Here is a 133,702-nt window from a genome sequence, read left to right as displayed (position 1 = left end):
TTGATTGTGTTTTGGTGTAGGTTGAGAGAGATTATTATTATTTGTTTGGTTTTTGGTGTGGTTGTATGGGGGTAGTGGTGGATTAGGTTTTGTTTTTAGTGAGGTTTAATTGGGGAGGGTGGGGGGGGGTATGAGAGTTGAGGGGGGGGGTATTTTTGGTAGGGTATGTGGTTTGTTTAAGGATTAGAGTAGTGGGGGGGTGAGAGAAGAGTAGGGAGTAAGTAGATTAAGGTGGTGGGGGGTAGAATGGGGGAATAGGGGTTAAATGTTTGGTGTGAGTTGGTTATTAAGGGGTGTGTATGGTGGTAATGTGTTTGAAGTTAAGTTATGGGGGGTTATTGTGGGGGGGGGATGTGTGGGGTTATGGGTTGTGTTTATTTGTTTGTGGAGGTGGAGGGGGGTTGAGTGGGGGAGGGGGGATGTGGGTAGGGGGGGTAGGTGGGGGGGAAGTTTTTTTTGGTTAGGGATATGTTGTATGGGGGGGAGTGGGATTGTTTAGTGTTGTTGGGGGAGTGGTGTGGGAGTGTGTTTGGGGGGGTTTGTTTTTGGGATAGGTTATAGGGGGTAGGGATGTGATATGTGGGATGGGATATGATATGTGGGGGGGGAAGTGAATATATGGTTAGGTAATTGTGGGATTGGTGGGGTTGTTTGTTGTTTTGGGTTGGAGGGGTTAATAGGGGGTTATAATTAGTTGATAGTTGATGGGGTAATTGGGTTGGGGGGTGAAGTAGTTGTTAGGGATGTTTTGGTGGTATAGTAAGTTGATGTGTAGTTGTTAGGTTTATGAGGTGGTGTGTAGGTGGGGTATGGGAATGGGGGTTGTTGTTTTGTTTATGGGGGGAGTGGTGAATGAGTTAGTTTGGGTATTGGGTTGGGTGGGGGGTGAGGGGGAGTGAGGTAGGGGGTTTATGGTGGTTGTTGGTGTGTTAAAAGTGTGATAGTGTTGGGTTGGGGGGTTGGTTGTGTGGTGGGTTTTTTGGTGGGTGGGGAGTGGAGGGGGGGGGGTGAGAGGAGTAAGTGGTGGGGGTGTTGGGTGGAGGGTTTGGTATGTGTATATTGGGGATTAGTTATGAGGATGTGTGTGAGTATGAGATAGGGAGGTGTATGAGGTGTATGTTTATTTTGGGAGAGAATGGTGGGAGTGTTTAGGGGGGTGGGGTATAGGCTATGTTATAGAATATTGAAAAAAATATTTTACTGTGAAACTTTTCAAATTTATGTAAAATAATTAACGATTCAAGATTAAATAGAAAACTTCTGATTTGTTTTCATTTCAAAACATATGTTCAAGATTTATTTCACACTTTCTTTATAAATTTACTAACATTTTAAATTTGGGATTTATTAAAGTCTTTAGTCAATAATTTGTATAAAGTGAAATAACCTCAATGACTAGTCTTACCAAATAACCTAGGAATAAAGATAGAATATGTTCATATAAGAAATATATTTGTCAATTAAGTAAGTACTATAACAAGCTCTAATGGGTGAAAAAACAATATTGTTTGGAGGAGATTTGAAGCTTTTCTTTTGCTCTAAACAAAAAAGGTTCAGATAATATAGCCTAGCATGTACAGTGGTAAAGGGAGCATCCATGTATAATAGTAAAACCTAGAGGTAGTTTCTGTTTCTTAAAACTAACTAAAAATATGGATGTCAAAGATGTTGAGCAAAAGACATTTTATGATTTTATGACTGAGTAATAAAACCCTAACCGGTTGCAAAATAAGTAGAGATCAGCCAATGATTAGGCATATTATAATAGAATATGTAAAGTCAATCACACCTTTAGGAGGAATACCACCATGTAAACTTACAGTAGTTTTTTTATTGATCAGAAACAAATCTAGGGTTAAGTTTGTTCAATAGAATACCTTTACTTTACACTAATTTTGTTAAATCTTAACAAAAGGAGTATAAACTTAGTAATGATAACTGGAATAATCTAGTGGTTTTGATTAAGAAATAAGCTTATCTCAAAAACACCTATATTTGCCTTTTAATATTTATCAGGGAAGTTTTTATTTAACCTCATTAACCTCTTGAATCTTACGGGTGCGTATACACATCCATGTGCAGTTTGAATTTGTCGTGCTAGGACTTATGTTTCTATAAGCCACTAGTTTATATATTAATCTATATATAAAGCTCAAATACCACTGATTCCTTCACTCACTCATCATGAAATCTCAGAAACCATAAGACCTATAGAAACCTGAAACTTGGCAGGCATCTTCCTTTTGAGTAGTAGACACTCACTAAAAAAGGATTTTATCCTCCGACCTGTGGGCTCTGCCCCAATGGTTCTGGAGTTTCCCATGTTAAATGAATCTTAACAGCTGTTTTAATTAAACAAGTTGGTTCTATTCTATGATGTTCAATAGCATTAAAGTTACAAAGATTACCAATAGGTGGCAGCACTATTATTTCTTTTACATTTATAACAATAGCTAATTTGCACCCAAAAGGTGAATGAGTGTAGCAAACAAACTTCAACCTGGAGCAAGTTAGTGTAGTGAATGAGTTTACCTGAAGGTAAGTGAGTATAGTGAACGAGCTCCAACCTAAAGGTGAATGAGAATTTCAATCAGGACATGATTGAGCCATGCAAATGAGATCATCTTGAAAATTAAGAAGTTAAATGGGGCAAAGCCCATGGGTTACAGGAAAAGCAGTACTTCAAGCCACCAATCAGAGAGCAGCATTTTATCCTCACCTCTCTCCCTAGGCCACACCTCCTAGCCAATCAGAGAGTACCCCTCCCCTAGGCCACGGCCCCAGCTAATAATTAGAGATCACCCCTCCCCCTAGGCAGCCATGCCTCCTGGTGTCCTATGTTGTCTAAATTTATTTTCGTGCCAAGTTGCATAACCTTACATATTCTATACGTAGGTTCCCGTCAACTTATATAACCTCTGTAATAATCAACTCTTGCTAAATGAAATAACCTCTACTGAGTGATATACCCTGGATAATTATACACATTGTTTGGTTTACAATATGTTTTAATGTTACTATATATACATCTACAATTTATATTTACATGCTTCTAAAAATATTTAGAAACATTACAAATTTTCTTCTTCTTCATCATCATCATGGTTCTGTAACAAAACAAGGAAGTGTTAATAGTGTGTATCTTGCTTGCTGATTTGTTGTAATAAGTTTGTACCTGTTCATGAATAGGTGATCTGTCGTGTGATTGGTCAATGTTTCTATTTAAACTTTTTAGTACTTATTTTCTTTCACTTTGGTTTTGCATGTAATATATTGATGCCGATTTTTGTGTCAAAATTGTTGGTGACTGGTAAGTTGTAAAACAACAGGAGAGGGCTCAAAATAAAGGTCTCCTGTAACAGCGAAAAAAAACAGCAAAATTCTCAAAATGTGGATACAAAATTAGATATAACATAAAATATTCTCCATAAGAATAACATTAGAAGGCATTTGCTGCTGATTTTAGTTTACTTTAATACAGCTGATTGTGATTTTATCATTAAACAAGTAAGCAATATATTACATTTATTTGGATTACTTATTTGCCAGTAAATTCTGCAATATACTATATACTTGTATAAAATCAGGAATAATGTTATCTAAGACTTTTTAGTTACAGATTAAAAGGTTAAAGGTTAGAATTTGCAAACAAGTAAGCAATATATTACATTTATTTGGATTACTTATTTGCCAGTAAATTCTGCAATATACTTGTATAAAATCAGGAATAATGTTATCTAAAACTTTTTAGTTACAGATTAGAAGGTTGAAGGTTATAATTTGCAATTAGCAACCTCATGTATATTTAAGTATGATAAATAGTAGAATCATAGGTGATGACATAAATCAAAAAATTTGAATTTAAAATACTAAAAAATATCAAAGTTTTTTATTCTATTTGAAGGTTATTGCTGTGTTGAAAATTCTGTTTAACATGAAATAACCACATTGACCAAATAATAAATCATTCAAATAAGATTAAATAGAAAACTTCTCCTTTATTTTGATTTCAAAACATATATATTAAAGATATATTCTACACTTTTTTTAATTTACAGTACTAACATTTATATTTGAGATTTATTGTAGTGTTTCAATATTTTGTATGAAGTAGAATAACCTCATTGGCCACTCTTAGAAAATAATCTAGAAATAAATATGAAATAGTTTTGTATAGGTATTTGTTCATTAAGTAAGTAATATTGCAAGTTCAAATGTACCATATATAATAGTAAAACCTAGAGGTAGTTTATGTTTCTTAAAACTAACCATAAATGTGATTGTTTTTGATAACTAGGTAATGGAACCCTAACCAGACATGAAATAGTTTGTAATCAGGTATTGATTAGGCTATTTTTTTAATAGAATATGTAAAGTCAAATGCACCCTTAGGAGGAATACTACCACATAAACTTACACTAGGCTAATAGTAGTTGTTTTAAATATTGATTGGAAACAAATATAGGTTAAGTTGGTCAATGGGATGCCTTTACTTTACACTAATTTTGTTAAACCTTTACAAAAAGAGTATAAACTTAGAAATAATAACTAGGTTGATGTGCTAATTTAGTAGTTTTGACCAAGAACTAAGCTTATCTTAACACATCTTTATTTGCCTTTTTATATTTTACAAAGACAGTTTTTAATATTTCAATCAGAGAAGCCTTATAATTATCATTAACTAAAAGACCCCAAAGCTACCTTAGTAAACCAATATTTATTCACAAACATGTTTGTTGTCTTAATAGAGTTAAGGAGCCTCTGAAGTCATTTAGATCAGTTATTGTAAATAACATTAACAAAAACAAACAAAAACAATCAAAAAACTGTTTTTTACATGCAAAAGATAGATTGTACTTGGATATCCATCCTGATACACATAATTTGATTCTGAGTTTTGTTTAGATTTTACAATAATTTGTTTTACATTTGTACTTTTTAGGTACTTATGTCCCTATAAACCACTAGTTAAATGTGATTTTCTTTTCTGGGTTCATTTGATATTTAATGAAGTTTGATAGTGAAGGTCAATAAATGAAACACTGATGGCTCTGTTTAATATTGTGGATGCCTCTGCAAACATCACCTAGTGATAATATTCTATTTTTGTATAAATAACATAAAACAATAATAATTTACTTGTAGTCCATACTATTTAAATTATTCTCCTAAACCTTTTTTAATAGTGTGGAAGGTTTCCAAAAAAGATTATAAGTTGGATGGTGTAAAAGATATAGAAAGGCAATGTTCACATCATATTACTATGGTGGTTGTTTCCAGCATTTCTAATCTAAGTTTATTAGTCTTGTTAACTTCCATGACCCATTCAATTGTCTAGGCTCTCAACAGTCTCAATGGTCAGTTTTCATAACATAACAATTCTTCAGAGAAATATTATTTGTAACTTTATTCATTTTGTTCATCAATAATATTTCTATTAACATTTAGAAAAATAATTTCCATTTTTATATACTTAAATTTAAAATAAAGCTACATATAAATATCCCTAGAGCTTCTACAACCATTCATTACAATGTCAGATTCTGTTGATACTCTACAGAGGTTAAACTTATTCTTTGTAGACAATTTACCTAGTGATGAAGAATTTAGTAAAATTGAAGATGTTTTAGATAAATATGATCATGATGTTATTCAAAGTATTTTAGAAAAATCAGATATTGAAGAGGTACTTGGAAAATTAATTTATATCAAACATAATATAAATGTTAAATGTATTAATATTGAAAATGCATATGAAATAACATATGCACATGCTCTATTATTACTCAATAAATTTCCTCAAGCAGAGATAAATCTGTTTCTAACAGAACATTCTAAAGATTTACTTGAATTAAAAGCCCCAAGTATAATTGACACTCACTACAACCTTTTAACAATAGAAGACTGGAGAATTGATCAACCTACAACATCTAAAAAAAGAAAGTTTGAAGAAATTAGTGAAGTGAATGCTAAAGATTTACTTGAAGAATTTAAAAAAGAAATAGAATCATTTGATAATTTTCAAGATTCACCATACATTTGATTTGAGTGTATATAAATATGCTATTGATATCTAAACTGTTCATATGAAGAAGACAAAGAAGAATATAGAAGGTTTTATTTCAGAAAAAGTTAAAGAAACCATAGAAAACTATGTAATTGCATTTCATTTGAATAATAAAGATTTCAAATGTTTAGGCTGTTTAAGAATAGATAATGATATTCAAAATATGTTTAATTTGGAAAATAATAAAATATATGATATTTATTTAAAACTAAATAGACCAATATCTGATTGCACTACTCGTCTTGTATTAACTCGAATAACAAATGAAAAATATAGTAATTAAATTTTCATAAATAAACCTATTTAATGCAATGTTTGTCATTATAAGTTTTATTTTTAATCATGCCATTACTATGTGAAGTGTGTGGAATTCTTTATGATCCTATACTAGATATACAGCATGAACATGACTCTACATTTGAAAACCATTTTATAGAAGTTGAATCAGCAGCAAAATGTAGACTTGTTACTCTAAAAGCTGGCAATCCAAATGGTTTTGTTTGTATTAAAACTTATATGGAGTGGTTGAGAGATAATGTAATTTATCAACTAAAACACTATCAACAAATTCATGGAAGTATAAAATACAACATGTTGTTGGAATGTAAGTTTTCAAAATCTGAAGATGAGTTACAAATAAAGAGTTTTAAAACTCAAAACCTTACAGTTTTCAGTTTAACTGATATAAATCAACAATATACAAATAATATAGAAAAATTATTACTTGAAAAATCAAATTTAGAACTACGTGGATCAGGTTGGGCCATTTATACAATAGTTAAACTTGAACTTCGCATAAACAGATATGAACCAGTTTGGGGATCACACTGTTACAAAAGAATTAAACTACCCTCTTTCATAAATGGTAAGAAATCTCTTGTAAATCCTTTTCGTACAAGTAGTATGAAAACTAAATGTTGTAGTAACAACATTTGCTTTAAAATAGCCATAATGGGTAAATTATTAGCAGATTATAAAAAGGATTACCATAATATTTCAAATTACTTCAAATATGTATCTATAAATAATCATTATAAATGGTGTATTTCCTTTCCTGTTAAACTTGACGAGATACAAGTATTTGAAAGTACAAATAATATTTCAATTAATGTCTACACACTAGACAGTAAGAATAAAAAAATAATTCCCCTAAAAGTGACACCACAAAGAAAACATGATCATCGAGACATACTATTGTACAGTAACCATTACATGTGGATAAGAAATTTTGAAGCATTCATAGGTAAACAATTAGTGAAAACATCATCTAGACTGTACATTTGTAGGCAGTGTTTCAAACATTTCTACAAGAAACTCCATCTTCTGAATCATGAAATCGTCTGTATAACAACTCCCTCAGATCCAATTGTCACATTACCAAAAACTGGTACTAAACTGTTCTTTAAAAATTACCACAAACAGTTGAAGATACCCTTTGTCATTTACTGTGACATAAAAACTGAGTTAGTCAAAGAGGATACCTGTGAACCAAATCCAAATACATCATTCACTCATCGTATAGGGACATATTCAATAGTTAGTCTCACATACAACATCATAGATGAATCAAGTAAAATAATACGTACACTTACCTTTCCAGACATATCCACATTTATGATATCATTAGAAAGTGAATGTGAATCAATAGGAAGGATATATAAAAGAAATATCCCTCCCAACTGTTATCCACCCAAACCACAAATCAATGACACCTGTCACATCTGTGGTTATATTCTTGACAATGACTATGTGCTTGACCATAATCATATAAATGGACAAGTAAGAGGTTACACCCATTCAACGTGTAACTTTAACTATCGTCTACCATACTTTGTTCCTATAATAATTAAAGATTTTGGAATAGAACTGTTAAACTACTTCACCAGTGTCAATGCAAACATAAAATTCATCCCATTCAAGGGACAGGTAGAAAAGTTCTTGTGCATATCCAAAAAAATCAAAAACACGACAATGAAGTTTTTAGATTTCTTCCAATTCATCCCCGATGATATACCATTCCAGAAACTAGAAACTATACGATTAATCTGTTTAGAACACTATAATCTTGATATCTTCCACTACCTGACAATAGGTTCTTACTGTTTTGACATCATGCTCAAAGTCACTAAAGTCCAAATAGAACTTTTACATGACATAGAGATGTATAAAATGATAATGAAAGGAATAAGAGGTGGATATACATCTGCAATTAAAAGCTATACAAAATCAAACCACCACACTCTTCCAAACTATAATGCCTCAGATCCAGATTCATTTATATACTTTTATGATATAATAGGTCTATATGCCACTATAATGTCAACAGAACCACTTCCACTTGACAATTTCAAATGGATTTCACCATCAACATTTAACATATACAACACCATCACCAATAATAATAATGGTACAGGTTATATTCTAGAAGTTGATTTAAAATACCCTTACAATACCAATCACATAGACTATCCATTGTGCCCTTACCACGATGAAAAAACAGGTACATTAATATCTTCTTTTAAAGATAGAAAACATTATGTGATTCATTACAAGACCTTAGAACAAGCTCTGTCAATGGGCATGATACTAGAGAAAGTCCATAGAGTAATTTCATTTAACCAATCATGTTGGTTAAAACCCTACATAGACATAAACACCCAATTACGAACAACCTACTCACATGACAAAACCCTCTCAAATTTCTTTAAACTACAATCAAACTTAATCTATGGCAAGTCAATAGAAAAGGTTACTGAAAACCTAAACAAATACTTCCTCTACAACAACACTAAGAAACTCATGTACTTAATAAAACAACCCACGTTCATAGACAGACTAATTCTAAATGAAAACAATTATATAATATTCATGAAAAAGAAAAAGGTCCAGTGTAAGAAACCCATACCTGTAGGATTTTCAATACTAGATCTAAGTAAGAGATACATGTACCACATGTATTACAATAACTTGAAAAAGTACTTCCCACCGTTCAATTTAATATACACAGACAACGATTCATTTGCAATACAAGTATTCACTACTGATACTACTTCATTTACAAAAGATCAACCTTTCATTTCTAATACTCTCTTAGGTAAATTCAAAGATACATCTCCTAATAATCCCATTCTAGAATTTGTAACAGTAAGAAGTAAAACATACGGGTACAGGACATTGAAAGATACCATACCACGACTAAAGAATTTACCCAAATCTTTTAATTTTACAAACTATAAAAACATACTACTATCCATTAAAATGTACAACACATATAACAGAGTAATTGATAATAAACTATACCAAGTAATACAGAATAAAGCAGTAATAAAACACACACACACACACACACCCAAATACACACCCAAATACACACACCAATACACACACACATAACACAATGACGTCATCATGAACACCCTCCATCAACACCCTCTCACTCTCACTCTCTCTCTCTCAATCACTATCACTCCTCTATCTCCCACTCTCTCTCACTCTCTCTCACTCTCTCAATACCCATATTCCTCCCCCATTTTCTCTTTCACTCTCTCTCTCTCTCTTTTCAATACCCCTCTTCCTCCCCCATTTTCTCTTTCACTCTCTCTCTCACTCACTCACAACCCCAAACATTCTCTATCCCTTTCTCTTTCATTACCCTCTTCATCATCCATTTTCTCTTTCTCTTTCATTCTCTCATTCTATTACAATAACAAAACCCACCCCTCAACTTTCAATCACATGTACCCCTCCAATCACACATACATGAAAATTTTCAATTACATTTCAATTCTCCATAAAATCATCTCCTACCATAACTACTATAGACATATTCTTATCTCAAAAATCCTTTCGGGCTCCGCCCCAGTGGCTCTTGAGTTTCCAATGTTAACCTTATGAGAATTCATATTTAAAAGGGATTGAAGGAGTTTGTCAGCTGTTTCAATTACACAATGTGTTCTATGATATTCAATATTATTAAAAGTTATAAGGTTCACCAACAGGGTGCAGCACTATTATTTGATTTTTAATTCATGACAACATAGCTAATTTGAACCAAACCGCAACAAAAGGCTGTGATGCACAATAAGAACTGTTAAAGTAGGATTGTTTAAAATTAAGTTTATGTTTTTAATATATAAATAATGTTTTGATATTGTGCGGATATTCAAAAATTTACTTTTTTATTGTTTAGGTGTAGGGGTAGAACATTATTGCTATGGTATATGTGTTATACTATAGCTTCCGTAAATTAAAAGAATCAAATTTTATCAAACCGTGTCCTCTTCCAATGCAAACACAAAGCATGAGTATAACTGCAATAAGCATTTTATACTTATACGCAACCCCTGTACGAAGGACGGGTATTCTGCTAGTATTATAAATGAGAAAGTTTGGATGTATGGATGTATGTTTGTGACAAGTAAACGCAAAAGATACTGGTCAGATCGGGCTGAAATTTGGTGTGATGATAGCTCACATTCCCAATTAACATACAGACACATTTTTATATCAAAAGTCCTTTTGGGCTCCGCCCCAGTGGCTCTGGAGTTTCCCATGTTAACCTTATGAGTAGGCCTGTTCTATTATATTAAATAGCATTAAAAAGTTATAAGGTTTATTAACAGGGTGCAGTATTATAATTTTGTTTGTGTCCTCTTCCCGTTGCAAAGCACGGGTACAACAGCTAGTATAATATTAATATATAATATGGTTATAAGGGCAAATACCCTTTTTATTTTAGAACTATTTTTATTTTAGAAAAATTGCCTATCTAAGAGACTACTGTTATTCCTGATGTAACAGAAACTAAAACTTTTGGGTGTTTTCTACAATGTGGATAAAGAAAAATCTTTGTTCTATAAATATGGTAACGTAACGTACATTGGACATTAATTACGTCATACAAATGTATATATATTTTATAAATGCATATTTTATAGTGTTTTAAATCAAAAGCTGCTGTGCAAAATTATTCCATTTTACAATTGTTTTTAACCAATTTTTTTGGAGTTAACCAAAACCTTGACCAAAACGTGACTACAGTCCCGCTTCCAGTTAAAGGGTTAATCTTGCAAATTTCTCAAAAATTCGTGACCCGTCAATCCCTAGTAGTAATCAGTATTGGGAGGAATATTTCAGCCCAGCCCACTGGACCACAACACCTTAACTGAATGTGAAACAGTTGTTTAACAAGAATGAAACTTATTGAAATGAGTAACGAGTTAAGGAAGAACTGTTTTTATTTTAGAAAACTCACCTATCCAAGAGACTACTGTTATTTCTGATGTAGCAGAAACTAAAGCTTTTGGGTGTTTTCTACAGTGTGGATAAAGGAAAATATTTTTTCTATAAATATGGCAATGTAACGTACACTGGACATTAATTACGTCATACAAATGTATACACTTTATAAATAAACCAGGAGATTTTAACATAACATTAGGGCGATTCTAAAAGAAATAAACAACTTTGATGTTCTAATAATGTTATACAAGAAGAATGCATCTTATGTTTTCTGAAAATAGTTCTTGAAATTTTTTCCATGGATCACAAAAGTTTAAAGTGTGGATTTTGGTTTGCACAGAATAATACAATCCATTTTTTAGCATTGTCCAAACTCCCTGATGAGTGAGCTGATCAATATTCTTTACTGTAGAAACAATCCTTTCTCTTTAGCAGCAAAAGGTTTGATAGGAAAAGCTGTACAAACTTGTTGTCTTTCACATAATCCCACAAATATAAATAACGAGGAATTAAATCAGGGCAATGCGGAGGACATTGCAACATTAGCTTGATGATGTGAAGTGCATCGGGAGATTCTCATCTGGATACTTTCTTATAATACGTATAAGATCATTATACTTAAAACCATTGGTTGTAGAATTTTAAACTCACCTCCCTTGCCGACTTCTTTTGAGTAAGTGCAACAGTAACAGCAGTTACCTCAGGCCTCTCAATGGTTTATTATTTGTTCAACAATCTTTAGTGCTGAACTTCTTATGTCATTCTATATAGATTTATCAGGCCTACAATGAGTCCTAAATCAACAGTAGCTGATAAAATTTCTACAAACTCAAGCCCAGAAAAATATTTCATTAAAAGTTTAAGAGCAATTTTTTACAGAAATACTTACTTAACTCTGAAACTCTACAGAATGTTTGCGTTGTTGACAACAATCGGCTGTTTCAAATCAAAATTCATGTATTTAACTATCCACTGTACCAACTACACTGACATAAACAACATAACTTTTAGTTTATATAGGCTACGTATTAAGTTGTTTACTTCTTTTTTAATCACCCTGCATTTTGAAACAGTAACAAAGCCCAAACTAAGAAAATAATTATATGACCCACTATGAAATGACAAACATTAGTTACTAATTAAGTCTACATCACAGTCTATTGCTCTCTATTGGTAAATCCTTGTATCTGAAAAAGACCATAAATATTATTACTTTTTTATAAATTTTAAGTTGCATGATGGCAAGTGTTTAAAAGTATTATCAGAGGAATATAAAGTATAAATACATTCAAATTATTACTATGCATGTTGTTTCATTATATTCCCTTGTTCCTTTTTTGCTAATTCATGTTATATGTGAGTCATCAAACCTAAAAAGGAAGCCCTATAAATATAATAAGAGACGGGACACGATCAATTTGCAGGCCATAACCCAAAACGCAGTAGTAGCCTAGCAGCCGACAAAGTCAACTACGAGCTTACAACTGCATTACATAGTACTTAGGAAGAAGTGTCTCATTTGTCATAATCCCGTCTGTTATAATTCTCTTTACATAGAATAACAGAGTATTTAGTTCAGATATAACTTTTTTTGAAAATAATATTAATATTATTGTAGCTTAAGTTGCTTCTTAATTAAACATGCTCAGTTCCTAGAAATTCTGAACCTAATTTTAATAGGTACCACTTAATGATAGCTATTACTGATCTTGGTAATAAAATAGGTAGAGAAAAAACCAATTTTCTCCTCTATAAAATCAAAATCGGATAATTTTTACTCAAGTTATTGTACACACATACACATAATATACAGGGTGTTTGGTACTCAGTGTGAAAAAAATTTTTTGGTGTAAGTACAAAGTAAATGCAGTATGATGATGCATATAAAATGTCCCAAGTCTAAAAATTAGCTTCCCAAAGAATTATTTTATGTTTTTAAAAAATGACTAAGTTTTTAAACTTAATACAGCTATTTCTCAATTACCTGTAAATGGATTTGAGTAGACAATGTCATTTTCGTGTTCTACATTAAATTTGAATAAGAATAATACAAAATGACAGAGGATCAGTTGTAAAAACTCCATCGTAAATAGATTCAAAGATAAAAATTAAGATGTTTGGTAAAAATTCAAAAAAACATTGGTCAATTGCATTTGTTCACACCCTGTATACAAGAAAGTGTCGGAATATGTTAAAAACTGCGCCATTTTATAAGCTTTCCAACCATATGCTACACCATTGAGCTTTCTGTCTGCTTATGTACGCTTTTGTGGTTTGAAGACTACAAAGCATGGCGTCTTTATCATTTAAAACATAGAAAGTCAGCATGTATTAAGCTAAAGTTGTATTTTTGTTTCAGCTTGAACAGTAAAAACAGTAAAAAAGTTCCCTGTTTTCTGGCATTCAAACCACTAAAATAAACAAAAAAATATCTAAACCTCAATAGTGTAGCATATGGTTGGAAAGCTTATAAAATGGCGCAGTTTTTAACATATTCCGACACTTTCCTGTATACAGGGTGTGAACAAATGCAATTGACCAATGTTTTTTGCATTTTTATCAGACATCTTAATTTTTATCTTTGAATCTATTTACGATGGAGTTTTTACAACTGATTCTCTGTCATTTTGTATTATTCTTATTCAAAATTTAATGTAGAACACGAAAATGACATTGTCTACTCAAATCCATTTACAGGTAATTGAGAAATAGCTGTATTAAGTTTAAAAACATAGTTATTTTTGAAAAACATAAAATAATTCTTTGGGAAGCTAATTTTTAGACTTGGGACATTTTATATGCATCATCATACTGCATTTACTTTGTACTTACACCAAAAAAAATTTTTCACTCTGAGTACCAAACACCCTGTATATATATATATATATATATATATATATATATATATATATATATATATATATATATACAGGGTGTTTGTGAACTCTTTCGAAAAAATTCACAGGATTATTCCTTGGGTGAATATTTTACATTATAAACATGGGTCGCCGGAGCCTCGTTTTCCGTCTGTCTGTCTGTATGTGTTTTATTATAAATAACCTTATAACTCGAGTTTGAATCACGGTACAAACTTTAAATTTGACACACTTGTGTATTTTGACGTGTTACACAAATAGACCAGGCCCAAAATTAAAAAATCCCTCTCTATAAAGTGCAAGAAGCATTTCATGTAACAATTGGGGAAACAACGTTTTTAGTGTATTACGACCCTGCTGATTACGAATCTGCCTGTTGCCAACGCGAAATTTGAACCGGAAGTGCTGTATCCAAGATGGCAACCAAAACTCTGTTTGCCCCATATCTCCCTTGTTAGTTGGCCTAAAATAATGGTTTAAACGTGTATATAGGGGGTTTTCAGATGCCAAGCACATTAAAACACTCAAAATTAACTTAAATTATGTTTTGAGGGCATATCTTCCAAAATGGCGTCCAAGATGGCCGCCAAAAACTCTAATTTACGCATCTCCCTTGTTTTTTGGCTTAAAATAATTATTTAGACGTCTGCATAGGGGTTTTCTCCGATGCCAAACACATTGCAACACCCAAAATTTACTTACATTAAGTTATGGGGGCATATATTCCAAGATGGCCGCCAAAAATTCTTATTTCTGTATATATACATCCCTTGTTTGTTTGTTTAAATTAATTATTTAAACGTCTACAAAGGTATTTTCTCGCATGTTAAATCACATTGCAACACTCATTATTTACTTCCTTTGAGTTTAGATGACATATGTTTCTGAGATCGCAATAAAAACTTTATTGTGCTTACGTGAGCTCCGTGTGTATTATTGTATTTAGTGTTTAAGACCAGTCAGATATCTATTAGTGGCTGAATATTTTCTACTATTTTTGAAATACCAATTGAAATTTAGCAATGTTAAAGTAGAAGGCAAATTGTTTAATGTACTCTGGTGGCACCGTAGATAACGCGTAGTATAACAGAACCTGTAATTAAGTAATTGTAGAATTAATTGTGTATGAAGTTGACGAATTTATCACTTATTTAAGGTGTCCCGTTATGTAAATAGATATTTATTGTAAAATATGACGATGCCATACGTATGTTTTGTATGTTTTACGGCAATAAATAATTTGATTTGATTTGATGTTATTTGAACGTTTAGTCCAACAGAACCTGTAAAAATTATTTTTTAGACCATACCTAAAATCCGCAAGAGGTGGTGCATGTAAATTAAGTTAAACAAAGGTTCTTTATAACACATTAATAAATAATAGCCTAATAAACAATTTGGTGACAATATTAACAATGATACTGTACTGTTATATTGTATTGATCTTGTGGTACCACCCATCAATGGAGGTTTGTTTACCATGCGTCTCAATGGATGAAATAGATTTTTTTTAAGTTTTTTTTATGGCAGCATTGTGTTGGCTGCACTGATCAACATTAATCAGCAAACAATTCTTATTCTTTTTAATATCGTATGTAGGCCAACTGTCTATAAAAGTTAGTTTATGAAGAGAAAGTAAACAATTGTATGTGTACAAAATAGTTGTTAATAAGGTAACATCTTTTGTTTCCCAACCGTCTATAAAAGTTTGCTTGTGAAGAAAAAGTAAACATCTGTATGCATTTCTACGAAATAATTATTTGAGGTAAGTACAATAATTTGTAATCCTTAGTTCATTTTAACTTATCAATAAGGAGTTTTTGAACCATTTGTTAAATAATTACGGTAAACGCTATTCGTTATGTTTTCTCCTTTATTAAATGTGAAAATAACGTATTGCGTTTACCGTGATTATTTAACGAATGGTTCAAAAACTCCCTATTGCTAATTTTGAATAAACTAAGGATTTAATACAAATTATACTTACCTCAAATAATTATTTCTTAGAAATTTACAAATGTTTACTTTCTCTTCACAAACAAACTTTTATAGACGGTTGGAAAACAAAAGATGTTACCTTATTAACAATTATTTTGTACACATGTATACAATTGTTTACTTTCTCTTCATAAACTAACTTTTATAGACGGTTGGCCAACATAAGATATTAAAAATAATAAGAATTGTTTACTAATTAATGTTGATCAGTGCAGCCAACACAATGCTGCCATAAAAAAACTTAAAAAATCTATTTCATCCATTGAGACCCATGGTAAACAAACCTCCATTGATGGGTGGTACCACAAGATCAACACAATATTTTAGGTATGGTCTAAAAAATAATTTTTACAGATTCTGTTGGACTAAACGTTCAAATAACATCAAATCAAATCAAATAATTTATTGCCATAAAACATACAAATCATACGTATGGCATCGTTATATTTTACAATAAATATATATTTACATAACTGGACACCTTAAATAAGTGATAAATTCGTCAACATCATACACAATTAATTCTACAATTACTTAATTACAGGTTTTGTTATACTACGCGTTATCTACGGTGCCACCAGAGTACATTAAACAATTTGCCTTCTACTTTACATTGCTAAATTTCAATTAGTATTTCAAAAATAGTAGCAAATATTCAGCCACTAATAGATATCTGACTGGTTTTAAAAACTAAATACAATAATACGCACGGAGATCACGTAAGCACGATAAAGTTTTTATTGCCATCTTAGAAACATCTAAACTCAAAGAAAGTAAATAATTAGTGTTGCAATGTGATTTAACATGCGAGAAAATACCTTTGTAGACTTTTAAACAATTAATTTAAACAAACAAACAAGGGATATATATATATATGGAAATAAGAGTTTTTTGGCGGCCATCTCGGGTGCCATCTTGGAATATATGCCCCCATAACTTAATGTAAGTAAATTTTGGGTGTTGCAATGTGTTTGGCATCGTAGAAAACCCCTATGCAGACGTCTAAATAATTATTTTAAGCCAAAAAACAAGGGAGATATGCGTAAATTAGAGTTTTTGGCGGCCATCTTGGGCGCCATTTTGGAAGATATGCCCTCAAAACTTAATTTAAGTTAATTTTGAGTGTTTTAATGTGCTTGGCATCTGAAAACCCCCTATATACACGTTTAAACCATTATTTTAGGCCAACTAACAAGGGAGATATGGGGCAAACAGAGTTTTGGCCGCCATCTTGAATACCGCAGGTCCGGTTCAAATTTCGCGTTGGCAACAGGCAGATTCGTACTCAGCAGGGTCGAAATACCCTAAAAACGTTGTTTCCCCAATTGTTACATGAAATGCTTCTTGCATTGCCTTTTTTTGAAAACGGGCCTAGTCTAAAACAAGCAAAATTTCATCTCGTTGACTATAGCCGTTTCAAAATGGCGGCCATCTAAAATCTTTGACCTCAAATTACATGAAAACCACTAGAGTTACAAAAAAAACACAAGAATAACAAAATTTAGGATACTTTATGCCAAATCAAATGACACCTAGATCTTAAAGATCGGAGAACAAACAGCTGAGTTATACATTTTTTAAATAATTAATAATTTCTTTACTGGCTTTTAATTGGTACGAGAGGTCGTCCAGTGGTCGAAACTCGACCAAAAATATGTAATGTACTCACTTCTCTATTTTCACCCCCACACTGTAAATAAAACATGTGATTGGAGTTTCTTCCATTTGTTTTGATTTCTTGTTTATATTTCGTTGTTATTTCGTCACCAGCATGGCAACGCATAAGATCCATGTTAATTTTTTCAAATCTTTAAACTCATTTTTTGTGCTTATCTTTGAGCCTATTTAAATTTATAAATGGATTCTGCACACCTACACGAAAATAGCTTTCTAACGGTTTGCGTAGATTTTCCCTACGATGCACACGAGCTGAGAAAAAAGGTGTTAAAGAAACATGCTTGCCTATTAATATATAGATAGATTGTTTATTCTTAAAAATCATCTGATCCTTTCTAAATTGTCACAACAATGTAAGACAGCTGGTTGGAAAGATGATTTTGAGATGATGATCACATGATTATTTTGAGTCATTAATTTTTTATTAATTAATAATTTCTTTACTGGATTTTAATTGTTATTGTCTATTCTTTAAAATCAACTGTTCCTTTCTAAATTGTTACAACAATGTAAGACAGCTGGTTTGCTCTAACAACAACATTTAGTTTTTTTACTAGATGGTAAATGTATTAATTGTCCTATTTTTACCTTAACTATTGAGATCTGTTTAAGGTTACGTAATGTACTCTGTATCAGATGATTTTTAAGAATAAACAATACCAATTAAAAGCCAGTAAAGAAATTATTAATTATTTTAAAAATGTATAACTCAGCTGTTTGTTGTCCGATCTTTAAGATCTAGGTGTCATTTGATTTGGCATAAAATTTCCTAAATTTTGTTATTCTTGTGTTTTTTTTGTAACTCTAGTGGTTTTCATGTAATTTGAGGTCAAAGATTTTAGATGGCCGCCATTTTGAAACGGCTATAGTCAACGAAATGAAATTTTGCATGTTTGTGTAAAACGTTAAAATACACAAGTGTGTCAAATTTAAAGTTTGTACCTCGATTCAAACTCGAGTTATAAAGTTATTTATAAAAATCACATACAGACAGACAGACGGAAAACGAGGCTCCGGCGACCCATGTTTATAATGTAAAATATTCATGTATTAACCCAAGGAATAATCCTGTGAATTTTTTCGAGAGAGTTCCCGGAACTCTCTACCAATATTTTAGGGCATTGCTCTTGGGTAAGAAACATAACTAAATATCATATTTAAATTGTCCGGAAGTGCTTAGTTACTCACACAGCCGCCATTTTGTTTTATCAGTTATTAATTTTTTTCTAGAGAATGGTTAAACATACGAAATGGAAACTTTGCACAAACATTTATGACAACTAGACAAAGCTACCAAAAAATTATCACGATTTTTCAAATTCATAAAACAAAATGGCGGTCATTTAAAATTTTTGTAAAATCAATGGTTTTTGAGTTATTTAAGAAAGAAAATTTTATATGGCCGCCATTTTGTTTTATGAATTTGAAAAATCTTCGTAATTTTTTTGTAGCGTTGTCTAGTTGTCATAAATGTTTGTGCAAAGTTTCCATTTCGTATGTTTAACCATTCTTTAGAAAAAAATTAATAACAGAAAAAAACAAAATGGCGGCTGTGTGAGTAACTAAGGACTTCCGGACAATTTAAATATGATATTTAGGTACGTTTCTTACCCACGATCAACGCTCTAAAATATTGGTAGAGAGTTCCGGGACACCCTGTATATACAGGGTGTCCCGTAACTCTCTGGACACTTGTATATAGCGTTATTCCTTAGGTCAAGACAAACACATTTCACCATAGGAACATGGGTCTGTGGTGTCTAGTTTACCGACTGTCGGTATTTATGTGTTTTTTACAAAAAAACGATTAACTCCTAAACGGTTTGAGATACAGCTTTGATATTTTGCAAAAATGTTAATCTTATTAAGACCTATTATCGTTAGAAATTATACTAAAAAATCATTAACCGTTTCAAAATGGCGGCCATTTAAAATATTTGATGCCAAATTTCACAAAAACCGTTAACTTTACAAAAGAATTGCAAGAGACAAAAAAGTTTGTAAATTTTATGTAGTTTTCAATGATACCTGATTTGTTAAGATTGGATAAATAATAACAGAGAAACGTGTTGTTTTCTAAATGTATGATTACTTTTCTCCATTTAAACAATGCTAATACTCCTTTTACGTTGTTTAGCATTGTTTAAATGGAGAAAAGTGGTCATGCGTTTAGAAAAGAAGACATTTCTCTGTTATTATTTATCCAATCTTAACAAATCAGGTATCATTGAAAACTACATAAAATTTACAAACTTTTTTGTCTCTTGCAATTTTTTTGTAAAGTTAACGGTTTTTGTGAAATTTGGCTTCAAATATTTTAAATGGCCGCCATTTTGAAACGGTTAATAATTTTTTAGTATAATTTCTAACGATAATAGGTCTTAAAAAGATTAACATTTTTGCAAAATATCAAAGCTGTATCTCAAACCGTTTAGGAGTTAATTGTTTTTTTGTAAAAAACACATAAATACCGACAGTCGGTAAACTAGACACCACAGACCCATGTTCCTATGGTGAAATGTGTTTGTCTTGACCTAAGGAATAACGCTATATACAAGTGTCCAGAGAGTTACGGGACACCCTGTATACAGGGTGATTGATATAAGTGTGCCAGCCGTTTTATTCGAAAACCATAAGAGATATCAAAAAAAGTTAAATCGTAAGTGCCTTGGATTTTTTATTTAAAAAATTATAGTCAAGTCAAAAAAATTATTTTAGCCGCCATTTTTCCAATATGGCCGCCAACTTTGATTTTTCTTATAGAACACCCTGTATTTCATGATATATTCTGGTAGAAAATGTAATTTTAAGACAATTTTATTCTTGTAATTTTTTTCATAAACCTAACCGTTTCAAAGATAATAATGGTTTAAGTTGTGAAATTTTGAATGGTTTTCGAATAAAACAGCTGGCATGCTTGCTTAGTCCTTAATCGAAACTCTTTCTCATGCAGAAATTTCAAAACTTTAACCATTATTATCTTTGAAACGGTTAGATTTATGAAAAAAATTACAAGAATAAAATCGTCTTAAAATTACATTTTCTACCAGAAGACATCATAAAATACAGGGTGTGCCATAAGGAAAATCAAAGTTGGCGGCCATATTGGAAAAATGGCGGCTAAAATAATTTTTTTGACTTGACTACAATTTTTTAAATAAAAAATCAAAGACACTTACCATTTAACCTTTTTTGATATCTCTTATAGTTTTTTAATAAAACGGCTGGCACACTTATATCAATCACCCTGTATATATATATTATGAATTTGAGAGATGGTGTTTTTGGCAACTAAATTTTACACATCAAAACAAATAAACGTTATCAGCATTCTGACACATACTTTCTCCCATAAGTTTGTCAACGACCTTTATCATGTGTAAGCGGTGAGAGTAAATATACAGAAATGGGATTTGTACAATTTTGTTCAGAATTTAAAGGACTATAACATACTAAATATTTTTATCAAAATTGTTCTGGCCATTTTTGGAAAAATCCAATTTTCCGTTATTTTATGGGGTTTTTATGAGAAAATAACATAATTTACAATAACTTTTAACCCGTATTTTTTAAAGAAATGGGATTTGTACCATTTTGTTCAGAATATAAAAGACTATAACATACAAAATTTTATCAAAACCTACATACCAAATTTCATCGAAATCGGACCACAAGTGTAGTCCCTAGCTCTGTACACATCCAGACACACAGACATCACTTCGAAAACCACTTTTATGGGTCCAGGGGGACGCAAAACGAATATATCCACTCAAAACTCAAACTCAAAAATTTAGTTTTGACAAAAACAATACTTTCTCCATATACTATGGTATAGGACGAGAAAGTAAAAAGTAAATTTGGCCCTGGGTTTAGGTCCTACCATGAGATCTACAGTGAGCTTATTTGCCTACATGGGAAATTTGCTAAAAAAAAACCTTCTTTGTAGCAGAAAACCTAAATACGTATTAAAACTAATATAGGAAATAATTCTTCCAATCTTAAGGAAGTATTAAAGAGATAATCCAGGTAATGGAAATTCACTTTGTATGCAGGTTTTCTGCGGTGGGGGTGAGTGAAAATTTAAAAACGTACGTTTTCATGTCCCTGGCCTTTTACTTCGTAGATACTGGATTTTTAGTTTATTATTATGTGTTTTAATATTTTTTGGGACGGGGGCAACATGTTACATACATTTATTTGGTTTTAAATAGGTTCTAGGTATTTTTTTCGTATTTTTAAAGTCTCGAAATTCACGACCATGACGTGTCCCTAGGGTACATTTTCCAACTTTCACACTGTATTTAGACTAATTATTCATGCCGAAATATATAAAGCCATATTTTTATGTCATCAATGGTTATTAAACTTACAAAAAAGGAGCATATTATAATTTTATTGTCATTACAAACTGACTACCATGACAAAATAAGTCTGTCCCTCGATTTGGCGTCACGACCATTTGGGAAAAATTTTCAACTTTGGAGCACGACAGTGGCAAGCCTGGCGTCGATGGAGTCAGTTGGTTTTAGAGACTAGTTCGGGATGTACGTCAGGATTGTAGTGCCGGTCGTTTCGAGTTGAAAGGAGGAATTACAAGATTAATAAAGGAAAGATTGTGTTTTTTGTAATTTTGGTGTGTCCATGACCGTACGTAGTCATTCGATGAAGTAGACATGGTGTTAATTTTTGTTTATAAGATATTTCAGTTGCTAGATTAACGTAGAAGTCCACTTTGTATCCTCGAACATGAGGTGCAGGGCTACCGCCAGAACAGAGCCAAATAACACGTATTTTCACGACCAAAGTTTCACGACCATCGCGGGTTTTTTCACGACCAATCCAGCATTATGGATTATAGTGTGTTTGGTCGTGACAATAACTTTAATATAATTGTAAATTGAACAGTTTAGTTCAATTGAAACACATATTTTTATTATAACTAACAGGATAATTGAAGGATTGTTTAGAAAGATTTAGATTATTCCAGACAATTCACGACCGTACTTCTTGTCCCTGACCATCACGTTTATGATTTCTATCATAAAAATTTCAAAAATTAAAATATCGTCATATTTCAATGTTTTATACACAAAAGAAGCACACCTCTATACAAACATAACGATTTTTCGGGTCTCAGGTAAGTTCTTCGGAGTTATACAAACTTAAAAAGATTTTATTGGCTTTTTTTAAATTTTTTGAGTTTTTTTATTTTTTTCTAGAAAGACCAAATATACCAAAAGCTCAGTGACCTTTTTATTGTATAATGGTCATAAAAGTAAATTAGTTTATAGCAAAACATAGTTATAAAAATAATATTAACTATTTTTAATATTCATTTAAACATCCGTTATGGTCGTGACAGGATTTTGTGTTTTTTCAACTAAAGATGCTCTTTTAAAAAGAAACTACCAAAGATATTGCGTTACCATGGACTTTTTATGAAACTTCAAATGTAAATGAAATAAAAAAAATAATAAAAGTTTTGAAAAAAGGGGAAAAGAATTTGCAAAGTGCTTTTCCTGAAAACGTACGTTTTTAAATTTTCACTCGGGTATTATTTAGTTTTCCATTAGAAATAGCTATTTGTGTATTAAGAGAGAAAAATAGTCATTGTCGCTCATACTGAAGATGGCCCCACGAAGCTTTAGCTGAGTGTGGCCATACATTTTGAATATGGCAATGACGGTTTGTGTTGTGCTCATAATTCACCAAAAATTTTCCTATCCCCATGTTTAACTCATCATAACACACTGATTAACTTTTTAGTTGTATATAAAATGCCATTTAGGTTATGTTTTTATTTGCTTATCGGATTTTAGGGTTTTATAGAAAGGCCAATAGTAAAATAAGCAGATTTAGCAAGCGAGAATGAACAAAGTGGAATTGAGCTATTTTGCGTACTGTTTACAGGTGTGGCAATGTGATCATCATTTTGTATGCAGTGGTAAGAAAAAGAACTATTTATAAATCATTTATTCATTTCCACTAGTTGGACAAATAATGTACGATAAACCGCAAACACATTTAACATTTCTAAACTTGCGTCTTAATCTGAGGCTACTAATTTATTATATTGAACAAAATTGAACTGAAATATGTTAAAGAAATATTATGGAGAGAGTTATAAAAATGTTAGCTTACTTAAGTAGGAGTCATTGAACATTTTTCATAGAAGAGCATGTATGCATTTGCCTCCATAGCTCCTGCTAATGTAGCTGAAGTCACTGATTCATCTGATGTTAAGTACCACCTGCAAGTTATAACTAGCATTAGTATCATACAATCTAATCATCCAATGTTTACTTCCTTAAATCATCATTTTCCCCCTTGAAAGTGTCTCTAAAAATTGAATATCAGCTACCTACTTAACATTAATAAACTACGCATATACTCCATTCCTCATTCACCGTGCATACGGAGCCCCCATAAGCCATGTATTTCAAATGGGTGTATCAGCAACACAAACCATCCTAAAAGCACTAAAACCTACAAAAGGTTTTTAGAATTTTTACTTTGCTCTAGGTTTTTTACTACTATTATTGACTATACACAGATCCTGTGTATAGTCAATGCTACTACCTATAGGCTATATTAATTTTAAGAATAAGTAGAAATCTAAATCATTATGTTAAAATACCAATCTATAAAAAGCATAAATTCACATAGAAAAGTAAAGTTTAATTTAGCGCTTTCACGAGGGTTGCGAGGAAAGTTTACACAACATACATGATTATTCCAGTAATGCTAAAGTGTAATCCCAGTCCAAAGTTTTACTGTTCTATAAAAACAAGTTGATTATTAGCAAGCCCATGCGTATTGTACTGCTTGAGGAAGGTGGAATTGAGTATGGATTTGAGCGTGGTGGGTATTTATATTTCTGTGTAGGTTAGTCCTAGCAAAGGTATGTGGTTATCAGTAGAAAATCAGTATTAGGATTAGTAATCAATTTTGTAATATGTACCTATCACAATGCATCATGGCTATAAACCTGTGAATGGGGATGCATCATAATGGTGAACTCAAAATCTACCAAAATCATGGAGGTAATTATCATTTTTGCCCGCAATAGTTGAAAAATCGAGAACATCTCCCACCATTGAGGCAAAATCATGAATGTCTACCAGTCTACCCCAGTCATGGACACCCTTATCGTCTCCTGAGTTCGCGAAACCATCATGGACATCTCCCACGATTGCGGAGACGTCATAACCATCACTCACGACGCCAACAAACCCAGTCCCAAGCCAAATTTAATCCCAAATTAAATGTAGAATTGAAAATATATTTTCTGTTCAAGTTTCCCAGAAGTTCAAGATCCATCCATCCCTAACTGTACCTGTGCTCAGTTGTGGTAAACTGGGGTAAATCAATAAAACAATATCATAAACAGACACATTTAATCATTTTGGATAAATATATTTATTACAAACCATAAAAATGTGATCGCTTGGATAGTAAAATAATAACAAACAACTTTTTAATGTAAAAGTATGCAACTAAACAAAAGTGGGATAAACATTTATGACCTTACTTAGGTTAAAGTGCTACGTAAAGCAATTTTACCTAACCCGCCATGTTAAACTTCCCTATCCCAAGCGTGATGTATACAACTTCCTTACTTCTCGAGTGATGTAAAGTATCAAAAACTCACTCGGTGATGTAATGAAACCCATTTAAATAACATTGAGTGCTTAACTTAAAAAATAAACCTCTATGGAGCCAACGACATTCAACGCTAGAAATCAGCTGTGCTCTTGAATTTTATTGTTATGTTTTGAAGAATTTTCCTAACCTAGCTTTTGTTTGTAAATTAACGTTACTGTTAGAAGATGAGTGAAATGGATAATGATTAATATTGTTCGTAACCTCCTGTATATTGTCGGGTCAGGTAAAATCTTGTACGTTACACGTTACGCAAGAGCGTGTTTACATCACTTAGGTAAATTATGCAACTCGCTTCCGCTCGTTGCACAACCTTCACCTGCGTGATGTAAAAACGCTCTTACTACACTTGTAAGGTAAATAGCTATTTCTCCCCTCTAGTCATTGATCCCGGTTTTTTACGCTCACTGATGACAGCATATAAAAAAATTTGGTCTTTTAAAATCTTATTATTTTTTTTAATGGATTTCTTTTACTTTTCATCTTGTAACCCAAGGTCTTCATTTCACAGCAGTATATTTGTGACACCGATGTTTCGCTTTTGCACTTTTACCTCCAAAGAAATTTAGGTTCTGTGTGCTCTTTCATAGGGGTTAAGCATACGGTAATAGTTTTATGCTAATTATAACTGCCAAACATAATTAATTTACTTTGAATATTGTTATAATTATTTATGTTCAAATCTCTGTAATTTTTCTGCTTCTGTAATTTTTTTTTTTCAAAAATTTAAGTCAAGTGCTGAGTTTTAATTTTGATCTACCAAATATGTGGTTTTTTTTTTCTTTTTACAGCAACATTCAAAGTTCCCTGCAGTACTGATCCACAAATAAATTTGTCAGTTCCAAAAATAATCTTTTCCTAAAATTACAATTTATATTCTTCCAATAGTTATATTTTAATACTTTTTTTTAGTTAGGACATCTACAATCAGACCATGATATAGGATGTAAAATAGGACATCTGGAGATTCATGCTCTCTTCGAGAGTAGGCCTAATTATTAGTGTACTCCAAAGTAGTGTTTGCTCAAACTATAGGTCAAATTTAAACATCAAATTTAAAATGTTATCAAAAGCAATTATAAACCCTTTGTGACAAATTAATTACAATGATATTTCTTTAGGAAGGATCATGAAAAAAATATGATTATTTATAGGAAGGACTGTTATTTGTTGAATTGGTAGGCCTACTAAGCTAAATCTTTCTTGAAGTTGAATTAAAACTTCACACTCCCTAAAAAATTCTCCGAATAGATATATCATTCTTATGGATCAGTTGAAGAAATTATAAGGTAAGCTTAGCTTTGTACAATTTAAGTAAAAACGGTATTTTGTTTCCTATCAGAGCACTGGGAGACTGAGCTTTGCTTGGATGGAATGAAATGCATTTATTAGATAAATTAATTAGCTAAGTTAAAAATATTTATTTTGTAATAAATGGGAAAAAATTGTAGATGATTCAAATAAAACGTCCCTTTTTAAATGCACTGCACCTTTATAAATACATTGCAATTCACATAATTTTTGTTTTACATTTACATTTCATCTTCCAAATAAATCGGGTTGTCGTATAACAGGATTGAGAAACATTTGATGATATTTTATAACTTCTTTCCATACTACATTGCGGGTTTGAGAAGGATTTGTTGGGGGTATGACAAAAAGGTTATTGACGATAGCATGGGCACTTTCAAGGGCTGTTGGACAGAAACTTAGTTTTTCCAACCTTATGTCCAACACCAACTGATTTCTCATGACCAAATGGGGGCAAAAATCAAATCAATCAAACAAAAAAAAATCAAAAATCCTCAGACGAAACAAAAGGTTTGCCCGTACACGTCCTTATTTTAGAGTATAGGATTTTTGTTAATTAATTAACATTTGAACCATTTAAACTGAAAACAGCTGTAAACATAAAAATACCACCGCTGCAGCAAACCTACAGACTAAGCAAATTTTCATTTGCCTGATTGGAATTACTCCCTAATTAAATAGCATTAGTTGACGGAGTAGTTAGATTTGCTGCAACAGGGAGGGCAAGAAAATGTTTTTGTAAAATTTTAGTAATAGCCTATGTAGTGGTATGAAATAAATGCATTTTCTAAATTTGATCCAAATATGTTCATAAACAAGCAAACTACAACAGGTGGAATAGGGTAAAGCCCTGTTGTCTGAATTGTGCCATTTTAGATTTATACCTTCCTATAGTTGGTTACTACGGCTGTGCTAAATTTCGTGCTGATCAATTCAGCCATTCAAGAGGAGTATTTGTACAAAAGCAGTGAGTGTTCACTCCGCTAAACTCGCTCACTCCGCTCAACAAGTCCTTTGTCTACTTTTTCCAACTTGTTATTTTGTTTGTTCAACCAACATAGTAACTTAGCATACAATAAAGCCAATGTTATATTTTTAAAAGAGTTGTGTAGCAAAATAAAAATTTACCTTCATTTTGTTTGAGTTAAGCCACCGAACCACTGATCAATATGTGTACTGGTATGGAACCTGGACCTTGGGTTAGGTTAGGTTAGGTTAGTGTGTAAAGTGTGATGGAAATTAGTCTTAAAATCATATATCATGTATGTATCTGTTCTTTAGGTGGAAATCAGACTCTTTCCAGAACATGTGTCCGCAGTTGTCCGGCAGTGAAATATTTGACCTGTCAAACACTTGTCAGGTAGCATTAATCCCTAGTGTCCGCAATTGTCCGCTTTTAAGACGTGCCCCAATTGTCCGTGTCCGCAATTGTCCGGTATTCATATTGACACAGGTTCTGAAACTCGACTTAGCGAAATTCCTGCAAACCTAACATCAATACAACAAACCTCTTTTTAACAAAATCCTTGATATAACTAATATTCAGTTCGATCCCTTCAGATTCGTTATACCGAGGTTGGAATGTATATGGTTTATTTCAAAATGTCTGCTACTTTCTGGATAGCCCTCGTATTATGAATTTGAATGGATGGTGCTTTATGGCGTCTGGGGACATCAAAATAAAAAAGTAAATCGGTTCCGGGTCCAGTTATTACTATGAGACCTATGGTAATAAAGCTATTAGCATTCTCTACATGGGAAATTTGCTAAAATGGTAGTAAATATTTATATTTTAACTAATTTATTTAATATTTATAACAGACGTTTCCATAAACTACAATTTTGATATAATCAGCTGTTTCAAATATTAGTGGGGATTTCAAAGAATAATTCATCCCTTCAATGTAAACGTAAAGAAACATTTTCTTCATAAAGATAACAAGACTACTAAGAAGGCCACTGGGGCAAAGCCCTGATGGAGTTTCAAACATTTCTCATTTGTTGGCAAATCTACATGTTACGGCCTATCCAACGACAAATTGGACATGGTTATCGGTTGTGTGACGGCTTCAAAACCATAATTAAAAAATTCATGTTGGCCTATTAAATCTATAGGTTGGAATGGTTAGATAGATAATCTCTAAACTTTCCACAATTGATAAATGACAAGGAAACTTAGGAAACCAATCATCACTAATAATGACATATGAATGAATATGAATGATGAACCATGCGCGAGGCAGCTAGTACCTGTCAGACCTGTGTCGAGTGCTGGACTGTAGAGGCCCTCGGCGATACGTCACAAAGTGTCCGTTGTGCACAGAACCTCGATGAACCACAACAGCCTTCACCCTGTATATGTGGTTGTACGATCTACAACACCAGAAAATATAGGTGCTTAAAAGAAAATCTAGTTTTCTACAGTATCATTACTTAACTTTAATCAACATACATACGTATCCTCTCTCGTTCCGGCTATCTCCGGGTCTGGGTGTTCACTAGGCCTATCCATCTTCTTCTGTCCTTCCACAATTCCTCTTCCTCCACAAAATGCCACTGCACTCCTCTTGCTTCCACATCTCATCTCACATTATAAATCCACTTCTACGTCTTCCTCATGGTCACTCTTCACTCTTTATTGGGGATTCTATTATTAACCATTCTTCTTAAGTGGCCGAACCATCTCAATCTCTATTTTTCAACTCGTTATTTCAAACATTCTTCAAAAAAAATTGTAATTAGTGGCTTTCAGGCACCGATCTTGTCCAAATCTATGAATCACTATAGTCAAGTGAATAAAAAAAGTTGTGAAAAATTAAATTTAACGAAGTACTGTGCAATATTGCCAGTGCTAAGTGAACTGTATGGGCTGGGCAGTGGCGATAAATATATTTTCATATTGATCAGCCTGTTCGTAAAGAAAAGTCCCCATATCTCGATCTACTTCATCCCCCATCTCTTTATATTACCAAACCCACTATACACAGTGTGACATGTTTGTGACTATACTAAGCATGCTTATACTTAATATACAGCTGATCGAACTGATCATAGCAGACTGAGAGCGAGGGTTGAGCAAAAGGCGCTGGCGTCACATGTTGGCAGTGCAGGCATTACACATCTAATTAACGTATATTCTAGCAAGCTTGTTCTCAAATGACACTCATCCTAACCAAATGTGTGTGCAACTAACTTAACAAAATTCTTGACTTAGGTATGCCGTTTGGTAATAATACCTCAAAACTTCTAAATTAATTTTTTGTAGTTTAAAACCAACAGCTTTTTTTAAATAAAATTGAACTAAAAATATTCTTGTGACTATCTTCAATAACTTTTAAATTTAAAGCCTCTCAGGCTTGCTAACAGTCCTCTTGGATCTCCAAAGTGTGGGTGGACTGCATTGCGCAACTATCTTGACAGGCTCGGTGCTGTTGGTTGAGTAGGAGAACTTTGCTGCTCCCCTTGCCACAGGGAACTAGCTTTTGGCGGCGATGTAGCTGCACATGATGCTCAAGAGACGTGCAGACAGATTGTGGTTTAATAGGGGTACCAATATTAGGCCTAATGAATATTCATGATAATGTTGTCTTCTTCCTCAAGCTGAATTGCACTTGAATAGGGGTGTGCGATGCATCGAAATTCCAATTTGATTCGATTCATGTGGGAATCAGTATCCCTATACGAAAAACGCCTGCAAAAAATCAATGCAACACCCGCAATACAGGAGCGTGTTGCTGCTGCCTTTCCTTTTATTAAGGCATTAAGGCAAGTAAAGCAACTCACTGACATTTTGAGTAATACAGCTTCTTCTAAAATTTGATTGAAAATAAATATTTTTCACCATACATATAATGTCATGTGTATGGATAGGCCTAATACCACATAAACAAAAAACTGCATTACACAAAAATGTGGTAAATTTTTTATTTCACTCCATTGACAAGTATGGATAGAAAAATTAAGTATTGCTTTGAATCAAGTTGCATTGATTCAAATCAAAAATCTGTTGAATCAAATCGTTGCTTCAAATCGAAAATTTTTTGCTGCTTCGCACACCCCTACACTTGAATGGTCTGCATGATAGAACCTGGTTTTCCATCAAACCAGCAAGATTTAAGTTACTGGCATTTTCCTCTCCAATGCCTCACCAAGGATCCAACTGATTTTCTCCTTTCACACGGTTTTCACCAGCACCTTCTCTAGGGTTGTCAGCAGAATATATAAACAAAATTAAAGGATTTTTCCTGGTTTTCCCAGCTAAAAAGTACAGAATTCTAGGCGTTTATAATACTTATAAGAAAAGCCCAATATACACGTTACACTTACCCTGTAAGTGCACAGGTTCTGATGAATAGTTATTATAAAGGAAGTTGTAGCGTAGCAACAAAAAAAAGGACTTTGGAAACAATATATGATTATTGCAATAATCCACTTACCCCATCCTACAAGGTAAAGATTTGGGCGTGGAACATTCAGCAGTTTCATCCCCATCTGGTTTGACATCCTCTTTCAACTACAAACAAGTTGTGGGGCTTCAATAATGCTAATAAAAATATAATTCAGAAAATTTTAATATGAACCTAAAGGTAAGTTTCTCTTAAAACATAAAATCAGTTTATAAATTCATACTTGAGTTATTTACGACATAGCCTACCGTTTTATGTGTAGCTGTATGATTACACTGATCTAAATGCACATAGTTTGATTGAGCCACAATAAAGCATGCTGGTGTGAATTACTGATTTATTTTGGTTACGCCAACTTTTAAAACCTAGCCAAACTAAAAGAGCAACTTGTTATAAACTATACCATATCACATCAACAAAAATACAAGGATTTTAACCACTTGTAAATTATTGAACTTTTTTTTTACAAAATTGGCTACTTGTCCTTACAGTTGGGATGTCTACTTCAGTAGGTATCTAAAAGTCAATTATTTCACAACTCTAAGGGGATTAAAGAGCAAAAGATGATTTTTTACATGTTCTAAGATTTTGTATACAAGAATTCAACAAATAAGAAACTGTAGTTTTTGGAAACTAGTTTTTGGAACTTATACTGTAGCCTACCTATGTGCTAATTTTCATTATATTCCAAATAATTTGGGTTGTGGCCTGTGTTGATACTGTAATACATGGATAGACCTATTCTAAATCTGTTCATTACAGACTGTGCTATATATTTAAACTTCATTCTAAAATGCTTCCCCAAGGTGTACATAAAATACTATTGAGATGACACAGATTGTTGAAAAGATTAAATAAGCATTCATTGTCTGTACAGTACAGTCGTATATACAAATGAAAAGTTGAATAGGAACTAAAGGAAGTAAAAGCAATTCTTATGGTACCAATATGTATGCTTCGATAAAATACAGGGTTTTCTCGGCAACATACTTTTTCTCCGTTCTACTTAAACAATTTTTGCAATTAAAGTTTAATTTAAACCAAACAAAATCTTTGAAAGATTAAAGAGCATTGCATTATTTGTTTTGCCAAGGAAATAAGTTTTGAACAGTATTAAGATGTACAAAATAATATTAATTTGTGCACAGGTCTTCTCTTTGTGCATATTTTCACTATTGCAGTATTGAGACATAAAAACATAATTTTAAATTTCCTAATAAAGCAAATAATCTTACCTTCTGTTCTTTAATTATTGAATTCTGAGTGTACGGATCCATGCAGAGATACTCAGGAAAGTCTACATAGTCAGGTCGTTTATAGGGAGAACCATGCTTGTCCATGGAGATGCGGTGAATGTGGATGCATAAGCACCTTGGCAACTGAGTGCAGAAAAACGTTAACTTGTACGATGTCATAACAAAACTAATTGGGTTCTGAAATATAGTCAGTTTCAAGTTTCATACACAAATAATTACAAATATTAATTTTTACATTGTTGAACTGAGTGAGAAGGAATGGGGACCCAAGTAACTCACCTTAAAGAGTGATGTAGTTGATAGCAGACAAAAATGTTTATGACTAGATATTCCGCCCCTCCGGAAGGGCCTACTTGGAAGTGAGTGCAGTAAAACGCCGACTAACCGAACTAAAGGAGTCAAGGGCATTTTGGTACAGTAAATTTTGTTGGTAAATAATTAGAGTTCTTGGTAGTACTTGACTTGACCTTGAGTACAACAATTATTGTCCTGATAAAATATTTATGGATTTGGGACTGCTAATGGGGTTTTTGTTGCATCATTGCCCTAGTAATAAATGTAAATTATGAATGTCGTAAACAAACATCTGATAAACTTTTTATGTGCTCCGAACCAACAACCAGTAAAATGAAAGTCATTTAATTTTATAGGCTGTACCTACTGAATTTGTACCAAGTGCTGTACCTACGATTGCAGTAATTAGGCCAGAACCTTATTGTACAGATTTTTTTGGTACACTGCAGAACCCTAGTATTAGGCTAAACATACACAAGTTTTTAGGTGGTTATGGTTACCTTGCCAATGGACAGTGTCTTGAGAGAAGTAGTAGTGATGGGAGGCTGGTCAGGAGCTCGATTGTTGTTGCATCCTTCACACACAACACCATTGACAGACTCAGTCTGGGTAAACCGGTCTAACAGATGTGCTAGTGTGATTGGTTGTAAAAAACCACTGCCCATCTCTGGTAGATGCAGAGACAGGCTATCAAACTTGTCATAACGGACGACTGACTGAAATACACACTATAGTAAAACAGTGTTCAATTTCAGTATATGTACTAAAAATTACTCAACTGTAGGGATGTATCAATTCTCGACACCACCGATACTTGGACACTGGTATCGGTATCGAAAATCGATTGTATTGATTTTCGTTACGTTGTCGATACCAAGATCGCGCCATTGGAAAATAACCGCTATTGCCACAATCGCGCATGACGACGACGAAGTTTCCGTGACGGCGGGAGTCTATCAAGATGTCTACACAGTTACAGATAACCAGAATTTTGCCACAACAGCGGAGGATGTCGATAATGACTACATGACCGTGGGAGATGATTATAATTTTGCCCCGATTGCGCAAGACCACGATGACTTTTCTGTGACCGCGGGAGTTGATGGTGATGTCTACATGGCGGCAGGAAATGATCAGAATTTTGCCCGAAGCTTCTAAATACAGTCACAATAGACATTACACTACATTACATTACATTATTATTATTGCTGAAGGAGCCGAAACTCCCCAACCGCAACCCGGTACCTAGAGACACAATAGACAATGTGAAATAAACTGTTACACAATACGTGTCTCAACTTAAATTCCTCCCCACCACACCCATCAAAAGAACCTGGATTACTGGAGTGCCGGAGTAGTGCAGTGCTAGTCTACTATACATATGATTTTCACCTATGTTAAGATTACTATTTTAATGTTCAAACGATTAGCCCTAACTATTAGTGATTGTGATCAATTACTTGCAACATTAATTTTGAATCATGTAGCTTTGTTAGCTTTTGCTCACACACTGTTTTTAGATGGTTGGTAAAACATCAGCTGATATTTTATCGACAACAGATGCTTGCAACAGTCCTGATTTTTACCAGTCAAATGAATAAGGTTTGGATTTTAAAAAGAAAAACGGTCGGTAAACAGTCAATGTGCCTGAAAGCTGAATTTAGTAAAATACATAAATCATACATAAGAAGTTGTTGAGTAGTTGGGGTCACTATGTTGCCATTATTACCCTAGTTCCAGTTCATACAGTGGCAGTGGCCGGCTTCTAGCAGGCATTATACTGACAATCAGTGGAATTCGAGCCAGATTCAGTTCAATCCTTTGATTCACTATTGGAGTTGGGACGGTATATAAAAAATTGGCAGTCCAAAATTATGTGTGTGCAAATGGCCTCACAGCTGTATATTTAATTTTGTTATTCATTGTGACCCTTGGTTGGAATATATAATTGATAAAATGGAAGAATTACCTTATCCAACCACAGTTGGTAGTATGACAACTAGTTTCGTTCCTTAGAACATTGTCAGGTCATTGTATGCAACCACATCTTCAATGTAATAATACATTGTGGTATGTCAAAAGATTCTTTAAAACACTGTCAGAATCACAATAGTAAAAACTAGTCATGTTGATCAAATTATTAAAATGGAATAAAAAGTGATAAAACTGGTTAAAACTGTAAAGGCTGGCCAGCACTCTCTTATCACTGTCACTGACTAAATAAAACATTCATTTGACAGTTAGTACTGTATTACCTTGAATCCACAATCCACACACTGCAGCTGACTAGTCAACAGACCACAGAAGGGAGAGGCCTGACAGTTTTTGTTGCTGTCGTACTTGGGTAGGATTTTCCTTGTTATAGGCTCTCCTTGTTTGTTGACAAGCCTATAAGATAAAAACCTATTTTAAGCCTATAAGATAGTGTTCATTCAGCATGGTTTTGTTCAAGTAATAATGTAACACTAGATGACCTGTTGCTCGAAACCGAGCCAAACTGCAAGCTGTAATGAAAGAATAAACAATAAACAATAAAAAAATAAACAGCAAGACTTAATCAAAGAGTCACTTTAATGTAATTTCTGGCTGATTATAGAAATATGAAAAATATAATGTAACAAAATTATAAAAGTAGAATACAATATTTAAATATAGATCCGCTCTCGTAATGCTTTGGCTTTCTCTTGTACTGTAGGCGGGCGACGCTCTATGAGAACGTCGATGTCAACCAAACACTGTAAAGTGAGTTTTTCAGACTTTTTGTAGCAAGCTTAATCCCTATCTTGACACCAACCAGTACGGCACATACTACAGCATTGTTAAATTATTTGTACTACCTATATGTTCTATTTTTAGGCGTGTTTAAATTAGGGGTGCCAACAAAAGTCTCCGGTTGGGAACATATGAGGGTAAGCAAGTGGATCTAACGACGGATCTAGAACGGATTCGCGTTTAACATTGTTAGTTTTTGGAAAAGACCTAAGATTTAATTGGCCAGGTGGTGCTCTGTTTTCAGCTTTAAAAATAGCTGCGACATTTATTTAAGTAGCATAAGCACATGAATCTCACTTGACTCCTCGGACCTCTTGTCCCTACACATTTTTGTCACAATTTTAAAAGATTAGGCAAATAGGTTGGCAATGTGACCCTATTCCCGCATATTTTTTCATGGCATTTTTTGTTTGAATTATGTTTCATGCGTTGTCCAGTGCCAACGTCGTACTCAACTATACATCTGTGAGGGTTCACGATGACCTTCTAAAGGAAATAGATATTTACTCGGAGATAACACGTGTCATGGATCTTTAAATTGTAGATCCCCTGTGTGATCCTCTCATCTAAATGAGCTTTAGAGCTGACCATGGCAAAGGCGAAATTGAGTTGACGAATTTATCCAAATAATTTCTAGATCTAAGCCTCGCAGCCCTGTTTTAAGATTGGGAGTTTCCAATAAGTTCCTGAAAGTATAGTGAATTCTGCAGATGAGTAAACGGGTCTTTCATTTATGGTAACAATGAGTGAAAATTGAACTGCTTCGGTCTTCTTTCCTTTGTTTAAAATGTAAGCCACCACAATGTAAACACTTAACGTTCATCTGTCTGAGGAGATGTATCCATGATGTATCACCACGGTGGTACTGCCATTCTGTAACCTTCAAATGTTCCATTGGTAGGTTGATGCGAGCAGTCACGTCCGCGTTCCCTCCAGCCAATCACAGTTCTTCATCTTACTGGTGGCTTATTTTTAAATTTAAATAAAATACGGAAGTAAACCAAACAACAGAAAACACCACAATGGAATTTTGATATACATTGTAAATTACATTGTAAATGGGTGGGTAACTGCACTGTGAATAATCACTTTCAAACATTCACTTATTCATCACACCGAACTGTAACCGAAACTACATGATAATTCAGTAAAATAAGAAGCAAGTTAAATGAATTTAAATATTACGAACAATTTCTTATCAAGTTTTGCTAGGAAACTACTTTATGAACCAGACTTATTTAACAGATGTTTAAATGAAAATAATCCCACTCTGGCTTTGCTCTGGAAGTTTTAAGTCCTGCAGTATGTGGTTAACCTTAAAAACTATTTCAAATGACATCCATATATTATTTGTAAACAAAGGGAAATGAGTTTGATCAAATGTCAACAGATAGCGCCGCCTTCCAAACTTTAGCCCTTAAGTGTACTAAAGTGGTGCCCTTTCTAAATATTCTGAGACGTATTTGTTCATCTACATGAAAATCCCTTTAATTTGACACCTCAAACTTTAAAATCCATCAAAGCCGTTATTGAGTTATGACTGTGAAAAGGAAACTGTTTGTGTATTAATATATAGATTATTAAAATATACACAGGGTGAATTTTGTAAGGTGTCCAGTATTGATTTCAAAGAAACCGCTGATCCTACAATGATTAAATAAAAAGTTTTCCCACTAAACCAACTCCAAGGAATAATTTAAAAATGTAAAACTTGTTTTTTTAAATAAAGTGTGGCTGGTCATCAGTGTTACGAAAATTGTTTTGAACTATTTACAATGGAGTTTCTACTATTGATTCTCCATTATTTTCAATTATTCTTATTCAAAATTTAATGTAGAACACGAAAATGGCGTAATCTACTTGAATTTGTTTGCAGGTATTTGAGAAATTGCTATATTTTGCTGAAATTATGGTTTTTTTTTTACTAACATAATTCTTTGGGAAGCCAATGTTTAGACTTGGAACCTCTTATATGCATCACATCACACTTCATTTACTTTGTACTTACACCAACATTTTTTTGTAATACTGATGACCAGCCACCCTGTATTCCTAGTAGATGGATAATTTTGTTTTAATTATTTTTGACATTTAAAGAAATCCATTTTTACCTAAGTAGGTTGAGTTTGGTATCAGATTACAACTACCTACTTAAATCATCTTTATAATGAGATAGAATAAGAGCAAATAGAACTAATCAAATCAATATCAACTAGTCAAATAATATTACAGATTCGGTGAGTATGCTAAAAAAGCCAATTTTTATCATTTTAAAATATGTATATTTCAAAAAAGATCAAAGATAGATTTAAATATATATAGATATATATTGTATTCGTGTCTCAAAATATTACTCAAAACATGAAAAATTTCATCAAACTGTCAGGTTGAAAACAATTTGTATTTGTTGATTTCATAATGGCCCATTTTACAGATTTTTATGTACGGTAACCATATAATTTCACTTACTTGAGGACTGGGGGGAGAGATTGTGGTTCACCTTTGTCTCCTGATGATTTATGACTCTCTTCCACGTCACCAGTTGAGTTTCTTCGTTTTGGTTCTAAAGCATCAGTAAGACTGCCCTCATTCTAAAAGTGTAAAAAATAACAATCTTGCTGTGACTGCACGTGAGAACTCTCTAAACCAACCACCTTTTTACTGGTTGGAACTTTTAAATGGGCCTGGTTCAGGGTATTAGTTTTAGTTAGCTGCATTGTTATTAGCAAATCAAGAAACTATGTCCATTTCTGTAGATCATGGGAAGTATCGTCACATAATTGCAGCAACACCGTGAGCATCTCTTTAAATAATTGCAAAATCTCTAATTGCTCACAATTTTGTCATCATTGAGATAGGAAGACTTCCGCAGAGAACCTACAATATATTATCGGATGAATAGCAATATGTGTTGAAACTTGTTCCTAACCACTGATTTTAAAATTGGTTTGTTTACGTTTTTATTGATATTTAATAAATAAAACTATCCATAAAAACCATTTAAACAGAATTTATTATATGAAAAAAAAAACAATGACCAAAAGATAAATTACTGATAATCATAGGCTATTACTTAATATTCTGAACTAAAAACCTACAAACCATTTGTTACATTTTTAATCTTAAATATTTAAGTGGAATCTAAGGAATAAAAAGCTTAATTAATGTTATTGTTATTGTTTTATTTATAGTAGGGATGGTCAAGTCTCGAAATTTCGGGAAATTTTCGGGAAATTTTCAATCTCGTTACACGAGACGAGATTACTTTTTGGCCGAGATTTTTATCGAGACAAGAATTAAAAAAAAAAAAAAAAAAAAAAAAAAAAAAATTAAAAACGCCTGCAGAAAGTCAATGCAATACCCGCAATACAGGAGCGTGTTGTAGTTGCGTTTCCTTTTCGAAGGCGTTCTTATTTAATTAATTCTTTTAATGTAAATATTACTTTCATTATTTTAATAATATTACTTTAATAACATTTGAGAAGTTTTGTTAAGTGTAAGCAGTGTGAGGAATGTTTTATTACTATAAAAAAAGTCAAAACAAGTAACTATTTTATAAAAATTAATATTGCTTTTATTTTATGATTTATTTTATTTTAGGATAAGTTGAACTCTATCCTAACTGATATCACCATGTTTCCTAATCGTAGGCATTTTTAATAAGTTAGGCGTGATTAATAAAAAAATGTTATGCTGATGTTATTTAATGAAAGATTGTAAATATTCTTGCCTATTATCATTATTTTAGTATTTAAACAGTCATCTAACAATGTTACAAAATCAGGTAAAAATTTTGAACGTGCATTTCCCGTTGTGTATGAGAAGAGAAATCTCGTCTCGAAATTTTATGAGAAATAAAAAATCTCGTCTCGTCTCGTCTCGAACTAAAAATCCAATCTCGTCCATCCCTAATTTATAGACCAGTCATCTAAGACATCCTTGTTTGAGAAAAATTGTGTAGTTATGATTTTTTTTTGTATGTTGTTTGGGTACATAAGAGCAATGTAAACCAAGTTTGCAGCCTCGAAAGACCTGTGCTCGCTGCTTGGTGGTCGAAAAAACTCGAGTTTCTTGTACTTCAAATACCGTAGGTACTTTATTTTCTTTTAGGCCTACTTTTTTAATTTTTTTACAAAAATCTCAAAAACCATGTATTGTACAAAAGAAAGCGTTACAACCTTTTGTTGAAGTGGAATATTTCTCAAAAAAATTGCTCAAGTATTGAGTTAATAATTTTTTTAGCTAAATGTCAGCTTTAATACTCATCCTACAACGTTAATAATGAAAAATATTATTACGGTAAATTTATTTAGCTTTAATGTAGGCACAAGTGGAAGGCTGTATACCTAATCGTTTTTATTCCATTTTAAGCTTTTCAGTGCCTGACTTAAATTAGAAGACTTTTACTTACTGCAAAATAATGAAATTTTGGTCCCGGTCCTCCCAAGAAATCCAAAATATGATGATTTGTTTTAAGTTACTTTCTTCTTTGTGCACAGTACATGTAATATCTGTAAGCTTTAGGATTAAAAATAGTTATATGTTCTGAATATACACTCATTTGTTATAACATGATTTTGTATCCTGGCCAAAATATAATAACGCATAACACTTTTAACTTAAGCTATAGACTACATAAAAACGTCTGGATCTGCCAGTTTAAATTTCTTTTCAAATGACAAACTTTTTGCCTACATGCTTCCACTTGAGCCTACATTAAAGCTAATAGCCTTATTAAGCACGGCCACTCGAGTGGCGCATGACTGCAACTGCTCAAAGGCCACTTTTAGCGGGCCATGTTATCATATGGAGCTTATTAAGCGACGCGACTGCGATGGCGGGGCACGTGACAGTCGCCGTAACTGGCTACTCCAGTCGCGCACCCTTGCTACTAGTTGAGAGCCCACGCGACTGTCGCACCTCCAGCGGGCCATGTTCTTATATGCTGATTATTACGCGTAGCCAGTCGCGGGCCACACCGCACCCCCCACTCCCCCTACCAGGCCTCAGTCACGATTTTTGTGTCAAAGTTTTCTTATATTCATTAGCGAATTTCCCAAGTATAGGGAATAAGCTATTTACGTAGGGTAAGACCTAGACCTGGGACCGATTTACTTTTTCGTTTTGAGGTCCACAGAGGTCAAAAACACCCTCCGTTCAAATTAATTTAATAACTTGAGCAAAAATGGTCCGATTTCAATTAAATTTGGTACAAACGTATAAACATACATTTATTCGTACGAGTTCGCGAACCAGCATGATCGGACTAAGGGAACGGGGGTTTATGGGGGGGAGGGGGGTTTATAAGGTAAAAATTCTTTCCCATTTTCGTCCCTAAAAACACAACATTTCACAATTTCTTTCCAAACCATTTTGTAGAGAAAAAAATATATATTTATGTTCATTGAAGCGTTGCTGTATCCCTAACGGTTACGGAGATAGTTATAAGATTGTAAATTTAAAATTCCCATTTAATTCTTAGGAAGAATAAATAAACTGTTGTAGTTTGCGTCTAACTTATGGATATATTTTAATCAAATTTGGCCATTTTGTTTATTTCATACTAAGCTATCAACATTTCAATAAATAAAAAAAACACCTCAATACCTTCCCTGTAGCAGCAAACCTAACTACTCATTAAAATTAATGTTATTTAAAAGGAAATAAATCTGACAAAGGGAATATTTTAGAAATCCAGCCAGGAAAATGGACATTCCCTTAGTCTGCAGGTTTGCTGCGGCGGGGTTATTTTATTATATTACTATAATTATGGTTATATTAATGTAAAAACTATTATATTTAATTTAAGGTAAGTGCTAGCCTCTCCTTAGCTGAAATACAATTATTCACATTCTTGTGGAATACGGATAATTTCTTTCTTTTAGTAAGTGAAAGTAGTAGAAATAGTTCATCTTCTTTACTTGACGACTACGTCATTCAATTCACACGGAGAAACTACATACAAGTCTATGATAACATTCAGTCAGACGCGCAACCTCGCCACACCTGTGGCCACCGACCACAGCGACTGAGCAGTCGCGGTCGCAAGCCACTCGAGTGGCAACGCATAATAAGGCTCTAAAAATTCACCATAATATTATTTTTCATTACCAATGCCGTAGAGTGAGTATTAAAGCTGACATTTAGCTAAAAAATATTAACTCTGTACTCTAGCAACTTTTAAAAAATGTTCCAAAACTTATAAATAATGTAGCCTATCTCAAAGTCTAGATACAGAGCTGAAACTGATACCAAATTTTAGGGGATTTGATTTACATAAAAAAGAATATAACGCTTTCCTTCGTACAATAGGCTACATGGTTTTGAGATTTTTGCAAAAGAATGAAAAAGTACAAGAAAATTGAGTTTTTTCGACCACCGAGCAGTGAGCAGTAAGTGTCTTTCGAAGCTGTAAACTTTGTTTTACATTACTCTCATGTATCTTAATAACATACCAAAAAATCATAACTACGCCATTTTTTACAAACTTTGCCTTTTAAAATGTTTTAGATGAATGGTCTATTATATCATGGGAAAATTAAAATCATTGCGATATTAACATTGAACCAGATAAATGTCGACATATTTTAATATTTATCGTTATTCATACACAATAACATATCGTAGGTTCTCTGCGAAAGTACCATATATCCGCATAAGTATAAGTGCATAATATGCGGTGCCATTGTCATCATTCTATGCAATCATAGCCACACAAAATTCATTCCAGCAATCGTTATTTACTTTCTACATGTGACAATGTTAAATGAGAACCAGAATAGACCTACTGCTAATAAATGGACATTCAACCGTAGGCTATTTGCGGCTATTCAAAATTTATCGGTTCTATACAACATCCATATATATATACAATTTACAAACTTTATCTGGTCATCAATATTTGCATTCCAATTTCTGACTTCAAGTTGGCTTGACGCCTGTATATTGTAACCTATTGAACATACAAAAGCTAAATCATGCACAAGAGCTTATTTTTTTAGTTTAAAATAATACAGACAGCTACCGGTACTGACATAATTCGGTATTAGCATTGACTTAGAAACTAGATATTTGGGGAACTATAGTTTATTCAACAAGCTTTAGAGTAAGAAAGGATTTTAAGATAAATTCATTCTGTCTGGAATATAGTATCCTGCTCTAAGGTGGCCCAAATAAGTAGGCGCCAACTGTAAATCATGAGAAGTACTACAGTAATGACTTAACATGTATATGAACAAGTTCAACAAGTATATGAAAACATGCCTGAAAATCAAAATTTATTTTTGTGAGCAATCAATTTTCTAGCCAAACTGACCAAGTTATAGGTAATAAGAAAATAGTATTGGACTAAGTTATTGTAAGATGTTAACTATGTGCCAACTATTGTGATTCTAAAAATTTATTGTAAGCCTTAAGGTCGATTCACACATTTCAGTTACCGGACGTCACAGTTAAGTCACATCAGTCACGTCTCAATCAAACAAATGATCCTTTAATGGATTTTGTATTGCGCTATCTACACTCATCTGACCCAGTTCCGTCCAGTCGCCCAATTTCAGATTTTTTCTCAACAATATTTTTGTATTGTTTGGACCCCTGACGGACGTGTTTGAGATTAGAAAATAGTGCTTTTTATTTAAATGATCGCTTACATATTTTAAGTACTGTTTGTAACAATCAACAAGATGGATGATGAAAATGTGATAGAATATTATGTTTTAATTAAAATATTTTTACTCTAACGGAACTGTGACTGGACTGATGTGTAAATCGACCTTAAATACTATGAAAGACATGTGTAACTAACAGCTGATGTTTTGTGAGCCTCCTCCTCCAATGTTGCCATAATAAGGTGGAACAGCTCATGAGCGTCTTGCTCTCCAAAGCCAATGGACCAACCGTGGCCTCTCAGTGCTTGTATGAAACCACTAGGAGCAAGGGGCTCCTCTATACCTTCAGGCAGCTTTGCTGGCTCGGTGCTGAGAACTGCAAAATAACTCAATTATAATAGCCTACATTCAATAAAGATATGAAAGCCGACTTTAAAATGCAATATTAATTAATTTTTAGCTGTGTTTAAAATGAAACCAATTCTGCGCTGAATCTACTTGTAGTTGATAAAAGCAATTCTAAAGATTACTAGGCATATAAACAAGTATTTACATCTTTTCCTAATCTATTAAGGACAATAATACTAGGCTATAACGCAATTTTGAATATAAATTATTTTAATTTATAAATTAAATTTGAACACGACAAAGAACCGTATTTATTTAGTAGCTTTCTTACCGAAGACTAGATACATATCTTCAAGAAACTTGGATTTTGCCAACAAACAAGAAAGGTTTAATGAAAATGACTGAAGGAGTTTGAAGTTGTCTACCTTTAAGCAAATAATAGAGAGCAGATGCCACAGGGCCTTGTCCATGGCAACTTTCTAGCCACTCAACAAATATTGCACATGACGCCATTGCTTGAAGCAAAGTGTTGAGGAAGCAGGTCAAACCCAGGTTTTGAAGACCAATGACACCTCCTGTAAATAATATAAACATTGACCAATTTAGCTGGTGGAATGCTAGGTAAACTGAAATTAGAATTAGGCCTAAGGCCTAAGTTAGTAAAAGGGTTGAAGAATGTTGACTAACTGTAGCTGTAATAGGCCTAAATGTAGGCCTACCTAGATAAGAGGGGTTCCCTGATCAACCAGCATTTAACTTAAGTTACTTTTCCTACAGTCACCCGACAAAGTTGGCTTCCCTGTACTGTTTATAGTACAGAAAGCTGCTAATTGCTGCATATTTATACTTTGCCGTACGGTTTATACTTTGCCGCACGGTTTATACTTTGCCGCACATCAGGATTCCAACCAAACAACACAAAACAGCGTGGTTTTATTATGCACGTAATCCGTGTACGCTTGGAAATAGGTTGGCAACACTTAAAGATAATAATACTATGAACAGCTGATTGACTATTATAACTACGATTTAACCTGTCATTTTGTGTTTATAGTTTTGGTATTTCTAAACTTTCTGGACTTTTCTTTTAAACGTTTTTAAAACATTCCTACGGTCTTAATAAACAAGAAAATACCTTTAAAGAATTTTTTTTTAGGCGCGGAAACCACTTCAAATTACAAAAACATACGGAACTATATTCTCAAAAGACGGAGCACATTTCTTGCCGAAGAAAAGTAGCGGAGTGATACGGACCACGGGTACTACTTTCTCCAGGGCACCATTTGTGTAATTGTGTTGCTAGCTGAACCTAAAAACGTGTTGTATAGTGTTTGAAAGACTAATTATTTATGTTTTATAGTGACTGTAGGAAAAATATAATGTGTAATACGAGTGAAAAAGGCCTTTGCTGCACTCGAGATCATTCCTCGAGTAAACATTGCTCTCGTGTGCAGCAAAGTGCCACTTTCACCACTAGTTACACAAATAACTATTCTATGCTACTACCACAACACTAATGCTTTTTTTAATGTTTTTTTCAAGGGTTTTAGAACACTCTTTGATTTATATTTCCCCATCACAACTAAGGTATTTAGATCTATACCAAGTAACGGAAATAGTGTTAAAATGATAGGAGATTGGTATACTCCTGAATTGGCAAATCTGAGATCCTTTATCCTGATTGTGTGCGACTTGTGTAAGACTAGGCCTCATCTGACTAATGAGCTACATCGCCTTCGGAGGGAGTACCGAGCGAAGTTGAGGGAGGCAAAGCAGTCTGCTGTAGCCGTGGCTATAGCTGAATCTCCAAACCCATGCAAAGCAGCATGGAACCACATTAATATGTATAAGGCTCAGTTATCTATACCTGACAAAACGTTTCCTTCTGCTACTTCAATCAGTATTTTCTAGAATCTGTAGATAAGATTGTAAGTGATTGTAGCCTCTCAACCGATGCCTGTGTCAATAACCATTTCTTCCCTCCTCCTCCTACTACTTCCTTTGAATGGAGAAAGGTAAATGTTTTTGATATTGTTAAATTGATAAATCAATTTAAATCCTCCAAAAGCAGAGACTACTATGGAATGTCTGTGGACTTCCTTAAGAGAGTCCGTCATATCATTGCACCAATTCTTACATTTCTTATAAATGAGTGTCTGAGTAGTGGGATTTTCCCTTAGTTTCTTAAGATATCTAGAACCGTGCCGGTGTTCAAAAAGGGTCCAAGAAATAATGTATCTAGTTACCGGCCCATATCTCTCATACCTGTTTTTGCAAAGGTTCTTGAATCAGTAATGTTGGAGCAGCTGTGTGACTACTTCGAGACTTGCCGTCTCTTAGTTCAGGCACAGTACGGCTTTAGGAGGGGCAGGTTCACTATTTCGGCAGTGGACTCCCTCCTCCAGGTCGTGTTGGGTTCCTTTCAGCAGAAGTGTTCCACAGCGGTTCTTCTGTGTGATCTTTCACGCGCATTTGACTGCGTTTCTCATAAAATGTTGGCCGAAAAGCTTGAGAGATATGGAATCAGAGGTACTGCCTTGAATCTATTAAAATCGTATTTGTGTCAAAGAAAGCAGGTGGTAGATTGGAATGGTTGTTTTTCATTCCCTTTAAATGTAGGCCCTAATTCATGGAGTACCTCAAGGGTCAATACTTGGCCCTTTCTTGTTCATTGTAGCCATAAACGATCTGTACTACAAGGTATCAGGCAATGTTATATTTTACGCTGATGATACAACTCTTTTTTCAAGTCATTCAGACTGGGGAACAGCTAAGTCCTCAGTTCGTAACCTGCTTGATACTGCTTCAGCATGGTTTCGAGTAAACAAATTGTCTCTTAATGAATCTAAAACTCAAGAAATTGTTTTTAGCTGTTGGGTTTCACACTGGACCCTCAGCTCACTTGGGTGAATCATATAGACAATCTGTGTGTGAAGCTTAGCAGGGTCATATACCTTCTAAGATGCCTAAAATTGGACACTCCTTCTGAGTTTGTCAGGCTAGCATTTTTTTCCTTTTTTCCAGTCCTACATACTATACGGCACTAGGCTGTGGGGTCACTCACCAAGACCAAGGGTGTATAAAATTCCTCTGTTGCAAAAGCGAGCGCTGAGGGTGCTGTGTGGATCTCATCATCTTGCACACTGCAGGCCTCTATTTAAGGCTTGTCAGATTCTGACTGTATACAATGTATTTATATTTCAGTGTCTTGTAGCGATTAAATCAAATGACCATGTTTATATTCTCAACTCAAATGTGCACAACTATTCCACTAGAACTTGTGGCAATTTGCATGTATCTAGATGCAGGCTTGACAAAGTACTGAAATGTTTTCCTGTTGCAGGTATCAGATTTTATAATAGAGTACCAATTCAGGTAAGACGGCTGCCAAGTCAAAAATTTGCTAAAATCATTAAAAACTGGCTTCTAGAAAACCCATTCTATAGCCTAAGTGAGTATAATGAAGCAGATTTCTCACCAATGATGATTGGACTTGAATAAAGTGATTATAGCAGCCTGTTCTTGCATGTTGTGTTTGGTACCTATCAATCTTTTTTACTTATTTTTATATATATTTTAGTGTTTTCTGCATGATGTTTGTGCATGTTTTTATTTCATTATTATGGACTGACTATTGTACGTCAAGAGGACCCAAGAGGATTATAATGTGTGACCTAGCCTATTACTTAAATGTTGAATGGCCCAATAAAATTTTGATTTTGATTGATTTTGAACACTCATTTCTGTTATTGCTGATAAACTGCAATGCTGCAATGGCTGTGGTACAGTATTTGAGCGCCACACACACTTTAGTCACCAAACAGTCAACAACTGGTAAAAACACATAAAAAATAAAATAAACAACCTAAAAACCCCTCCTCCTTTCACTACCCCGTCAACCACACTACGCTTGATCTGACCTTCATCACACCTAGTGTCAGTCGTCTGGTGTTAGTTGTATGCATGTGTTTGTTACTTTGCTACTGAATGTAATCCTAGGGTTTTACGGGCTCAATTAAACTTCTTAGCTTACACTGCATTGTTGACATTTCCGTCTTGCTCCGATAAGACACAAACTAAAACTTGTGTTAGAGTAAATATATGAAAAATAAATATAGTGTAATGTCTCTGATCCACAGTATATTGACATTTTCCTAGGAGCATATAAGTTTATTCCAGAGTTAATTTTTGTTAAAACCTTATATGATGAGCATTCCAATTTAAATTTGTATCAACTGTTAAACCAAGGAAGCATAGTGCTTGTCTTCTCCTCAATAATCCTGACATAGGGGGAATTCCATGGTTACGGGTGTTACATACGTACACATTATAAATTACTTTAAAATAGTAAAATAGTACAAGATAAAAGTATATATGAGCCTATTTTAAATCACACTCAAAACTGTTAGGTCTTGCATATTACATTATGCTGAGTATGCTAACTAAAATAGCGTTACGGGTCCATGATAACTTATCTGTGAATTGGATAGGCTAAAACTATAAGGCCTATTAAAAAAAAAAAAAAAATGTTTTGGAGTAACAATACTCCAAGTATACTTTGACTATATTGTCCATTATAATTTTCTAGGCTTAGTAAGTTAATGGTTTATGATTACAGTTTTCCTGTGTTACACTGAATTTTGCGGGTGTTACATCGTTGAATCTAAATTGTGTTATTTGTATTAATAAAAAATCGTTGATAATTAACAATCAATATAACTCAACTGGGTATGGAAAGCCACATAAGTTACCAAGTTATAATAATTTATTTTCATTATTAAGGGAGATAACATTTGTCTTAGTCTTCATAAGAATAACATAACAAGTTGTTGAATAAGCAGAATATACTATTTTCTTCAATTTAACTTTTTTTGTTAAAAAGTCTCATTAACATGGAATGACCCATAGGGGAATATACCTTTATACAGCGCTGCGGCGGTTTTGTTAGGTTAGGTTATTATGGAAAGAACATAGTAGGCCTACTTTAGTTGATTTACTGTCCATATTTGACATGATTACAACTAACTTAGCGGCCTTTGAGTTCTGCCTCCCAGAAGGCAGCAATGTCAGCAAGGGTCGAGTTGAATGCGTCCCCGCCGCTAGCTTCCACACCAGATACCGACGGTGACAGGTGATGCGCACGCTCCGGTCAACGAATTCACCTCGTTGGCCTACTTGGAGGGGATTTGGCGAGCGAAAGTACGACTCACTTCTGCAGTGCCGGATTTACCACTAGGCCGATTAGGGCAACAAAAAGCAAAAGGGGGCCGCAAAGGATTGGGAAAAACATTTTTTAGAAAAAAATTTTTAAAAAATAATTTATTTTATACCACCAGTTTGCCGCGATCACTGGTGACCATAATGATGTCTCCGTGGACCGAGGAGATGTTCACGATTTTGCCGCGGCCTCGGGTGCCTGTGATGATGTCCCGTGATTGCGGCCCGCGGGAGACGTTCACGATTTAGCCGTGGCCGCGGGTGACGGGGATGTGTCCTTATGATCGCAGCCCGCAGGAGACGTTTACGAAGTAGATGCTGTATTGAGTTGTCAATGATGATGTCCCCGTGATTGCGGCCCGTGTGCGGGAGATGTTCACGATTTCGTCGCGGTCACGAGTGTCGACGATGATGTCCCCGTGATTGCGGTCCGCAGGAGATGTTAACGATTTCGCCGCGGCTGGGGGTGTCAATGTGATGTCCCCGTGGTGGCTTACCGAGGAGGATGTTTACAATTTCGGCATGGCCGCGGGTGACAATGATGAAGTCCTCATGATCGCAGTCCACGGGAGATGTTTTTAACATGAATTTGCCGCGATCGCAAGTGTCGATGATGATGTTCACGTGATTGCGGCCCGCGGCAGATGTTCATGATTTCACCGCGGCTGTGAGTGTTGATGATGATGTCCATGTGATCGCGGTTCACGAGAGATGTTAACGATTTCGCCGCGGCTGGGGGTGTCAATGAGGACGTTCCCGTGATGGCTTCCCGAGTGGAATGTTTACGATTTCGGCACGGCCGCGGGTGACAATGACGAAGTCGTCATGATCGCAGTCCACGGGAGAGGTTTTTAACACGACTTTGCCGCGATCGCAAGTTTCGATGATGAAGTCCCCGTGATTACGGCCCGCGGGAGATGTTCACGATTTTACTGCGGTCCCGGATAACTATGATGGCTTTGACTTGGTTTATGAGAGATGTCCACGATTTCATCCAGGATCATGGGTGTCGATGATGATGTCCCCTTGATGTATAGGAGATAGTCACTATTACTTCCGCGATCGCAAGGAATTTTCACCACAGGGGGAGGGCCGCTCAAGTAATTTGGCCTAGGGCCGCAAGTACCCTAAATCCGGCACTGCACTTCTGGTATTGTTTGATTCATAATGAAATGAGGAAAGTCCTACAAAGGAAGGTTATCATAACCTGATAATTATTTACCGTACTTAAACTGGGATATTATGTAGTTTTTATATGTCTACTTAGGCCTACAGTATTTTTCACGCTGAATCCAAAAATGCAATCAGTTTTTGTCGGAGGGATTCCTATGTAGCCGTAGTGGCCGTAAAACGAAGGTTAAGATTACGAATATAAGGATAATTGAGCGGTACTGAAGGTAATGGTAATATGGCGTGGTCTGGATGGGTCCGTACTGAGTGAGAAGAGCAAACAGCTGTTTATACTTGATCTAATGCGGAATGAAATCAAATCAATTAGTTTTGAAACCAAATAATCAGTTCTTATTTAAAGGCATGTGATGAAGGTAGGTCGGGTTTTATGCGGATTCGTGACTGTATCAATTATCAATTATCAATTATTTAAGATGGGGACGCCACTATGTGCTTATTTTAACCCAAATATAAGTGAAGGATGAGTGTACAACGATATAAACAACTCAGTTCTTTACATCGTTCTGAGTGTAGGATGAGTGGCGCGATCCACTGTATTAAGTGTTTTGAAGTGAGAGATTAGGAAGGTAAAGGTTAGGTTATAATGAACCGACTCATTAATTTATGCTACTTCCAGACTGTTTTTGCACAATTAAATAGTGGGTGAAACACAATGAAATAACAATATCAAAAATGCACAAGCAGGTAAAGGTTCATTATAACCTAACCTTTAACTTAGGCCTACCTAATCTAACCTAACTTCAAAGAACTTAATACAGTCACGAATCTGGATAAAGTCCGACCTATCTTCCTCACATGCCTTTTCTGACATAAGTTAAAATGCAATTTAAACATTGATAGGCCTATTAAGGTTGGGTTGGGTTAGGTTGGATTAGATTAAATGTTACATAATTTATTAGCTGCTGATACATGAAATTATGCACTGTGGCACGTTTTCACTTTAAGACACAATGGGATTATCTACTATGGGATTATTGACTATGGCACGTTCATTAACAGACGTTGAGGATTGGAATGAGGACAATCATGTCGGTAGTGGCCTAGCTTCTATTACTGATATTTTACGTGAATGAATTCTATTTTGTTTTGTAATTTATGTTGATGTGATTAATAGTTTATGTATGGTTGTTGATTTATTGTATTTTTTAAACAGCACCAAAGTCCATTTTCTTCGATACCCCGGTCTGACAGGCCCACGGGAATTTTCAAAAACGCATGTTGGCAACACTGTTTACTTGGTAGATTCCATTCCCCCAATACCTTCCCCCCTTTTCCTCCCCTACCTATTGATATATCGTTTGTTCATTTTGCATGGGTGCCAAGACCTTGACAGGTTGTTTGTTCATAAGTAACATGTCCGTCTCAGAAGCCCAGCGTTAGTGTATTTTAAAGCGGGGTCTCACAGACCGAGGGTTTCGGTTTGTGTGTTTCTAAGCGGGGTCCATTATTTTTCAAATGGGGTCTCACAGACCGGGGGTTTCGGTTAACGTCAGCCTAGGTGGGGTTTCGGTATTAGTGTTAAAAATCTAGTTATTACATATTGTATATCTGATTTTACTCTCATGGCGTCGTGTGTGGTTTTGTCTGTTTAGTATCAAATGTAAACAACTGACAGCTGTTTCCACTCCACAAACCTTCCACCCCTATTAGTATTAGTCGCCACTAGAACTTGGACTCGCCCATACCACAAATAAAAATCAACAAAACTGACACTTAATATTAATTATTTAACTTAGGAATCTCTCCGACAAAAACTTATTGCATTTTTGGGTTCAGCGTAAAAAATACTGTAAGTAGACATATAAAAATTACATAATATCCCAGTGTATGATAACCCAACCTAACATAACCGCCGCAACGTGCTGTATAAGGGTGTTCTCCGGATAATACCAAACTACCATCATTTTTAAGTAGGCCTACCATTCATTTAAATTTTCTAACTTAGCTCTACAAACCATTGTAACTTATTTTCATTTGTTCTAACTTAATGAAGTTTGATGTTAAAAACCTATTTTTTAATTGGAATCATCGGCATATACGGTAACTTAGGCTAGGTAAAGCTGATCGTTGTTCTTATAAGACAGAACCATAAGTCATCCTTGAGATATAGCCATAAAAAGCAAAGGTCCTAATAAATTATCCCTGTGGGACACCATATTTTACTAAGTTCCAGGTCTGAAGATATTTGTTAATTTTTTATTCGGTGACAAATGTTTTAAGTTACTTCTATGCTTACATCCTGATATCTATTTATGATAAATGTAACTTAACTTGAACCAATTTAGATAGGCCTACACCTAAAATTACATTACAGTAACCGGTATTTGTTTACTTTAGGGGCTTCTAAAGAATTTTGAAAAAAATGTTTTTTTCTCATTATATTTGGTCTATTTTGAACACTTTTTACATTTGGCACTTTTGGGGCAAACGCCTATTTCACCCTGAAAATCGCGTTTGAAAATTGCAAAAAGTGCTAAGAATATGCGTAGTTTTTTTTACTCTTAATGTGTTTCTACTATTACTTAGGACCTACAGAACTAAATATAATCCAACCTAACTTTATCTAATCTAATCTAATCTAACCTAACCAAACCTAACCTAACTTAACCTAACCTAACTTAACCTAACCTAACCTAACCCAACCCTACCTAACCAATGCTTAGCAATATGCCGAAAATAGCGGATTATTAGTTAAACCAAAGTTAGGTTAGGTAAGGTTAGTTAAGGTTAGTTAAGGTTAGGTTAGGTTAGGTTAGGTTAGGTTTTTTAAGGTTAGGTAAGGTATGGCTAGTTAGTAAGTTATTATTTAAATCAATTAGCCTAAAATCACCCCAATATTTGAAATCCAACCTAACCTAACCTAACTTAACCTAACCTAACCCAACCCTACCTAACCAATACTTAGCAATATGCCGAAAATACTTAGCGGATTATTAGTTTAACCAAAGTTAGGTTAGGTTAGGTTAGGCTAGTTAAGGTTAGGTTAGGTTAGGTTAGGTTTGTTAAGGTTAGGTAAGGTATGGCTAGTTATTAAGTTATCATTTAAATCAATTAGCCTAAAATCACCTGAATATTTGAAATCTAACCTAACCTAACCTAACTTAACTTAACGTAAACTAACCTAATTATATTTAAACTAAACTAAACTAACCTAACCTAACCTAACCTAACTTAACCTTACTTAACCTAACCTAACCCTAACCCAACCCTACCTAACCAATGCTTAGGTTAGCAATATGCCGAAAATAGCGGATTTTTAGTTAAACCAAGGTTAGGTTATAATAATAATCATAACATCTGCTTATTACTACAAAAATAAAAACACATTTAATGAATGGCAAGGGGGATAAAACCTGATTTTCTAAGTAAAAATGGCAATTGCTGAAAAATTTTCGCGATTTTCAAACGCGATTTTCAGGGTGAAATAGGCGTTTGCCCCATAAGTGCCAAATGTAAAAAGTGTTCAAAATAGGCCAAATAATGAGAAAAAAACATTTTTTTCAAAATTCGTTAGAAGCCCCTAAAGTAAACTAATACCCCGTAACCTTATATTTTTGAAATGCCAATAAGTTATTCTTTAATTGTTCTAGCCTATTCAAATTAGATGATTAACACTGTAATGATCTTGAGAAGTCCATAAATATGCCACTTGTATGTCCCCTTGCCAACTGACTCTAACTTATAACTTATTAAGTTACCAAAAACTTAACTTAACTAAGTTACTGATTCTGAAAGAAACTGAAGCACTTATAACAGACCTTCCTGGCCTAAAATTGTGCTTCAAGTCACCAAATAGGCGTTATGTTGATCTGGATATGATGGGATTAAGTTTTAATACAGGCCTAAGCTTAGTATAGTTTTAGTTAATATGCTAGCATATAGTTTTTAAGGTTATTTAGTATTAGTAGCCTATAGAAACTATTTACCAAAATATTTTTGAAACAGAAGGAAGCAGAGCCGAGAAACATTTTCAGGATAATCTTTTTTATGGATTGGAATTATCTTGGCTAAGTTATTTAAAGTTGTGCCCAAACAAGCCAGAAATAAAGGAATTAAGTTTATTCAGGTGGCATAAAACTTTGGCTAAATGTGGGCTTGCTCCCTTTAATTAATTAATACTGTAGTAGACACTTCGTCATTTAGGCCTAAAGCCTTTGGGACCAGCTAGGCCTAGGCCTACTAGCCCATAAGTTTATGATTACTTACCTCGCCTTGCAGGAGAAGAGTTAGGACCCCAAATTATAAACGCCCCAATGCCTAATGCAAACAACGTAAGTCCAGATAACACAAAAATTTGATCTTTATCCATGATAGAAAATGTTTGTCCAAGATTTTCATATGAAAACATATAATATATTGAAATTCGAAATGTCCGTCAGAAAGATCACCTACACATCATTGGCTCATCATTGTTTTGATTTGGATTTAATTTTTAACCAAAAACATAAACCAAACCAATCCGTTATCTTTCCGTCTGTTCTGTTGTAGTACAGTCTTGTCTTACGCCTGCAAGCTGGGCTGGATTACAAACCATGAAGCTTTTAGTTTGTGTTTGAGTCTCCAGTTATTTTTTTTTAGATAACGTAAAAAGCAATCCCACTGAGTTAGAAATACAAAAGAATATGTGTAAGTAATGCAATTCAAACATTAATTGAGCAGAAGAGCATATTGATTCAATAATTTTGAGAAGTTAAATGATTGCTCCCAATGGTCTTGAGTTCACAAAAATGGGATGTCTTCTTGTTATACCCCATGGTGGAATCCTTCCACCATGGTTATTCCCAAAGTCTAAGAGATGTCTACTTGTAATATATAGTTAATCATCTAGTTCACGTCAATAATAGGATAATTTTATCCATACCTACTTGCAGTATCTAAAGTAAATGCTACATCTGATTCTCAATAAATGAATGTAAATGAAATGTGTACCTACTTGCAGTATCGAAAGTCGCAATAGTAGATCTGTTTAACATAAATAGGATGTTTACTTGAAATATGTATCCAAAGTTAATGCTACAGGTTCATATCAAATGGGATTTGTACTTGCAGTATCCAAAGTCATGTGTTGAAGTGTTAGTTAGTTTGTGAATTATAGATAGTATTAATTAGTATAATATATTCCAAATGTTTGTACTGGAGTAAAAGTCAATTAACTACTCGAAGCACCAGATCTAAGATCAACAGAAAATTGAAAATAAAATGAGAACTACAGTAGAGAGTTTATATAATATGGGCTGTATAGTTGAGAAGGAGGCATTGACCATTGTCTTCGAATGTAACCCGGTGTAGGTAGAGCCACCCCAACGGCGGCCACCATGTTGTCGAATCATAGTCCTGGGACGCGGCCGCCTTTAATTCCAGTCCGCGGCCTTCGAAAGTGGCAACGTCGCAAGTAGAGTGTAATTTGGTCAAATTTGGTTAGGGGCACGTTTTCATTATCTTAAGGCCGCTAATTGCTCAAGCGCCCTCGACAACAATGACCGACGTAACACTGGGCATGTCAAGTGTCCTAGTTCGTGACTCGGCCGTCACCACCCCGGAGCGCTGACGTAGCGGTGGGTAGGGGAGTTAGCCGAGACCGCCGGACCGGACAAGGGACCGCCACCGGACCGGACATAGTCTGTGGCGAGCGAGAGGTTCGCGCACACCGATCATTGTTTAGGCTGTGTGTCGAATCCAATAACGTATCCGGACGAAGGCGTGCGATACATCTATTCGAAAATCGAATAGAGAAATATTGTGATACGTAAGTACACCGTTATCGCTAGTGTATACGTTTAATCCCTCTTTATATTTACTTTGGCGAGAAAGGTTATACTTTAATCGTAAAGGTATATCGTTAAGGACTTAGACTATACTATATTATCGACCGACGCTGCGAGTGCAGTGTCGCAGTAGCCTACACCTTTAAGTTTATTTATCTAAAGCGATTTTATTTTATTTCATATTAAGTATCCTATTTTATTTATTTTCCTAGAGCCAAGAAGTGCATTGGCATATGAGACCAGACTTATCTTATTTCGATATTTAATTATCGCGAGTTAGCGACATTTCTGTTGAATGCGAGAGGATTATTTTTAGTTTTATTTTAGAAGTGACATCTTTCGTTAAGCCTAGGAGCTGGCTGAATATTTTCGTGTCCTATTCTACTTCGCATTTTCATTTTAGTTTGTATCTAGCTGTTCTGTGTCAGTGTGTCGGGCTGTGCTGACACCGTGCTATACAGTAGTTGTAATTAGTGTTCGGTGCGTTGATGTGCCGACCTAGGAGGATTAATCCTCCTAGGTGCCGACTTACACACGGTGTACTCGTGTACTGGTAGATCGACGCAATTCATAGCATATAATTTACGAGGGCCGAGAAGCAGTAGCGAGCGACGGAGACTGTTAGCGTGAGAACCCTGGACTACTCGAGCTGTCCGAGCGAACGGAGGTAAGTTTAGGTTAGGTGACCCTACCCGCACTAAACACCTGACAAGGGTTGTAACAGCTGTTTGGTTTCAGGCCCCCTGAGTAAACAACATCAGTATCCTCACTAAAGCCAAAAAAAACTTGAGGTAACGCACGCATAACGAGACTCAAACAGTTTATAAAGAGAACTCATAATAAGTTCAGTTTATATAATGCGACATGGAAGCATATGCACGCTCCTATGTATGTAGAAGGCAGAGGGTTCCTACAACTCGCTCGAAAAGGGAGTTAAAACACAGGTACCTAGTTTGAAATACAATACGAACCACGAGAGAGAAAAGAATTATCAAATTTTGAACCAGGTGCTGAATTAAATTGCGTATAAAAGGATTTAACCGAAAACATTAAAAAAAAATGAGAACGCAAAGTGAAGTGAACACCAAGACCACGACGCGGACAGCAAAGATTGATTACACTATTTAATAGTAGTGTTAGTATGGCACCGAGAACAGCGAGTACCTTTACCTTTAATACCTGCTGCGACGTCGTTGACCAGAATTTCTGGATAGACTGTGTCAAGGATAATACTAAAATATATGTACACTATTTACAATACTTTAGGCAAGATGGCGTTGAGCCTATACTCGGTGAAACTCATAAAAATATTCGTCAAATATGAGTACAGTGGTCTGTCGATTAGCCAGGCTTTGGCCTTTTTTCAAAGTGGACGGTTCACAAGTCTAAAATCTTTGGGGAGAGATCATCATTGTACAATATCTTCAGAGCCCTAATGCGGAAACAGCTTTGTGTTTTGGACAGCCTGCAATAGGGTAGGCCTATGTGAAGCTGGTCCCTGTTACGAAAGGTTGTGGGAGTGGTGGAATTCCCCTTGTTATGAGCTGGTGTATAGGTTATCCCTCACTGGGACGGGTGGCGTTGTCCTGTAATCCAGCTTACTAGGAGGTCACGAAATGTGGATATTTATAGGCATGCACTGTGTATGTGATGCGTACTCCCTGGTGTGGATTAACGTACGTACGAGTGAGTATACTACGACTATCCGCAGTATTTTCCTGATAGTTAGACCAATTCGTACCAAGGCAAAAATGTGGTTCGGATCCACTATAAACTGTAGGGTCCCTTAGTTACCATTAGCTAGCTGTATGGGCTATTAATTAACAGCTGTGTCTAAGGAGTGTCGGCCGACCCACTCCTCTACACCGAATACAGCACATAGGGTGTGATTGGTCCAACAGACCGAAGATACACCTGCCAAAACGTCAGTGTTTGTACGACTGAGACTGCACACAATCTCTTGGGGTTTTTCGGTTGAGGCTCAGTCCGTTTGGTTGGAACCAAGTATTTGCCAACTCAAAGACTTCTGCAGCCTTTGCCCTGGCGAAAACTGGAGTAGATCCTTTTGGCAACAATTGTTGTATCGTCAGCAAATATTAGGACACTTCCAATGACACTAAGGTAATTTATCATTACTAAAAGAGGACCGGTCCCAATACTGAGCCTTGCGGGACACCATGCTCAACTAATCCAGGTGAGGAGTTAGCTCTACATATCGACAGAACTTGTCTTTAGTCACTGAGATATGACTTGAAGCATATAGATAAAACATGAAGGCATCAACACTGCCGCCGATCCCAATGTTTTCTAATTTTTTTTAGTAGCATCTTATGGTTGACGGTGTCAAAGGCTTTGCTGAGATCTGCAAGGACCAAAGCAGCAGAGCCCTATCCTCCGAATGTATCTAGGACATCTCCAATCAGCTCGGAGACAGTTAAGATGGTGAAACGACCACGCCTGAACCCATGCTGGGAACCCAACCCACAAGCAGAGAGTTGCGCTCCAAGTAGTCCAATAGTTGCCTATTCATAACGGTCTCGAACACCTTTGCAATAACTGGAATTATTGAGATGGGCCGATAACTGCTGTTGGATGCCGGATCACCCTTTTTAAAGACTGGGGCTGTTATATTGACACCTTCAGTGAATTGGGAAAAACTCCGCTCTGTAAACATGCATTGCTATATTTTGCTATATTGCTTCTGATATGGGTGAGGACAATTGGACCTGTGTGTCAAATTACATCCAGGGTATTCTCCGCGCCAAGAAGCTTGACCTTGACCGGGATGCGGTGTAGGTCATAAAGAATCTAAATGCCAAAAACGGTGCTAGCCCTGAGGGCTTATAGGTCACATGTTGGCCTGACTTGAGGTAATGTGACAAACAATTCCAAGTTTGTGTCCAACAGAGTAGAGGGGGTTTTTTAGTGAGTAGTCTGATAATTTCAGGAGTCTCACACTACAGGTTGGCTACCTGTGTGCGTAAAAGCATTTTCCCTCCTCTCCCTAAACAAAATGCATTAGTATATATTTTCTTCACTAATTGCTTATATAACTAAAGACGAGTCATTGTTTATGGTTAGATCATTCTATTTGGTTAAAGGAGCTTTTAAATTATCCTTTCGCCGCGGAATTAAAAGTGTCGTAATTTTAAATGTCATGTTGTGTCTTGAGTTCGACCACTTTGATCGATGTTGTCTTGATCTGACATCACCTTAGGGCCTCTTGCTAGAGGCCATATACCTGCACAGCCACCTTAGGCGGCTCTGATACCTGACTAATATTTCAAGAAAGCCCAGGTCAAATTTAATCTATTAGTGATTTCAGTTTAAATAACGTAGCTACATGGTATTTTTACCAAACAAGCTGCTTCTAGGCAAACAAGAAAAGAAGAAGAGTTTTGAAAAAGTGATGTGGTTTGGTTTCTTATTCTTCCTTCAATCTTATCTTGATTCTTGATTTGATTTCAAAACAACAAAACCAAAAGTAAAATTATTATTATTATTTTAGTAGTAGTTGAGTGTCTATTGTGTGTCAAAGAATGTAGTATGTCTTGCGTTTGTAAACAAGTTACCTGTATCTGTTTGTGAGAATGTAATATCAAATTTAGAAGCGAAAACTTATAAAGATGTTAAAGTCCTGAGGGCAAGTTTTACAAGTTCTAGCTTAAACAAGCTCATCTTTGGAATTTAAGCAAACACATTTTGTGCTTGGCTTGATATAGTTAATTAGTATTTGTTAACTCATTAAGGTAATGTTTTTAAAATTTCTAAATATTTGACGGGTAGGGCCTACAAAGAATTAGAGTTAGGCCAATACAATTTTTTTTTACCATGATAAAATTAGGGGGCACTCCCACAAGTTTTGACCAAGCTATCAGGTTCCTCAATTTTATTCATCTTTCCATTCCTCGAGGGTTAAAACTTATTTGTATTAAATTATTTAATGATTATTAAGTTAAATTACTGTAACCAGGGAACACAGAACAACAAGGCAGAGGGAGTGACAGGTCAAGTTGCCACCATGAATTTTGACAAGATGGTGGTCACCTTACCACTATTGATGAGCGTTAACCACTAGCTCCGCCTCCCAATTGGCTGTTGCCAGAATAGCTTAAGTAACATTTACTGGGTAGGCCTACAGTTTCTTAACTGGGCTACGCTAATATTGATAGAAACTATCGAATTGAAAATATTGATAATTTATCTTATAATTATAAAAATAAGTAATAAATTATAAAAATTATAAATTATAAAAATTATAAATTATAAAAAATAAGATTATAAAAATAATTGAAAATATTGATAATAAGTTAAGCTTAATTGATAATTTAAAATATATATATAACATTAAACTATCATAGCCTAACCTAACCAACCAAACTTGCTGATGGTGAAATAATTGTATGAAGGTTTCCTAATCAAATCAATAGTTTCAATCAATATTAGCGTAGCCCAGTTAAGAAACTGTACCCCATTTACTTGATCTGATTAGATTAGAAGTGGAAGTAGATTAACTTAGACGGGGACGGGTGGCGTCGCCCTGTAATCCAGCTACTAAGAGGTCACGAATTGTGGATATTTATAGGCATGCACTGTGGATGGGATACTCTCTGGTGTGGATTAACGTCCCCATGAGTGAGTAGGCCCTACTATGACTAGGCCTATCCGAAGTAAGTTACCATCCTGATAATTAGACCAATTCGTAGGCCTATATACCAAGGCAAAAATGTGGTTCGGATTCCACTATAAACTGTAGGTCCCTTAGTTGCCATTAGCTAGCTGTATGGGCTATTAATTAACAGCTGTGTCTAAGGAATATGTCGGCCTTAGTCACTAACAAGACTACAAGATCGCGCCACTCATCCTACACTCATCTCCATTCATACTTGGCTTAAAATAGGCTACAGTACCTACTTTGTATGGTCGCCATTTCATCGAAAATTATTAAATTACCGTATTTTAAAAGATGGCACTAAAGTGAATGAATGAAACAAATAAGTTAGTATTAGGTCTATATTTATTTCAGGTTATAAGATAAACCAAAGTAAATAAATTTCACGGTTTTTAAACTTAGCCTAAGTTACTTAATTTCAGCCATTGAGTATAGGCCTACTTTGTTTTAGCGTTAAACCTGTTGGATTGTAGCTTAGTTGGCCTGAAATGTTAACCCTAGAGTGGTGTCTTCAGTCTGTGAGTCCGATGGCGTAATATTTTCTGCAATTGTGTACTTTGGTCCTCTACACCGAATACACATAGGGTGTGTTGGTCCAACAGACCGAAGACAACATAAAAAGAATAATTAGTACTAGCCTAAAAACTGAACAAATCAATCAAGTTTGTGGCACCATGGAGAACATCTCCTGCGGTCGCTGAGTCATCATCAGCATCGTGTCATGCCGACAAAAAGCTTAACATCACCCACATTCGCGGGGACACCATGATGTAATATGATGGTTAAAATACCGTAGCCAACCTTTAGTCTCCAGTTTAAAATAATTCTTTTACTGCGACCTAGGTTTCAGCACAACATTGTGCTATCATCAGACGGTCCAGTCAGAAATGTTCAGTCCATTGCACGTCGTTTAGGCAAAACAATATATAGTTCACAAGACACAAACACAAACAATTAGGCCTACACATTTACCGATCAGTATTTACTTAGGAAGAACGGATACATTTTGTAAAATCACTGGACGCGACGTGTGACATCCAAGCTACAACAACGGGCAACGGACAATATTTTCCTGCCGTTGCGGGTACATTATAATTATCTCGCCACCTCTTAGCTTCAGCCCTGTTCTGGACCCACTTGAATTAAGCTGCATGTTCACTTTTGTTGTCTTTGTTTCAGATCCAAAATTATTTATTGCCAAATTCTCCTGCCCACAATAAAAAATGAGGAACTCATTTCGGAGACAGATAAAGACCCTTAAAATGTACTTCATGTCTAGGAGTATAAAAAAACAGGTAGGTCTAATTCACTAAATATTTTTGAACTAATAAAGAATAGCCTAGTTATGTGCTTGAGTTAACTCAGTACAGATAAGTTACCTAATGGCTGGCTAATATATTATGAAAAAGAAAAAAAAAACATTCAGGAGTAGTAAAGGGGTCGTCTCGGCCGCCTGCTACAGTTTAGAGCCAGTTTCAAATAACTCACAAAAATACACGTGGAAATAGCATACAATAGCCTATCAAAGTACTTGATTGTACTCAGGTAAAAGGGAAATAAGACGGGTAGTCCGTAACCAGAGGTCGGATGACTAATTTAAAACTCTCTACCGGTACTGTGTCTCAAATCAGACCTATTATCATATGCCTACCTTTATACAGGGTTAGTAAAAAGTGTGGAGACCCCCTGTTATTTTTTTAACGGCCCATACTTGAAAAACTAAACTCGGCACACCATTATGGCATGTTATGAAGTACTTTTTGGGCATAACCGCCACTTGGCGTTCATCCCCAAAATGGGGGATTTAGGGGGAAACTAAAAAATTTCAAATAAAAAGACCCATCGAGTGACCCCTCATTTTGAAGGGCCTGGTAAAAGAAAACCATCAACGCAAACTAGAGGTCTCTATCTCAGTTCAGTAAAAAATGGCAGCCAATTGAAATTCTCATAAGTTCCCAAACCCAAAATGGGGGATTTTGGGGGAAACTCACAAATTTTAAATGATAGGGTAAGCCCCATCGAGTGACCCCTCATTTTGAAGGTCATAATAAAAACAAAGTAACAACGCAAACTATAGGTCTCTATCTTAACACGTTCACTGCTAATGACGCACTTGTGCGTCATAAGTATATTAGCAGATATATAATACATGATGTATATAATTACATAATATATTTTAATCCACAATTTATAGTATAAAATTTATTTAATTAAAGATATATTGTCACTCAATTAACATGATCATGTTAATGTTTATGTTTTTTAGCCATTTATAAAAGTATTACATATCATTAGCAGTGAATGTGTTAACACAGTAAAATATGGCAGCTAATTGAATATAAAATTGCAATTTATTTCCAATTTCTAAAGATTTTAATCAGCTTCCATTTTTTTACTGGATTGAGATAGAAACCTCTAGTATGCGTTGTTAGTTTTTGTTTACCAGGACCTTCAAAATGAGGGGTCACTCGATGGGGCTTATCATTTAAAGCTTTTGAGTTTCCCCCAAAATCCCCCATTTTGGGTTGGGTAAGCAAGTGGCTATATTAGGCTTAAAAAGTACTTCATAACATGCCAAAAAGGTGTGTAGAGTTTAGTTTTCCTAGTGTGAGCCGCTACAAAATTTACAGCAGGTCTCCAGACTTGGAAAGGTGTAAGTTAAATTGAACTTCTGAGAATTTCAATTGGCTGCCATTTTTTACTGGATTAAAATAAAGACCTCTAGTTTGTGTTGTTGGTTTTATTTTACCAGGACCTTCAAAATGAGGGGTCTTTGTATTTGAAATTTTTGAGTTTCCCCCAAAATTCCCCATTTTGGGGACGTACACCAAGTGACGGTTATGGCCAAAAAGAACTTCATGTCATAAAGGTGTGCCGAGTTTAGTTTTTCTAGTATGGGCCCGTTAAAAAAATAACGGGGGGTCTCCACACTTTTTACTAACCCTGTATATGTTTTTAGGTAGGCCTAACTTATTTTTTATAGGAATTACAGAGTTTTATTGGAATTAAAAAAAAAATCAGAAAGCAAGTGTGGAGTGTTTGTGTGTAATAAATCAAAATTATGAGAGAAAAATGAGTAGGTCATGTGAACAAGAAGAACCAGAATAGAATAATGTTTATTTGTACAATATAAGGAATTATTTAAAAATCATCAGCTGTAGTAATTAATTTTAAACAGGCTAAAGAAAAAAATAACTAATAGAACTGAACATACTCCAGGCCTTGAAGTGTCCTCACTTCAACAGTTTCCTGAGCAAAGCACAGGAACACAAAGTTTTGTTGTAGGCCGGCTATAGCAGCTGGTTGCTTTTTCCTACTTTTGCTTTTCAACCTATACCATCTTTCCTGGGGTACAACTTAAAAACTTTTGCTGGAGACCACTGAAGTCCTAGCTCTTTGAAATGGTGATCATCAGAGTTTTGAAGGAACTTTGGTGTTTCATGATGAGATTGAAGAATAGAAGTTAACAAGTTTCGAGGGTTCAAACACCTCCTCAATTTCAAGTATTCTTGTTTCAAAAATTCAACAAGTTGATGTTGGAGGCTGAGCGTTTCCTTTGTGGTTTGGGATGAAGAGTAGCTATTGGTCAGAGATCCATCGGAAGATATAACCACTTGACTGGATTGCTTGACTGTCTTTACTGTAGTGGTTTCACTGTGGATTGGGTTAACGGCAGCACTGTCTGTCGATTGGATAGCAACCGGGTCAGTAGGATGGGTGACAGCATTATCAGTAGGGTCTATAACAGCATTAACAGCATGGTCACTTGGGAAGACAGCAGTGTTGGTAGGATGGATAGTAGCTCTATCACTTGTCAAGGTAGTTGAGCTCACTGTTGTATCTGTATTCGTCGGTTGAGGTTTTGTCACTGTCACTGTGGTATTTCTAATTTTTGAGTTTGCGAACTTAGGCATAGTGTTTGCCACCAGCCTCTTTATTGTGATGAGTTTTGTTTCAGGTTGTATAAGCTGGGTGCCTTTGGTTTGAAACTCACTTGATGGGTTTGGTTTGGTTACATTCATTGCAGTGGTGTTCTCTGAGGTTGAGCTGGACTTGATGAGTTCGGGTTGGTTACATTCATTGCAATGGTTCTCTGAGGTTGAGCTGGACTTGATGAAATGGATGAACGAGGAACATCAACTGTCAACTTTTCAAGGACGAGAGCAGGTTGAGCTTCGACTACCATTTTACCCGACATAGTTTGGAGATCAATTAAAATCTGCCCTCTGTTGGTAGTTACATGTTGATTGATTTCTGTTAGTTGGGTATTGGACTTGGTTCTTTTTAAGTTAAGATCCTAGCTGCATGTTCGGTTATTAAATTACACATACTGCCCGAGTCAAGAAGAGCTCAAAACACATGTGGCTCATCAGAAGAGGAAGTGATTTTTACTAACAATGTTTCAAGTAAGACAGTATTATTTTCATTGAGATTTGTTTGCATAGACTGATGTGGTGACACTGGAGAAACGGATGTGTTTGGTTTCATCTTAGACGATTCTTGATCATCAATGTGATTGTTTAACTCGTTAGAACTAAGTGAAACTTGGTTACTTTTGACATGGTCAAAATGCAACAGTGTGTGGTGCTTGTGATTTCCACACTTTTTGCAAGATGACTTAGATAGACAAAATTTTTATGCATGTAGTCCAATACATAAAACACATTTTTGAGATTGTTTAACCAACTGGTACCTTTTCATGTGGGGACAAGGCAAGGAATTTTGAACACGAGTAGATTTTATGACTTAGTTGGTTACAAAAAAAAAACAAAAAAAACATGTATTTGGTGTTGGTCAACTGTCTTTTTGAGTATTAAACAAAGGTTTGGCCACATTCACTGTAGTAGTTCTCTGAAGTGGGAACCTTTTGTTAGTGTTCAAGGAATATTTGGGTGTCATTTGTTGTTCACTACTGGTCATGTTTTGGGACAGCATAGCATCCTCAAAATAAGTGCATTCATTATTAAGGAAAGTAATTATCTGTCTTGAAGTAGGCAATGAATGATCTGATGTATCAAATTTGTTACAAACTGATTCTAATTTGTGACAAAGATTAAGATCCAACTTTCTTAATAAGACTACGGACAACAACAAGTTCTGAGTCTTGGCCATCATAGTTCAATGCTGATAAAGCTTGAGTGTTTTCATTGAAACGATTGACAAAATCTCTCACACCAGTGATGTTTGAACTAGAAATGTTACGTAGATCTAGCAGTTGATTTAAATGTAAAAGTTGTAGATGCCTGTCATTGTGGTATCTTTCTCTTAACAAATTGTAGGCCTATGCTACTGCATAATTGGGTCCAGTAATTTGGAGACTTCGAATCAAATTTAGTGGCTCTTTGCCCAATACACTCAAAAGGTATTGAAATTTTATTACACTAGACAAAGAGTCATTGGTGTGGATAGTGGAGTCATAGAAATTTATGAATGATGTCCAATTAGTTAGATTTCCATCAAATTTTGAAAGTTCAAATTTAGTTAAACATACCTGAGATTGAGCTGGGCTGCAACCAACCTTGGGCGAATCCGGGCTAGAGCCAATTTCAGGAAGCAGTGATTTTATGTAGCTTGTAATGTGGATGAATAGGTAATTGATTTGATCTTCATCTTGACTTATAGTTTCATTATCCAAATCATCTTCACTTGATGTACTTACAATTTGCTGAAAATAAGAATGAAAGTCTTCTTTCTTCTTCTGGGCTTCTTGCATAAGAGTCTTTCAGGCTTTGTGTTGCACAAATGTTAATGTTTCTTCTTGTTCAAGTTGATCTATGATGTTTTTATTTTGTTCATACAAACTTTAATAAAAGATGTGAGTTGCATATAAGTTTCAATTTTAAAATCAATATTTGGAGATACCATTGTACAAACATGATGAGATAAATTTAAAAAATTCACAAAGTGTATTTGAGAGGGTTAAGAGTTCCAATATGGAAATAAGAATTCAGTTAGGTAAGAGTTCAGAGGCACAGAAAACAATGGGTAAAATGAGGAAATATTATAAAAAGATTTCTACTGGTTGAGTGTAATTCCAAATCGCTTAAGTAATATCCGGCTCAAAGGACCATTAAATAATGTGGAGTGTTTGTGTGTAATAAATGAAAATTATGAGAGAAAAATGAGTAAGTCATGTGAACAAGAAGAACCAGAATAGAATAATGTTTATTTGTAATAGGTAACAATATAATGAATTATTTAAAAATATCAGCTGTTGTAATTAATTTTAAACAGGCTAAAGAACAAATTAACTAAAAGAACTGAACAGCAAGTTTCAGAAATTTATTTTAAATACAAAATAACACAAGGCTTGTCTGCAGCTGCATACAAGGTCACATTTTCAACAGTTTCACATTTTACTCATTCAAAACCATATGAATTCCATATGAACAAATTATCTCTACATTCCACTTCATGTTCACTTCCAAAGAGGAAACAAAGCTAACATCTTGGTTGAATAAAAGCTTTATCATAAGTTTCATTGAAGCATGATTTATAATATTAATAATTTATTTTTTTGCATAGGGTCTTGCAATTAACAAACTAATGGAGATTGTGAAGAGCTGCAATGATGAAGATATGATTAAATTTCTGATTGGGGCTGATATACCAGGTTTGCTCTGCGACATAATGAACAACCACGATCCTAAGCTTATTGTGTAAGTTACTTTATACAAAATTAACCATTTATACTAACCATATTTACCATTTATATGGTTTACGTTTATATTAACCATTTAGGTATTGATATTTTCAAATCCGAAAAAGCAGTTTCAATCTTGATGAGGATCAATTCTGGACACAGTGGTAATTTGGCATTGGGCTTCAATAAATAATGATCCTAATACTAATGAAACAGACAATCTTAGTCAGTAACAGAGTTACACAAGGCATCTCACAAGAGGATTCTTTCAACAGAGTCATCCTTCACTCAGATTGGGGTTAAAATATGCCCTTGTCACATCCACTCTTAATTGATATTGATAATGATAATGATAAATGATGCTTTCTAACAACAGGTTGGATTCTATTAAGACCAAGGATTTTGACCACCCTTTGCAAATGATATTTAAAATTCCTCAGGTGTAAAAAAACTGAAACTCACATTATTTCATTACAGTATTTTTTTTATTTAGCATGAATTTAATTTAATTGATTAATTTCTCAATCAAATTCTCTGTGGAAACATGATGTAGTGGTTGATATAATTGATCATAAGTATTAGACATTCAAATAATGATAGGGTTGTATTATCAACACTCTAACTGCAGAATATATTTCAGAAAAGTATTTTCCTGCCTTTTGGAGCTTTCAAATCATGAGGAATTCTACCGACAAAAGAATTCTACAATAGTCGTAGAAACCACATGCCGCACAATCATGATATTGACAAGTGAAGGAAAACATTTATCTTCTATTGTCAAAGGGTTAGAGCTGTTGCGTAAAATTTTATCTGGGTAAGTTTTACAAATTTTTATCTAAGTATGGCATCAGTAATTGCCCACATTTTTCACTCATTTTCAGGTTCATGCATCATTGAGTCCCAATCTGAACATAATGTCAAAGATGGAATTGAGATTTTGTAAGTTGATAGACCAGTTGTTTTGACATAGCCTACTCTTTTATTGATGGCAGTGATTGGTTCAGTTTCCAACATACCTACTGAATTTTACAAGTAAATTATTCTACTGACTCACTCACGTCTTTGTAGGTTTGTCAATTAAGGGTGTTCAATTGAAATTAAATTACAATAATTTTTGGTAGAATAAAGGTAAAAATAAGAATAAGGGTAAAAAATGTCACCTTAAATTTTTAAGTTGTCTAATAAGCGAGTTATGAGGCTTTGAAGTGGGAACTCCGTTTGCTTTCCAGATCAAAAACGATTTCGACTATATTCACCAAACTGCTCTTAAAAGTCAAATAAATTGATCTTTCCAAGCTAAAACATTTTATTTCCCATATCGTTCCTAAATAAAAAAGTAACATTTTTTGTAAATTCAATAACTGGTTTATTTTGACATTAATCAAGAAAAAACGCATATTGGAACAAAGCCAATGATGTACATAATGAATAAAAAAATACTCCAATGGAAAATTCTTAAGCTTATTGGAAAAGCGTTTTGAAGCTGGAAAAAAAACTGAAATCACGTAAAATCAGCGTGGCGTGCGATGTGAGTGTGTACAATGCACACAAGTTCACTCACGGCGTGTGGGCGTCCGCCCCTATCTCTCCCTTTCCACCGCGCCTTCAACCATCTCTCTCCTCTTCCCGCACGCCCTACTCAGATAGCCGTCTCTGTCTATTTTCTTCGTCTGCCTACCTGTCACCAGTTACGTGTTTTGTATTGCGTACGGGAGTGTTTACTGAATTCATCCTCATAGCACTTCGGATTCGTTCAGCTATTAGCAAACAGCTTATATTTTGCTAGCAACAAAACCCGTTGTGGTTAAATACAACGGTCTCCAGCAAAATAATAGTTACGAAATTCGCATAAACCAGTTTACTAACGCATAATATTGATACAGATTAAGCCCATAACTTTGAAACACACATACATGACATAAGGAACACATTTTAAGCCTATGGCCCACGACGAGTTGCACGGCGCTCACAGCTTGAGGCGTACAGCCAACAGAATTCTCTCATTTCGTCCATATCGAAAAACCGCAGCTGAAATAAAGTTGTGCATCCGGCCAACCTAGTTCCATGTGATTTCAATTTTTAAGGTTATTGCGGTTCATTCTAACGTTAAAATAATACTTAATGGTTATTCCAAGTACTGTGTTCATTTCAATAAATCACAAATTAATTATTATTTTTACGCTTCTTTAAATTCATACATAGCCTACTAAAGTAATTATTGTTTTCATACTGAAAATAAAAATATATTTTAGGCCAAAAACTATCTCAGATAACCGGGCTCAGATAATTGGGAATGTACTGTAGTTGTCTCGGTAACAATCCCATTCATAGTATCAATATGAAATGAGAAAAGTTGTTGACATAAATTCTCAATTTTAAAAACATTCGGTATATGTACTGTAATATACCGAAAATACTGTAATAATATATTTTTGAAAATTAATCTTACAATCCTATTAGGTTGATATTGGTTCAGGTTTCATTGTACATTTGATGTAAGATTTTAAGTTACACTAAATTGAACAAATCTATCTTTAATAAGCCACATATGTTACGAGCACTTACTTATTACAGTAAATTATTTTAGTACCGTACTTAACCATTTTAAATCTTCTTACGTCCAATCTTGGTGTATCTTCTATATTCTAAATATATAAAAGGCAAAACTCACTCACTCACTCACTCACTCACTCACTCACTCACTCACTCATCACTCATCACTCATCACTAATTCTCCCACTTCCCATTTACCTAGGAGGCTGAAATTCGGTACACCGATTCTTTGGGCATTAAATAGGAAAACTAAGTCTAGTTTTAGCTATCGGGCTCCGCCCCAGTGGCTCTGGAGTTTCCCTTGTTAACCTTATGATTTTTCATATTTAAAAGGAATTTCTTAACAGCTGTTTCAATTAAACAAGTTGGTTCTGTTCTATGATGTTCAATAGCATTAAAGTTACAAGGATTACCAACAGGGTGCAGCACTATTATTTTTTATAATTTATGACTACAGCCAATTTGCAACCAAAAGGTGAGTGAGCGTAGCGAACGAACTTCAACCTGGAGGCGAGTTAGCGTAGCGAACGAGCTAACCTGAAGGTAAGTGAGCGGAGCGATCGAGCTCCAACCTAAAGGTGAGTGAGCGTAGCGAACGAACTTCAACCAGGACGTGATTGAGCCATGCAAACGAGCTCACTTGTGAAGTTAAATGGGGCAAAGCCCGCGGGTACAGCTAGTATAGTTAAAGTCTTAATTCATTATTTTAGCTTATACTACCCTATTAATGACCAAGAACTTTCAATGATATAAATGTATCATTACAACTTTAAGATGTGTTTTTCTTACAGCCGTGGCAACGACATGACAGTGAACCTACACCACGTTATAGAAGTACTGTCTGTCATTTTGGGATCTCATATCTTTCATGCGATGCACTTGAATGCGATGAGCGTCTTGAAGATCATTCTTCTCTTTAAGGACTTTGACCACCAAAACTTGCCTGATTTAATCTATACTGCTTTGATTCTAATCCATAAATTGAGAAGAAATAATGCCCACCGATTCAATAAATATATCAATACTCCCCTAAGCATCATAACATCCTCATTGAGGTAAATATAAATTATTTTCATGGTGAATGATAAATATTTGTTTAGTGATTGCTATTATTATGTACAGTTTGGTATTCAAACTACAAATGATGTTCTCATGAATCCACAAAATTATCATAGACTTTTAAAACCAAATTGAAAGCAAAAGGTAAATTATTAGCTCAAAAGGAACTGTTAACAGTTAGCAAAAATGTCAATCAACTTTAGGAGAATCACTTTTACAATTTCAAACCCATGGCACCAAACCATTGCAACCCAGACTTGCTCAATCTGTGCAAACCGCCCGATCGTGCTTACACAATTACAATTATACAATTACTTAAGGGCTTATAACTTTTCAGCATGACATGAAAAAAATATTAATTACTACTTTCTATTTTAACTTTTGATCATTTCATCTACCAACCCTGGTATTAAAGTGAGAGCAGTGTCTACTACTTTAGTGGAAGGTGTGTTCATTCCACATACAGTAGAACTCGAATTATTTCAACTCCAACCATCTTGGATCGCTAATTATCTAAATCACCTCAAGGGGGAAAAATTGTCCAGAAAATTTAGTTATTGCAGTTTTTGGTAATCCATTGACCGTTAATATTTTAATGTTTGCAAATAGTGTCCATCACACGGCATGTATTTTAGGGAAAACACAGGGCTGCCTGGAGGGAAGGACAGCGCCACAAGGATTTTTTTAGGGGGGATGGTTCATTTTACAACCTTCATTGATTAAATATACATTGATTGCCCTAAACTGATTTTTAGTAAATTCATGTACACACCCTTTTAAAACTTACAACACAATAATATGGCTTTTCGTAATTAAAAATCTTTTTGTCACAACAACATGAGAGATGCTCTTAATTTTGCTGTGATAGTCAGAGGCAATGATGATGTATTTGGGACCGCTGGGTACACTCCCCAGCGACTTATTTCTATGATCACAGGAGACAAAGATGATGTTTTTGCGAACTTGTGGGAATGTCAAGATATTGCTGCAATCACATATCAGAGGATGATGGAGTCTTAACAATCCTGGGAGTAGAATATTCTCTCAAATTAACCACGAGTGTGAAAGGCTGCTATCACGGATTATTTTATGACAACATAATGATGCTGGCAGATAGATGGCCGAATTCTCTGAGAGGAGGCAAGGAGAAAAATAGTTATTTTTCCTCCAGTAGGCCCTACTGTATTGCTCTTGGTTCTGTGTTTGTCCATTTGTGGCTATTTAATCATTTCTGGGTTGGATAAAGAGACTCTTCTTAATTCTATGTTATGAGCAAAAAACAATTCCATCATTGCAAAATTATCCAAGTATAACTATTTCATTGTCCCCATATTTTGTATTGACAGCAAGCTGTGTTAGCTAATTTCCCATATAGGCAATATTAGAGAATTTCCCATACAGGGGGTCTCATGGCAAATCAAACTTATCCGGAGTCCGATCCAAATATATCCGGATGGTTGGAGTTCTATTGTTTACCTGTTAGGTCAACTATTTTGCTCTGCTTGTATTTTGTTAACATTTTTCTCTGTATTATAGATACTATTCCTCCCATGAAGATTCACCAAAAGCCCAAAGGGCTTCCAATGTTGTGTGGAGTCTAGTTGTATCATCAGTAATACCATTTCTCAAGGTTTGAATAATTAATTACCTATGTACATATTAAAATGTCTATATAGAATAGAAATATACGATTCTATAATCAAGTTAAGTAAAAGGTTGCTTAATGATCTTCCACTGTGTGGACGTTGTAAGATATGAGCCAGAGTTAGTTTTAGGCTAAATAAAAAAAATAAAATAAATAAAAACTTGTATTGGAAATGTTATGTATCCATCCCATACTTACATTGCTATCATAGTTTTGGATTTGTTGAATCATCTATCTATCTATCTATCTATATCTATCTATATCTATCTATATCTATATATACTAGCTGTGTGCCCGTTCTACGCACGGGATCTTATAGTAGTCAGTTGAAACCTTCTTATATTAAGATTAAGAACAGCAGTTAGTTTGCATATTTGCAGATATGCTGGCAAAACTATTATATATAAACCTTCGCAAATACAGTATCTGACAGTTCAAGCCAAAACAAATGCTTCGCAATCAAATGTCACCCGGATCGTTATGGTCCATATGTCCAATGATTAAACTAAAAAATGTTTTATAGATCCATGAAGCGTAGCCCTAAAGTAGGCCTATAATTGAAAGTTACTTTCCACATCGGTTAACTTAAACGTATTTAAAGTACTACCTCAACCTCACCATTTAACACTTTATTCCGGTTGACATTTTCAGTATCAAAGGTGCTCTTGTCCATTCTGTGAAACACTGAGAAATAAGGACATTAATGAGTTACCAACAGACATACACACAACAATCCAAAAAAAGGCCACGAACTATTGATACATAAACAATATAAAGGCGTAAACAATTCATGATGGTTTGCCCAACAAATGTTTTACTCAAATAGGTTATCATTTTCTTAGCATACCGGGTAAGCCAGACAGAATCCAGACAGAAAAAGCAAAACTTATACAGAGTTGAGACATCACTTAAATTGAATACGGACGGCTCTAATAAATAAGGTGCAACACCAACGATAACTAATTTGTAAACTACAGTGATGTGTTGGTACCTACGTAAAAATGATTCTAGCAGCTACCAACGGTTCTAAGGAAAAGAACCAGTACCTACGTAAGAACCTACCTAAGAACTTATTTAATTTCATTTACGGTTACACTATTAGACTATATTATTGCACTTGCGATTAATTAAATCCGTTATGTAAGAAAAACGTTTTTAATCTCACTTGGTTGGGATTTGCTTTCAAAACGTGATTCGAAATGGTTGCGGTATTTGTAAACAACATTTGTAAACATATCATTGACAGCTAGAAAAAATAATCTTGATCCGAACAGCTGTTCGTTATTTCATAGACGATTATTATGTGATAAAAATTTAACGAAAATTTGACAAAAATCGCACAAAACTGCATTTTTGAACGTCCGTAATTTTATTTACAAAGTAGTGAGGCTATATTTAAATCACTAAAGACACTCTCGCCAATCCAGTGAATACATTAAAATGACTTGGATCTTGATAGGTACTCTGGTTTTCACGGAGAAGATTGCGTAAAATGTCATCTTGAGTGTTACAGACAAAGGGAAAGACAGACAGACAGACAGACAGACAGAAATAGAGATAAGACTCGTTTCTGCTTCTTTAATGTATAAAACGTAAAAATAACCTAAAAGTATATAATTCTGAGCAAAGTACAGACAAAACTCTAATTTTATTTATATAGATAATAGGCTAAGCCGTTTTTTGTTTTTGTTAATCAAACTCCTCTGTTATTATTCGCCCGATTTTGACGTTTGAGGTCTCAAAATAAAGGTTAAAACGTGTAGTTGAGCCCAACGATATTAGATTTTTTATAAAGTCGTTGGTAAGGGCGTCAGAGGCCCTTAAAGTCAGTTTTTTCTCCATAAGGATAACATGGGAGATAATTTTTATTTATAAAAACATATGTTTTTGGTTGAAAATAGTCAAAGTCTACTACATAATAAATCGGTGTGTATTATACCTGTAAATGTATATTAAGTTTAATCATGTTTTGGATACCTTAAAGTGTACTTATAATGGATCATACTACTTTATTTTAATTTGAAGAATAGTAAAATTTAGTTGAGAATAAGTTACCATGATTTACAAAACTGTACTGTAACATTCAAAATCACAAATCTTTGACAATCATTAATTTGACATGAAACAGCTGATCTACCAGAACAAAAACAAATCCTCTTCTTCAAGTTTGTTTCTATACAAAAATATGTTTTTTTATTAATTGTTGTGTATCCTAAAAGTGGAACCTTAGAAGATTTGGCTGTACACTCTTCAGGTCTTGATCCAATAGCCTTACACACTGATTGATCGGGCAACTACACACTGGAACACTGTTACACATTTGCAGTTCGCGCCCACAGGCTATCTGTTAGACTTCAGTATTCTGCTGTTGTGGTAAGGTTACACTTCAATATATAGTTGAAATTTTTATGAGAATTGAAGGTGAACGTCTCGGTTTAGGGAACAGCCAAAACTTCGAGCAGAGCTATATGAACCTTCATGACGCAAATGCATAAGTAGAAAATAAAAGAGTCAAAATAGGCTAAAGTTAATTGATTCCTTATTTTGCCAGCAAGATTGCTTGGATTTGGATGCCCTGTTGATTTCATCCACCATGAAAGTATACAAAATGGTCAAATAAAAGACAAAGCTATTTTAGCTCCATAAACAGTGTCTGTGGTTTGATCAACAACAAAGTTTTGGATAAATTGCCAGGTGAGCCCAAGGTGTACGAAAGCATTGATAGTTTGCTTGCAGATAATTTAAACACACATCTAGAATGTCCAACAGAGTTTTTAAACAATATAGAGGTCAGTGGATTGCCAAGGCACAGATTGATCTTAAACAAGGGGGCAGTGTGGTTTTATTGATGAGGAATATCAATACACCAAAGAGCCTCATTAATGGAACAAGGCTCCAAGTGACCAAAATGGTTACCGGTAACAATTTAATAGAATGTGTGTGTTTGAAAGTCTTAACTAGAACAAGTGCGGGGGGACATATTTTGATTCCGAGAATAAAAATGTGCCCGTCGGAAACAAACTTAACATTTAAAATGGGAAGATGCCAATTTCCATAAGCTTTGTCATTTGCAATGACAATCAATAAAGCACAAGGGCAATCACTTAAAAGAGTAGTACTGTTCTTGTCCAGACCAGTTTTCAGTCATGGGCAACTATGTGTTGCTTTAAGTAGGGCTACATATTTGATGGTGTACACATATTCATCACGGAAAATTCTGACCAGGGTAATCTTCCTGAAGGTGATTTCACATATAAAAACTTAGTAAGTTAATTCAAGGAAGTACTGTTGTCAATAAAATAGGTTTTTTTGTGTTTATTATTAAAAGGGGTTTCTTCAAGAAGCATTTTTATGTTCTTCAAATATGCTACATATTGGTTTTATTACAATGTTTTATTAAATGTGTTATAAAATCTTAAAATAACTATGAAATACTTGATAGCTTATTAATTTACTAAATATAAGACATATGGAGCTAGAAAATTGATGGACTGCTTTCCTTCTAAGGCTTCATTCATTACATTTTATTTTCGACTCAGAGTCAATATATGACAGTATGAATTTGTTTTCTAAATTCATGTATGTATTTTTGCGGCGCGTTGAGCCGCACGGGTTCACTAGTCCTCTCTATTCACTTAATTTTACGCTTGAAACAAAACAGAACCGCACTACTTCACTTTTGTTAGTTATGTGAATGACTGTGTTTCTATTTTATAGTTTGTGTGCATTTGATTGAATCAAGGGCAACTACCAACCTTATGACAACAAAATATAGCAACCAAACTACTGTATGACAAATATCCTAAATGACCTTTCATTTTAGAGTTAATGACCCTCTGTAAATGAGGAGTTCACCTATTTCAATTAATTATTTACACAACAAAATTTGTATAATTTATCTTGGGTAATTAAATTTGTGATGTTTTAACATTTTGTTTCTGGAGGCAGAATTCTATTGACACTGGATTATTTGTTTTTCTCTATTAATTTTTTTTTAGGCTATGTCTTTTTATGTCTGTTATTAAATATGTTTTTCTAATCTATGTGTCCAACTTTAACCTAAATAAAAGCCAAAAAAGATGAAAAGTGTCCTCATCCTCTATCTTAATGTAAAGAGAAACATTAAAGATGCTGTTTGCAATATTTACTTTTTTAACTAATGCTGTCAACTTCTACCCAAGCCGTGCACCATGGACCCTCCACTCCAGCTAAGCCACACATTAGTAAGCCGAAGCTCAATATGGGTTGCACACGAACAGGACTCGAACCCACACATGTAGAAAGACCTCAACGCTGTACTGATCAGTGCAACGCCTTAGGCAACTGAGCTACCATGCCACCATAGGCCGAATCGACACCCAGGAGGACACTAGCGCTGGTTAGATAGTGCCAGTGGGTTAGCAGTATGGCTATCTCGTCGCAAAATGTAGTGACACGCTACACACTTGATCCATCGTCAATATGTCAATACTGTATTTATTATTGTTATAATTGAAATTTAAAAGTTGTCTTTTTGAGGTAGATTCATAACATATTTACTTTCAGGAGATATATGCAAAGAAATATGATGAACATGTTGTATTGAATCAGTTAAACTGTCTCTTGGCTGCATATGATTGTTTGGATAAATCCAAAAAGATCACTCTATCCAATCTCCTGGCCACTAATGGATATCTCAGCCTTTTGCCTGAATTCAATCTTTTGACTCAGTAAGCTACTAACGCCTTATTGTAACTTTAGTTCACCATAAGTGTCTATTACTGGTGTTACTTGATTTTTTTCTGTAAATGATGTTTAAATCATAATAATTAAGACAATTTGTTGCTTATTAAAATAGGTCTTTGCATTTTGCAAGCATCAATTTAGAATAATACTTTATAAAGCTTCATCCTGTAGTTGGAACAAGCAGCAATACAAATTTGTGAACAAAATTGTTGGTTTATATGTTTGATACAAGTTTTATCAAAAGCAGAGAGTGTTAATTGTTATTTTGCCTGTGAACACAATAATAACATATATTTGAATATACTGTGATTTTGGTGTTTGGGTTCCCTGAAAAAGACCTGTGATGCTATGGTAGAGTACTAATTCTCCATTTAACAAATTTGCTGACAGAACCTGGGACTTTTTAGGCAACCAGTTGCTTAAAATGAAAGCCTATTAATTCACTAGGAAAAATTAACTTAAAAAATATTCAACTATAACTAAACTGCAAAATACTTATTAAAGAACCACATATTATAATTCCTTTGTTGTAGTAACAAGCTTGTTGTGTTGGTATAAGACGTGCTTACTTCCCATGAACTATAACGAAATTGTACCGATTATTTTCATTAACTTTCTTTCAGGAGGAAATCTGTCCATAAAAGTGTGATAAATCTTCTGTATCATATCCTGGCATGGCTTGCGCTGGTTGAATTGCAACTGCCAATGCGGATTGGTGGTCTGATCAGAAAGGCATTGCAGAAGCTACCTGCAGACTCAACTAAATGGCCTGAGTTGCTTGCTGAAACTAATCACTCTCCCTACATTCACTTGACCATCATCATACATCTCAACTTTGTCCTTCTACGCGACTGCGGGGACAGGTGAGCCCTACTTGCCATGTACACTGTACACTGTACAGGGTATCTCAACAAACTCTGAATAAAGAATGAATTAAAAAAACCTATTATTATAATTACAAATCATTGTTATTAAAAGTTATTGTTAGTTTTAAAATGGCAGCCATTTGATTTTTTTAAATAGAAATACAAATAATCTAATTTAAATGCACATGCCTCCACTGTTGGTAAAGCTATGTTTTGTTTTTTCATTTTAGTGACACTTTCCATTACTTTTCTATTACTTTTAAAACAAAATTTGTAACTAATTACAATTATCAGAATAAAAAATAAACGAGAATAGCTAATTACAAAATTGCTAATAACATTTTTATTGATTTTGATATAATGTCTGACAAAAATGCTACTTCTTTGATTATTTATAAAACTGTTGTTTGAAAGTAATTGAAACCGTCACTAAAATAGCAAAACACAGATAAAATATAAGCCTATGCATCAGGGATCAACAATATATTATCTATGAAAATTAATTTAGTATGTTAGTAAGTTGTGATATAGACAAACTTATCGTTTTAGAAGGGAAAAAAAGATTTACAACCAGCTCCTCTTGCACAGACCTTGAATTCATTGATAAACCAAGCTGAAAGTTCAATTATTTTTATTTAGACTTTAAGGGAGATTAATTATTGAAATAAAGGGTTCATTTAATTATCTGTAACAAATTGCTTATCTAAAAAAGATTAACCTTTTCAAAAGCTCCAATGAAAAGTAAATAAATATATTTCCAAGATGTTTAGTTATGTGCTCCTTTGTTAATAATTTTTAAGCCTACTGTACTTAATTTGTATTGTTCATCCTTAATTGAGTCAACTTGTGGTAATTATTGGAACTTCATATTTTGAGTTGTTTTTGTCTCTGGATCACAGAACAAACTATAAAAGGTATAAAATTACCTGAGTACTGCCAGAGTGATCCTCTTAGTCCTTACGGATTACGCGTTTCGAGGAGCTTAAGTCCTCATCATCAGATCTTGTACAAGAAACACATCTATCACTTCGAAAAGGTCGTCAAAAGTTTAAATATATGTGTCCGTGTTGTATATTTAAACTTTTGACGACCTTTTCGAAGTGATAGATGTGTTTCTTGTACAAGATCTGATGATGAGGACTTAAGCTCCTCGAAACGCGTAATCCGTAAGGACTAAGAGGATCACTCTGGCAGTACTCAGGTAATTTTATACCTTTTATAATTATTGGAAGACCACTAAAAGAAAATAAATAACTTTAAAAAAAATAAAGAAATAACTAACAAACCCTATTTGTCTTAGAAACATGTCTTAGGTTAAGACTAATTATGAGCAATATATTTTATAGCATGATTAAAAGTTCACATCTGCCTGCTCTTTGCAAGTACATACTATCCAAGAACTCTCTTCCTTCTCCCCCCGAACTTAAAGCAATTGCTTTTGTTTTTGCAGTAAGTATTAAAAAAATAGTTCAAAATACCAATTTAGTTAATAGCTTTTTTATGTTTTGAAAAAAAAAAATTGGACAGGGTTATATTCACTTGACAATTTTACTGGAAAATCTCAAATATATTTGTAATCTTTATGACAGGGTGTCCACTTACTTAATAAAGAGCCAAACTCCGGGATTTGGTTTATGGGTCAAAATAAGTGAACATCATGAATGACTTTTTCCAAAAACACTTACTATATATCCTCCATTTTGTACGATAAATTACATCATTTAACTTCTTTAACCTGAATTTATATTTATGAAAATTAGTATGGTTGTTAAATAAACCTATCTTAAAGATTGGTTGAACAAGTATACATTTTTCTGTAAAATATAGTAAAATGCCAGATATCTTTCAAACAAAGTGATTTTGGAAAACATTTCATTCTTGGGTTTCTCTTTATTTTAACTTACTGGTTAACTTGGTTATTTCTTGTAAACAACCAGTGGCGGTCCCAGGGGGGGGGGGGGGTTGGGAAGGATATACCCCCCAAAATATTTTATATTTTATTAGATAACATAAATACTATTAGCTTGAGCATAGTTTAGAGCTCAAATACGTATAAAAATACATTTTTAGGCTTTAAATTCCACATTTTTCCAGGAGGGGACCCCAGACCTCCCAGTGGTCATCCCCCTGAAATGAAATCCTGGGACCGCCACTGTGAACAACACCGTTTAACTGCTTGGTTCAATAATTATAGTGCATAGTACTTGGACATCCAATGATAAGGGTCGTATTTCTCTAACAGCAGCCATAGTGGTTGTCAGGGGCCTCAGGTTGGGAGAGGGCCTAACTTGGAGCCTCAAAGTAAATTTTGTCTCTTAAAAATACATTTTGCCAATAATCTGTAACGGGTTTTGATTTTTGAGCCTAGCCTCTATTCTTGTGATAGGTAGCCAAAAGCGTCTGCGAAGATTGTACTATCAGCATATCAAAGCGATCATTGGAGATGATAATGGAGTCTCTGCGACTGCAATTCTCCCGTAATTGCAGTAGATGAACACAATTTTACCGTGAAGGCAGGGGACACCTTATGATTTTTTTTCTATTTACTTACATTCAAATTCACGATTTCACTGTGATGAAAGAAAGACAATAATATTATGTCTCCTAGATCAGGCAAGATGTTCACTATTACTCCTCAATCGTGGAAGGTGTCCTCAAGTTTGACGTGACTGGAGGGGACACTTGGTTTATGTCGTGACCAAGGACGATTTTGTTTATTTTCAATTTTGTTTCATGTTCATAATTTCACTAAAGTTGCAGAAGTTGTTTGAACCAATTGTAGTATAGTAATAGATATTTTTTTATTCAATACTTTACAAGGCAACCCTATTTTAACCCGACCTAGATTTTGACATCAGTAAATGTGGATTTCACCTGAGATTCGCTTTTGACTCAGCTCAAAATAAACAAGTCTGGTCCACAGGAAAAAATAAAATTAATTGTTAGCTAGTCTTCTAGCCTAGGTCTAATCGCCAATCTATAATATTAAAACGAAACAGTGTTTTTTTATTTCACGATTCTGAATCAACCACTCGACGGATTTTCATGATTTTTGTTTTGAAAGAAAGATAATTTTGAGAACTAGGGAATGTCGAAGCCATAATTTTAGTTTAGCGTCCCCGTTTTTTTGAAATTAAGTTTTAATTTTTAAAAAGTCTAGCAGCCGACGCTAAGATTCTAAACTAGCTTTTGGCATAAAATAATTTGCTTAAGATAACAGCTGTAAACATTCAGCTTTTGTTTCACAAATTCAGCATTTGGATAAAAATGTAAAGACATACTTAGGGTTGACTTATTTATACTATGTGTAATGCTAATCATTGATACGTTCAATTCTTCTCTAAGAGGATGACAAATTAATTAAATATGCATAGTAAAATACTAAGATGTTTACATTATTTTTTAAAGCAAACTTTGTAATCTTCGATTTGTTTTGTAAATTTGTTTAAGCTAACAGCTGGTTAAATATAAACAATGGAACTATGAGGTTATTTTATTTACTCTTATTTTCAGTCATTGATTATATGAAATAAGTAAGATTAGTAGAGATAATTAGACCACAGTTTTAACCAAAATTAATTAAACCACAGTACGAATCGAGGCTCTGTACTGTTAATTGTTTGCTCTTTTGTGTCTTAATAAAAAAGGATAAATGCAAATTATTTTACTGCTCTACTTTTCAAGGAAAGATTAGAAAAATAACAAAATAAGAAAATAACAATGTTAACATGTTTTAATTCTTAATGGTAGCTTTTTGTTTACAATTAATATTTGTCTGCTTTAACTTTGTTTGGATAAGGCCCGGAAATATTGATGTCATAAAAAGAAGATAAAAAATAATCTGGAATCACGATTTTAAAACTACCACCACAACCTCAGCCGGGTTTTATACAACGATAAACAGATGGATGACATAGATTGAACGCAACGTCAACATTAACCTAGGATACTGCAATTAGACAAACCATCATTTTATGAAATCGTGTTCAGTTGTGGTTACGTTTGGGGGCGCCTATATCAGCGCCCCTAAACGTGAAAATATCACACTTTTATTTCAACTATGAATATATTGTAGCTTAAATTAACTAATATGGGAAATAACGATGTACATTTATTCAATGAGGGTGGGTAATTATCAAGGATAGAACTGATAACGGTATGGATAATAAACATTGACAATTACGTCATTAGCTTAACTAGCGTGTTTACTTTTTATATTCCTGCTACATGTGACCAGTTCTTTTTTTCAAATGAATGTTATTTAAACCAAACAGCTGTTTCAAAACAAACTGTTATTGTTTTTACTTTTCTTTGTTAACGCTTATTTATTTAGAAATTAATGCAGTGAAATTGATATAAAGGATAGGTGTGACGATTAGTTTTGATGTTAGGTTACCAAGTTAAATTATGTGTACTGTGAATTTTATTGAATACTATCGTTTATTTTAGGTCGTTTCTATTCAGACCTACTGGAAATTGTGTATAGTAGTTGTATTTTGGTGATAATAATTATGGAAGGGGGTATCGTTGACTCGGTCTATACACTTCTCAATTGACTATTACTCTCTCTACTGTAGGCTACTTATAATCAGTGTGCGTCTGTGCGAATCGGCTGCAAATCTCACTTCAACGCTTTTCACATCGTAAAAATTGCAGAATTGCTGTTTTATTGTAAAATTATCGGATTTAAAATGCATATCGTATAGGCCTATGATGGAATAAAAACATATTTTGTCACACAACATTTGTTTACAAGATGATTTTTCACATTAAAACTGCAAGAAATTTTGTCTTTATATGTGTAAACTAGCTGATCTGAATTGTACACGGTTTTGACTGACTACTGAATTCCCGTACGTAGGACGGGCTAACACCTCGTCAGATCATTAAAACAAAGGGTCGAGTTCATAGAGATGAATCAATACCACGTTTATTTCTAAACCCCCTAAGCTCCAGCCAGAAAAAACAGAATAGAGATTATTCAGATAATAGGTGGGCGAGGGATGTATCTGTAAATTAATGTAATGCTTATTCATAATAGAACCAAACGCCTCTCAGGTGGTTCTTACCCCTCCCTCTCTACTGGGTCACACAGCACCCTTCTATTGGTCAATCACCGTCAATAGAAAAGTAGCATGGCTTTGTAACTGACTCTGATTCCTGCATTAGGAAGCAAAAAAAGACAATTACTGCACAAGCTCATTTATTCAAAACTAGCAGAGTACCTGTCCTTCGTACGGGGTTGGCTTATAAGTTGGTTATAATTATCTCTATTTAATAATAAAGTATCAAATGCGTATTGCAGTTTTACTCAAGTTACACTGCAATGGGGGAGAACATAGTTTGATGAAATTTGCTTCTTTAAATTTACTGTATACTATAGTATTACACATCTACCATAGCCAATGTTCTACCACTTCACCTAAACAATAGAGAAAATAAATTATCAAAAATTCGCAAAATATCACAAATTATTCATGAAACTAAAAACATAAACATAACTGTAAACACTCCTACTTTGACAGTTCTCATTGCGTATCACAGTTTTTTGTTTATTAGTTCAAATTAGCTGTTTTCATAAATGCAAAAAAGTAATAGTTGCTGCACCCTGTTGGTAAATCTTGCTTTTGCATATCTAGAACCAACTTTTTTGGGTCTGACTTAGGGGAGGTACAAATGAGGCATTTAGTTCAAAATTCCTCCGTGAACAGCACTGTAGTAGAGAGCACTTTGGCAATGAAGGTTTACTAATCGCAAAAATAGTTCTGCTCATAAAATAAAATTATAAATGCCTCAAATTCAATTTTACTATTTTTTAATTATAAAATTAAACTATCATAACCTAACCGAACTAACCAAACTTGCTGATAAAGAAATAATATAACAAGAGTTTAGTAGTCGGAAAAATAATTCTGTTTATTAAATAAAACTAGAAATTGCTCAATTAAAATTTTATAATGACTTAATTATAAAATTAAACTGTAATAACCAAACCAAACCAACCAAACTTGCTGATAATAAAAAAAATCTTGGACAAAAAGTTAATGCTACCAGCGGGATTCGAACCCGGGACCTACAGTATATCAACCCGGCACGCTAACCATTAGACCACCGAGGCCCGATGGCTATAGAAAGTTTTGTTACGGTAATGGCGTTCCCTCAGCTAATAAGAAGCCCTCAGCTGTCATCGTAGCCTCTTCTATACCTCCCCTGAGTAAATACCAACTTTTTTTTAGTTGAAACAGCTGACTAAATTCTTTAATTCCTTTTAAATATGAATACTCATAAGGTTGACATGGGGAACTACAGTGCCACTGGGATGGATTTTTGAGATAAGAATATGCCTATATGTTAATCGGGAATGTGAGCTATCATCATGCCAAATTTCAGCCCAAACCGTCCTGTAGTTAATCGTGATTGTACTTCATTCAAACAAACACACAAATTTTTGTGAACAGAACTCCTCCCTCATTTTTGGACCGATTTTGATGATTAAAGAGTCCAAAAAATTGCCCTGATCTGTAGTTTTGCAAAGTGTTTTTAGTTTTTTGATATCTTTATTAGTTTGGGCAGGATCTTCCATCAAAGTTGGATTTTCTCCCATAAGATTAACATGGGGGAATCTAAATATTTAATTGGGAACTTTGTCTGCACTAATTTGAGAGAACGGGTGGGCCTAGAAACTTGGCAGAGGTGTCCAAAGAAAGGTCTTGGTCTGTAGATGAGTTATCAAAAGAAAAAGGAAGGAAATTCGCTTAGGGCTCTGTCCCAGAAGCCTTTAAAGATCCCTCCACAGATTTGTTTACATTTTGGCCATGTGGATAATACTTTTTAATAAAACAGCTGTTAATTTTAAAATTGTATTTTAAACAACACACATTTATTGTGAGTTACTGAATAGTCCAAAAGAAGCATTTGCAATGTTATTTTCTGAAACTTGATTTTCTTCTGTCTCATGTCATGTGTTGCAATATAAAGTTCCATTACGAAATCAGTGGAAAATCCTTTTATCACAATAACTCTTACAATTATTTCTTATTGAACTATCTTATATCTATTTTACGAGTTGGTGTCAGCCTTTTTCACACCTTTTCCCTAAATTTTATCATATTATTCTAGACGGATCATGATAGGTCCATGAGATTATTGTCATACATGCTTTCAATCAATGGAAAAATCTTCGATTGTGTAATACAATACAAAATAATACATGTGCAGAAGGGCACGGTGCCCATTTGAGCCGTGTCCATATTTTGTTAAATTAATAGTAGTTTACAGCAACTGGATAAAACAGTTTACAATATTTATGTAGAAATATGTGCATGATTTAGAAAGTCATTAAGCTGGATAACTACAATATACTGCAGACTTTTAAGAGAGGTTACTTTGATGTATTCATTCATCTTAGTGAAAACATAATATAGATATGTATACAAATAAGAACTTGAACTCTTAGAGAGCCTTTGAATGTTATTAGACTAACGAAAAGGGTTGTGCATGTTTACTAGCGCTACTCAGCAACAAAAAAATATTTAATTTATCTCTAAATATATATTCTTAAAGTACACTGAGCAGCAGCCTAAAAAATCTATGTAACTTACCCATATAATATAATTAAAAAATGCTCAACTCGCATTGTGAAATTTATAATTCGGCTTATATTTCTCCAACAGAAAATTCATCTGCAGAAGAATTTTATTGCGCTCTTACCGTTTCTAATAACATCCAAACACAGTACCCTTGCCTAAAATTATTTGCAGTGGCCTATATTACGGACCGTGGCCCACTGGGTTGATAACATTATTGAAAATAACACACTTTGGCTGTACAAATGACCCAATGAGTAAATACTATTTAAGCAGCTACAGTAGACCCTCTCTAATCCTCTGCACCACTCCGGCACTCCAGTAATCCGGTGTCTTTTGACGGGAGGTCTTCTGCGATCGCTGCAAAATTCTGATTATCTCCCGCGGCCGTGTAGGCATCATAATTCTCTCACGTGGTCATATAAACGTCATCGTCGTCTTGCGCGATTGTGGCAAAATCATTAACATCTCCCGCGGTGACGGAAAAGTCATTGTCGTCATGCGCGATCGCGGCAAATTCATGAACATCGCCAGCAGATGTATAGACGTTATGATCGCCTCCCGCGGTCACGGAAACATCATCGTCGTCAAGCACGATCGCGGCAAAATCATGAACATCTCCCGCGGTCATGTAGACATTATTGTTGCCTTCCACGGCCGCAGCAAAAATTTTATCATCTCCCGCGGCCGTGTAAACATCATTGTCTACTCCCGTGGTCACGGAAACGTCATCGTCGTTTTGCGCGATCGCGGCAAAATCATTAACATCTCCCGCGGTCAAGAAAACGTCATCGTCGTCATGCGCGATGGCGGCAATTTTACGATTATCTCCTGCGGACGTGTAGGCGTTATCATCGCCTCCCGCGAATACGTAATTGTCATGCCCGATCGCGGCAATCGCGGTTTCCGATCACGCGAACTTCGGGGACGTGTTTTAATTGCATTTTAAGTGTTTTTAATGATAACATTCCAGTAATCCAGCATTTTCACTAATCCGGCAGTATGGCGGTCCTATATCTGCCGGATTACTGAGAGTCTTCTGTACTGTCATGACAGAAAAGTCATATTCCTTTTAAACTATATTACATCATCCTAAGATACGTTGATTAACAATGCATGTAAACGTCAATATTTACGTAAAAGCAAATTTACATTATTTTTTGCTTTTTGGAAATGCCACATTACTATGTCATTGGCATTATTTGTTGCCAATGAAGCTGCACAACCATATAAATGAGGAGGCCCCTAAAAGTTCAAGAATAAAAGCCAACTTCACTTCAAGTATATTCCACTACACCTAACATTCCCTAGAGAGATTATATTGACAACTTTATGAAACTGATAAGGCTGAGACAACTAACTGACATCCCCCATGTCAAGGAATTCCAGCTTTAACAGTAACCCCACAACCAATTTCTAAAAACTGTGCTAGAGGGTTATTCATTGGCACAGAAGTATGATATGAACTGACGCAACGTGACGAAGGAAAAATCAAACTTACACTGTAACGGATATACAGTTACCTCCCTTTGAAGTTAGAACAGGTCTTCCCAACACACAGATTAAAAAAAAAATAAAATCATAGATTAATCTGCATTACACTGATGAAATCACGGAAGTGTTTAAATAAATACAAAAAATCCACCAATACGATTTTAATACTATTTAAAGTTTCTTCCAAAGGAAGAGATACCAGATAGCATACTAACAACTCCGATGACGTACAGCATGGGAAATATTTTATTCATTGAATGATCAACCATATTTTGGTAACTAACGCAATTAATATTATTATTGTGTTTACACTTATTAATCTTTAAACAATGCTAAATGCTCAAAATATGTATAATTTCACTCAATTTATCGCAGTTAGATGAATTAGCGTAAGCCTTGAAAGTAACCGTCGATTTCGACGGGATTCACCTAGTTTATAATATTAGTAAGAAGTAATATAATCCTACTTTGGAAAAAGAAAAAAAACTACCCCGTTTAGTCTAACCTTCTAACTTGTAACGGGTCAAAAAATAATGTGGGGTAATATTTCACAGTCATACCAAATACCACGTTGATTTGTTTTGTAAATTATTATTATTTTTTGATAATACAATGATAATAAAAAATCTCATGTAACAAGTTGTTTTTAACAGGTTTTACACCTATCACATGCACAGTCAGTGGGAAACTCACGCAGAGAGATAGCTCAGGCTACCCAGAGGATTATTCAATGGCTCAAATGTACAGAGATGAGTGATGTTTTCACCCATCACCCAGCTTTGCTGTACTGGATCTTCAATATTAATGACAAACCCCTACAAATGTCTGTAGTAAGTTTTGCCAGCTCTTCTACTTTTTAAAGAATATATTTTAAAAATGGAATAGTTTTTTATGTATCAGGAACAGTTTAATTACTATCTGATTTGCTGAAGCTGTATTTACCTTTATTTCAGGTAATCTAATCTCATATTGTAGTAACACAAAGTTCTGTGGCAATGCAATGTTAACCTTCAACATAGTGGAGGCTACTTAGTACTTGATGAGATAAAAAAAGTGTATTTTAAGCGTCCTTTCACAGTCTGCTCATGACCTTTGTCCTCCTTTCAAGGAACTATGTAAATCTCATTCGATTTAAGGCAGTTTCATTTATTCAACCAGTGGGGTTGATTTTAGTCAGGGTTTGGAGGTAACTTATCTGTGTTGAGTACAGAATAGACCTTCTTGTTTGTCGTATGAATGTAAGTTTTAGCGAATTTCCCTATAGGGAAGTAGCTATTACCGTAGGTCTCATGGTAAGACCTAGGCCCGGGACCGATTTACTTTTTTCATTTTGATGTCCCCAGAGGCCAAAAACACCATTCGTTCAAATTTTTATATATCTATATATATATATATATATATATATATATATATATATATATATGTGTGTCCATCCGCACGATAACTTGAGTAATTTTTGTCCGATTTTGATAAAATTTGGTTTGAAGGTGTAAGGCGGGATAAACTCGAACGAGTTCGCGAACCAGCATGATCGGACTATGGGAACGGGGGTTTACGGGGGGTTTTATGGGGTAAAAATAAGTTTTTCCCATTTTTGACCCAAAAAAAATAAAATTTTGCAAAATCCTTTCAAACCATTTTGTAGAGCTTAAAAAAACAAATAATTTAGTCTATTGAAGTGTTACTATGCGCCTAATGGTTACGGAGAAATTCCAAAAAAATGTAAATTTTAAATTCCCATGTTATTCTTATGGAGAATGAGTAAACTGTTGTAGTTTGCTTGTTTATGAACATATTTTGATCAAATTTGGAAAATGTTTTTATTTCTTACTAACTATTAACATTTTACAAAAAAAAGTTTTACCCTCCCTGATGCAGCAAACCTAAGTACCTGTTAAAATAATTCTATTTAAATAGGAAATAAATGTTAAATTTTTAAGTAGACATTTTAGTGTAAATCCAATCAGACATATGGAAATTCGCTTAGTCTGCAGGTTTGCTGCGGCGGGGGTATTTTTTTGTAGAATTGTTTTTTGGGCAGTATTCTTATTACTTAAAGTCAATGCACCACTGTCTTACTTGGCCTTCATGCATCACTACACTCGGGGCCACAAGAGCCTGCAGTTGGTAGCAGCCAATACCAAGACTGGACTAGTGCGACGTTACATCACCCGTTCACTACTTTTCGACACTAGTTCAAATATATTAAAAAATATTTTCAAATCAGCTGGTATTATTAGATTCGGAAACAACTTTCGGTCCTCATTGGCTCCTTCAAAGTCACATGGTAAATGAGCTCCTCCCTAAACTGCAGACTCTCGTGGACCGTACTCTAGTTTGCTGTAAATATTGCAAATCTGGTGATAAACTTAAATTTGCTTGTGATTTTTTACCGATACAATTTTTATCACGGAGTGCACCTCACCAAATGTGAGTTTTCCAATGACAGAGCTGATTATGTAACACTCCACTGCAGACGAAGTAAGAAAGGTATGATGTGCACAATACCTTAGCTGGATGTTTACTGATTGTAGGAATTAAAGCTGTCATGCTAAGATGTTTGGCCCCACTCTAAGCGGTGCCAATTCAGAACTTTTGTTATTTTCTGGACAGCTCTAATAGTAATGTTTGAAGTTTGGGAGGAAGGTTTCAGCCATTTCTGCTAAAGGGCTTCTAACCTGGCTACTGCACTGTTTTGTTTGAGACTTCTAATATCTATAAAATTTATTAATTTTATGATTGTTATATTACTTACAGATTGCCCTTTGGATGAGAGACAAGAGTCCAGCTTCACAAAAAGAACTGGAGGACTTGGTGTTAAAAGTTGATGAAGCTGCTCTACTGTTGGTGGTAAAGTACAATAAAAATATGTTTTGACCTAAAACAAATTAGCACAACCGGGGAATTTGGTACATATGTTGGTAGTACCTCCTTTTTGAACATACTAAAAGTCCCCTAAAATTGAAGCTGTGCTACGGCCGCCATATTAGAAAATGGCGGCATAATTCTGTATTTTTGGCTTTAATTCCTAGAACGGGCCCTGGGGTGCATGCAATAGCTAATTTACCATTATCTTTACCAATTGAATTATTATTATATATCACATGCGCCCCACGTTTTTGTTTTAAATCTTGTAAGTATTTATCCTCTCCACATATTTATAAATTATTTTCTACTTTTTAGCCTTTAATGTGTAAATATGTTTTTTTTTTTTTTGTTTTTTTTGTGGTACCAATGTAAATATGTTAAATCTACCTATTTTATATGGCCCATTAATACATAACCAAAACCTTTTTAACTGTAATCAGATGTCGTTGCTACTATTCTTATAATCATAAAGCTTTACAATCTCTCAGGAGTAGCACATGTGTAACGGGTCAAAAATTAACGTGGGGTTATATTTTACGGTCATCCCAAATACGTTGATTTGTTTCACGAAAAGGCCACCCTGAACGCTGGACATAGTGACGTCATATGGAGGGGATGACCGTGGTTCTCAACCCCGACGCCAGAAGTGGCAGGAGAGAACCGCTCAAGAAGCGCCCCGGGCAGTCGTTCTTCAGCCGTCGACCAAATGTTCACTCCCCACAAAACAATAACTGGGAGTCGTCGAGAACCGTTTAGTATACGATTCTTCACAAATAATATCTGGCAAAAGCCGATACTAGGAATCCCAAGATGATACGAACAGTGGTAACTGTAGTAGAGGCACAATAAGGTTCTATTTAATTACCAGTCACGTTTAATATAACTATTTGAATTTATATTTTGTATTTAGCCGATCAAGCATGTTCAAGGCAGGATTCTGCGCGCACGAGTAAGTGTAGATTCTGCCTTAAACGAGGCTTTGGTGGTAACCAAGCACTGTAAACATTTATTATTTCAATTTGTGTTATAAACACCACGTTATATTGTTTGATTAAAATTAGTTACGAACGACTCTGGCGATTGACCGAGTGGGGGGTGTGACCGAGGGACTAATGATCAGAAGCCGGGACTATCTGTAATTAGACTCGTGAACCCAACTTTTAAAACCGGGTTTTATCCCTGCATTAATTGTGTGCCGCCTATCAGTTTGGTCCGTGGCTTATAAAGTCTCGAGCTCGTGAACCCGATTTTTTAAGTCGCGGCCCAAATACCGGTTATTTCCGGATTCTGGGCTCGGACTACGATAGTCCCGAGCTCGTGAACCGCCCCAAAGGGTACTAAATGTTTAATTATTTATTTAATTTATTAATATATATATATATATACGTCCGTGAACGCGATAACTTGAGTAATTTTTGTCCGATTTTAATGAAATTTGGTTTGAAGGTGTTAGGTGGGATAAACTTAAATGAGTTCGCGAACCAGCATGATCGGATCATGGGAACGGGGTTTTAGGGGGGCTTTGATAGGGTAAAATAGTTTTTCTAATTTTTGACCCTCAAAACACAAAATGTCCCAATTTATCTCTAGACTTTCTTAAAGAGCATAAAAAACAAATAATTTAGTATATGAAAGTGATTTTGTACAATTATTGGTAACGGAGAAAATTCAAAAAAATCAAAATTTAAAATTCCCATTTTATTCTTATGGAGAATATTGTAAATTAATGTAGGCTAGTGTGCTTGTTTATTGATATATTTGGATCAAACTTGGCCAATTTATTTATTTTATACTGAGCTATTAATATTTTACTAAAAAACTTGCTTTATTAGTTTTCTTGTAGCAGCAAACCTAGGTACTCCTTAACCCTTTGCGGTTGAATGGCGAGTATAGGTTGCCGCCCGCCATTTTCCTGACTGCTCAAAAATGGCGACCTACACTAAAAAAATCTAAAATAAAAATAAAAGTTTAATTTTGCAGTCGAATGCCGAATATAGGTCGCCGGGCGCCATTTTCTCGACTGCTCTCATGGCAAACTATACTTGGCAAAAAATGGGAAAAAATTTTGACTCAAAGGGTTAAACCTTATGCTATTTAAATAGATTTGATTGGAAATCAGTTCAGACAAATGGAAATTCGCTTAGTCGGCAGGTTTGCTGCGGCGGGGGTATCATTAATAGTACCTGTTTTAGTTCGGTGTCAACGAAGTACCGATTCACGTTTTTTTAAAGCCTGTAAATTATTTTATTATATTTATTTGCTCGGTGTCGTTAGCATTGATGTAATTATAATCTGAGCCAACAAACTCGAAATCAGAACTAATTAACGAACTCGTTACAATCCTGGACCATCTCATTGTAGGCTAGGCTATCTGGACAAATTTTTAGGTTTGACTGAATTTCAGGTGAGACAACTTTTACGCATTAGTTCACTAAGCCCCGATTTTAAATCTAATTTTGTCTCTCTACCCGAAATTTTACGTCATACCATACATGTACCTCTTAACCTCTGGTCTTTGAACAAACCGTCAAATTAAAGTATTTACAGCTGACTTCAATTGATATATTTACATTCTTCCAAAATGTAAACATTGATACTTTGGAAGCCCATGGGGCATAGCCAAAGGGAAATTTGAAAATAAAATGATATAATATTGCATTGTCATCCATTTGTGAGCTATGTTTCTGCTCATGGGGAAGTTGGTTTAAAATTGATTCCAAAATTTGTACTGAACGGACAAGAAAGCGAGCTAATAAAAACGTTTTAATAAACTAAACTTTTTGTTGGAAAATAATAACAGGCGATCAGCTGATCTAACAATGGAGCTTAATTTGTTGTTCCATCCCTTGCCATATAAATCATACCTGGTTAATTGATAAACATACAAAATCTGCTCTCTCATTTTGCAACCTCCTAAAGCTACAAAACATTTCAAAAATGCTTTGACCGGAACAGTTTGTGTGGACGTTGATGAATTCTTAAACTTTGTAGGTTACATGGATTTTAGTATCAATTCAAAAGATTAAAATTTGTAGACTAAATCCTTTAGGTTTTCAACAGTTGTGGTAAACGCCAGAGATTAAACACTCATAACCAGCTAATAAATTGTTGAATGTATGTGATAAGAATGATTCAGTATTAACTAGTTTAATGAAATAATTGAGTCACCTTTCATCACAGTCATCTTTTCTTTTTTAGGACATTCTGAGCTGTTGTTCTAGGAAAATGCTGAATGAAGTGATGTCTCCAATCAAAACCATTTTGGACAGGTAAAAATTATTGGAAATGCAATTTAAAAATTATTGGCAAACCACTTGACACAAATTGACTTAATGTCTTGAGAACATTGGAAAAACATAAATATAACTTACCTAAAGAGTCCTAGACAGCTAGACTGGGCCCTGACTCCCTTACCTGCATTAACACCTCCAAACTTGATTCTTGTTGTTTAGTTCAGCACACCTCCAAACGTCCACCTAATCTAGACCACCTGTTAGCGAAAAATGTTATTGTATTTTACCCAAAAAACAAAACTACTTGTCCTGAAGTACTAACTAGGGTGTCCCGCCTGGAAAACCAGGAATCATAGATTTTATGACCACACAAAAGTCTGTAAATTGCGTAGGGTTTTTTATGAAGACGGGTAATTTGGAATAATTGCTAATAATAACCCATGACCAAGCATTCTGTTTATTCTCTTTTAGGATTGTCTATTAGTAGGAAGACTATGATCAAGAAAGATGATCAAAGGTGTTGCCACAATTGAGGTAGATAATCACAAAGATTTCCACAATCATGATATATATGTTGTGATTGTAGACACAGAAGCAATATATGGCAATATAAACATACGCTTATTTCTTAATGCATTTTTACTGCATTTCCGGCTATTCTGAACAAGGTTTGGTCCCATTTACTTTGTATGAATAGGACTCTGGTGGGCACTAATGTTAGTTCGCTAAAGCTCTGTTCCTAAAAAGTAGACCATACTTGTAAAATTTACTCTGAAATAAGGAATTATAGTCAACATAAACATTCTCAAGCAATGATGGACATCAAACATACACCAAAACAGTCTTTACATTTTACAACAGGAAGCAGTTTTCAAAGGTAATGATTCAATGATAGCTTTTGCTTTAGCAAACAGAGTACTATAATTTAATAGGCTAACACTTTTGCTGTATGGTTATAGGAACTCAGATCAAAAAATAATTATAAGCAAGCACATTTGGAGCAAACTTCCTTCCATTATATCCCGCTTGACATCACCTGAGATAACATCCAAAAGATGTAAGTATAGCCTATATTTCTGAATTTTTCATAAGCTCTGCTTGGCTATCTCCCAATTATTTCTTTTCGAGGTGTATGGGATTTTTGATAGAGCCAAGCTCCCAAGCTGAGCTTCTTTATAATGATTCGATGTCATGCCACACAATTGCAAATGGTTATTGTTTATGTACATTAAATGATGGTGAATCAAGGAACTTAATTTGAAATTAATGTCATCTTATTTTATTTTCTTCAATAGCAATTATTTTTAAGTAGTGTGGCCAAGGAAAACAAAAACAAATAATATTAATATAAATATAATAAGGAATATAATAAAATTATCTATCTAAAATCTCTCTTTCTACACTATTTGCAGGGTTTCAACCAACCTGGAAAACCGGCAATTATGCGTGATTTAGTTGAACTGGGAATTATGCGTAAATTTTGTATTTCTACTGATAATTTTCAATTTTCTGGAATCGCGCATGACTATGATAAAGATTCCATGACTGCGGGAGACACATATGATGCACACACGGTCGCGGGATATGTTAGTGATTTTACCGTGATCGCGCATGATGATGATGACGTTTCTGTGATCGCGGGAGATGATTATGATGTTTCAGTTACCGCTGAACAATACCAGGATTTTGTCACGACCACAGAAGACTCATGATGTTTCCGTTAACATTTGCAGAAACAGTTTAGCAGCAAGTCACTGCCTCTGTTCAAAAGGTCTGTACAGTTGGAGGTGATCGTCGATGCTTTGTTTCCGGCCTATCCGATCAGGCCGAATAAAGAGGTTGCTGTGGCTCCCAACTAGTACCCTTGTTCGTTGAGCAAGAAATGGCAAATGCCATAGGCTCTCTGCGCTGCCACAAAGCTCCAGGTCCCGAAGGAATTCAAACGGAAGTATTTAAGGCAGTTGGTCGGAAATTTTCAGGCCTTCTGCTAAATATGTACAATCGACGTTTATTGGAAGGCGTAATTCCGCTGCGTTGGAAAGTCCAATGCTTTGTGCTGATATCCAAGGGACAAAGAAGATTCTGCATACAGACCGCTATGCATGCTAGACCCGTCTTTGAAGCTTTTTGAGTGACTCCTAAAGCCAAGGATTGCCCAGGCAGTAGAGGCAGCAGGTGGACTTTCTGATCGTCAGTACGGCTTTCGAGCGGGCCGATCAATTGTTTTAGCTGTGAGTGAAGTGAATCTTCTGAGGCTGCCCAGCAAGTGAACCCCAGATTACGAAGGCTAGTCATGCTGGCTACACTAGACGTGAAAAATTAGTTAAACTCAGCCAGGAGGGCTGACATGCTGGGTACATTGGAGGCGGACTTCGCAATTCCCCGTACTTGCCTAGGATACTCCAGAGCTACTTACAGAATCGGAAGTTGGTTTTCAACACACCGGAAAGACAGCTGCTGAGAGATGTAACACCTCTGGAACATCCACTTACGACAGGATTCTTTGAATGGAAATACCTCAAGAGACTTTGCTCGTTGGGTATGCGGACCATATTGCCGTAATTATAACGGCAAAGGATGTTGATGATTTGCAAAGGCTGTTGGCCTTGGCTATAGGTCAAGTGATGAGGTGAACGGATGACCACAGCTTGTCCTTGGCAACAGAAAAGACTAAGATCGTGCTTCTCACCAGACGGAAAATCAACCCAATCGTAAAGCTTGCAGTTACTAGTTGGGGCGTGATAGCCACAAAACCCGCTGTAAAGTACTTGGAAATGAGATTGATTGTCCGGCTCACTTTCCAGAAACAGATAATTTTTGCGACGGAGAAAGCGGAAAGATTGTGGCCAATTTAAGTAGGCTGATCGCCTCGGCGTACCTTACAGTGTCAGAGCCAGCAGTCCTCATAGTTGCAGGGGTAACCCTCATTATTCCTTGCTTTTGAAAGGAAGCAGAAATGTGATGGGAATGGTAATTTGAGCTGTACTGAAGCACGAAAGCGTACTATGGAAGACTGACGATATCGCTGGGAAGGAGATGAACGAGGAAGATGGACGGTGAGACTTATTTGGTATCTCCAAAGGTGGGTTGAGCGAGAGCACGAAAAGGTAGACTTCTATCTCACTCAATTGCTCACCGGACACGGCTGTTTCAGGGCATACCTTCATAAAATGTGAAAATCCGAGAGCCCAGAATGATGATGTCTTTGACTACGATGATGTACAGCATACCTTTTTCCACTGTGTGAGGTGGGAAATACTCAGAAGGAACCTTGAAAAGGTTGTTGGACCGGTTTCGTCGGACACCCTCGTCCAACTGATGTTGTCAAGTCCCGAATACTCAATACCTGATTGCTGTTTCTGCATTCTCCAGGGGAGTCCTAAAAGGAAAGTGAACTGAACAGCTGTGATGCACCAGTACAGCTGAACCCGGTGGATCATTGTAACCGAAATGCCATCTCTGGCATACAAAGGCACCCTCTTGAAGTATTCCAAATAGTGTTTCCGCGGAGGATTCCATTGCCTGGACCGATAGGTTTTTAGTGGGTGAGAGTACCTCACGCCAGGGTAAAAAACATCTTAAGACCCTGACAGTGCATAAACCATTTCCCTATCGTAAAAAAACAAAACAAATCTTATCAAAAACAGTATCTTACACACAACACTTCACTTTTTGTTCAACATTAAAATTCATTCCTCTAGCTTAATTTTTAATAAAACTTCACTTGAGAGGTATAAGTTTTTTTTATGGCTCAATCTAATAGCTATTCAACGATGAATTTCAAATCTGTAATGCAGTAAACAAATCAGGTAATAATTTGTATAGGAAGCAAATCTATTAAAAATAACATTTTTAATATACTTCCATTTTGTCTACCACAACTGTGTTTGACTGTTTTCAGTGATGAACGTAAGTGTTGTCATATACATCGCTTGCAGAACAGTTCCTCGCATTCCTGACACCAGGCTGATGTTGAGGTTGAGTCAGCAGTTGGTTCAAGCTTTCCAAAGATTTTGTGGCAGCACATGGGAACATACTGAGATCAACACTCAAAACCTAGACACACAGTTATTGCTGGCTCAGATGTTAAAACTAGCCCATGTCATTGCCTTCAAGATGATACACATAAGTGAATACCGAGGTATATAATATTATATTATGTAAATTTTTAGGAATATATTCTCATAAGACTTATTCAACATTATTTTTACTGTAGGACTTGCACACAATTAAACATGTACTCTGGTGGAATTAAAATTTTCTGTCACTAAAGGTCCAATTCGTTTACTTTTGGTCCAAAGTTAATCCAGGAAAAATCAAGTATCACCAAACCTTTAAGGCCCGATTTCACCAAACAAAACGGCCGTTAAGCCTTGCTCTAGCTGCAGTTAGCTCTTAACTGACAAAATCGGCAAAATCGGATTTCACTACTTGCCGTTAGAGCTAGTTTAGACTAAACCGTCATTAGATAATTAACTGCCGATTTTGACCGGTTAACTTCTTTAATCTTTCGTTAAGTAAATATCAGTTGGCTTTAAGTTTTGAGTTTATATGGAAAGACCAAATGATAGAAGAGTATACGATACGAATTAGCTTTTGAAAGTGATGAGTTGCCTATGTTGTTTGCCGAACTAGGTGGATAAGAGAAAAGGTTAATGGTTTATTTAAGACAAAATTAATTTTATATTACTAGATATGAATTATCAAAACGTTTTGGCTTTTTCTTTGGGTTAACCCACAAGGTTTTTAGTAAAAGTGTATCTCTAGGTATGTGATTAGCAACTCTTATCCCGGCTGAAAAAATGTGTTTTTCCACCTACATTATGAAATTCCTTTTTTCTTTGTTCGAAAAAATAGGCTCCCTTTTCCTTTTCCCAGTTTTGAGTAGCCCTAACCCTACTGCCAAACAATTAGTTTAGTCCAGTCAGACATAATTTAGGACAATAACTAAACCTAAATTGTCATTATTCTGCTAGTATTTATAGAAAATCTTTATTTTTATAGCATCTTTATTATGTCTCGTTCTTGTGTAACTCTTTATGCCTCAATTAAAGTTTTCTCACTATTTCAAATGTACCGTAAAGAGTTAGATTTTGAGCCTTGACTCTACAGCAAAACTCAATCCTCTGTTCCTCAATTGAATCTGTTTTATCAACATTGCTTTGCCTTTATTTACTCATGTTAATTGTTTAGCTATTTATTCTTGTTTTCTGTTGTTATTTTGTTTTTGTTGCTTAGAATATATGGTATACCGGTAATTGTAATCTTGCTGTCTCCAGTTTTGTTTTCACTACCTCATAAACACCAATTTATTTTCTAGGTTAACTTTACTTATTGCTCCCATAACAGCCCGGTATTATGACAGTTTACTGCCACTGCCATCTGGATTTTACTCTAAACTCTCGTTTAAAAGACCAGCATTAGTTTTGTCGGGTTTTCGTTGGTGAAACCAGATTTCCTTAACTGGGGTTTAAATCGTCAGTTAGTTTTAACCAAAGATTAACCAAACCATCGTTAGCGTGAATTTGGTGAAATTGCGCCTTAGTCTCTTCAAACTATAAGTGTCTTAAAAATCTGTGAAATTTTATCAGCATAGTAACATTTTTGTAGTATTTTTAAGTAGACTATTTCTTTTACTTTTTACTTAATATTGATTGTTTAATAGAGTCAGGTTTGAAGATATTCCTGGAAGAAGACAGTGTCCTTAGAGCACTTTTAGCATGCATGAAATCAGACTGCAAGATTGTTACACACCCTGCTCTCAAACTACTAGCATACCTGCTACATTCTCAGAATGTATACAACATTCAGGTACCCATGACTTTCTAAATACTTTAAGTGTAGTATTATCTAAATGACATATATAGTCTAAACATCCTGGTTCGCAACCTCGTTTGAATAAATGTAGTGTTACACGTTTGAATGGAATTTGATCAAAATATAGGTAGTGGTTTTTACTTGAGCTATCATGCTAACGGTCACACACACACTAATACTTACATATACATATGAACTTGAAAGGATGGTGGATGGTGTTTTTGGCTTCTGGGGACATCAAAACAAAGAAGTAAATCAGTCCTGGGTTTATTTTTAACCATGAGATGGTCACAGAGCAATCATCATCATTTTGCCGTGTACATATGACTATAGAAATAAATAAATTATTACCTCCAAAACCATAAACATCACTCAGACAAAATCTCAGCAAAATTATAAATGTAATTGTGTACTGTACCTTCGCAGACTCTTTCTTTGAACTTGATAAAGAAGCTCGGCTTGGCTTAACTCAAAAAACCAAGCTGCTCACATGCCTTCAACATAATTGACCTAAACTAAGCTTGGCCAACCAATCCCATGGGCCAACTTTTTTTATCAGGAACCTGCAGACCCCTAGTTTGTAGAAGGTAAATTTAGTCTGTTCCACTAGAAGGATCACACTTTCACTTGTTTACATTCTTGCATCTCACATTCTAGATCAGGAGTAATGGATATGTGATAGGCGCAGACTTTCTTCAAGTGCTGGTGGAAAAGTGTAATATCGATACAACTTTCTATGCTGCTGATCTCTTCAACAGCTTGCAAGTAGAAAACACAAAAATGCTCATAAGTCTTTCAAGCAACATGAGGATAAGCGTGATACACTCTTTGTATCATGCATTTTTGAAGATCTCAAGGAGGGTAAGAGTTGAAACTAAAACATTATGATTATGATAACTGATCATCTTTTGTTACGCTGACATTATACAGAGGGATTACAGATTACAGCAGATTATATTATCTTTATTATATTTTATATTTTTATATGGATTATATTTTCTTGAAATATTTAAGATAAATACAAACTACCTAAAATCATTTGTACCAAAAATCAAAGAAATATAAATTTTTTGTCATACTGTGGACAGTCTACAAGGAGTTAGAAAGAAATTTGGAGGGAGCAGAGCATAGGTATAAAAATAAAACTTAAAAAAACTTAAGGTCTTTTTACTTGTCAAGTAAGTCAAGTCTTCCTACTCAGACTTAGGACCTCTCCTAATCTCAATTTGAACTTGGACATCTCCTAATCAAAATATTAGGAAACACAAACCCTACTTCAATAGGCTTATCTTAGCAAAAACTGTGGCAATTAAAAATGAGTATTGTGTATAGTTTTAAAATTTGGGCTTGTTGAATACAGGTTAGTTTTCATTCCTTGTCTCCAGATAGTCCTGGTAACAGCATTTCATTTTTTAGCCATTGCAGATAATGGAAGCGAGCTTTAAACATAAATATTGTTACTAAAAATTTACTTCTTTAAACCAATATTATGTTTTCATTTTCCTTGTGGACAGGAGTCAAAAGGTAATCTTATGTGAGGAACACAAGCCAGCCGCCATAAAGCCATCACAGTGGTTGTTCCTCTGTGTATAGATCAAGTAGTAACAAAGTAGGCAAGGCCACGAATACTTAAACAAATAAAGTGGGTCTCTAAATCTAGGTACTGTAAAAAAACAACACACTTGCCATGCAAATTATACAGGCAAATCTCAACCGTACTTATTGCATTCTTTAATGAAATTTTCCTATGTAATAGGATTAAACTGTGTGGCAGAATAAAAACTAATAATTTTATTGTAAAGTAAAAATCTTTAATGAGAATAAAAAAAAACTCAGGAAAAAGATAAACAAACTAACTAAAAACATACCTAACAGCTAATACATCTTCAATATTTAAAATGTGGTTAAATACAGCCCTTTAATTCAGTTTGTGCCCTTAGGACAGGGTTTATCCTGGAACTTATATTTTGTTCGGGAAAGTTTTACATCAAGACCTTTCATTCAAGTATACACTTGATAGGAGTGCGGCTTATGGTTTTTGCAAAAGTTTGTGATTCTTATTAGCTTTACACGAGGTCTGTTAAAAAAGTTTCCTACCTTGTTCAGGAAAAGCATAATTTATTAATCAATTTGTTTTAACATATGATCTCCTACAAAATAGTCCCCTTGGGACTTCACACACTTATTCCAGTGCTCCTGTCACTTTTGGAAACAAGACTGGAACTCTTCCTTCCTTATGGACTTCAGACAAGCTGTTGAACATAGCATGCATTATTTGACGGCGGCATTATGTGTTGAGTGTTTCTACTGAGAAGACTGTGCCTTGGTTTTAGGATCATACCCTTACACCCACAACTCATCACAAGTTATAACTGTTTTGAGAAAGTTTGGCTTATTCTGAATGCATTCCAGCATGTCTTAAGCTACTTCAAGTCTCAATTCCTTTCGGTCATCAGCTTTGAAACAGATTTTGCAGCAACTCTGCATATAGCCAAATCGTCCGTCAAAATTGAATGAACTGAACTAATACTGATTCCAACTTCAAAAGGCTAGCAAAAGGCCGTACCTAGTTCTCAAACAGTTATACGTCGATCCTCCACCATAAAACTTGAACTTGATTGATAACTTAATCGTTTTGACTTGTTGACGGTCTCCCGGAAGAATAATGTTTTACCGTCCCCCAAAGTGCGGCCATCTTTGAATATGTTTGTTATAACACTCTTTTATCTGTGTTACACCTATAGCTTCTTCTCCAAAGGCTTGCTAAATTCTAAGAATTGCTAAAGCTTGTGTATCACCCAGTTTTTTGGAAAATTTCATGCAGGGTATTGCTCTTCCACCCGTTCCGTCATTTTACTTAGCACAAAAACATGACAAACACTACATACACAGTTTCACGTTTAGCAGCCGACAACGAACTGACGCCATGTCAAGGTCACATGACCGGTCACGAGACGTGCTTCACAGTTGCCTCGATCTACGCGCCAGGGTGCAGCTCAATGCGGTTGTTGGATTACTAGATAAAACGTAAGGTTGGATACTTTTTTAACTGACCTTCTATATAGTATATTAACATTGTAAATGTACTGCAGGACCTATGCTTTTATTTAATATTTCCTTCTGTCTCATTGTGAATTGTGAAATTGTATCCCCAGTAAGAGAGAAAATAGTCATTTTTTTTCTCCATTAAAAGTAGATTTTTAGTTATAGTTTTATGTGTAAAGCTTGTTGCCTTATCTCCAATGGTAAAAAAAAGTTGTTTCCAGACTTTTGAAGACCCTGCACACAATATTAATACTGGAATGAAAACAAGACAGAAATGAGTGAAATATGAATAGCAGTATAAATAGTCGAATTATCTTAATCAATAATTCAGGAAGTCCAGGCTTCTAAAGAAGTTTACATTCCTAGTACAATTACTACAACCCTGAATATGTAAAACAACAAATTACTCTTACATTTAACTAACTCTTCATTTTTAATCAGCATCTTTGTAAAGTAATTCCTAATTCCAATTATCAAATCAAATCACCCTACTTATAAATGTGTGTCTTGTTTCTTGTTTGATTTTAGCCTGGTGAAGCCACTGGCCTCTGCTGGAGATGTGGCAGCTTGTTGTTGAAGTATTGTCGTCTCTACGACCAAGACGTTGTCATAGGACTGCTTTATCATCCTGAGTACAAAAAAGGGCTTGAGTTGGCTTTCAAAAAAGGAGGTTAATTAAGAACATTAGTAGACCGTTTATGACTGTCTAATGTAGTCAGTCATAAATGGTCTACTAATGTTCTTAATTTATAGATAATTAAGTAGGATAAAGAATTATGAGTAGTTATTATCAAAATTAAATTCCCATTTTATTTGTTGCTTATAGTAAATTAGACAAAAAGGTAGTGCTTCCTGAAAAATTGTCTAAAGCTGGAAAGTGTTTTAATATCTTTTGGGAATTCCAATTTAGAGTCCTGGGAGGTTGCGACGGATTCTTACATGTGCTCAGATTTTGGGAGTAAAGAAAACTACAAAATTTATGGACCTTTTTAGTTTTTTGCTTACAACTCCTAAATGACGCATTCTACATACATTGTAGTTTAGTTATTTGTTCAAGCAGAGGAGTTTAAGCATCGGTTAGTGTTAAATATATCTGATTTGACACAGTAGCTTTTCAAAATTGGGTTATTTTAACTATCATGGCCAAAAAGTAGGCTAGATTTTTTGTTTTATTTTTGGCTTACAACACCTATATGACGCATGCTAAGAAAAAATGTACTTTTAATTAGTTTGAAGTAAGTACCTAAAATTATGTATAGAATGCTTTTTCATCAATTTTAATGCTTTTAATTTTTAATTTATCAAGATCGGTTTGGCTGTTTAGCTGCTTTGATTGTTAATCTGGTGCATGTCAAGTACTGACCGAAATTTTCTTGAATTTCAAAGTACTTTGCAAACCTTTAATAGAAAAAAATAGAAAAAAATATATTACACAGTAGGCCTACATTGTTATTTTCAGAGTAACACAGGGCTCATATCAAAATATCTACTAAAGGTTTTTGTAACGAAGTAATCTTATAATTGATTTTTATAGCCCCAGGAGTGCGTGACGTTATGACTTATAATTGTAGACGCACATCTTGTCAGACAATCCTCAATATGTAGGTGTTACATTTTCAAATAATAAGTAAATTTGTTCAGTTGAATCAAACTCATTCTTTTAATGTAAACAGAAAAACTAATACAAACAAAACAAATGCAAAATAACAGGTGATCATTAATTCACATATACATATGGTCTTAAGTCAGTACATCAGTTAAACACATCAATTCTCCCCTCTGAAATGTTTTGGTAACGTTATTTCGCATTTGAGTAGTTGGTCAACATGACGCCTCCAGACAGTTCCATTGTCCATTTGTACTTTATACAGAAGGTTGCTTTCCCTTTCCAATATCCTTCCAAAACTCCACTTGTCTTTTGAGTTTGAATAATTTCTCGCTTGTACTCTGTCTCCCTCCTTAAAATATCTTGTTGCTTGCTTCAATTGTTCAGTTTCTTGATTACGTGTAGGATGTAAAAGAGCTATGTGTGTACGAATCTTCCTGCCAAACATCAAGGAGTATGCATCACAGCCAGACGAATTTGAGGTTTGGCGTAACTGCATAAGCATTCTGAAGAGTTTGACGTCTAGTCTCCCTCCCTCGTCTTCCATTGCTCTTAGGGACTTCTTCACAGTCTGAACATAACGCTCAGCCTGCCCGTTTGACGAAGGGTGGTAAGGAGCAGTTGTTTTGTGCACCACCCCGTTTTCTGATAGGAACTGTTCGAAGATGCTAGATGTAAATTGACTTCCATTGTCAGAAACCAAAATCATGGGAAGACCAAATGTAGCAAATAATTTTCTAAGTTCTCTTGTGCAAAATTCTGTAGAAGTATTCTTAGTAGGTATTACCTCAATCCACTTAGTAAAGGCGTCCACAATAATAAAGTACCACTGTCCTTGCATTGGACCAGCAAAGTCTATATGCAACCTTTCCCATGGTCCCTGGGGAGCTAGCCATGGATGATTTTGTTCCTTTCTTGGTTCATTTTGTTTCAAACGGCATTGTTTGCATGATTTTGCCAATTGTTCTATATCTCGGTCAATATTCTTCCATGCACAGTAGCTTCTGGCTAGGGATTTCATTTTCACCATGCCTAAATGCCCGATATGAAGTTCATCAAGAACCTTCCAACGAAGGGATTGTGGTATTAGAACTCTACATCCTCGACATCCTTTGAATATACATCCGTCTTGAAGTGTTAATTCATTGTCATGGTACCCAAAAGCTTCCACTGATTTACCTTCTTGAAGTGCATGTAGTAATGGTTGAAGGTCTTTGTCGTGGGCTGTTGTCTTAGAAATTGTAGAACTACTAATTTGAAAGGAATCGAGCTGACTAAGTTGAAAAAGGCCACAGTTGTCCCTGCCTTTAGTTGAAGCATGCTCAGTTGGGAACCGAGATAAAAAATCTACGTTAGCATGATCCGATGTTCTTCTGTATTCAATTTTGTAGTCGAATCCAGATAAAAAGTGTGCATAATTAAATAATCTAGTAGCAGATATTGATGGTAGTGTTTTTGTGGGGCTGAATATGGATACGAGTGGCTTGTGGTCAGTAATCAGAGTAAATTTCCGTCCATAACAGTACGGGAAAAACTTCTTAAGCCCCCAGTAGATGCCAGTGGCTTCCTTGTCAATTTGGCTGTAGTGCTGTTCACATTTTGTCAAACTGCGTGAGGCAAAACTTATCGGTCTCTCACTTCCATCGCTGTAACGATGTGAAAGAATAGCACCAAGACCCACCGGAGAGGCATCCGTTGCTAGTACCAGAGGCAAATCAGGATTGTAATGTACAAGGACGCGATCACTTGCTAGTTCTGATTTGACCCTTTGAAAACTATTCTCGCATTTTGAGGTCCAATCGTAGCGTGCGTCTTTCTTAAGTAGTTGGTTGAGTGGGTGTAGGATTGTAGCTAAATCTTTTATGAATTTGTTGTAGTAGTTTATTAATCCAAGAAATTTGCGAAGTTCTGTTACGTTTTCTGGTCTTTTGCTGTTTAAGATGGAAGAGACCTTTTCCTTTGTTTTATGAATACCTTGAGCATCAATTATATGTCCCAGATATTGTAGACTAGTTTGAAAAAACTTACACTTTTCTCTGTTCAATTTCAAGTTTTTACTTTTTAATCTTTCTAGAACAACCTTTAATCTTTTCAAGAGTTCTTCAGATGTCTTCCCTTGTATAATAATGTCATCAAAAAAGCATTGCACTCCGCAAATACCTTGTAAAGTTTTGTCCATGAACTGTTGCCAAAGTGAAGGAGCAACTTTGACACCAAACATTAAACGGTTAACTTTGTACATACCTTTATGTGTACTCAATGTCTGCATGTTTGCGCTGTCCTCATCCATTTTCATGTGAAGATATGCGTTAGAAATATCTAGCGTGCAAAATACTTTTCCTCCGTTCATTTGAGAGTGGATTTCTTCAATTCTTGGAATAGGGTGGTTCTCATCTTTTATTACTCTGTTCAGTGTTACTTTGTAATCGGCACAAATTCGTACTTGTCCGTTTGGCTTCACCACTAGTACAATGGGAGTTCCCCAGTCAGAATGGTCAACCTTTGTTATAATGTTACAGTCTTCAAGTCTTTTTAATTCATTTTCAACTTTACTTTTAAGGGAAAAGGGTATTTGTCTTGGTTTTACAAATATAGGTGTAGCATCGTCAATAAGTCTATAGTGTCCCAGATACTCAGGTATCTCTCCAATTTTTCCATCAAAAACTTCCTCAAACTCACTGAGGATGGTATCAAGACTTTCAGGTTGTATTACGTTCACATTTTTTATCTCAGCCCAATCTATTGTCACTTCTCTGAGCCATTCTCTTCCAAATATAGCATCTACATTTTGGTCAATAAGGTGGAGTTTTCCTACAAATTTTTGCATCTTGTATGAGCAATGTACAAATGCCATACCCTTGGGTTTGATAGGTTCACCTGTGTACATTCTAAGTTCGATGTTGGTTTTAAATACTTTTGTGCGTACATTCAGTTTTTTAAATTCATCATAGGACATTGTACTAAGGGCTGCACCTGTATCCAATTCCATTGGTACAGTTTTACCTTCAATCGTTATGTCAAGAATGAATTTACCTTTTTGTCTGTCACTTAGTACATTAATTTCTTGTTCATACTCACTGCCTTTCTCCGAGTCATCTTGAGTCTGGTATTGCTTCAAATTTCTGTTAGTCTGGTTCTTTTCCTGTAAGCATACACTGGCTATGTGTCCAATTTTAGTACATTTTCTGCACTCAGCATCTATAAATTTACATTTGTTAGCTCGATGAGAAGGTGAACCGCATCTGTAACATTTCCCTTTTAGATTGTCAAATTTTATGTTGGGTCTCGTGCCGGTTTCTTGAAATGTTTGTCGATACAACATTTTCTTTGGCTTGTTCCTTTGATTACTATTGGAATCCACCCTGTTCAAATCAAGGTGTTCCATTGTTTTGCGACATACAGTTTTGCTCTCAGATTTAGCTAGTTCCATTGCCGACGCTTCGTTAACAATGTCTTTGTACGTGCGTTTCTCTCGTCCTTGAAGAAGTTTGGCTCGAATATCTATGTCATTCAAACCACGAATAAACTGAAGTTTAAGAAACATCTCTGCAACCGACTTTCCACAATCACAATTAAAGTCACAGTTGCTAGTTAATTTCTTAAGTGCTACTGAGAATTAATTTATTGATTCATGTTCTTGTTGAGTACGAGAAATAAACTTGTGTTGTAAAGCCCATTGACTTGGCTGTGGTTCTACAAAATCCTTTAGTATCTGAACTAACTCACTGTAGTCTTTTGTAAGTGGGTTTTCAGGTGCACATAAATCATAAAGTTGTTGGTGTAACTGTGGTGTAAGAGCGTGTAGTAGCATGTAAACTTTGGCATTACCATCTGTACTTAGATTTTTAAGGTGTAGGAATATTTCAAGTCTCTTTATGAAATTTGTAATAGTTTCCTCTGGATGAAAAGGTGTAAAATTTATACTACCCGACAATGTGGACCCGGGAATTGAACTATGAGTCACCTCAGATGGATTGCTAATTTGGTGAAGTGGTGTAGACCTAGTGTTGGAACATTCATTCTTAATCAACTCTTGAAGTTTTGTTGTAAGATTTAAATACTTATCCTCGACATTACATCTACATTCTATTTCATGGTGCAAGTTTTCTTCATCTGTTAATGTATCAATTTGGTCCTGAATCCTTTGTAACGTTCCCACTGGTCAGCAATTGCTTTGAGTTTAATATTCACCTCAGTCACTGTAAGACTACCTTGAGACTGGAATATTTCTGCCTTCTTCAACTGTCCTTTTACTACAGCTCGTGCTTTCTTTAGATTATTTAACTCTTGTCCTTCCATACTTCGTTTTCCTCTTCGCCAATGTTACATTTTCAAATAATAAGTAAATTTGTTCAGTTGAATCAAACTCATTCTTTTAATGTAAACAGAAAAACTAATACAAACAAAACAAATGCAAAATAACAGGTGATCATTAATTCACATATACATATGGTCTTAAGTCAGTGCATCAGTTAAACACATCAGTAGGGTAGTATCAAATTTTACTTGCTACATATATTTTGGCGGTTCTTTAACTCCACCATCGTCAGGCTTACAAAAGGATCCACTTCTGGAGGTGTCGTCAGAATACGTTATAAATATTTATCAGGAAAAGATTACAGATATGCCTAGCCTATGAATTCACGTATACATTGCCGCGGGCAGGATTGGAAGTAAACTGAACCAGGTTATGACGGACAGACGTGGTCTCTGGATTGTCATGTATGTTATCAACAGCTTATATTGGACAAATTGTAGTGGCGGAGGAGAGTGTTGAAAATATAATAGGATTCATAATTAAGTTTTCCATTCAAAAATATTGACAATAATAAGCATGATGATATGCTGGATATAAATTATGGTCTCGACATTTAAAAGTTTGAAATATATAAAGACATAAAATCTAGGGACAGCACACAAATTTTGAATGAAAACACTCAATTAATTATGAATCCCATTATATTTTCAACACTCTTCTCAGTCACTACAATAGTCCAATATCAGCTGTTGATAACGCAGACAACAATCCATAGACCGTGTGGTCTGTCACAACCTGATTCAGACTACTTCCAGTCCTGCCCGCGGCAATGTACAAGAGTGAATTGATAAGCCTATCTGTAATCGTTTTGTGTTAAATGTTTGTAACATATTCTGACGACACCTCCAGAAGTGGATCCTATTGTAAGCCTGACGATGCTGGAGTTAAAGAACCGCCAAAACACATGCAGCAAGTAAAATACGACACCACCGTACATGTTAAGGATTGTCTGACAAGGTGCGTATTTAGAAGAAATCTTAACTAGGAATAGCAAAATGTTGTTGGTTTTGATAATGAACTATTTAGAAACACTTTTTTGGGCTGCTTATACAAAATTAATTATAAATTCATTATGACAGCTAGCAGAAAAATCTCCCCCCAAAAGATTCTAATGGCACAAGCATGCCGCACTGTATCCCCCTCTGGGCACCTCTGATTGGTATTATATATTGACATATTTGGTTTATTGTAACCCAATCCAATTTCAATGTCAGATTTCAACTTCTTATCACTATATATTACCTCAAATTTTCATTTTAGATGTCTTGATTATAATTTTTAAAAAGATCAAGAAATCCATTAGGTTTCTGTATTAAACCCATGAAAATCAGAATTTATCATGATAGAATAATTTAGGTAAAAGTATTTTATTAGTATCAATCAACTAGAAGAAAACAATAACAATTAACTAGGGATGGACGAGATTGGATTTTTAGTTCGAGACGAGACGAGACGAGATTTTTTATTTCTCATAAAATTTCGAGACGAGATCGAGACGAGATTTCTCTTCTCATACACAACGGGAAATGCACGTTCAAAATTTTTACCTGATTTTGTAACATTGTTAGATGACTGTTTAAATACTAAAATAATGATAATAGGCAAGAATATTTACAATCTTTCATTAAATAACATCAGCATAACATTTTTTTATTAATCACGCCTAACTTATTAAAAATGCCTACGATTAGGAAACATGGTGATATCAGTTAGGATAGAGTTCAACTTATCCTAAAATAAAATAAATCATAAAATAAAAGCAATATTAATTTTTATAAAATAGTTACTTGTTTTGACTTTTTTTATAGTAATAAAACATTCCTCACACTGCTTACACTTAACAAAACTTCTCAAATGTTATTAAAGTAATATTATTAAAATAATGAAAGTAATATTTACATTAAAAGAATCAAAGTAATATTTACATTAAAAGAATTAATTAAATAAGAACGCCTTCGAAAAGGAAACGCAACTACAACACGTTCCTGTATTGCGGGTATTGCATTGACTTTCTGCAGGCGTTTTTAATTTTTTTTTTTTTTTTTTTTTTTTTCTTAATTCTCGTCTCGATAAAAATCTCGGCCAAAAAGTAATCTCGTCTCGTGTAACGAGATTGAAAATTTCCCGAAAATTTCCCGAAATTTCGAGACTTGACCATCCCTAATTAACATATGATAATATAAAACTAAAATGAGCCAACCATTACATCTCCCTCTTTAAAGGTTGAGCTTCTGGGGAGGTTTTAGAAGCCGTCTTGATCGGGTTGTTATGTTAGCAGAAGACATTCCAGATGTGTTTGGAGGAACCGTTGAAAAGTTTGGCATGTCTTCATGATGTGTTCCACTATCAGAGTATAAAACTTCAGGAATACCGTGGCGAGAAAACGTTGACTTGCATTTCTCAATAACTTTGGAGGCAGTGAGCGATTGTAGAGTTGCAATCTCAAAATATCTTGAGAACTGATCTGTTATAACAATGAACCATTTGCCATCGAGCTTGAACAAATCCATTGCTGCCTTTTCCCATGGACGTTTTGGAAACTCGGAAGGAATGAGCGGCTCATTTCGATTTTCTCTTTGTTTGATGCATGTTGGGCATGAAGCTACCATCATATTTATATCTGATGCCATTCCTGGCCACCATAAACTGAATCTAGCCTTTTCTCGACATTTGGTGGCTCCTAGATGACCGACGTGTATTCTATGAAGCATTTCTTGACAAAGACTTGATGGTACTATTATTCTAGAATTGCGTAAAAGTAAGTTGTACATCAGTGATATCTCATCTTTAACCGAGAAGTAAGGGAATAGTTGAGATGGAAGTTGTGATTTTTCTGGCCATTCAGTATGACAGTATACTGCAATCTTTCTGAAGATGGGATCTGCTTGCTGAGCTTCCCGTAACCTGTTTATGTTTTCATCAGTCGTAGGTATGTTTTCAACCACATGGTGTAATGTCATCCAAATTCTTAGATGAGAAGATTTTCACAAGTGGCTTGTGATCCGTTTCAATTACAATCTCTCGACCAATTATATAGTCTCTGAGCTTGTCACAAGCCCATGTGATTGCCAGGGCTTCACGTTCAATATTTGAAAATGATTTTTCAGCTTCTGTAAGTGACCTTGAAATGTAAGAAACAGGTCTGAATTTACCATCATGACGTTTCTGAAGAAGCAATCTGCCGAGACCATAAGAAGAAGCGTCTGCTGACACAAGAGTTGGTAAGCGAGGGTCGTAAAATGCTAGTTGGGGTGCTGAGGTCAGAAGTTTTTTTATACTTTCAAACGCATGCTGTTGTTGTTCCCAAAACCATTCATTTTTCTCTTTAAGTAGATCATGGATTGGTTTTTGTATTTCTGATCGATTTGATATGTATTTACCACAAAAATTAATCATTCCTATGAAGCGTTGTACTTCTTTTATATCAGATGGAGGTTTCATCTCAAGAATGGCCATCTGAACGATCCAAGTCTATTTCTCGAATATTGTTTTGAAGACAACAGTGTGAAAAGTGGCCATTTGGCTTGCACCTAGAACATTTGCGATCTTTTGCTGGACACAGACCTCTTCGATGAGAAGGGGTTGAACCACACCAAATACAGGGGTTGGGATAGCTCTTAACATATGAGCTTGAGTACGTTAATCTCCCTTGATCCATATTTTCTCTTTTGGATGAATGTATTGCATTATCATATCTAGCACGTTGGTTTTTATTTACAGCTTCGATTGATGGGAGGGTCAATTCCTCTTTTTGTCTTTTCAATTCTTCTGATTTGCGAAGTGAAGTTATTGCAGATTCCAATGTAACTTTATTTTCTAACTGTAGTTTATCACTCAAATCTTGATCACGCATACCAATAATAATGACCATTAGTAACATTTCATCTTCAAGCGTTCCCGATTCACAGGTATGAGCAAGAGAATATAAATCTGTCACAAAATCTTCTGCAGTTTCTGTTAGTCCTTGTTTTCTACGTAGAAATTTGGCTCTTTCATAAATAGTATTCTTCTTTGGATTGAAGTGCCCATCAAATTTGTCCATGACTGTTTTATACTTTGTTTCTTCGTTGGTCATTTTTAAGGATGAGAATATTTCTTCTAATTTTGGGCCCATTGCATATATGAGTGTACTCACTTGTTTTTCTTCAGTTGATTGAACCAAATCACTAATTGTTCTAAATCTTTCAAAACGTTTTTTCCAAGATGACCATTCCGCTGGTTGGAAGGAAAAAGGTTCAGGCATTCTTACTTGTGTATGAGACATGATAAACTTTTTTGATAATGGTTGATACCAAAAAAGTTGTTGATATGTTTGGATAGGTAAAAAATTAAATTTTAGTGTCAGTATCTTAATTAATACATAAATAGTTGAGACAACCAAAGCCTTTGGTCACCCCAAACTATGCAAATAAAGACTGCGCCATGTATTAAACCCATGAAAATCAGAATTTATCATGATAGAATAATTTAGGTAAAAGTATTTTATTAGTATCAATCAACTAGGAGTAAACAATAACAATTAACATATCTAAATATATAAAAGGCAAAGCCCTCACTGACTGACTGACTCACTCACTCACTCACTCATCACTAATTCTCCCACTTCCCATTTACCTAGGAGGCTGAAATTCGATATCTTTGTGCATTAAATAGGAAAACTAAGTAGTTTTTATTCTGATCGGGCTTTCGGCCTCCGCCCCAGTGGCTCTGGAGTTTCCCATGTTAACCTTACGATTTTTCATATTTAAAAGGAATTTTTTAACAGCTGTTTCAATTAAACAATTTGGTTATGTTCTATGATGTTCAATAGCATTAAAGTTACAAGGATTACCAACAGGGTGCAGCACTATTATCTTTTTAAGTTTATGACTACAGCCAATTTGCAACCAAAAGGTGAGTGAGCGTAGTGAACGAACTTCAACCTGGAAGGGAGTTAGCGTAGCGAACGAGCTAATCTGAAGGCAAGTGAGAGGAGCGAACGAGCTCCAACCTAAAGATGAGTGAGCGTAGCGAACGAACTTCAACCAGGACGTGATTGAGCCATGCGAACGAGCTCACTTGTGAAGTTAAACGGGGCAATGCCCGAGGGTACAGCTAGTGATAATATAAAACTAAAATGAGCCAACCATTACAGTTTCTTATATGCTTCACAAATTAATTTATTTTCTTCCCTTTTTCTTAAGCCCTTTGAATGCATTCCTAACTTGACAAAATTTAGGTTATCAGATTTACATATGAGGTCATTTTGATAATCAAATAAGTTTTCTGTGCAGGGGTGCCCAGAGGGGGGGTACTGTGGCGCGTTTGCGCCACAGGAATTTTTTGGGGGGGCTTTTTTAAAGGATTTTGGGGTGGAATATTATCTTGCTAGCTGTCATAATGAATGTATAATTTTGTGTAAGCAGCCCGAAAAGTGTTTCTAAGTAGCTAACTATCAACAACACTAACAACATTTTGCCGTTCGTAATTAAGATTGCTTCTAAGAATGGTAAAAACGCACTTTGTCAGACAATCCTTAATATACCAGTGTCGAATTTTACTTGCTACATATGTTTTGGTGGTTCTTTAACTCCACCATCGTCAGGATTTGCAAAAGATCCACTTCTGGAGGAGTCGACAGAATACGTTACAAACATTTAACACAAACACGAAACTATTACAGACAGGCCTATGAATTCACGCGTGTACATTGCCGTCGCGTCGGCAGGACTGGAAGTAAACTGAATCAGGTTCAGGTTATGACGGACCGATCACGTGGTCTCGGGATTGTCGTCTGCGTTTTCAACAGCTGATATTGGACTAATGTAGTGACTGAGAAGTGTTGAAAATATAATAGGATTCATAATTATTTGAGTGTTTTCACTCAAAAATTTTGTGCTGTTTCTAGTTTTATGTGTTTATATATTTTAAACACCTCAAAGTATTTAATAAATTTCCTTTCGCACAGTACTGTAGAATTTAGAGACCATCATTTATATCAAGCATATAAATTGGTTATTATTGTCAATAATTTTGAATGGAAAACTCAATTATGAATCTCATTATATTTTCAACACTCTCCTCCGTCCCTACAATAATTAGTCCAATATCAGCTTTTGATAACACAGACGACAATCCAGAGACCACGTATTTCCGTCATAACCTGATTCAGTTTACTTCCAGTCCTGCCCGCGGCAATACACACGCGTGCATTGATAGGCATCGTTTCGTGTTTTGTGTACAAACGGATCGTCTGACAAGATGCGTTTCTACCATTATTAGTCATAAAAGGCAATCCCGGGGCTATCAAAATGAATTATAAGATAACTTCACTTCGTCACAAAAACCTTTTGTACTGGTGGCAATTAAAGTATTGTGGGTATTTTGTCCGGCAATATTTGTTGAAGGCAGCCTGGGAGTGGCGAGCGACAAGGCTGTCTTATTTCATGACTCTGCCTATAATTTTGAATTAAGATACTTTTTGCCAAAGTATTATTAATGCACTTAAAGCTGTTTGAATTCTTAAGCCCTGTAAAAATTAACACCACACTGTGTTGGAGTAGAGTAATTCACCGAGTATATTTTTGTACGTTTTGAAGACGTTGTCTATTGCAATACTGAGCACATGTTGGCTGACAATACAGATTCTGAATTGTAAATTGAAAAAATTCTAATTCGTCCATTAGTTAGATTAGATATAATGATGTATTGTTAAATGACGTTTCCTATTAAGCATTTAATTTTGATTATCAGCAAGTTTGTTTTTCGTACCTCAAGTTTACTAAATACTTAAAATGCTCGTTTTATGAGGTAAAGGGAAAATTGTCAGATAAATTGGTGGGAGGAGGGTAGGTTTAAATAGACGGCAGCATAAATTGGGGGGGAACTACTCCTGTGGCTTGGGGGGGGGGGATTGCGCCTCTGGGTTTGGGGGGGATGGGCACCCCTGTTTCTGTGCAGTGTTATTTGGTTTTGACGACTTGTTTACCATAATTTACCGTAGCCTATCCTGTTGTAGTTCACTTGGGCTGCTCCATAGTTAACAGCATCAGCATCAAATGATGATTCTTTTACTATGTCATGCAATTGATCGTCTTCAATTCACATCAGAGTAAAGTTGTAGGCTAATCAACACATGATGACTTCATTACTTCATGATGAAACTAGTGAGTTAGGAAGCCCTTCACAACCTTTCTTGCCAATATTATGTTGCATTTCTTGACCACTCAAGATGGTTGGCTTAAAACTAGCTATAGGTTAATAAATTAAAATAAGCCCATGTGTTCTGAATCTTGACTAAATCAATTGGTTGTCAAGGCAGATCTAAAGGGGATTGAGTGTAGACATTAGCTATTTAGGGTAAACATGCTGTCTTCATAAATCCCTTTAATTTGGTGACGGTTTGACTTTACCTGTGACCCCAAGTGTCTTAGCTGTGTCAGAATCAAGTAATGACACAGTTGAACCGTCGCCTAGTTGTGTGTAAGTGTCAAATTTGATCATTTGGAGCAAACAATGAAACTGGACAGACCCTAAGTAGAACACGGTTATTATCAATAATGGTATCTTAGACTACTAATCATTTCATTATTTTGGGGTTCACTGTCTTGCCTGGAAAACCTCTTGAATTTGTCAGTATGGAGAAGACGATGATGTAACAGCCTGCACCAATTAATTCCATAAACTTGTGATATTTTACACATTTTAAGCTAGTGATGCTGAAAGCAGAAGAAACATAGTTTCTTTTCGGCAGTGATCTTCCTATCTCTAAGATACATCTGCTTTCCTGAAAATCCTACGAATTTCTATGATTCTCTGAGCAAAATGTACAACTAACTGACTTCACCTAGCTAAATTTGTGAAAACCACATTCATGTTATTGTTATTCCGCTCCATGTCACCTGTGAGGTGGAAGTATTTGCTCATAGAACATTGCTTTTGTAGTCAGTTAGAGAAACATTACTAACATGTTCAGCCCACCTGTATTTAAGTAAGACTATTAGATAGCTTATTTAGTAGTTCATTCAAAAGTTGAGCATGTAAGTCTCTGTAATGTTTTCATTACTCATAATGTGCGCTCAATTGCGAGAGAAACATTTTATCATTTGGTATTCACTAAAGCTACTGTCATGTTTTTTCTTATGATTGTATTTAAGTTTGATGTGATCCTTTACTTTACAATTGTAAAAAATCACTCGCTGTTTCTGTGACATGAGCAAAAACCAAGTGACTGTGAATTTAGAAAGAGGCTATAAAAACCACTTTTGGATATCATCAACCTATGCTTACACAGTATAAGTGTAAATATATGTTTCAAGAGTGTTATTAGCTATTATTTTATTTACTTTCAGTAATTTATTCTGTTCCGGTCTATTTAGGCAGTAATTACTGAAATGAATAACAATACCATTTTTCATTGTTTATTTAAAATTGCAGGTATCAGAGACAACTATTTTGCAGAGTATGCATTAGAGTATTTCAAGGCAGGGAGGAAGTATCTGAGTTACTACAATGATGATTTGGCTTGCACTCAAAACCCTGTGTCAACCAATCTCATACGTGTAGCTCAACAGTTGCTGACTAGAGACTGGCCATCAGGCTCTCATCAGTCTAGCCTCTTACAAGAGGTCAGTATACATGTATTAGTCATTCTCACACTTGTCATGAAGTCAGTATAGACATGTTTTAGTCAATCTTATATTTGTAGCTTAAAGATTGGTGACTAGAGCTTGGTCATCAGACTCACACCAGTCTAGCCTCTTACATGAGGTCAGTATAGACATGTGTTAGTCACAATGACATTTGTAGCTCAACATTTGTTGACTAGAGGCTGGTCATCAGACTAACACCAGTCTAGCCTCTTACATGAGGTCAGTATAGACATGTTGTTAGTCACAATGACATTTGTAGCTCAACATTTGCTGACTAGAGACTGGTCATCAGACTAACACCAGTCTAGCCTCTTACTTGAGGTCAGTATAGACATGTGTTAGTCACAATGACATTCATAGCTTAATATTTGCTAACTAGAGACTGGTCATCAGACTAACACCAGTCTAGCCTCTTACATGAGGTCAGTATAGACATGTGTTAGTCACAATGACATTTGTAGCTCAACATTTGCTGAATAGAGACTGGTCCTCAGACTTAACACCAGTCTAGCCTCTTACATGAGGTCAGTATAGACATGTGTTAGTCACAATGACATTTGTAGCTCAACATTTGCTGACTAGAGACTGGTCATCAGACTAACACCAGTCTAGCCTCTTACATGAGGTCAGTATAGACATGTTGTTAGTCACAATGACATTCGTAGCTTAATATTTGCTGACTAGAGACTGGTCATCAGATTAACACTAGTCTAGCCTCTTACATGAGGTCAGTATAGACATGTTGTTAGTCATAATGACATTTCTTCTGTAGCTCAACATTTGCTGACTAGAGACTGGTCATCAGACTAACACCAGTCTAGCCTCTTACTTGAGGTCTGTATAGACATGTGTTAGTCATAATGACATTCGTAGCTTAATATTTGCTGACTAGAGACTGGTCATCAGACTAACACCAGTCTAGCCTCTTACATGAGGTCAGTACCTAGGGTACGAGGCAATTCATTAGCTTTTTTTGGGGGCACCAAAAGATAGGAATATAACAAAATTTGGTGGTTGTATTTGCATGTGATTGCGATCAACTTCTTATAATCCCTGCAGCCGTGTTTACCTCATTATCTTCTCCCACGGCCGTGTAGACATCTTAACTGTTTCCCGCTATTGCGGCAAAATATCAATAATTTGTTGCTATCGTGTAGACAACATTATTGTCTCCCGCGATTGCAGCAAAGTTCTGACTATTTCCCGCGGTCCTGTGGACATAATTATAATCTTCCATGATTGCGGCAATATAAGCATATCCCACGGTCATGAGGCATAATTCTGATCATATCCCACGGTTGTGTGAACATTATCATCGTGTTGCCCGATCGAGGTAAAATTCTGATCATCCCTTGCGGCTGTGAAGACATCATTATATCGTCTCCCATGATCGTGTGGACATAGTAATCGTCTCCTGCGATTGCGTCAAAATGGTAATCATATCCTGTGGTTGTATGGAGATCATCACTGTCTTCTGTGAACGAGGCCAAATTCTGATCTTGTCCCGCTGTCGTGTGGACATTATTATTATCTTGCGCGATCACGGTAAAATTCTGATCATTGCTGTGAAGACATCACAATATCGTCCTCCCGCTGTCATGTGAAGATCATCATTGTCTTTTGCAAAAGGTTAAATACCAATATTTACTTTACTTTTCTAATGGAATAGGTCCATCTTTTGTAGATTATAGGTAATTTTATAAAACACTTGGTAAAGGGATCTCTTTTTTCATGGCGTTCTCCAGTTTATTTAAATAAAGATTCATTTGTTTTTTTTTTAGATCTGCTCTATGGACCGAAAAATCCCTTCAAATGTCATTAACGCTCTGAAACTAAAGAGGTCACGTCTGTACAGCAGAGTTCTTTCAGAAAATTCAGACACTGATTGATCTGTTTGTATATGGTTGAGAAGAAGTAATTTCATTATTGTATAATTTATTAATTAGTCATACTTTAAGAGTAATGTTCACAGAAATTTGTATAATTCTGTAATTTAATTTTGTTTGATATGGTCAGCCTGATAAGAGGTTGTGTCATAGAGTAAGTTAAATCATTTGATTAATTTAAAATTGTGAATTTTAATGTATTACTAATGATAGTATTTTTATGAATATATAAGTTGTAATAATCAACATATTAGGTACAGTACTGATTATCATCAGATTGGTAATTGTATCAAGTAACATTATATTATTTATTTAATTGTATTAATATTGTTTCATATTGAAGAAACTAGTTTAAAGTAGATCGCAGCTGTAATTGACAGTAAATCAACACTATTTATGATCAATTAATAACCAGCAGTCCCTGGTATAAGGAAACAATTGGTTCAGTTATCTAATAGTCTGTAATATTGTGTTATATTAAGAGTAAAGTCAGTGATTTTGTTTAAGAATATTAAATTAATTATGACAAACTTTCCTGGATTTATATTTATTTTATTTTATAACACTTGGTAATAACTTGGTTTACAATTTTTTTACTTACTGTAGGTTCTTTTAAAAACTAGTGTAAAAAACAATCTATTCTTTAATTGGGTAATTACAAAGTTTGGGTGTGAATTATAGTATCCTATCCCAGCAGGGTAGTTCAGATCTAGAGGTAGTTTTTTAAAGGAATAAAGTTTCTAGGCCTGAAGGGGTAGCTACTAGCTTACCTTAGAAGAAGCACAGGTAGGGTAGGTCATAGAACACACAGAAAACACAATATACGAGTATTTCGTCTCCTGGGCGACCTTTTCAGATGTAGACAAAAATACTCCACCCAAAAATTATCATTAAAAAATACACTGTAACTCTCTTTGCTTACGATTGAAATAATTCCCAAGGGGATGAAATATTGTGTTTTATATGTCTTCCGTGTGTCAGGACTATGTAAAGGGGGTTTACACACAGCCATGTTGTAGAGTGGGTGGGGGTCTGAAGGCGATTCCCACGATATTTAGGACAGAAATAGTGTGGTCTTTTAAAGGTGAATTTAAAAAAATGTAAAATGTTACATAAACATAGGAATACTCTAGTTCAAGTAGCCTATACATTTAATATTTTAAAAATTCACTATATTTTTAAAATATTGGTTCAAGTTTTTTATTACCTAAGTAAATGGTAATGAGTGAGTGCTAAGTTAGCGAAAAAGGTGTGAGTGCATTCCAGCTGTTCCAATCTTACACTTACACAGAATGTCAGCCAACCGGAAACCGGGAATCGTATACTGTAGTTAATACACTGGGAATAATCAACAGTTTTTACAATACAGTAGGCCTACGTTTTATACTGGGTGAATTAGACCACCCGTGCACATACTTTTACGAGAGTACGTTTTGACCTAGAAACGCGAGATTTAATTCACATACTATAATAATCCATTTCCACCCAACCATTATTAAGTAATTTGATTTTAAAATTCAAAAAAAATTTCCTTTACATTGGAGGAAGATGTTTTCATTAAACTTAACCTTGTGATACAATAACATATGTTAATTTTCAACCTGAAGGCGAGTGAGCGCAGCGAACGAGCCACAACCAAAAGGTGAGTGAGCGTAGCGAACGAACTTGAACCAGGACGTGATTGAGTGATGCGAACAAGCTCATCTTGAAAATTAAACGAGCATTTGATATTAAACCACATTAGGCCAGGACGACGTCTGTAGGGCCAGCTAGTAATTCTAAACAAAATAGTTCAATCTGCATTGCTGAAACAATTATGGTTCAAAAGTTATTGTATCTTTTGCCGTTTTCCCTATATAATATCATAGTTATTCCCACCCCTTAAACATAAAGGTTGTTAGCAAGGTAATGGGAGAAAGTATGTATCAGATTGCTATTGCTGATATCGTTTATTTCATGTGTATTACAAACTTTTAAAAATGAAAATAGTGGATAGGAAATAAATAACAATTTGTTTTTCAATACATAATATGTCTACTAACTGTTTACAATAATAAAAAGAATAGTTAGTTGTACAACTTGCTCAATATTTTTAAGGTTTAGTTATAAAATGTACATTAAAGAAGCCCTTAAGTACTCCACAAATTTAATCTTCAAACTGTAATGCACTTATGATATTACAAATCACAAAAAGGAAACATATACTAATTCCAAGAAATACTAGCTTTGATGATAAAATAAAATAATTCATAATAACTACAAGTTTATCAAAGTAAAACTTTACTAAGAAATCCCCGTTATTAAGAAATCTCCACTGTACATTAAAATGTGATTTCTTTACTATTTTTTTTTATCAAATAAGTTGGCAGAATATTCCAATTTACCTTGTATTAGCCCGTCCACATAGCAACAGAGCAAGGGTATGTCCGTTATCATGTAGTACTGAGATTTGGTGGTGGCACCAGAACACAAGAAGCCCAAGACATTCATTGCTTCCTTGGTTTCACAGTCTGCCATGTTACCAGTCTGGACTTAACCCTTAAAGTATGATAAACCAAAGATTGTTGGGTAATGACATTTTAGTTGGAACGTATACTAACTGACCCTGTATAATGGAGGTGGAAGGTCTATTTAAATCATATGATAAACCTATTGTATGAAAAGTGATGAAAAAGTAACATTGTAAAACTTTGGTTGTGTGCTAACATTATGTAGAAAATAAATTTTTGCTTAATGGCTATGTATATTGAACGATTTACATTAAACTTGGCGGGAATATTGAATAATGCTAATAGATATGAGCTTTATTCCTAGCCCCCCAGCCATTTGTTCTAATGTTGAAATTCACTTTATTTACGTTAATGTACACATGAGAACCTATTTTATCTATTATATTGTGTAAAATGAAAAGTAATACGTAAAATCATGTTACTTTATAACAGTTTATATTGAAGTTCAACTTGAATGTAGCCACAGAGAAGTAATGTACAGAGGAACCACTCAATGGTACACTTATGGTGACTAGCATTAGTCACTGGTGTCTATGGCAAAGTCCAATACCCCCCCCCTGCCCTCATCCTCTTGTCCTACAACGCTCATGGTGGAGAACCCTTTTTGCAATAAGAAATTCCTCACAGTGCTCGCTGCTCGGGCTCTTTCTCCTTGCTTGTCACAAGTGTATATTTCCGGCACATCGTACTAGAACTGAAAGTGCACAGTTGTCCTATGAGCAAGTTTTTCTTGTACCTTACTTCTCTGTGATGTAGCGTAGTCAATCATTGTTATTGTGTTTTACTAAATTACTGCAAAAGCATTCAGAAATATGAGTTCTACTACGAGAGTTAAGTGAATATCTGCACAAATTAATGGGACTTCTACAAGTTTTTTTTTTGCCAGTTTAAGTCATCAAAACTATTTTTCCCTTAACAAACTATAAACGTTTTGGTTGATGAGTAGTTTGATGAACAATTAAAGTTTATTAATTACAACGCTTTTAAAAACTAACTTTAAAAGCTGTTAGCTTATGAATGTTTCTTGACTAATACTAATAGACAAGTGTGCAATGGAATATATGCTTCTCTGTTGTTATTAAAGTGCCATCTATATTTATTTGCATATTTAATCAGTGAAGGAAGAGCATTATAATACTGCAGCTTGAGTAGTTTTCTCCCTGCTGGCCTCTCACTGACTTATCAGCCCAAAACCACTGCCAGAGGTATGGAAGCCACAGATGAAGTCTCGAGTCAAAAACTGCTTCTGAAGCTGACGTTTAACGAGTCCTTCCTGTCCTCTGAATGAAGCAGCCCTTGAATGAGTTCAGACGGACGTCTATTTCACCTTCTTCAATCTGTAAAAGCAATTTTGGAATCAAAAAGTTTTACAAGAAGTGGTTGAGTGAAAATTTAAAAACGTACGTTTTCATGTCCCTGGCCTTTTACTTCGTAGATTCTGGATTTGTAGTTTATTATTATGTGTTTTAATATTTTTTGGGACGGGGGCAACATGTTACACACATTTATTTGGTTTCAAATAGGTTCTAGGTATTTTTTTCGGATTTTTAAAGTCTCGAAATTCACGACCATGACGTGTCCCTAGGGTACATTTTCCAACTTTCACGCTGTTTTTAGACTAATTATTCATGCCGAAATATATAAAGCCATATTTTTATGTCATCAATGGTTATTAAACTTAAAAAAAGGAGCATATTATAATTTTATTGTCATTGCAAACTGACTACCATGACAAAATAAGTCTGTCCCTCGATTTGGCGTCACGACTGTTTGGGAAAAATTTTCAACTTTGGAGCACGACAGTGGCAAGCCTGGCGTCGATGGAGTCAGTTGGTTTTAGAGACTAGTTCGGGGTGTACGTCAGGATTGTAGTGCCGGTCGTTTCGAGTTAAAAGGAGGAATTACAAGATTAATAAAGGAAAGATTGTGTTTTTTGTAATTTTGGTGTGTCCATGACCGTACGTAGTCATTCGATGAAGTAGACATGATGTTATTTTTTGTTTATAAGATATTTCAATTGCTAGATTAACCTAGAAGTCCACTTTGTATCCTCGAACATGAGGTGCAGGGCTACCGCCAGAACAGATCCAAATAACACGTAATTTCACGACCAAGGTTTCACGACCATCGCGGTTTTTTTCACGACCGATCCAGCCTTATGGATTATAGTGTGTTTGGTCGTGACAATAACTTTAATATAATTGTAAATTGAACAGTTTAGTTCAATTGAAACACATAATTTTATTATATCTAACAGTATAATTGAAGGATTGTTTAGAAAGATTTAGATTATTCCAGACAATTCACGACCGTACCTCTTGTCCCTGACCATCACGTTTATGATTTCTATCATAAAAAATTCAAAAATTAAAATATCGTCATATTTCAATGTTTTATACACAAAAGAAGCACACCTCTATACAAACATAACGATTTTTCGGGTCTCTGGTAAGTTTTTTCGGAGTTATACAAACGTAAAAAGATTTTATTGGCTTTTTTCAATTTTTTGAGTTTTTTTCTTTTTTTCTAGAAAGACTAAATATACCAAAAGCTCAGTGTTCTTTTTATTGTATAATGGTCATAAAAGTAAATTAGTTTATAGCAAAACATAGTTATAAAAATAATATTAACTATTTTTAATATTCATTTAAACGTCCGTTATGGTCGTGACAGGATTTTGTGTTTTTCCACTAAAGATGCTCTTTAAAAAAAAAACTACCAAAGATATTGCGTTACCATGGACATTTTATGAAACTTCAAATGTTAATAAAATACCCCCGCCGCAGCAAACCTGCAAACTTAGCGAATTTCCATTCACCTGATTGGATTAACACTAAAATGTCTCCTTAAAAATATAAAATGTATTCCCTATTTAAACAGAATTAGCTTAACCAGTACTTAGGTTTGCTGCAACAGGGAGGGTAAGAAAGTTTTTTTTTATGTAAAATGTTAAAAGGTACTGTAGTTTAGTAAGAAATTAATGTATTTTCCAAATTTGATCAAAATATGTTCATAAACAAGCAAACTACAAAAGTTGACTTATTCTCCATAAGAATAACATGGGAATTTGAAAATTAAAATTTTTTTGAATTTTCTCCGTAACAATTAGGCACATAATTACGCTTCAATATACTAAATTATTTGTTTTTTTTAAGCTCTACAAAATGGTTTGGAAAGAAATTGTGAATTTTTTTGTTTTTAGGGTCAAAAATGTGAAAAACCTATTTTTACCCCATAAAACAGACCCCCGTTCCCATAGTCCGATCATGCTGTTTCGCGAACTCATTCAAGTTTATCCCGCCTTACACATTTAAACCAAATTTCATCAAAATCGGATAAAAATGACTCAAGTTATCGTGTTCACGGACACATATATATATATATATATATATATATATATATATATACAGGGTGTCCGGTCATAAGTGTTAAATAAAATTTTGCATTAAACTACATGGTAATGGTGACATAAAGACGCACATTTGAGGTTCCCAACCTCAACCGTTAGGGAATAACAAATAAATTAAGGTTTTCCAAAAATTATTGTAGTTGTTATGAAAAAGGTTATATAACTCTGTTAAAAATACACTAATTGTTAATTTAAATGTCATTTTCAGAATCCTCACAAAATTTTAAATATATATAACACATAATCGTTGGGGTACGGAAAAATATTCTATTTAAATTTCTTCGTTAAACAATTATTTTTAATATCGACGAAAATTTAAATAACATTCAGGAATTTATTTCTCGGTTACCGAGATCCGATGAGTTAAACAAATACTACTAAAAACTTCCTTATTTAAAGGGCTACACATCTGCTTGCGTATTAAATAAGTAAAATAGATAGATATAGATACTTGACGTAATACGCCAAAAACACGAACTCCAATTATACAGCAATTGCATGATTTTTACATTTTTAGTGGGCTATAAGTAGGAATGAACGGGATTGCACTTATCAACAACTTCTAATCTTTTTTCTTGAGCACCCAGTCTAAATAATCTTAAAGTAATTGGAGAAGGCAGGTGCCATGCATTAAAATAATATCTAAAATTCATAACTACCGCGACATCTAGGGTACGCAGAATCCTAATGACTAATTCCAAACTACCAGAAATCAGCTGTGAGCCCTATTATGTTCTGTAATAATATTACACGCCCGGATGGTGCTGGGTCTTAAAAAAAGTACAGTAATGTATAAGACTTTGACCCAAACAATATTAACCTCAATTGCCAAATCGTCTATGCTGATATATTAGAACGGTTGGTAATAAATTTACGAAGCTTAACTTGATAATTGATAAAATATTATCTGCTTTTATATTAATTTAGAAATAGTCAATGTGGACATTTCAATACAAATAGGCCATAAGTGATACCTAGTAGGCTATATAGCTACAACATTATTTTCTGTATGACGTGAGAATCACCTCGGAACAATTATCGACGGAGATTTTAATGCTACCCAATTATATGCATATGAATGAATGTGTGGGTTTATATTAACTCAGGTAAGTTTATTATCAAACCCAGCATGTCTGTAAATGAAAAAGAACTGTTCTTCAATATTATTAAAAGGAAGTTAAAAAGATATTTTCTTTGTGTCTAAATTATATCAAAATTGGCCATGGGAGTTTTATATTTATACAAATCTACACAATCACATTATCTGTAGGCCCTACAGTTTGGTTTCGTGGTGGCCCAAAAGTGATTTTTCTACCAAAAAGTCAAACTCAAAAGTTAAAACGAAAAGAATAGCAAAAAAGAAGAAATGCAAATCTTTAAATGTTACGTGTTGGGAAATGTTAATAACTACACGTAATAATACTTTGGTGACATAAAGAACCATGTAATCATTTTTTACAATTTTTTAATTTGACTTAATAATGGAATGAAAACAATAACTGTGTGACATACTTAACTGATTACTTAACTGATACTTAACAGATTACAAATAACTCTATCCTTGCGAAACTCTAAATGCGCAAAACCAACATAGCAACAAAAGCGCAGCTTATAGACACTCTTATTCTAATTCTAGTTTTTTATCACAATCAAAAATTCAATATAGCTACGCAGACCTTTGCTAGTTTGGTAAACAGATTTAAAATGCTTGTTAAGAACAAGAGAACGCATAACGAGTACCAAAGCCAAAAGTTTGTTTAACACAAGTTCTAAGTTTTACACGTGTATTAAATAATGTTAAAAAGTAGTTAAGGCTAATAATTTGCCCCCCCCCCTCTTTGTAAAAACATACAAATAACTTGAAATTAACAAATTTGTCACCATTTTAGGACAGTTGATGTATGCCTAGCAAAAAAACAGTTTATATTGATTTCACATAAAATTGATATGCTTTAGCCTAACTACTGAAATTATGTCAGGCATCTGTACCTCATCATATAATATAACAGTTATGTCAAATAAAAGTAGTTTACCATCAGGGCTAATAATTATAAAGATAAATAATTATAAAGATAAATAATTATAAGATTTTACTCTGGGTGAAGAATTTCGCTTTACAGCCGCCACGCCTTTTTCTCTCGCAAAACCACTTCTTTCTTCCACACACTAACACCGATTGCAAATTGAATTTAAAGTTATTAAACATCAAGGACTCTTTGCCCTTATTACTAAAAACCAACTCCGCACAATCTTCCATGGTCTTCACGCTTTGAATGTTTAAAAACTGATGCGAAATCCTAAATATGCCGAAATGTAAGGGTGACGCAGCATTCTTATGACTAATTCCAAGATACTTCCCTCCATGCCGGAAATCGGGTGTCAACAATCCTACGCTGTTACCTGGTACGCTGTTACGATGTTACGCATGTTACCTACCCCCGTAAAAATATTACACGCACTGGTATATAGTACTGGTTCTTTAACGTAAAAGTAATGCATACATTTTAGTTCAACCTAAACTATGTTAACCACATTCACCACATCGTGTATGCAGATGCATAAGAACGGCTGCTACTGAATTTGCCTTCTTCACTAACAATGTAATTTTCCAAAACTTAACTTTATTTCTGATCAGAATTTTAACAAATCTGCTTTTATATACAGAAATGATTAGTGTGGTGCACATTTGTATAATACTAAGCAATGTAGCAACATAATTGTTGTGTAGGATGTGACAATCAACCACGCAAAAATATTGACGAAGTTTTTTAGTTACCTAATACTTATGAATAAATGTAATTGTTTTGATTTTAAAAATTAAATATCAATAATATTCACAGTTATTGTTTAACAAAAAATAGTGATAGAAAATATACCACATCACTTATTGCATTCAACATTACAACATGCAAAACTAAACATGTATTGGACTTCCGTGCCGACGTAAAACCTTGTATAACTTAAGTTTTAAGTTGAACTTTTATCGTTAAATAATCATATTATCTTCCATAATACTCAATACAATAAGGGGTTTTCGTCATAATAAAGCAAAACATTCATATTTATACCTCATGCGTTGCGGGTCCAAAGTAACATTTTTTTCCATAGGGAGTAAAAAGTTGTTGCAAACAGTTGTAAATTAATCAGGCAAAGGTTTAGCCTAATGTTGCATTGTTGACAGTAGCTGGACATATCAATGGTATAATGTATTGTAAACACAATCTTAATAGAAGAAATTATTTACTCACTTTCTAAATAGCAACTTATTTACAATAAGTTATTAGAATATATGTGGAATTCAATTCAATTAAATTCAATCATTTATTTTCACATAACGTTTACAAATCCAGCATAGCTGGGAAACAGGTGAAATGGTCATATACATAAAATACATAAAACTATAATAACTACAAAATCAAATAAATACATCACCTAAAAAATCATTAACTTTATAATACGCTCTGTCAACCAGCAATTTGGCAACTTCTTTCTTGTATTTTTCAAACGATTCTAGTAATTTAATATTTTCAGGCAGTTTATTGTAAAATTTTTTCCCTAGATATTGTGGAAGGGTTTCAAGTGAGGTAATATATTATATGGAATATTATATGGAATATGTTAAATGTCTGCTCCTTCAATATTTTTAGCTCTTAACTGTATTTGAAAATTCATTGAGACATCAGCAAACAGCTTTAGCAAAATATTTGCGTCCATCCCTGTATATTATAATGGTCATGTTCATGTAAGAGATTCCCGTTTCTCCCTCGCCCCTCCCAACTACCTGGCCCGCCGTCGTGGCTTTCGTTCCCAGGATTAAAACTTCTCAAACCCTCGCTAATTGCCGTGGCTTACGTCCCCCCAGCTTATAGAGATAAACATTCGTGGCTTTCGGCCTGCGCCCCCTATAGTAATACCAGAAACAAAAGAACCCTGGGCCGTTTCGAGCTGCGTAGGTTTGAAGGGTAAGCCACACCTACCGGCGCGAACCACGTGATCTTTTCGTTTCTGCGCAGGTTGTTTTGTTTGTGGTATGTCTATAACTGGATGTATATTTTCCATAGGTTACGACAGGAATTAATGTATAAATTCACCTCTGCCCCTTCCAATTATGTAGAGATCAGTTCGGCTGACAAAACTTTAACTTACTACGAGTTCCAAATCGGCCTCTGTCATCAACTTGGACTTTGAAATACCGAGTGTATCAAAATGCTTGTTAAAACTTTGAAATATGAAAAGATTCTCTACGGAACTGAGATTTTATTTTGAATCACCAAAAGTAACTTTTGTAACCCAAGTCAATAAATAGCATTGTTGGTATGGGTATGGCCGTGACTGTTTCTGAGGTAGGCCTATACTCACCTGATCCTTGTAGTAGATGTGATGGTAGCAGGTAGGTGATATGCATTCTCTCACACACTTGAATCTCTCAAGACCCTTCAGTGCGGCACATGTTGGGCTCTGCTCACAAGCTGACTCAAACTCTCTGAATGCCACTTCCTGGACACAACAAAGTCGTAAAAACCAGTATCCACAAAACTCAGTACTCCTCAGGGGTCCGCGCTTTCTTTTTGTGAAAATGATTATTTTGTTTCAGCAGATTTCTTCTTTAGAAATGAAACTGGGAATCCCCGAATCCTCAGAGGCAAAAGCATGCAAAATATGCTCATACAAGGCGTCCCCATCTAATATTAATAAAAGTATGAATGTGTAGTCTTCTGTTAATTAGCCTGTGTTCATTTCTGATTAAACATGCCAGTCAGTTATTTCAGAGGAGTTATTTCTAGACCCCCTAAACATAGCAAAGCAACTTATAAAATTAATAGTTGTATTTGGCAATATTTCTTTAAACATTACATCTTTACGAATCTCTATATGGAAGAACACTACTTGATATAGAGTGGTGAACTTTATATATTTCACTGGTTGGAAATATACTTCTTTATATAGGCCTATACATTTCATTTACTGCACTCAAATACCATACAACATAGCTTCTTTAAGTCAATCTTATACTTATTTTATTTTATACATACCAACGGCAGAACCATTTTAAAATAATCAACAAACAGTTATCAAACTTATAACACACTAGCAGAGTACCCGTCCTTCGTACGGGGTTGGCGTATAAGTATAAAATGCTTATTTCAGTTATTGGCTTTGTGTTTGCGATGGGAGAGGGAACACGGTTTAAGAAAATTTGGTTCTTTTAATTTACGGTATGCTATAGTATAGCCCATCTACCTTAGCCATAATGTTCTACCAATGCACCTAAACAATAGAAAAAAGTAAAGTTCTAATTGTATATCACAGCTTGGTAGCTAGTTGGTTCAAATTAGCTTTTGTCATAAATGTATAAGAATAAATAGTGCTACACCCTGTTGGTAAACTTTATAACTTTTAGTTTTGATGCTATTCGCTATTCAATAACATAGAACCAACTTGTGTGTAGTTGAAACAGTAAAAAAATCTTTAATTCCTTTTAAATATGATACTCATAAGGTTAACATGGGAAACTCCAGATCCACTGGGGTGAAGCCCAAAAGGATTTTGAGATAAGAATATGTCTATATGTTAATTAGGAATGTGAGCTATCACCATACCAAATTTCAGCCCAATCCAACCAGTATAGTTAATGAATGATTGAACTTTAAACAAACAAATACACAAACTTTTACATTTATAATATTGTATTGATAGTCAAAGATATTAGTAAGAAGTAAGATTAATAACAATGTAACAATCAATAGAAAACTAAAGAAAATCAACAAATATATAATAAATAACTATATCTATACTTATTTTATACGCAAGCAGGATTTTTGTGACAATTACTCCTCCGAAACTACTGAACCGAATGACATGTTTTTGGTGTCATTGGAAAGAGCTTAACGTGAAGTTGTGCAGGAAACTTTCTTTTTTGGGAAATAATTTAGAGAGGGAGGATAATGAGTGAACAATTTCACATGTTTGTTGCTCCTACTCCTCTACAGCACAGTTCCAAATACAAGGGTGTTTTTCGATTTCACTAATAAAGTCTTCAGTGTTCAACTTTGTGTCGGCCAACTTCTGACACTTTTTCATGAGCTCTTCTTGCTTTTTATTTGCTTCTTTCTTTTGTTCGCCTTTCGGAGGTTCTTCTTTTTTCTTCATATCTTCGCGTATCCCTTCGACTGAATCAGATGTAGACATTTTATCAACTGAAGTGAACAATTCACCCACTTACAACACAACAGAACGCAACACAACAGTGTGCAAGTACCCCCGTGATATGAACTGACCGAGTGGTGACGTGATGATACTGGCGACCTAGTGTAATAAGCTCCATATGCTACAACGCAGCGTCGCCAATATGGGTAGCCAGTGGCTTGGCTACCGCAGTGGCGACGGGGCTCGGTAGCCAGTCGGTCGCCAAAGTTTGGCTGCGTCGTTGGCTACCCTCATGTAATAACATCCATAAGAATCAATGACCCTTGACAAGCTGAGTAGCCAGTTTGGTCGCTGGCGACGTCACCAGGCTACCTCGTCTAATAAGGGCCTAGTAATCATTGAAAGAGCCGATTTGCAAACTCTGGAAACATAGGAAAGTCATAGAACACCACCAAGAAGAAGAAATAGAAATATTGTTTTTTTTTAATGTATAATCGTTTTTATGGACAACCTAATGCGGCTATGAGTAAGGCTATTTGTAGAAAAAACTAAAAAACAAGATCGGCTTTTGAAAAATTATAAGATATTTACAAGAAATGTTGATTATATCGATCTGTTATGTACATCTTGAGTATTTCCATAATCTTTAAGTCGAATCTTTTAAAGTCATCAGAAATTATTATGACTGATATTCGTTTTAAAATAGCGCCTGTAATACTTAGCAATTGCTCGAATTCAAGCAACAGGTAAACTAGTATTAATAAATATAATAAATAAATATCATGAAACTCAACAAGTAATAAATAGCATGAGACTCGTCAGACTCGACAACAAAAATAAATATAAATATAGATTTTTGATAGATACACAACCGTACTGACTGCTGGCCATAAGACTGTTTATTATAGCATAGATAAAAGGAGTCCTTTTATCTATGATTATAGATACACAAGCAGATCATACAATATTTTTAATTTGCCATCACTAAATAATATTTTATATTGCTTGTGTTTTGCAACTTTAAGATTTTCTGTTAGAAATTATGTTGCGTGGAATATATTTATTGTATCACACAATATGTTTTATTTTATTCTGCCTGTAACATTTTCTAACAAAATATTTAACATTAAGTACCTACACGCGGTAACCTTTTTAGTAACAGTAGTTTTAATTGACAGCGATTTTCTAATTTTAATTGACCAAAATATAAGTTTCAACTTTATAAATCAGTAACAGTTTTACATAAACGCACCAGGCACCACCAACACTGCAGTAAGTTATATACACTATGATCAACTTACATTTTTATTGGTTTCCTTGTAGGGATACTCTGGAAATATGAAGTTCGTCTTTTCACAACACATTTTTTTCATGTAAACACAAACGATTAAATACAGAATAAATACTTTACGTACCATTTGCAAAATTTCCTAATTCTTACAAGAAATGACTAAAACTTAGCATTACAGTACTGATTGAAGCGTCTTCACTTCTAGGATCAATGTTACACTCGCCGGTTGCCGATGCCAAAAGGGAAGGAACATAACCTAACGCTACAATCAGCTGTTGATATTGATCAGGTGGCGTTATGGACAGGTAGCGCTCGGTGCGGTGAGATTGTCAACTTACGTCTGCTTGCAATTTACCTACCACCCCTCCATCCATATCATTCTTGACTGTGCGTCGCCCGGGTATTATCTTTACGGGTAGCATTTGATTTTAGTCGTGTTATTTAATAGTGAGTGAAATTCGTTGGCGGATTATCACTTTCAAACAAACAATAGGTAAGAAAAACTGATTATTTGTATTAGTTATTTTTTTTTAGTTTTATACTGGAAACAGGAGCCGAGCATTTGCCGGAGTTTGCCAAAGCAACAGTTTGCCCCGGGAGGGACCATGTTAAGGTTAATGTACACTGTTTAGTTTACAACTAAAGTATATTGAACTCATGTATGTTGTACGTTTACCATATTTCACTTAATAAGTTTATAAGGATTATTTCACTGTATTTAATTGGTAAAAAACTAATCCAAATATATTTTTAAATAATAATTGTGTTAACTAACTTATCTAGATAAATTAAAGTACATTAAAAAGATTGTGTAACTGCAAATATTCTATTAGCTAAGATAATGTGTAGACATAATAAATCAAAGTTAGGTAGTTCAGTGGGTGCTCTCTTGGTGATAAATAGTCACCGGTTCGATCTTGATAAAAGTTAGTAGCTTTTTGATGGTTTAAAACTGGACCCAGCTGTTCCTGATCATTGGGCTTTTGATTAACATCCTGGCTAATGAAGCAGCTGATCTTATTCAGTAACAAAATCTACATTCTCTTGATTTTATTTGCTTTGTACCTTGACTTTGAGATAAATGCATGTTTATTAGACCGAAAAAACAGTATTATTAACATTTTCTTACTATCCTCGTTAAATAAAGTTTTACTACCCCTAAAATTCCCAGGATAAAATACCAGAACAAGTGAATAAAAAAATAGAGGCTTGCAATGTATGAACAAATGCGACCATTTTAATGGTACGATTTGTTTTTCAATCATCGGTTGAGGAAAGAGGATTTCTCTGCGAATTTTTCTCCCAGCATTATGCGATTTCCACTGTCAAGAAGGCTCAGCATTGTTTTCTTATGGGGGTTTTTGCTGTAAAATCTGTAGGGGATTTGAATTTTACCATTTGAAAGTTAAGAACTCTGTTTTAAATAAACTATCTCAAGTAGTTTGAAAAATGTTTCGATAACAACTAATGATTACCAATCTCTTCTTAGTTACATAATACTTTAAAACGATTTACTTGCTGCTAAAACAATAAAAAATTAATATTGATTTTTAACCTTTTATATAATCATTTATGATATAACTGGTTTTAAGATCTTAATCTCTAACGATTATAAATCGCTAATCAAAATGATGCTATATATATCTAATTAGTGTTTCGTTTTTTGAGACCAAATCTTCTACCTAACGTTCATAAGGAGTACTAACTTTTGTTGACAAAATGTCTGATTGATGATTATTAACAGCACACTTGAATAGATGGTCTTTGCGAGATATTAACAGCAACAATTATTTTTCGATAAACACCTTCCTACCACGTACGAACCTTAAGTAAAGGACTGTGTAGAATAACTGGTAAAAATACTGATCATGCGTTAGCTGTTGAATTTGTTTTTATTTATAATTGTTTGTTTATTTTTTCCTGAGCTAATTTTTTGATTCTTAACGCAGATTTTATATGTTTAAATTTAGATAAAGTTTTTGGTTTTGATCCTGCCACACAGCAGATG

General features: G+C 34.8%; 3 protein-coding genes across 6 annotated transcripts; 1 reads left to right on the top strand and 2 right to left on the bottom strand.

Annotated features, from left to right (window-relative positions):
* Positions 1 to 12,309: 12,309 nt before the first annotated feature.
* Positions 12,310 to 54,312, bottom strand: LOC128983594 (ubiquitin carboxyl-terminal hydrolase 30 homolog). 4 transcript variants are annotated; one of them, XM_054402938.1, is made up of 11 exons: positions 54,133 to 54,312; positions 43,944 to 44,093; positions 43,368 to 43,546; positions 38,030 to 38,151; positions 35,044 to 35,191; positions 33,289 to 33,504; positions 32,474 to 32,617; positions 31,269 to 31,345; positions 29,092 to 29,205; positions 24,001 to 24,109; positions 12,310 to 12,495 (listed from the first exon to the last, which is right to left on the bottom strand). In XM_054402938.1, the coding sequence occupies exons 1-10, from the start codon at positions 54,272 to 54,274 to the stop codon at positions 24,001 to 24,003; spliced, it is 1,401 nt and encodes a 466-aa protein (XP_054258913.1). In that variant the 5' UTR covers positions 54,275 to 54,312; the 3' UTR covers positions 12,310 to 12,495. The 4 variants fall into 4 exon arrangements, with proteins under 4 accessions (XP_054258913.1, XP_054258911.1, XP_054258914.1 ...); XM_054402936.1 differs by having other exon boundaries at positions 12,311 to 12,495; positions 29,083 to 29,205; XM_054402939.1 differs by having other exon boundaries at positions 12,311 to 12,495; positions 29,083 to 29,205; positions 35,044 to 35,176.
* A 7,263-nt stretch (positions 54,313 to 61,575) lies between these two features.
* On the top strand, positions 61,576 to 118,826 carry LOC128995520 (uncharacterized). Its single transcript, XM_054420541.1, has 18 exons — positions 61,576 to 61,658; positions 66,889 to 67,022; positions 67,647 to 67,820; positions 70,351 to 70,614; positions 72,155 to 72,248; positions 76,809 to 76,972; positions 77,612 to 77,851; positions 79,201 to 79,303; positions 87,588 to 87,764; positions 89,692 to 89,784; positions 93,001 to 93,071; positions 93,995 to 94,092; positions 96,937 to 97,176; positions 98,701 to 98,846; positions 99,510 to 99,713; positions 102,426 to 102,567; positions 116,237 to 116,427; positions 118,233 to 118,826. The coding sequence occupies exons 1-18, from the start codon at positions 61,587 to 61,589 to the stop codon at positions 118,338 to 118,340; spliced, it is 2,715 nt and encodes a 904-aa protein (XP_054276516.1). The 5' UTR covers positions 61,576 to 61,586; the 3' UTR covers positions 118,341 to 118,826.
* A 2,417-nt stretch (positions 118,827 to 121,243) lies between these two features.
* Positions 121,244 to 132,068, bottom strand: LOC128995509 (uncharacterized). Its single transcript, XM_054420530.1, has 4 exons — positions 132,033 to 132,068; positions 130,535 to 130,675; positions 128,616 to 128,753; positions 121,244 to 122,184 (listed from the first exon to the last, which is right to left on the bottom strand). The coding sequence occupies exons 1-4, from the start codon at positions 132,066 to 132,068 to the stop codon at positions 122,107 to 122,109; spliced, it is 393 nt and encodes a 130-aa protein (XP_054276505.1). The 3' UTR covers positions 121,244 to 122,106.
* Positions 132,069 to 133,702: the final 1,634 nt, after the last annotated feature.

Source organism: Macrosteles quadrilineatus, unplaced genomic scaffold (assembly GCF_028750875.1).
Source record: "Macrosteles quadrilineatus isolate MER2022 unplaced genomic scaffold, UCM_ALF_1.0 Scaffold_1__1_contigs__length_201487025, whole genome shotgun sequence".
NCBI classification, from domain to species: domain Eukaryota; kingdom Metazoa; phylum Arthropoda; class Insecta; order Hemiptera; family Cicadellidae; genus Macrosteles; species Macrosteles quadrilineatus.
The sequence above is the reverse complement of the archived record's forward strand: the minus strand, read 5'-3'. Positions and strand labels throughout refer to the sequence as shown.

Excerpts from the sequence above, each read along its gene's own strand:
- LOC128983594 (XM_054402936.1), bottom strand. The coding sequence starts at position 54,274 with ATGTTTTCATATGAAAATCTTGGACAAACATTTTCTATCATGGATAAA. Across the intron at positions 43,547-43,943 it reads TCTCTATTATTTGCTTAAAG|TTCTCAGCACCGAGCCAGCA; the intron begins GTAGACAACTTC and ends GTTATTTTGCAG. Across the intron at positions 29,206-31,268 it reads TCTTTACCTTGTAGGATGGG|ATCGTACAACCACATATACA; the intron begins GTAAGTGGATTA and ends CTGGTGTTGTAG.
- LOC128995509 (XM_054420530.1), bottom strand. The coding sequence starts at position 132,068 with ATGGATGGAGGGGTGGTAGGTAAATTGCAAGCAGAC. Across the intron at positions 130,676-132,032 it reads TAGGTAAATTGCAAGCAGAC|CCAAACTTTGGCGACCGACT; the intron begins GTAAGTTGACAA and ends CCAACGACGCAG. Across the intron at positions 128,754-130,534 it reads TATCATCACGTCACCACTCG|GAAGTGGCATTCAGAGAGTT; the intron begins GTCAGTTCATAT and ends TGTTGTGTCCAG.
- LOC128995520 (XM_054420541.1), top strand. The coding sequence starts at position 61,587 with ATGAGGAACTCATTTCGGAGACAGATAAAGACCCTTAAAATGTACTTC. Across the intron at positions 67,023-67,646 it reads CACGATCCTAAGCTTATTGT|AAAAGTATTTTCCTGCCTTT; the intron begins GTAAGTTACTTT and ends AATATATTTCAG. Across the intron at positions 94,093-96,936 it reads TGAGATAACATCCAAAAGAT|TGATGAACGTAAGTGTTGTC; the intron begins GTAAGTATAGCC and ends GACTGTTTTCAG.